The sequence below is a fragment of the Giraffa tippelskirchi genome, chromosome 9 (assembly GCF_054371585.1).
Source record: "Giraffa tippelskirchi isolate mGirTip1 chromosome 9, T2T-mGirTip1v1.2.pri, whole genome shotgun sequence".
NCBI lineage: Eukaryota > Metazoa > Chordata > Mammalia > Artiodactyla > Giraffidae > Giraffa > Giraffa tippelskirchi.
The window spans coordinates 162087395-162231573 of record NC_137283.1 but is presented as its reverse complement, the minus strand read 5'-3'; the positions used below and the strand labels follow the sequence as shown (position 1 = coordinate 162231573).

The 144179-nt window shown below is 41.8% G+C and overlaps 2 long non-coding RNA genes across 15 annotated transcripts; one reads left to right on the top strand and one right to left on the bottom strand.

Moving 5' to 3' along the window:
- Positions 1-39157: 39157 nt before the first annotated feature.
- Positions 39158-106771, bottom strand: LOC145519767 (uncharacterized). Of its 14 annotated transcripts, XR_014063885.1 has the most exons (11): positions 106649-106771; positions 106341-106424; positions 104649-104765; positions 90101-90147; positions 85547-85658; positions 84798-84873; positions 71806-72114; positions 71024-71249; positions 68452-68703; positions 50399-50614; positions 50016-50300 (listed from the first exon to the last, which is right to left on the bottom strand). It is a non-coding gene; the product is annotated as an uncharacterized LOC145519767 (long non-coding RNA). The 14 variants fall into 14 exon arrangements; XR_014063886.1 differs by lacking the exons at positions 50016-50300; positions 50399-50614; positions 68452-68703; positions 104649-104765 and having other exon boundaries at positions 68736-72114; XR_014063893.1 differs by lacking the exons at positions 50016-50300; positions 50399-50614; positions 68452-68703; ... (1 more) ...; positions 71806-72114; positions 104649-104765 and adding an exon at positions 80568-81006 and having other exon boundaries at positions 85583-85658.
- On the top strand, positions 85382-101138 carry LOC145519770 (uncharacterized). Its single transcript, XR_014063901.1, has 3 exons — positions 85382-86393; positions 92399-93625; positions 98117-101138. It is a non-coding gene; the product is annotated as an uncharacterized LOC145519770 (long non-coding RNA).
- Positions 106772-144179: the final 37408 nt, after the last annotated feature.

Below are 144179 nucleotides of genomic sequence, written 5' to 3'. Positions count from 1 at the left end.
TGCAAAATACACGTTTTCCTCCCAAGAACCTGTAACTCTCATGCCATTGTGACATCAGGCATTAACACAACTCAGTTCAGTTCAGTTCAGTCGCTCACTTATGTCCTGTGTCCAACTCTTTGCAACCCCATGGACTGCAGGATGCCAGGCTTCCCTGTCCATCACCAACTCCCAGAGTTTGCTCAAACTAATGTCCATTGAGTTGGTGATGCCATCCAACCATCTCATTCTCTGTCATCCCCTTCTCCTTCTGCCTTCAATCTTTCCCAGCATCAGGGTCTTTTCTAATAAGTCAGTTCTTCGCATCAGGTGGCCAAAGTATTGGAGTTTCAGCTTCAGCATCAGTCCTTCCAGTGAATATTCAGGACTGATTTCCATTAGGATGGACTGGTTTGATCTCCTTGCAGTCCAAGCAACTCTCAAGAATCTTCTCCAACACCACAGTTCAAAAGCATCAATTCTTCAGCCCTTGGCTTTCTTTATAGTCCAACTCTCACATCAAAACAGTAATCATATATGACTACTGTTACCAGGATCTAATCTTCTGAGTCAGACACAGGTATTGATAAGCCTCCTCCCATGGGGCTCCTCAGGTTGGGAGATCCTTGAATTGAAAAAAACTAAAAATAAAAAATCTAGTCACAGACAAGACAGAATATGCATGGAGAGACAGGCACAGAATGCCTGCAGTCAACACTCCAAGTCAAAGAGGGAAAATGGGAAGCATAGACAGAGTGTGAAATCTAGCCACGAGGGTCCTCAGTGTCTTGTGCTCATGTAGGAAGACCTAGACCTTCTCACTTTGGCCACTGAAAGCAAAGAACTGACTCTTTAGAAAAGACCCTGATGCTGGGAAAGATTGAAAGCAGGAGGAGAAGGGAATAACAGAGGATGAGATGGTTGGATGGCATCACCGAGTCAATGGATATGAGTTTGAGCAAGCTCCGGGAGATGATGAAGGACAGAGAAGGCTGGCGTGCTGCAGTCCATGGCGTCACAAAGAGGCAGGCACGACTGAGTGACAACAACAGCAGCAAAGACCTTCTCAAGGGGAGGAGACCTGCTCAGCATGTGGCTCCTCTCCTTGGACTGTGGGCTCATCCACCTGACTCTTCCTTCCTTTGCTATAAGAAATGGACCATGTTTATGACACATTAGCTTTGCCTGCCCTCAGAACACTGGAGAGAAAAAGAATCCTCTTTCTGTTTTGTACTTTGGGGACAAAATGATACAGCTTCTTAAATTAAGGTGGGGTGTGCTCAGTCATGTCCAACTCTTTGAGATCCCATGAACTGTAGCCCACCAGGATCCTCTGTCCACAGGATTTCCCAGGTAAGAATACTGGAGTGGGTTGCTGTCTCCTACTCTAGGGGATCTTCCCGACCCAGGTATCGAACCCACGCTTCCTGCGTCTCCTGTATTGGCTGGAGAGAACCTGGAAGAACGTGCACTGGCAGGTTCTTCACCATTAGCCACCTCAGAAGCCCAGCTCAGTGGGATGCCAGTGTATTAAACCTTTAATCCAGTCTATTGGGCAGACACCATGCCCACATCTTTCTTTGACACAGGCTTCTCTCTACTTGGGCTATGAGTTGGGGAGTTATGAGAAAACACCATTAAGTTTCCTGGAGATTGTCATGATTGTTATACTGAGTGAATTTTCAGTAAGACAAAGAGAAATGTCATATGATATAATTTATATTCAGAATCTAAAAAAAAAAAAAAACATTATACAAGTGAACTTATTTGCAAAACAGAAACACGGTTAGGAGGATAGGATAGTTAGGGAGTTTTGGATGGACACGTACACACTGCTGAATTTAAAATGGAAAACCAGCCAAGACCCAAAGTACAGCACAGGGAACTCTGCTCAATATTCTGTAACAATCTAAATGGGAAAAGTATTTGAAAAAGAATAGATACATGTATATGTATAACTGAACCACTTTGCTGTACACCTGAAACTATCACAATATTGTTAATCAATTATATTCCAATATAAAAGAAAAAATTAAAAAAGAAAGATGCTTAGAATAAATTTTGTCCAGTGTAGAAGGAATAACAAGCACCTCTTAAAACTCTGAGATCTTAACAAAGCATGGTGTTCCCACACCCCTGACTTGACTTTAACCCCAGGCCTTGTGTTCCTGGCAACATCTGTCTTTGATCTTTGCCCGAGTCACCTTTTACCTTGAGAAATGTTTGCCCAGTGAAGAGGCATGCAGTGAAAAATAGTTTTATTTTCCAACTTAGCAAGTCCAAAGTTGGAATATTTCCCTTGAATTCTGCTTTTAAAAAAGCAAACAGTTTCTTTTCAAATCCATCTCTCCCTCCACACTTTATCATTGAGAGCTAGAAGAAGCCCAATGGTGCTTTCAACATCTTGCCTGGAAATCTCCTATGCTAGATCCACAAGTTTACCAGATTCACATTGTATCTTGTGTCCCCACAAGTATGAGTTTGCCAAATGTTCTTCCACTTCAGGTCACAGGTCACCGCTCTTCCAGGCTTGAATGAGAATTTACTCCATGCATTCGAGTTTGCAGTAGCAATCTTCTCCCCGCTCCTCACCAAAGCCGATACTACCCTGGTTTAGGTTTTTGCTACTGAAAGATCCTACTTCTGATACTGTGTTTGCATGCTAAGTTGCTTCAGTTGTATCCGACTCTTTGCAACCCTATGAACTTTAGCCCACCAGGCTCCTCTGTCCATGGGATTCTCCAGGCAAGAATACTGGAGTGGGTTGCCACGCTCTCCTCCAGGGGATCTTCCCGACCCAGGGATCAAACCTTTGTCTCTTACATCTCTTGCATTGGCAGGCGGGTTCTTTACCACTAGCGCCACCTGGGAAGCCCATACTCTGTTTCAATTTTTCTATTGCTGTTTAACAAAACTCCTTAAAATAACAACAGTTTATCATAAGTTATAATTGTGTGACCAGAGAGTTATTCTGCCTTACTGGTGTCATATGAAGCGCTGGGATGACAGATGTTTCAAGAATGTCCTCACATCGTTGGCAGTGGTACGGATCACTGGCTCAGTCCAGCAAAGGCTGGGGGCTCGGGCTTTTCCATCAGAGTTTCTCCACATGCAGCTTGAACTTCATCATAACATGGCAGCTGGGTCCCAGTGAAAGACATTCCAAGAGTGGAAGGCAGAAGCTCCAGACCTCACAAGGCCCCACCTCAGAATTTCACAGCATCATCCCCACCATGTTCTGTGGACACAAAGAGTCCAGGAGCAGCCTAGACTCAATGGAGGTGAAAAGAGTCTGCCTCTTAATGCAGAAAGGATGAGGTCAGATTGCAAAATCATCGGTGGAATGGGAGATGGGATACAACCATCTCTGCAAGTACTTAGGGGTGTTGGGGTGGGGGGAATGTGTTTCGTGTGTGAAAAGAACATGGATTTGGGGGAGGCTAGAGGAGAGGAAGTGAATCGTGTGCCTCCCCAGGTTTACATGCTGAAGTTCTAACCCCCAGTACCTCAGAATGAAACCTTATTTGGAAATATGAGCCCTGCAGATACAATTAGCTAAGAGGGGCCCCCTGTTCCAATAGTGATATCCTTAAGAAAAAGAGAAACTTGGACACAGATGTGTACACGGGGAAAACAACGTGTTAGGAGAGAAAGGCGGAGATCTGAGTAAAGAGGCAAAATCCAAAGAATGTCAAAGACCGTGAGCAAACCCACAGGATCAAGGGGAGAGGCCTGGGACAGATTGTCTTTCAAAGCTCTGAGAAGGAACCAGTTGTCCAGACCGCTAGAGCCCATGTCTGCTATGTAAGCCAGCCAGCCTGTGGTGCATCGTGAAGGAGCCCTGGGAAACTCTTACCAGTAGCCCTGGGATCTTTGTCTGGCACCAAGCCTGGCAGGTAAAACAAGAATAGAAAAAATCCCTTCCCTTCAGTGATTCAGGTTCATAGAATTACCAGGGTCTTCATAGAAATACAAATATTCAAATAATTTCTAATGCATTTTCATCCACATTTTGGCACAAAATCTCATGTTATGTTATAATCAGGAGCAAAGCATATATGTTTGTGACATATGTGTGTATATGTGTGTGTGTTGTGATTTCCAATCACAAAATTCAGGCATTCTCAGTGACCTACATTGGAAAGACTGTTTTTCCTTGGCACCACTGGTGCTTTTACTTTAAGGCTATATACAGAGTTTTTGTTGTTCAGTTGGTAAGTCATGTCTGACTCTTTGTGACCCCATGAACTGCAGCATGCCAGACCCCTCTGTCACCCAGTATCTCCCGGAGTTTACTCAAACTTATGTCTATCGAGTCAGTGATGCCATCCAACCATCTCATCCTCTGGCATCCCCTTCTCCTCTTGCCTTCAATCTTTCCCAGCATCAGGGCCTTTTCCAGTGAGTCAGCTCTTCGCATCAGGTGGCCAAAGTACTGGAGCTTCAGCTTCAGCATCAGTCCTTCCAGTGAATATTCAGGGTTGTTTCCCTATAGGATGGACTGGTTTGATCTCTTTGTTGTCCAAGGGACTCTCAAGAGTCTTCTCCAACACCACAATTAGAAAGCATCAATTCTTGGGCCCTCAGGCTTCTTTATGGTCCAACTCATAGCCATGCGGAGAAGGCGATGGCACCCCACTCCAGTACTCTTGCCTGGAAAATCCCATGGACGGAGGAGCCTGGTAGGCTGCAGTCCATGGGGTCGCGAAAAGTCTGACACGACTGAGTGACTTCACTTTCACTTTTCACTTTCGTGCATTGGAGAAGGAAATGGCAACCCACTCCAGTGTTCTTGCCTGGAGAATCCCAGGGATGGTGGAGCCTGGTGGGCTGCTGTCTATGGGGTCGCACAGAGTCGGACACGACTGACGCGACTTAGCAGCAGCAGCAGCAGCAGCAGCATATCCGTGCATGACTACTGGAAAAACCACAGCTTTGCCCACACAGACCTGTGCCATATGCAAAGTTTAGGCCAGTGTTAGATTTCAACTAGCTCTTCTATGGAGAGAGCTCCTCCAGAAAGCCAGGATTAGACAAGTAGACGCCATTCACACCCAAATCCTCAGACTCACAGGTCACTATCAATTTTGCAAAGAACAGCAATTTCTTCACTGTTTTATTCTGATTTCCTAGGCAGCTGCTTTGCCAGTTCAAAAAAGTGGTGCTGTGACCTCATGACAGTACAGCACATCAAAAATCCAGTACAGATGCTGGAATATGTATGAGGAGATGACGAAGACTGATCTGTCTGCAGGGGATTCAGATGTGAGCATCTGCTCTAATGGCACGAAAAAGGATTACACTCATCAACTACAGTGATTCATAATGATGGCTGTGTTTGCTCTCAGAATACTAAGGGAATCAACCACTCACTTAATTGCCAAAAAGGATTCTTAAAAAAAAAAAATACAACATCTCTCCCACATTCTCTCAATATATAGATTTTTACATGGATAGATATCCCAAAATGGTCTCACTAGCTCAAGCATAAATGTAGCAAAGAAAAATTAAAATGAGCTAATATCTTTGATTAATGCGAGGTTCCATGCCTGAACTTAGAAGCATAAATATCTCTTTATACGTAATACTGTCTGCAAACAAGATCAAATCAAATTTCAAGGCACTTTGCTAATGAAAAGTATTGATCTTTGTAGCACTTGGACCAAACCATCGCCGATTTTCAATCTCTTTGAGACCTCTTTTAGCAATGAGGGCTTCATCCTTGAATATATAAATCCCCTTCTCTCTCCTCCTCTCAAGCTAATGTTAGACCTCGTGGCTTCTCTCTTCAGATTCTCTTCTGTGTTGATCTAGTTCATCTCTAAAATATCAGCTGTCACTTCCAGGTAGAGGACTCCCAAGCCATTGTCTTAATAAGTTTATACCTTCCTTTTCAATGCCTTGTCCACATAGCCTGTCCTTTAAAACTCATCTGCTTCCTGAGGGCTTCTTGGACTTTCTTTTCTCTAACTCTGTTCAATATGCAGCCTCCACTCCACTCTTTCAAGTGGAACTACCCTTTAAAAATTGAAAGATTGCCCCGGTGGTCCAATGGTTAAGAATCCCCCTTCCAATACAGGGGATGTGGGTTTAATCTGTGGTTGAGGATCTAAGATCCTACGTGCTGCAGGGCAACTAAGCCCGTGTGCCACAAGAAGAGAAGCCCATGGCTTGCAACAGAGAAAGCCCTCACACAGCAACAAAGGCCCAGCACGGCCAACATTAAACAGAAAAATAAAACATTGAGTTGAAGATCCATGTTATCCATCCTTCCTACCTCCTTTCTGGTCCATCGTGACTCACACTCCTTTCTGAACACCAGAATACATCAGCTGTTCATACAGAGACTGGCCTTGCTCTATCCCCAGCAGTAGAATTCAATGACTGAAGGTGATATTTTGAGTGGGTACCTGATGTGGGGCAAGAGAAGTGAGGTAGTTGAAGGAAGTAGGCACAGCCTAGCCACTGTGACCCCTCCGATTAATTCTAGCAATTATCAGGGTGACATTTATCTCTGAAAGATCACTGGTACTGAAGCTTAGAGTCAGCCTCACTATTCACTTAAATATTAATCATCCACCACGTGACATCTCATGTTTTATTGAAGATTTCTATTTAAATCCTAGTGTTTTTAATTAGCTTCAGTATGTTGATATTTGGTCTCCTCAGCTAGAGGATAACTCTGTAAAGAAAAGGTGGTTATCAGTTTTCTAATACCCCTAAGAGGGTTGAGACCTGTTGAACCAGTAAAATAATAAAGATTCACTCAGAAGGGACTCTATTTAAACAGTTGCTACTTTGATTGATTGAATCAACCACGAGAACCTCTTAATTGATTTGCAATTATAACGGAAATGGAAATATTTCCTCAGACTGAGTGAGTAATGGATGCAGGGCGCAAGAGTGAAATGGAGAAGCTGTCACTTGTGGTTTTTCGAAGCCAATAGTTAAATGCGTGTGCTGGAGTCAGGGGCTTCTTTACAGTCATAATAGAAAAACAAATGTGTTTAGAAATAGCCCGGATTCTCCCTTTGAGAAACCCCCATATGGATCTGCTTTTGGCAACAGGTAACAAAGATATTGATTTAAACTCACTTCCAGAGTAGATTGCGATTTCTAAAGAAAGCACCCTTTGAAAATGGTCATCTTTATTTGAAAATAATATATAGAGATGGCTTGCCTGACAAATGGTAATGTTGTTGTGTACTAGAGCAGTTGATGTCAAGACACACTCACACACACACACACACACACACACACACAGTCATTAATCAGCTCAAATGAAAGACACTGTATCCTGTGAAAGACCTTCCTACAGAAACCCTTGCACTAGGTTATTACATCTGCCCTTTCTCTCCCAGAGACCCTAAAGTAAACCTTCACAACCTAGACATGAACATGCATTGCTTCTTTCCCACGTGTTTACTTTTTTCATCCTATAGATATATGTGGTTTGGTCAATTTAACAAAATGAGTTATGTTATACAGTCAACATCAAACAGCCTTTGTTGTTGTTCAGTTGCTAAGTCGTGTCTGACTCTCTGCAACTCCATGGACTGCAGCACACCAGGCTTCCCTGCCTACTATGGATTAATCATTATAGCTATTCCTGGGCTGGATAATAAGAAACAGGGAACCATAAAATAAAAGTGACTAAAACCAAAGACTTTGTAAGAGAAGAGAGAAAGCAGGAGTGGACTGGGAGGTGGCAGCCAGATTAAAGTCCCTGAAATTTCTGAATCTGAAAGCTACCAGAATCCATGCATATTAGATGGAACAGGCTGGTCTGGGGGCGGAAGGGTTGTCTTGGGACCTTACTCGACATTGATCCTGTGTATACAGCTGCCAGTCTTTTTAAGATAAATTCCCATCTTTGTTGCTTGAGAAGATGTATGATTGTTGAGTAATTATGTGATGAACATGTGTCACTTTGCTCCTTTCTTTCCTGCATCTATTTTTTTTTTTTTGCACTTGGTTAGGCTGGAATCCCTCTATAATTACAAGCATGGTTGTAACTGTGACTGGGCTGGGGTGCGCTGCCCTCCTGGTGAGATCCCCTGAGTTCAGAGTCTGGTTGAGGCCCGGTGATGCCTGGGCAGAGGTAAATCTCCCAGACATATGGTCTGTTTGCCACCTGAGGCAGAGGGACTATATCTTCCATTTTAACTCTCATAAAACATGTTTTGGGACCTAGACATTTTTGATGCATAAATCTTGGGCACTGAAAGTTCAATCTTGTTCTCTTGACTCTGGAGTTATTTCAGGCCATATGCCACTGCCAATATTTCCAGAACAGCAAACGGTGTGAGCGAGGGGGCCAGGGAGGAGAGGGTGGCCGTGGACTCACCCTTGCGGAAAAATAGTATGAATATTTTCTACTTTAAATGTTTGTTATTTTTTCATGTCAAGGATTAATTAACAACCAAAAGAACATGCCCAGAGACAGAAACTACATGATCAGTGAATCATGAAGTCGTCCCTGGAAACCACGAATGACGGAGCCCTTTCTGCAGCACCAGTATTACTGTTGTTCTTGTTGAACCTCAGCTGGGAAAACTCCAGAAATACAGAACTCACCACCTCCCTCCCCCAGCTCATTCGCACATAAGACCATGCTCTGTCTTCTAAAAATATTCTTTTGTTTTGAAACAAAATCTTCCCCTCTTCAACTTTCACATCTCCAGAAGATGGGAATACAGTCTTGAAAACACAAAAATTAAATTTGGTGATAAGAAAATAAGAATAAGTGGCCAAAGTAAACAGAACTCAGAAGCTTGCTATTTTAACTGGGAGCATCATTCACAAGGAACATTAATATCTGCTAATGAGAATGTATAAACCTTTTAATGGACTGCTATCAGAAACGAAGCCTGGGGAAGGAAACATCTCATAACAAGCATGCTTTGCAAATGCCCAGGCTCATTTAGCAAACCCACAGTTTCACGAATAAAAGGTCAGATAATTTTGGCTCTCTCCCACATAGAGCTTATTAGTAGTCCCTGCAGAAATGACTTCCCTTCATTTACATATTAAAATAATATTGTTTCAGACCTTGAAGCTCACCAGAAAAATTGATCTTCAGCTCAACTCCTTTAAAAATATCTGTCTTTTCTCTCCTTCTGGCTATCAGGAATTCCTTTATTAAATTAAATTAAATTTTTATTTTATATTAGAGGATAGTTGATTTACAACGTTGTGTTAATTTAAGTCGTACAGCAAAATGATCCAGTTGCACATATACATATATCCATTCCTTTTCAGAGTATTTTCCCATATAGATTATTACAGAATGTTGAGTAGAGTTCCCTGCGCTGTATATTAGGCCCTTGTTGATTATCTGTTTTTACGTATAGTAGTAGTGTGTACATCACTGCTCCCACTTCAAAGGGAAAATAAGTACCTATAAAGGTGCACCCAGGGACCCCACCACTAAAACCTATTCCCACAAAAGCTAGCTGGGAAGGGAACAAAGACAAGAGATCTAGGCTAGCAAATTTCCTTTACTCTATTTGCCCGAGTTGTTCTAGTCCTGCCAAGCTGTGGGTTAAGTATCAATCTCTTTATGACCACACTCATTTTGAGAGCTCTGTGAAAGTATAATCAAAATGAACTCTTGTTGCCTCCTTTTGAAAACATTCCAGGCTTGCTGTCTCAGCCTTCTTAAAAACATCCTCAAGGGCATCATCTATAGGTTTGCAATGAAAAAGGAAACAAAAGTTTGTAAGGAAGTCTGGTTACCACGTGCCGGTTCTCCCAGTGTGGTCCTTGGACCAGCGGATCAGCCTCCAGGGAACTCATGAGAAATGGAGAACCTCAGAACTCCACCCTAGACTTCCTGCCGCAGAAACTGAAGGTGGAGCCTGGCAGTGTGAGCCCGAAGGACCCCACTGAGAGTCCGACGCACACTGAAGCGTGAGAACCACTGCTCGGGCCGCTGGGAAAGAGCAAAAAGGCCTTGCATGTGAAGAGTCTGGACCGACTTTTCGCCCAAAGGCAGGAATATGAAACGCACAGCCACACAGGACTTTCCCAAGGATGGGGCTGACATGAAGAGTTAGAAACCTCACGGCCGGTTGCCAAACTTGAAATTCTCACTCTTAATGTTATGATAAGAAAGCTTGCTGCCGTGGGAATAATAGGATGTAGTTAACTGCCCTCAGTTATAATATTTCATCCAGGCTTGATGGTGCAATTTGAAAATATCATTAAAGAGACAAGTTGTAGGATAGAGGACGACAGAAGTGTGATTATCTTTGGAAATTAAATCCTCAAACATCGTGTGGCTTCTAAATGTGTGTCTCTTATCGATTTGAAACTCTTGGCTAATAGCTGACTTACTTGAATACTGTTCCAGACACACAGGCATGTGTATCTCCACACACACATTTTAAAGGGATTTGAAATCAGATGGCATCAGTGGTAAAGAACCCATTTACCAATGCAGGAGACATAAGAGATGAGGGTTCGATACCTGGGTCAGGAAGATTCCCTGGAGGGGGGCATGGCAACCCACTCCAGTATTCTTGCCTGGAGAATCCATGGGCAGAGGAGCCTGGTGGGTTACAGTCCATGGGGTTGCAAAGAGTCAGACACGACTGAAGCGACTTAGCACGCATCCAAAAATCTTGAATATCCTTGAAAACCATTGTCTGATTTATTAATAATTGTCTTCCAACATGAATATATTTTTTTCCCCTTACTAAATTTGACAGAAACTAGTAGCAGGAGAGGAATAACATATGGGAGAGAAGGAAGAGAACCAGGGAGGAGAGAAAGCTCAGAAGGAAATCGTCTAAAAAATACAACATAAAAAGAAGTGAAAATTCACCCGAATTCCCGTAATTCAGAGAAAAGCGTTGCATCTTGTTGTTCACATCTTCCAGACAGAGGCCTGATGAATAAATTGGTGATGCGTGAGTAACACAGCAAGTGTACAAAACAGGTGTCGTCCCACTCATGCTGTTCTTAAATGTGCTTTGCTTTTCAATACATGTCAGATACTTCTTCAGGTTAATAACCGTATAGCTACATCACCATTTTTAATGTTACATGGTGTTCTTTTTGCTTTTGTATGCCATGATTTGATGTTATAGTGTGTTCCATTTTCTATATATGTCATCTTTTCTTTACTACATTTTTATATTTTTGCTACTGTAAACAAGATTGTTACAACTATGCCCAGATACTTGGGCATACCTATGCACTGTCCTTGGGGGATATCACTGGAAATTCGACTTCTAGGTCAAATGATGTGTCGCTTTTAAGTTTTGACGCACCATGCTAAACGTCTTTCCAGAACAGTGTACCAACAACCACTCTCTCCACAAATGTGTATTCATGCATATTCTTCTAAACCTTCAGATATATTTAGTTCTATCACTGTTTTAAATTTTCAGCAACCAAATGAGCAAAGTCATTTATTTTCTTGGTTTTTATATTAATATTCTAACTCCTTATCTTACTGAAATCTCTTCCTCTTTCTGGTAGCTTGTCGGTTGATTTCTTATTTTCCAGCATCAAAAAATCACGTAATCTACAAACAGAGGAAAAAGAAGCCTACAAATTTCCTCTATTGCCACTTGTTAATGTATATTTTTGTCAAATTTCCTTGTTTACTTTCCTTATTCCTGGTTTTAATGGAAATGCTGTTAGTGCTTTAAAATTGCCTGCTGCCTTTCAGTTAAGCTATACAGTTTTCATTATGTGTTACTATTGATATCTCCTTTCATCACTTTAAAAAGTATCACGTATTTTTCTTTTTTGACATGAATCAGCCATGGGTGTACGTGTGTTCCCCATCCTGAACCCCCCTCCTGCCTCCCTCCCCATCCCATCCCTCTGGGTCATCCCAGTGCACCAGCCCTGAGCACCCTGTCTCATGCATCAAACCTGGACTGACGATTCGTTTCACGTATGATAATTTACATGTTTCAATGCTATTCTCTCAAATCATCCCACCCTCGCTCACTCCCACAGAGTCCAAAAGACTGTTTTATACATCTGTGTCTCTTTTGCTGTCTCACATACAGGGTTATCATTATCATCTTTCTAAATTCCATATATATGTGTTAGTATACTGTATTGGTGTTTTTCTTTCTGGCTTACTTCACTCTGTATAATAAACTCCAGTTTCATCCACTTCATTAGAACTGATTCAAATGTATTCTTTTTAATGGCTGAGTAATATTCCACTGTGTATATGTACCACAGCTTTCTTATCCATTCATCTGCTGATGGACATCTAGCTTGCTTCCATGTCCTGGCTATTATAAACAGTCCTGCAATGAACATTGGGGTATACATGTCTGTTTCAATTCTGGTTTCCTCAGTGTGTATGCCCAGTAGTGGGATTGCTGGGTCATATGGCAGTTCTATTTCGTTTTTTAAGAAATCTCTACACTGTTCTCCATAGTGGCTGTACTAGTTTGCATTCCCACCAACAGTGTAAGAGGGTTCCCTTTTCTCCACACCCTCGCCAGCATTTATTGCTTGTAGACTTTTGGATAGCAGCCATTCTGACCGGCGTGAGATGGTACCTCATTGTGGTTTTGATTTCCATTTCTCTGATAATGAGTGATGCTGAGCATCTTTTCATGTGTTTGTCAGCCATCTGTATGTCTTCTTTGGAGAAATGTCTGTTTAGTTCTTTGGTCCACTTTTTGATTGGGTCATTTATTTTTCTGGAATTGAGCTGCAGGAGTTGCTTGTATATTTTTGAGATTAATTCTTTGTCAGTTGCTTCATTTACTATTATTTTCTCTCATTCTGAAGGCTGTCTTTTCACCTTGCTTATAGTTTTCTTCGTTGTGCACATATTTTTTAAACATGGAGTCAATACAGAATTTTAGTGAATGCTACTTTAGTACTTACTGGAGTGAGCATGACTTTTAAAGTTAATTTTATTAATTAAAATTATAAACATGAAAGAGACATTCTTTCTTAGAATAACTAATATTTGATTTTCAAGTTCTTACCAACTTTTTAGAAAGCAAATATATCTTTGACACATAGTTTTATAATTATTCAAAAGTTTAGAATTATTTATATGTAACCAGTTAGCTCCTTTGGTTTTTCTTAAATTAATTTTTATCAGAGTATAGTTGCTTTACAATGTTGAATTCGTTTCTGCTGTACAGCAAAGTGAATCAGTTATATGTATACATATATCCCATCTTTTTTTAGATGTCTTTCCCATTTAGGTCATCACAGAACATTTTTAAAAATATTAAATTAGGGGTTTTTATCTCAAGTTATATATGAAATTATCTATAGTTTTCTTTTGGATACTTACTTGCTAAAGGTTTGGAATGAGGCATTTTGTAAAATTTAGAAAAATAAAGGAGATATCTTTCTCTCTCTGCAAAAGCTTATATAGAAGATATTTATTATTTGGAGACTTGAAAAAAAAATTCACCTATGAAAGCATCTCAGCTTGGCTCATCTTTCTGACACGTAGGCTCCTTGACAATTTTTTTTAGCTTTCTAGATGCAGCCTGGATTTTCTTTCTTCTAAAGTCAATGAGGATAATACATTTTCTGAAAAACTTTTACATTTTATCCCAATTTTAGCTTAAATTGTTACATTGCCCCTCGCCCAACATTAGCAATTCTCTATAGTACTTAATCATTTATCACTTCTTATTGTTTTCTTCTTTTGTTTCTCCTAAAGAATCAAATTTTGCATGAGTATATCCATTTTACTGTACTTTTACCTTTAACTCACTTTTTTCCTTTTATCATTAAAAGTGATAAATCACTAAAAGTAAAAAATATCACAGAAAGTAACTTACTTTTCTGCTTACATGTCCCTAAGTACAGGTATGAATACACTTTATAATTTTATATTATAACTATTTTGTACATAATCTATTATTGCAGTTGCTTTTTTTTTTTTTTTTTGCACTGTTTACTTTTTGTACTTGTTTTTTGTTTTTCCTGAGACAGAATGTTACTGTGCTCAGGAGTTGAGGACGCTTTGCTTCTTCGTTTGATAATTATTTAGGGATTTTCCTCTCTGCAGTCTGTGCTAGACACCTGGTCCTGGCCCCTCGATAGCCTGGATTCCCTGTTTCTCATTTCCTCCAGGTCACTCCACCTCCCTCCAATGTGTCACTCAAGGACTTGCTGTTGTTATTGTTCAGATGCTAAGTTGTGTCCAACTCTTTGTGACTCCATGAACTGCAGCACTCCAGGCTTCCCTGTCCTTCACTATCTCCCAGCGTTTGCTCAAACTCATGTCCTTAGAGTCGGTGATGCCATCCAACCATCTCATCCTCTGTCGTCCCCTTCTCCTCCAATCTTCAATCTTTCCCAGCATCAGGGTCTCTTCCAATGAGCCAGGTCTTCACATCAGGTGGCCAAAGTATTGGAGCTTCAGCTTCAGCATCAGTCCTTCCAATGAACACCCAGGACTGATCTCCTCTAGGATGGACTGGTTGGACCTCCTTGCAGTCTAAGGGACTCTCAAGAGTCTTCTCCAACACCATAGTTCAAAAGCACCAATTCACTGGTGCTCAGCTTTCTTTATACATCCATACATGACTACTGGAAAAACCATTGCTTTGACCATACAGAACTTTGTTGGCAGTGATGTCTCTGCTTTTTAATGCACTATCTAGGTTTGTCATAGTTTTCCTTCCAAGCAGAGGACCATCCAAATCAAACCAGCTGATCATCTGGCCTGGGCCTGAAATTGAGAGATGAGTCAAGAAGGAGAGTGGGAACTGCTTCAGCCCCTGGCTGTAGAACCTGAGGGTCTGTCCTGACCCCCCAACCCCACCCTCTCCCCAGAGCTCCTCTGGCTTCTGTCCTCTCGGCAGGAGTGATCACCTTCTTCCAGGAGACATTCTATGTGGTCTATCCATTTTCTCACTCCCATTCTTGCCTCACCCCTCTGACTGGGCTATTAAACACAATACTCCACAAAAGCGGCTTGTTTATTTCTGCCTGGCATATCATTACCTATTCACTTTTAATTTTCAAAATATCACTGCGACTCAGTTTATTCATGGGAGGAAATAAGGTTATATCTTTCTTCTGTTTAAATTTTTTAGATATTTCTTATCTTTTCTAATATTTAAATTTGTTGAAAAGTTTACAATCAGACTGGCTTTTTTCTTACATTTTTAAGTAACTTTTGTTTTTTTTTTTCTCATGGTCTCTGGGGTTCTTTCTGTAATCCTCAAGGTCAAAAGCTTCACCAGGGCATGTCTTCATGGTACTGAAGAATTTTGTCACATTACTGGGGAACATGATAATTTCCTTTGTCAAATGTTCATATCCTTTTATTTTGGAAGAGTTTTCTTTTTTTTTCCCAGTATATGTTGGAATAGCTTTGTGTCTTGATCACTGGATTTGATAATTGCTTATTGATCACTGGAAGTATCAGTATTCAAATCTCTATTGTTTATATGCTTCTAATCATCTTGATTTCTTTGTACCTTGTGTGATTTTTATGAGAACTCCCCTCTACCAATCTAATTTTCTGTTGGTTTCACTATTACCATTTCTAATTTATTTTTAGTTCCATAATATTGCTATTTTCTGCACAATCTTGACTCAGTTATACCAGACTTTTCATAAATATTATTCTGCTGGCATCTCATTTCTTTAAGACTCTGTTGTACATAAACTCCAAAACTTTGGCCACCTGATGCAAAGAACTGACACATTGGAAAAGACCCTGATGCTGGGAAAGATTGAACGCGAGAGGAGAAGGGGCTGATAGAGGGTGAGATGGTTGGATGGCATCACCGACTCCATGGACATGAGTTTGAGTAAACTCTGGGAGTTGGTGATGGACAGGGAGGCCTGGCGTGCTGCAGTCCATAGAGTCGCAGAGAGTCGGACACAACTGAGAGACTGAACTGAACTGAACTGTAAATAAATGTTTTTACTGTGTCCTTGGAAAGGTGTTTCTTCAGCTCTCATTGGTAGATCTTATTGACTTATTTCTTTTCCGTGTAGGATGTTTTAGCCTACCCCATACCATTTAGTTTTGCTTTGTGTTGCGTTTACCCCCTTTTGATGGGGGAGTTCTAGTGGGTCCTGCTATCTGCCAAGACATAATGTGAGTATAAGCTTCATGAAGCTCCTTCTACTTTCATGAAACACCATTTGGTTTTCCCTCTGAGCTCTTGCTGGGGGGCCAGACACTGATGCTGTATATTCTCTATCCAGCTGTGTGGTTGCCTAAAGGGGTTGGGAAAGCATTGTGAGCCTGGAGACAGCTGGGGGCAGGGGGAGGCTTGGTTTGGGGTTTTTCTCAGAATTGTCAGAAGCTCTGCCCCATGGGTCAGCTCCCAGGTTGGGGTACGGCTTCTTCCAGAAACTCCCCCACATTTCAAGGGGTTCTCCTGTTACAGGATGGGAAGCTAATGATAGTGAAACGAGTTCGGGTGTTTCTTTCTCCAGGCACCTTTGAAATAAAAGGAAACTGACTGCTGACCTTAACCGTCTTCTCAGGGAAGATAAGTCAGAGGGAAAAGTTCTCTGATTGTGCTTTGGGACTATGTTTAAATTTCCTTTTTTCTCCTAAACGTTATTTGACTGCATTCGATTTTTTTTCTCCCCTCTCGTACCTGCTGCCAACGTATACAAGGGAATTCCTCCACATGAGTGACCCCTTCCCCACCCCAATTTGCCAGGGGTCCATGGGGCTCTCTAGAACATGCTGTGGTCAGTCACCACTTATGTGTCCCGAACAGTTTCCATTGCATCCAAATTGTATGCTCTGAAGTTTTCAGTGTGAGTGAGGAGTCTTGCTCTATTCCTAGTTATTGGTATTACTTTCTGAGGACATTATTTTTGTGGGTTGAGGAGAAGAGCCAGAGGAGTCTGTAAACATGTAATTTAGCTGACATCTTTCCCAGAAGTTCTTGTCTTATTCATTTAAATTAACTCAGTGCAAGCAGATTTGATTCCATAATATATAATTTGAATATATGCATGACCATACTAATGACATATCTCCAGGGGTCCTTTAACATAAATATATGACAGTTTCTCTAAAGTCTTCTCAGAAAGATCTGGAGAAGAATTCATTTGACTGAAAATCTGTAATTTAGCAAGTGAAAATAAAGGTTGCTTTTTTTTTTATCACAGTCACAGACACTACTCTCATGTTTATCAAATAATGTCTAACAATTATAGTCAGATAATTGGATTTATTTTCAGGACTTGGGTAGAAGATTCAACATATGTGCTTGTGAAAATAATTGGAATCTTTCTTAATACAAGATTTAACCTTAGTTATGCACATATATTTATGCTCTTCATCATTGCTAACAACACAGGAGCTTATCACTTCCTACTTGTACAGAAAGACGCAGAACAAAGAGTGGAAAGTTAGCCGATAGCTGCTCACTCACTTGTACTTCAAGTCAGTTACCAACTTGACAGCCGATAGGGTAGCTTACACTTTCTAGAAGCCTTTCTAGTCATTATTTTCATATATACCTGTGCTTCAACGTGTAAAATAAGTACCTAATTGCACGGGGTATCAAAGGGACGCATTTGCCTGTGAATGCACGTGTGCCGAGTTGCTCAGTCGTGTCCGACTCTTTGAGAGCCTAGGAGCTGTAGCTCGCCAGGCTCCTCCGTCCATGGGATTTTCCAGACAAGAATACTGGAGTGGGTTGCCATTACCTCCTCCAGGAGATCTTCCCAACCCAGGGATCGAACCCATGTCTCCTGCACTGGCAAGTGGATTCTTGACCACTGAACTACCTGGGAAGACTGGCTTTTGCAAATTGCTGGGCAAAACACTTTCCCCAAAACTCAGTCAGCCTTCCAAACCTCTTCTCCCAGGTTCCTTCCAAAGCCACCATGTGTGACAAGTTCAATAAAAGGAGCGAATGAAAGCTGCATTCTGTCTCTAACTGCTGAGATTGAAGCTGACAGATTTTAACAGGGGCGTTAATTTGGCATGCTCTGGGAGGGGAATGTGGGTGGGGCTACTTCTCAGGGACCACGGCAAGCAGGTTAAAGAGCACTACGTGTAGAATCACTCAGGTGAGAACAGCGTTCAGTTCAGTTAATTCAGTCGCTCAGTCGTGTCCGACTCTCTGCAATCCCACAGATTGCAGTACACCAGGCTTCCCTGTCCATCACCAAATCCCACAGCTTGCTCAAACTCATAACCATCGAGTCGGTGATGCCATCCAACCATCTCATCCTCTGTCGTCCCCTTCTCCTCCTGCCTTCAATCTTTCCCAGCATCAGGGTCTTTTCCATGAGTCAGTTCTTCACATCAGGTGACCAAAGTATTGGAGTTTCAGCTTCAGCATCAGTCCTTCCAATGAATATTCAGGGCTGATCTCCTTTAGGATGGACTGGTTGGATCTCCTTGCAGTCCAAGGGACTCTCGGAAGTCTTCTCCAATGCCGCGTCAATTCAAAAGCATCAGTACTTTGGCACTGAGAACACTGTTCAGAGGTGCCCATACTCAGTCACAACAACCAGCCAACGCTCCTCTTGCCCGGCTCTGAAATTCAGGCCATGGACAGACTATCTCTCCAAGCCCCAGTTTCTCAAATGCAGAGGAGGTAATAGTTACCTCATGCTACGACTATAAATTATATGAGCTTTAGAAAAGATGTTTAAAGTCGTGGATTAAATCAAAATGAAAGCTCAGTTAAGTGGTTTTCCTTTTTGCCCTTATATGTATTATATCAAAGCCATAGTAGGAATGTTTACAAGCTGCTACCTTTAAGTGCTTCTGTGCCAGGTCCATGCTAAGCCATGTAAGCAAGACAACAAGTTGAGATCCATGAAACTGTACATAAACATTTTCCCTTCTCTTCTGCGTCCTCCTTTGGGTTTTGGAATCGGCGGGCTCTGCATCCATTGAGAATCTCAATGAATGCGGAGAGACGAAGCTCTCTTGTTTGTGTCTCATTTCGTGAGTGGGCACATCAGGATGAAAACTGAGATTTCAAAAACAAAAAGCAAAACTGTAAACAAACCGCTTCTAAAGAGTTTCCTTGGCAGGATGCAGTTGCCACTTACATTTATAGGATGCTTTGCAGTTTTAAAATATTGTCATGTGGACATATTGTTGTCCTACATGTTGATGTGTGTGTTTGCACATCCCTACTGGGGCTGGACAGAGTGGCGTTATGGACACAGTGGTGTTATCATTCCACAGCATGCATGAGGGAACAGAAGCCAAGACCTCTCGGCCAAGTAAATGGGAAGTTTGAGAAAATGCAGCCACTCCCTGACTGTAAGTTCACTCCTTGTTTCATCGAACTTCATGATCGCTCCTGGTTTGAACCACATCTGTGGAAGCTTCCCAAAGAGCTTCTCGATACAAAGAGGAGAAAATGTAATCTCTGCCCTCTCTCTTTTGATCTCGTCTAATGCTCTTCCTTAAATACCAAGGTATTAGCAGATAAACCGTGTGGAAATGGGTAAGTAGATGAATTGCTTTTTGTACTGCGTTACACGATGGATTGGAGCGGATTAAAATTTCATCATTCATCTTCTCCTGCTTCCAAACCTCACTGTTATTTTTACCATTTTGTTTAAGCCAAGGGGATATGCTTACATGACTTATGCTCTTCAGCTATGAAATCCATTTGCTTTATCCACTATATTTCAGAATGATTGATGTAGTGCAAACACATAATAAAAACTAGTAATTACACAGAAAAAAAAAAAATCCCTTGGCAAGTTAAGGCTAACTTAACAGTGGAATGCAGGACACATGTTTTAACTGTCTTGCTCATACATTTTTTTTATTTGACTAACATGTTAGAATCCATAGGGCTTTTTCAGGACCGCAGTGTGATTTGATTGGCTGGTTGAGTTGCACGTTCAGCCTTGAACGAGGCCATCTGTGCTCATGCTGGGGGCCATATTGATTCCTTCTTTCCCCAGGCTTGTCACTGAATAAGTGAGGCATTCATGGAGGAGCATCCTCAGGAGTCCTTTAGGCAGAATGGTTTCTTCAGTGTATCAGAGAAGATATGTGGACAGTTACCTGTGGTACCTTGGGAATAAAGAAAGTGTGAAGGAATCAATGCATATCACACTGCTGGAAATAAATGCATATCTTAGATCTTTAAAAGTTGTTTTCAGACTTGCAAGTGGAGGAAGAATAGATATTCCCTATCTTTCAGGGTTTCCTTTTAAAATTCCCAGTAGATTAATGAGTCAGCCAAACAAAAAGTATTTTTTCCTAAGACAGAATGAAAGGGAGCATAGCAAGTGTTCACCTGTTGGCATTTTGACTTGCTATTGATGAGAAAATAATTTTACCTAAGCTTGCCATTTTTGAACAATGTTGCAAAAAAAAAAGGAAGTCAACCAAATGTAGACTTGAAGAAATATACTGAGAACAATCTTAAGCGCTTCCGGCATCTGAATGCGGAACTCCAGCTCTGCATCACACGAGTCATACTGCAGCAGGGAGCACATGGAAAGAAGTGAAGATCCATGTCACCGTCATCATCACCCGATTTCCTTTCAATTTTTCCTATTCTGTTTGACCTCTTGATTCAGACCTGAAGGTTTCCCGGCTCCCAGACTCAGTCAGTGAACACTTCCCAGGTCGGAGGAAACTCCTAAGCAAACTCTCTTTGGACAAACAACTCTTCAGTCTCTGCCTGTACTTGTCTTTTATGTCCGTTCTGTATGTACAGAGGCCGGAGTTAGAGCCCTAGTCTTCCTTTCTTTAGGGAACTGCTTGGATTTCCAAGAAATTTGAAAACCCCTATGTGGATGGGCATCCTAAGTCTACCCTGTTCTGCCACCAAGGGCTAGAGGGGGGAAGCAGGGGAATTCAGGAGTGACAGTGTGCGTGGGGAAGGTAAAGGGTCCCTCTTGCTTTTATATTGTTACATGTTCAGTCCACATTAGTTTTAATTCAGGCATTCCTTTTCTTAGGAAAATTACTCCCAATTTCTAAAATTCCTGAGACCCACTCCCACAGTAAAAAAAAAAAAAAAAAAAAACGAAAAAACACCTTTATTTCTTCCTAAGGGCAATTTCCTTTCAAGTATTTTATAGTTTGGTAGATTTGACACTCAATGTGCAATTTGTCTCTTTCATAAATGTTAATTTCAAGTCTTTGCAAAAGATGTATATTTTGGGGAAACACGGATACATTTTAGAAGCAGCTGACAACAGAAGGAAATCACCTGTGTCTGTAAATACAGCTTCTGTTGCTGTCATAGGTTCAGTAACAAAGAGGAGGGAAATAATTTCGCTCTGTTCCTGCCAGATTCCCAAGGCTTAAGTGTTTCTTCGGGAATGTTCTAATGAGTCACAATTGCTACCCTTGTGCCCAAACGTGGGGTCTCCATGCATCTAGAAATGAGGGCACCTACAGCAGTCCCCCTGAAGGAAGAGGCTCTACTCGAGTTCTTTATGGAAAAGAGTTCTACTTTCCCTTCTCACACTAAAAGTGGAAGAGGTGGAATGGATTGAAGAGAGGAAAGTGCTTAATTGGTAGAAACCAAAGATCCATCTCCTCTGCTATAGTTAAAATACGAGGAGGAATGGAGTTATATGCTTACAGAAGCATTAGCCTCTGGCCTTGAATTTGCAAAGGCACTAAAAAGAGAAGTTACTATTTTACTGCCATTGATCCAGTGCACTGCCAAGATTCAGAGCTGCGGCCAGATTTATTACAGGGGGTATACCCCTTAGTAGCTAAACTGAGGGTTCTCCCTTGCACGAATTTATCATTTATGACCCGTCACCAGTATAATTTGTTCATCTTTTAATGCTTCACCCAGAAATATAACTTCTCATTAAAAAAATTTATTAATGGTCAGATAGCTGAAACAGAATAAATATGAAGTATGTGAAAAATTTTGGTGAATTGTCACAAATGCAATAACCTACACATAATATACCTTTCCAAACCAGCTACATCTGCTATTAGGCAGCTCTACTGGGTCTGCTTGTGAGGGTTACTCCTTTTTCCTTAATAATCCAGTCCTTTTAATTCACCAGTAGAGTGGTATACAGAATGAGGTAAGAGGACTCCTGAAAACCAGTAAGTAATGCGTTGGTCCCCTGTCAAGGCCTATGTAACTGGCAAAAATACATAAATGGGAGACTTCCCTGGTGATCCAGTGGTTTAGAATCCACCTTGCAATGCGGTGAATGTGGGTTCCACCCATAGCTGGGGAACTGGGATCCCACATGCTGTGTAGTGGTGAAGCCCACACACCCCAACTAGAGAGTCTGCAGGCCGCAGTGAAAGATCCCGCATGGAAGATCCCAAGTGCTGCAACTAAGACCCAAGGCAGCCAAATGAATAAGGTTTAAATAAATAAATGGAATCAAAACAAGTGCTCAATTCTAAATATCATGCAGCTATTAAAATGAATGCAACCAAATCTCTATCAGTTAACCTGAGGAATTTTTTAAAGATATTATTTTTTAGTGAGAAAATTAAGAGGCTGAGAAGGTCATGTAATACACCCCGATTTGGCTAGGCAGCAACTGTCACCCTAGATGCACATTTGCACATTTGCACAAGAGAATGTGAGCGAGAAGCAAGAGGAGCTAAGACAAAGGGCTCACGTGGGGGCCCTGAAGGGGCCACGTGGGCAGGGAACTGAGCCAAGAAGGGAGCAGCAAAAGGAAAAGCAAGATGCAGGAGTCAGGAAGCATCCATGATGCAATACTCTTTCTGTAAAATCAGATGAACGCATGTACCCATGGACAGAGGCATGAGAACATATTTGCCAAAACAGTAATGGTATCTACTTTAAGGTGGCAAAAACTCAAAGGATGCTCCTTCTTTTTATGCCTTTCTATATTTTTTAAATGAGTATGCATTATGTATTAAAAATATTTATTTCACAGTGATAAAAATAATCAATATACTAAATATTCTTCTTAGCAAAATTCTGCTGAGTGGACATCTTTATAAATGCATTGTACTATCAAATATGTAAGAATTTTTAGAAATCATTCTATAGCCAAAAATATCCACATTTTAATACGAATATGTGGAAGTCTTCAAACTATTATAGAATAGGGGCTTTCCCAAGAAATGTATCCAACATATATGCTTAATGTCAGATTATTTTGGTTATTAAGAGAATGTCAAACTACTTACAACAAACCAAAATACGTAACATATTTGTGCCTGCACATGGTTTTCTGTAAAGGAGCTATAAATGCATAAATGCGCAGATATGAATTCATATCTGCCTTTATACATGTATGCACGCACGCACACACACACAGGCAGGCAGGCATGCCCAGAATCATGCTTGCAAATTTACGTGCACATGTGTGCATGCACAGACATATTTGCACATATGCACACATACAGACTATATGCATGCACACATATAGGGAAACTTACATGCATACACATCTGCAGGCATATGTGTGGTCCAGAAAAAAAACTGGCCCAGAAACCAGGACAACAGAACCCTAAATTCCCTATTCAGAGATGTGTTTCTGAATATTCACAGGCCTCAGTTTCCTTATGTGTAAATTGCAAGTAGGAAAATGGTCAGTGATTTTCAGACCCAGCATTTTCATACAAGTACTTAAGGAGTTTTACAAATGTGACAGTCTTACAAAGTGATTGTTTTCAAAAACAGAAAAAATAAAAGCAATATATACCAAGAAAGTGCTATATGTTATAATTTAACACCCTAAAGACCACTAATACACCAACTCGTAATGGCCAATAAACTCAGTTTTTATAAGGATCGGTTTACAGTTTTCCCAGATATTTATCTGTGAATATATTTGAAGTTCTTGTCATCGTGTAATTGCTAGAAAGCCTATAGCCCCCAACTCATCCTTTCATTCTATCTTTGTCTTTCAGTCTTCAAACAAATAGAGGGAAATACAGTACCTCTCCCATGGGTGCCAGGTACACCTGGACTGTGGGCTCCAGTCCACACTCAACAAGACACAGCAACGAATTGCGTAAAACAAGCATATACAATGCATGTATCATGTTCAAAATTTTAGAACTTAGAATAAATGTGCATGCTTCAAATATGAGTTTTAATAAACTAAATAGCATGTGTGTATGTGTGTTAGTCACTCAGTCATGTCTGACTCTGTGACCCTGTGGACTGTAGCCCACCAGGCTCCTCTGTCCATGGGATTCTCCAGGCAAGAATACTGGAGTGGGTTGCCATGCCCTTTTCCAGGGAATCTTTCCAACCCAGGGATCAAACCTCGGTCTCCCACATTGCAGGCAGATTTTCTACCATCTGAGCCACCAGGGAAGCCCAAACTAAATAGCATACATTCCATTTATTAAATTATTACACACTTTGAAATTCAGTTCAAGTGTTAGTATGAAACCAAAACATAAGTTGCAGAACCAATGAAATAAATGTGAATGATTTAAACTTCCAATGAATATTGAAACACAGGCATCTGTGATTTTAAAAACAAGATCGCTACATGCCTCAAAATGTTGTAAAATACCTTGTAGGCTGTTTTCTACCCAAACAGACTTTTTGGCCAATCCAACACCAGTTATGCTTTAACTGGTTAAAGAATTTGGCCTTTGACTCTCTCAAATTTGAACACTTTTTTTTTTCTTTCCGATTAAGGAATGCAAACAGTTTTTAGATACTGTATTTCATCACTCTGAGATACACTTTTCTCTCTGAAATTTGAAGACTTTTGTGCCCTGGGTAGGTCTCACAATGGATGCCATTGATCCATAGCAGGCCCCCTGAGCTGGGCTATACTGGTTTCCACTGCCTGGACATGTCTGGTTCTACTGGTGAGGCTTCATTGGTGCTCACCACTGTCCCCAGCTTTTCTTGCTTCTTTGGACATGTGGAACAGTTAAACTTAACCACTTCTTTGAAATCAGGGGTCACTATGAGATGTCCTTGGTCCAGCGGGATGTGAAAAGAAGGATCACTTGCCAGTTTCAGGTAGAAGCAGATTTTTTCTTACTTTCTTGGCACATATTCACTTGTTCAGTAGCCAGTATCACCTATGCAGAGGAGATCCACAGTGAGTTTGAATAAAATTTATCAAATATACTTGTTGAATATGAAATGGCATTTGCTAAATCTGAAACTCCAGGGAAATAGTTTTGAAGATGAAAGACTTCATAGGATAACCAAATTCTAGAATTCACTCTCTACAAAGCTTCTGGGCTAACCCATTAGGCACATAGTTTCAGAACTAGATAAATTCACTGCCGTATTAAAATTAATAGTGAGACAACTATGACTATCTTGAAAGGAGAGGAAAGCAAAGAAAAAGGGGATGATGAAAAAGAAGCCTCCATTTCTCACAGTGAACTTAAATACTGAAGTCACAGTGTACTGACACTCCCTGGAGTTTTAGGTTTAGCAAATGCCATTTCACATTCAACAAGTATATTTGTTAAATTCCTTCCGTGTGTCAGGCACTGGATTGGGTTATAGGTGGTAAGAAAGATAAGACAGTGGGTTTTCTTACAGAGCAGAGAGCTTATAAGGAAAGATGGAAATTCAAGGGTAAGAATCCCATGTGGTCCCACCTGCTGGGAAGGGAGTTCCTTGAGGGGAGTTCTAGAGGAAGAGACAGTTAGGTTGAAACCTGGAGGAAAATGTCTGGATATTAAAGGGGAATGGAGAAATTATTTTCATCAGCAGGAACTAGACATATGAAAGCTCAGGAAAAGAACAAGGCACATTTAGCCACCAGACTGCTAGAGCCCAGAGAGTAGGAAGACACAGGGGATTCTAAGTGGCTCAGCTGCGCAGAGAGAGATCTGGTTTAGATGCAAATGACTCAGGTGCATTTACCTTATACTTTTAAAAACTACCTTGAGTTTCAGATTTCAAAAGGAAAAGTTTGTGAACCACATCTTAAAAGGAGAAAAATGTATCACTCTAGGGAATTTCTCAAAGACTAGTGGAAAAAGTAAGTTTTCAAATTTCCTGTAATCTACAAAGAATGAAAGGATAGTGCCTCCAAAGCTGAAGATGGCAGGATTTTTTAGCAATTCACAATCAAAGCTATGCCAGGTTGAAGCAGCATCGTTCTGCCCACCTTATTGCCAATTATCCTAAATTTCAGAAACACTTGGGTGCAATAATTCTAGGAAACTTTTTTTAAAAATAAGAGAAAAACTGTGTAATAGAGCTCAGATTCTAAAACTGTGTAAGACACCTAGCAACTGTCCAATGGTCTGAAATGTACCCTGGATAGTTGTGTTAATGACTGCAAATGCATACATCTTGCATATTAATATGTGAGTATTCCAGAATCTAGACTGCATCACTTAAAAAATAAGTGCTAGGACTTCTGTGTCATTGTCAGAATTTCCTGAAAATCATAAGCTACTAGAAAGTGTGAACCAACTGCTTAATTCTTTGTATACATTTTGACATGATATTAAACACTTAATGATTACTTTTTGAGAGTAGACGATGAGATTAAGTGCCAAAATCATAACAATTCTGAGCCACAGCTCCTCACAATGAGCTGTGTTCAGCAAATAATAACAAGTATAAAGGATTAGCAGATCTGCAGGAAGTTGGCTCACAACCTAATTAGCAACTAACATTGACGATTTTCAAACTTTAGCCAGACGTATATTTGCACATGGGCTTTGCTGGTAGGTCAGCTAGTAAAGAATCCGTCTGCAATGCAGGAGACTGCAGTTTGATTCCTGGGTTGGGAAGATCCCCTGGAGAAGGGATAGACTACCCACCCCAGTATTCTTGGGCTTCTCTGGTGGCTCAGACAGTGAAAGAATCTGCCTGCAATGCTGGAGACCTAGGTTTGATCCCTGGGTTGGGAAGATCCCCTGCAGGAGGGCATGGCAACCCATTCCAGTATTCTTGCCTGGAGAACCCTCATGGACAGAGGAGCCTGGCGGGCTACAGACCATGGGGTCACAGAGAGTCGGACAGGATTGAGCAACTAAGCACAACACAGCATATAGTTGCACGTATTCCACAGAGAAAACAAACATCAGCTCCAAAACATTCACCATCAACCCTACATGCTTTATTTAATTTTTCATATATTTATATTCTAAAACAGACTGTATTTGTCATTTAATGCAAGCAGATAGATTAACTGGGCTCAAAACCAGAAGTCCATCCGAACACTTGAAAAATTCCTTTGGAATGGAATTTGGGGATTTCAGTTCAAAATGGCACTTATTTGTCTCTCTTGTTCATGTCTTCCTGATAGAACATTCACAGATTTCTTTTAAAGGGAAATATTTGAATGCTTCAAATAGATAAAGAAACTGAAAGTGAACGTGGCTCAGTCGTGTCCGACTCTTTGGGACCCTCTGGACCATATGGAAGTCTCCAGGCCAGAGTACCGGACTGGGTGGCCTTTCCCTTCTCCAGGGGATCTTCCCAACCCAGGGGTTGAATCCAGGACTCCCACATTGTGGGCAAATTCTTTACCAGCTGAGTCACAAGGGAAACTCAAGAATATTGGTGTGGGTAGCCTATCCTTTCTCCAGGGGACTTTCCCAACCCAGGAATCAAACCAGGGTCTCCTGCATTGCAGGTGGATTCTTTTCCAATTGAGCTATTGTAAGGGTGTCAATAATGGACCAGAAATTTGGGGTTCTTTCAGGACTTTGTGAAGAAACTCCAACCCCTTGTATACCTTCCCTTCCGGTATAAATAGAATAGTTGACCTCAACAGCTTTCAACACAACATTCAAAAACTACTCTGCAAAGAAAGTGATCTCTGTTAGGGAGGGTGTGCCTCTGAGACCTGGAGAAATAAAAGCAGAATTTGAGGCAAATCAATTCTCCAGTTCTGAAGTAGAGTCTCCTTGCACAGGTGAATTTGGAAATCCTTGGATGGAATTCCATCCAGAAGAGTGGAATTTGGAAGATGAAACTTGAGTTTTGCAGCCACTGTAAAGACAGCAGAGAGAACAGCAGGCATCACACTGAGAATTTAAAATAAGATTAATAATATACCCAAAGGCATTGGGGAAGACGAGTGTACTATAAAGCAGAAATAAGAGACCCCATGGGAAAATACTTGGCATGAGAAAGTATAATAATTTAGAGAGAGAACACAGGGATGGGGAAATAGTAGATGCGCAGAACCAGGAACTAGACAGAGGGCTGGAAATTCCGAAGGAGAACTGCCCCCGAGCAGTGGGACAGTACAGAATAGACCCCACAGGGGGAGCGAAGCCATACAGGGGATGAAACAGACTTGCTGAATCAAGATAAGAGGGGCTTGAGAAGGACAGGCAATAGAGGAAAGAAGCAGATCAAGAATCAAAATTAAAATTTCATATTTCAAGACTTCTCAATTTCCAAACAAGATAAATAAAAGCTCACATTTGGATATCACAGTAAAATTTGAGAGCTACAATGATTTAAAAAATCTAAGTCTGTCCAGAGGAGAAGTGATAAATAGATAGATATCGATGTACATGAGTTTGAGCAAGCTCCCGGAGTTGGTGATGGACAGGAAAACCTGGCAGGCCGCGGTCCATGGCGTCGCAGAGTCGGAAGCAACTGAGCGACTGAACCGAACTGAGCTGAGATACATATAGATAGATACATACATATAGACAGATTCATATATACGTATATTTATACATACACATACTTACAAAAGAACAGAAGCCTGTTTGATACCAAACTGCCATTGGCCACACCAGGCGCAGAAAGACAATCAAGCAGTATTTTTTTTTAATGACAGGAGAAAAAAGACGGAAATTATTTTTGAGTAACCATGAAAATGGGTTCAGTTTCTGGGTTGGGAAGATCCCCTGGAGGAAGGCATGGCAACCCACTCCAATATTCTTGCCTGGAGAATCCCAAGGACACAGGAGTCTGGCAGGCTACAGTCCATGGGGTCACAAAGAGTCGGACACGACCGAGTGACTTAGCACACGCAACCACGAGAACACGTCCTCTCTGTCAAGGTCTAACTCTCTCCTGCGCCCCCACATCCAATCCCATGTCGAATCTCTCGATTCCACCTCCAGAAATATCTCAAATGTAATCTCCCTATTCTATTTCCAGTGCTCAGACCCTATTTTATACCCAGGTAAGGAATCCTCTGACCGATGGATTGCAAAGGCCTCTAACTGATTTTCTTGCATCCAGCCTCACCTGGTCCACACTGAGCACAGGTCACCTTGTCTTGTCATATCTGGTTTTGCTCTGATTTCCCAAATGAACAAAATTAAACCTAATTTTTTTGATTTACTAAATGAGTCTTTTAGCAGAGCTAGTGTCAATAACCTCATGGAAATGCTTTTGAATGGCAACACGTTCAAGAGAGACACAGGAATCGTCTTCTCGTAGAGGCATCCATCTCCATTAGGTCCTCTGCAAAGATAAGAGCATTTCTGTAATAAACAAGGCCCAATGCAGTGGAAACAGGAAGATCTGCTGGGTGGCCACTCATCTGCATGCACGGGACATGAGAGCATGGCAAAGGAGATGTTGTAAATCACCCGGGAGCCCATGACGGGGCCTCTCGGAAGGCCTGGCTCAGAATTATTAATTAAAGCTTCCTCAAGGCTGGTTTGTTTGCACATCAGTTGAGCTAAGCCACACTGGTATCCCTGTAAATAATAAGACAGCCCGATTAGGCCCAGTCATTAATTAAGTGTCTTTGCTGTGAATAAACAGTGAAATCTTTCAGTCTGAGAGGGCCTATGGTGCAGTGATAAATATGCAGCTGTTGACAGTCGTGGAACACAGTTTGACATCTTTATTCATTAACCAGAGCTCCCTCCCCAGGGATGGGCAGCTCATGTCACAGGGAAGATGACACTTCTGCTGCTCTTGGTCCCTAAACTGACACCATAGGCAAGTTTACAAACAACCTAAGTTGGGAATAAACAAAGAGGAAAACGGTCCAGGCCCTTCACTGCGACCCACAACTATCATATTTAATTGTCAGAGGCACTGGCATGTTTGAAGTACACAAATTTGGATAAAAGCAATCCAGTGCTTTACTTTTAGGAAAATGTCCAAGTCTGTTATTAAAAAAAAAAAAAAAAATCATTTGGTGTCCAATTGCAGACTCTTTTAAAACTGTTAATTGTTTTCTAACTTTTTTTTTTTACAGTTGAAGCAAATACCCCTAAACTGATGATACAGTATAAACAATCATCACTTTTATAACATTTGAAAAACAGTCCTCTCTACAGCAAACACTCATAAATTTCTTTGTACTCATCTGCCTTTGGAAGTGCTTTGCAAACTCTAAAATACATACCACTCAGAAGGGATTGACTTGTATTCATTATAATTTCTCCATGAAGCCATAGTTGCTAATAAAGGTTAGAGTGCAGTGTTAGTGAACCTAGCCAGCGTTCGAGAACCAAGGAATTCTCAAGTTCTCCCAATGATCACCTCCATCACCTCTATCCCAAGGCTGCCAAGGAAGTTGTAAACTAGAGCCAGCATGATGGCCGAGAAGCACCAGCTTGTTAGGAATCATTCAAGGTCAGAAGAACTCTGAAACAAGTAAACAAATGAAAGCAGACAAAGAAATGCCTGCCAAGGTCAGTGGACCCAGGACATATGTGGGATGTTGGGGAATGATCAATCGACCTCTCATCTCCTCTCTCAAGGACTCACTCTGAAACCTGACCGTCACCCCACACTGCAGCCTCAACCTGCAGAACTTGGGTGGGCGCCTACCCCAGCTTCAGTCAGACCCCGCTTCACTGCTGACCACGTTATCCCAACGATGATAAAAACAACAGCGATACTAGCTCTTACTTATTTGAGTGTTTAATATTGTCCGGTTATGTGTTCAGCACTTGTAATCCTTAGAGGGGCCAAAGGGTAAAAAAAGGTGAGATTGGTAGTTTGTCCTTTTTATTAGTGAATTAACTCAAGGTTACAAATGCTTCTTAATTTCAAGAGCAGAATTTGAGTCGAGGCCTGTCTGACTTCAGAGTCTGCCTTACCTACCATATCGACCTACAGGCAGGGGCTGGGCAAGTTGAATACCTTTAATTTTATCTATGGATAATAGAGGTGAATTATGATGCCTGCTTTACATGAATTTTGTCCTTGACTCCCCTCACAAAAAAGGCAATTCAATTGTGTATGGAAGCTTTATGCATACTTCATTTGTGTCAATAAGTATAATGATTCAATATTTTACTGTCATTTTAGTGGAATTTAGCTTAGAAAGTTCTATTTTATGTGTTGTATCGCATTCTACTGCAATGACAGTTGCCCCTTAAACCCAAGCTGCTGGTATGCGTCCTCCAAACTCCAGTACATGGAGGAGGTGGGGAATGGTCAGGAAAGGTTTGGTTCCCCCACTTGGCTAACCAGCTAAAATCTCCCTTGCTAAATACTTAAGGACAGCTGCACTGTATTTTTGCCCTAAGACATCCTCATTGGTAGGATCAAGGAAGCAAGAATTAAATTTCCATGACTATCCAAGACATCAGAGAATATTCCATCTGCAAATTCTTCTTGGAGTACTCCCTTCTCACCGACTTCAACTGCACTTCACCCTGTTGTATTTTGCCCTTCTTGTGGTTAGGTAACAGCTGCTCAGCAGTCTTCTATAATTACAAGAATCTGAAGAAATATTTTTCACTGTCTCAACCCTTAAGGAGGGCGACGTTCCTTTTCCTTAAAGCTGATCATCTCCACTATAGAGATGCCTGAAGTCTCCATCTGAAGATGCAACCTGAGATTTCAATCACTGTATGATGTTAGCAGAAAAAAATGTATCATCAGGCTTTTTTTTTTCTTAATTTGGATTACTCCCAGGTGTGTATGTCCATTTTTTTCTAGGCACATGTCTGCGCACTGTCCGTGTCCCACATCTAGAAGGGAAGTTTTAACCGGTAGAATCCACACACTTTCAGAGAACAGAGACTGACCCCAAGATGTTCTCATCTGTTTGCACTAATAGGTTTCCTTGCCATGTCCCTCTAACAGCTGGTAGTCCCAGACCCAAAAGGTATGTACCCAACCTGAACACTGAGAGTTCCAGATTTTATTCTTTATGCAGCATCCTGGCACGTAACCAGCAGTCTGTCTGTTAGAGATGACAGTATTTAATCTACAGAGTTTTCCATCTACAGGATGGATATTGGAAGGAACTGGATATCACAGCAAAGTCAGACAGTTTATGAACTCTTCTTCTTGAGAGACACAATGCTTTCTTCCCAAGAACATATAGAGCTCAGAGTAAGAGGTAGGTCTCCTTTACCATTTAGTTTGGGCTCACATTTCACATCTCAGAACACAGGAAGAAAGGGGTTCCAATGTTATTTGACCCAGTCCTCACTCCAATTCTCCTGACATTTATCTCTCTTGTGTATGAAAAGCTTCTTTTGAAGTCAGAACTCCAGGCATGAAGGAAGAAGGAATTCGCCAAGAGAATTGAATTTAGAAAGATTAAAATGTAGAGTTTTAATATAGCTGTAGCTGACACATGTCAAGTAGATAAAAGGAAGATTTTGGTTTCTAAGAACACTGCCAGAACTATGAAGCACTACTTTTAAAATACATATGATTTGGATTGAAATTTGTAGGAAAAAAATCAATATAATCAACCACTCTAGTAGGTAGATGCATTGAAAAAATGTACGTGGTCTACAGTGTTCATTTTTTAAATGGGTAAAGAAAACAAGCTTTCACTGAAAATATTTCTGATGTATTTTCTAACAAGGGATATTTCTAAGTGTACTCAGCCTAGAGAATCTGCCCTCTCCAATTTTATCCGGAGCCATTGCCATGCAAACCATCTTATTAACTCTAAATGAAAGTTGACAAGTTATGTCCACTTACCAACACACTTACCATCAGGTATCAGAGCCTAAGAAGTTTGAATAAATAAAAGTTTGGAAATGATCAATCTCTCTACAAAAAAAGAACAATTTTATTAAAAATCCACTCATGTTAAAATAAAAAGAAGTTCTGAGAGATTCATTTCAACATTTATCCCTTCTCACACTCAGCTCTCTAAATTACAGAATGCATTTTAAGGGTGTTGCCCTCAAGTATATGTATGTCAGTGCAGCTATATGTAAGAGACAAGTTTGATCTCTGGGTCAGGAAGATCCCCTGGAGGAAAGCATGGCAATCCACTCCATACTCTTGCTTGGAGAATCCTATGGACAGAGAAACCTGGCAGACTATAGTCCATAGGGTTGCACAGAGTTGGACACGACTGAAGCGACTTAGCACACACACACCATCAAGTAGAAATCCCTTTATGAATGTGCTAGAAAGCCATTGCCAACAACTCTAGTCCGCTTGTGTTTTCACAATCTAAGGTAATCCTGAGATGTTTTCAGGCCAAGTTTGCCCTGAGTTTTCTGATCAGATGTGATTATAAGGAAAGTTCAGATTCTAGAAAGAAAATGTTTAGAATGTCAAGTAGCATGTTAATTATTATTATTATTAACCATGAAATAATCACCAGAAGAATGAGGCTCCAGCTCAATAAATATTTTTGCTACTTCATCAACTTGCTGATTTATAAATTATGATTGCCAGATTAAAATCTTAAAGTTGATATTTTCCTTTAGAAAAAAAAACAATAAAACAGAGATGTAAGTCACTCTCCCATGCTCATTATAAATGTACACAAAAGACATCAGGGGAGAAATGATCTTAGGGAGAAGCGATGGATTCTACTTTGTCTGGAGGAGGCATTCAAGAAGACATTGGCAGCTTGAAGTCTATTGGTCTCTTTTTTTCTGGAAGCTCAGAAAAGCATTTCAGGTTAGGTATGTGGGCTCCTGATTACTGGGCACTGATGGTGACTGAAACCATAAGAGCTGATGGGGTCACCCAGCCAACAGGTATAAACAGGAAAGACACGAGGACCTGAGTACCCTGCCAAGATGGTCAGAGGGGAGAAACCCAAAGAGAGGAGCCAAAGGCAACAGCTGTGCCATGGCATCAAGGAAAAGGAGCTCAATGGTCGATCTTCACTGTTTATCTTGTTTGACTTCCCAGAAACTTTAAACATGATGGAATTTTCTTTCCATCATGTTTAAAGTTTCTGGGAAGTCAAACAAGCTGAAAATCGACCATTGAAATTAAAAAATAAAAGAAAAAAGGTCATTTGTGGCAAATAATTTTGTGAGAGCAAAGCAAAGTCTCTGGCTTAGATAGAGATTAGGAAGGAAGTGGAAGCAGGGAGCGCAACAGCTCTTTTGACACTTTTGACTGTGGAGAGAGAGAGAACAGATGCTTGAGAGGATGTGATGACCAAGGGAGGTTCAATGCTGTTTGTTATGACGATCAAGGAATATAAGACATCGAGATACTTTGAAAAGCAGCAAGAGATGGGGTTCAGAGGTAAAATGTCTGGCCATGCACTTTGCAAAATGGGAGCGTAGTTATTACACCTACTCTATAAGAAAGCAAACAAACAACAAGACTCTGATGCTCCAGAGAGAGTAGAACATGGATTCAATTCCTAGTCCTTGGGCACGCTTCTTTATTTAGGGTACAGATGATTATACCTACTGTAAAGAGATGGGATGAGATCTGAATGGGGCAAGCGTGAAGTGCCAGTAGCACAGTGCCTGGCACCCAGGGAGCACTCTAGGTGTTGCCATGGTGCTGGTGGGGCAGTGCTTGAGAAACTCATGTCCATCGAGTCGGTGATGTCATCCAACCATCCCATCCTCTTCGCCCCTTCTCCTCCTGCCCTCACTCTTTCCCAGCATCAGGGTCTTTTCCAATAAGCTGGCTCTTCACATCAGATGCCAAAGTATTGGAACTTCAGCTTGAGCATCAGTGCTTCCAATGAGCATTTCAGGACCAATTTCCTTTAGGGTGGACTGGTTTGATCTCCTTGCAGTCCAAGGGACTCTCAAAAGTCTTCTCCAGCACCATAGTTCAAAAGCATCAATTCTTCAGTGTTCAGTCTTCTTTAAGGTCTAACTCTCACATCCATACATGACTACTGAAAAGACCATAGCTTTTATTGTACAGACCTTTGTTGTCAAACTGATGTCTCTGCTTTTTAATAAACAGGATAATAAAGAGATATTAAGAGCATCTATATATCCACAGATTTGATAACTTATATGAAATTGACGAACATCTTCAAAGATACCACAGTGCCCCTGTTTCAGTGATACCACACTGTTTCTCTTTCTCTCTGGCTTTTCTCTAATCTGTGTGCTGGATCCTCTTCTTTAAGCTTCATTTACAAATGTAAATTTTTCTAAAGTTTGGCTTAGTACCAACCACTTAGGGAGGTATATTTGCAGATTTTTTCAGTGAGTGAGTGTCCTTGAGTTTCCATCCTCAGCCCTTCCCTTTCCTCTGTAATATCAGGCCTCACTTATCTCACTATCAGAATTATAACCGTCAATTCTATGGAGAGAACGTGTCTTCATATATCTATGTCTTCCACAACCAAAGTCTCAGGTTTAGATTTCCATCTGCCTGAAGGCTAATTCTATCAGAGTGGCCCACCGCTATCTCAGCTTAAGAGTCTGTAAGTCTCAGCTTAAGAGTCCGTAAGCTAAACTCATCTTTGTTCCCTTCAGCTCCTTCAGACACTCTCAGGATGCCTGAATTCTATTCATCAGGCTGTTGTTCACCAACATGAAAGTCTAAAATTTCAGATAATATCGCTCTTCCTTTTAAAACTCCCCTTAATTTGGAAGTCCTGGACACTGTTTCTTTCTAATGATCCTCAAATCTACCGCATTTTGTTTCTTTTGCTTCTGGTTCAGGATTTCATCTTTCATTGGACAAATTCAGCAGTATAATTTTTCATCTTTCATTGGACAAATTCAGCAGTATCCTAAAATGTCTTCCTGATTTTTGGTTCTCCTTGCACAGATTTATCCAGGAACCAAGTCCCAGAGTTAGAGAGAAGTGACATTTTCAGAAACTGAAGTTCATTTGGTATGGTTGGATTATATCATTCAGCCTCCTTTTTCCCTAGATCATGCTCATACCCTAGCACCTGATTTTTGCATCTTCATTTTTGTTAACTTGGAATAAGCCTCAGAATTTACTTTTGAATGAACAGTTTTCTATGTCACTCTTATGTAATGGAAGTTAATAATAGGCAACTTTCTCTCCAATGAAATGATTTGGGTAGGAAGAATATGTCACAATTCTAGTGAATATCCACTGTCGTTAAAAATTGTACATCTCACTGACTCAAATGGACCAATGCTTTTGTCTCTAGTGATCCAACAGGCAATTGATTTATGTTTATTTTGAGCTCTTTGTTTTTTCTTTGCATATGATGGCACCTAATAGAGATTTTTATGTTTGCCCAATGAATTTCATTGATCACCTCTTCCTCCATCACAACCCTGAAGGGTCAGGTCATTTTTATTTCCTTAGAAGTCATAAGGATAAGCTAAAATATTATCTTTTTCAAGTGAATCCCAGATATTAATAACATCTGCACCCTTGGCTTCCATTGAGCATTATCAGCCAGGGCTCTGTGGGAGGCATGAGAAAGTAGTAAAGGTGTTACTCATCCCTCCGGATCCTCACAGAGCGGCGGGGCTGCCCGTGGTCTGGCTGCACCCTCTTACTGAAGAGGGCATCCTCTTGATGGCCCACGTCCCCCCAACATCTCCATCCCCCCACGTCCCAGTAACCACTTCCTCTCTTCACTTTTCTGTCCTAAAGTAATCGTGGCTCTGCCCACTGGTACTGGTCCTGCTGAACTACACTACTCCTTGTGATCTTGTTAACACAAAACTTTCTTTATACCTTTGAAAATAATCCCTTTATTAAGTATCCCTCAAATACAGAATCTTGTCTGTATGCTTTCTTTGGTCTTCCCAGGTGACTCAGTGGTAAAGAATCCACCTGCCCAGAAGGAGACACGCGTTCGATCCCTGGGTCGGGAAGATCCCCTGGAGAAGAAAATGGCAACCCACTCCAGTACTCTTGCCTGGAGAAGCCCATGGACAGAGGAGCCTGGCAGCTACAGTCCAGTGGGCTACAGTCTTGACACAAAAGAGTCAGACATGACTGAGCGACTGAGCACAGCCCATGCTTCCTTTGGGGACCCCGATGGATTCAATGAAAAGTGGCTAAATGTAGTCAATAGGAGAGAAAAAACAAATGTATTTAGTATTATTAAAAGATGCTCAACTACACATCAAGTAAAAAGAAGTACAAATTAAAATCACAATGTTTTTTTTTTATCCATCAAAATGAAAAAAATCAAAAAGTAGGATAATACATTCCTCTGATTAAGGTATTGGGAAATCAGAACTCTCATACATCATTGACAGGGATATAAATTGGTACAACCTCTTTGGAGTGAAATTTAACAGTATGTAATAAAATTAAAAAGTGCTCACATCCTCTGGGCCAGCCATTCCACTTTTAGAAATTAATTTTCTAGGTGTACTTATACAAGTGAACAAAGGTACAAGATCCCCTGAAGAAGGGAATGGCAACCCACTGTAGTATTCTTGCCTGGAGAATCCCATGGACAGAGGAGCCTGGCAGGCTACAGTGTATAAGGTCTCAAAGAGTTGGACACAACTGAAGTGACTTAGCACGTAGAGCTATTCATCACAACATCACTTGGAAACTCAAAGATGAAAAACAACCTCAGTTTCCATCAGGGTGGGGCTAGTGTAGAGCTTTGATACCAGAGCCCGGATAAGCTGGAATGAATTTTCCCAATCCCTTCCTTGCAGAGCTTCTGGATCAGGGCTCACCAAGAGAGACATGCGAGGCAAGCAGAGCAGAAGAGCAGCTCTGGGTTCTCAGGTTTGTAGCGGGTGCCCTGCATGCCATGCACGCGTGCTGCTCACTCACAGGAGTCACAGCAACCCCAGCACAGCCCCTGCAGGTCCGCCGCTTTACCCTCTCAGGTTCAACGCACCCTGGCCAGGTGCAAGCTTGGCTCTGAGGTAAGGGGCACCAGCTTAGCTCCAGTTCCCCTGAATGGTCAGCGACAGAGGCGGTAAGAGAAAGACATGGCTTCATTTTATCTACACCGCTTCCAGATTGTTCTTTGGTGCACTCTTGAAACTTGGTGTTGCCAACCCCCTAAGTCCAGATCCAGTACCACTGGTGGAGTCCGCAGACTTCACAGGCTGCCTAACTGACCTCCAGGTCTAATTCTTCTAGATGACTTACAGTGGCCCTGCTCCTCTCTTCAAGCCCTACCTGATGCAATTTGCTAAGTAAACCATGAGAATGGTACAGACATCAGAAATGATGAGGTGGTTCTATATTTGAACATAAAGCAACGTCCAAGACATTATTAAGTAAGCAAAGTGATGCTCAGAAAAATGTATATTGTGTGCTACACTTAGGTTTAAAACACGGGAGGGGACTTCCCTGGCAGTCCAGTGGTTAAGACTCTGCACTTCAAATGCAAGAGGTACAGTTTACATTTCTGTGTGTTCACGCTAAGTCGCTTCAGTCGTGTCCGACTCTTTGAGACACTATGTACTGTAGCCCGCCAAGCTCCTCTGCCCATGGGATTCTCCAGGCAAGAATACTGGAGTGGGTTTCCATCCCCTTTTCCAGAGAATCTTCCTGACCCAGGGATCGAACTAGCATCTGCTTGTATTTTCTGCATTGCAGGTGAATTCTTTACCCACTAAGCCACCTGGGAAGTCCTTAGATCTCTGGTCAGGGGACTGAGATCCCACATGCTGTGCAGTAGGGCCAAACATACATTTTTAAGAAAAGGGAAAATGTACGCATACTCAACAGTAATACATACATACGCCTGCCAATCATGGATTATCGCTGGAAAGACACATTAAAATAATATAAAAACTTTCTTTTGGGGGAAAGAACCGACCGTGACAGGTAGGGTGAGATTTTTACCGTGTATCTTTTGTACTGTTTGATTTTTTTCCCCATGAACTTGTGTTAATTTTTTAAATAATAAAAATAACATTGAAAAATTGAAACAGCTCACTGACGTTTCACGGCATGACTCTCCCGAGCCTAAGAGGCGGTCAGTAAACACTGACTTCCTTGCACTGCTTGGAGCATGTCTCTCACCTCACCATCGATGGATTCACCCCGGGTGTGTGTCTTTCCTTGGCGAGACGAGCGGTTGCTCTGAGCTGTGTTGCAGATGTAATGAACAAAGCAGATCAGGACACGAGCAGGTGTGCATTTATGTTAGTCAATCTGGGAAGCAATCGCCCAGTTAAAGATACGGACTTTGCTGTACATAAGTTTAATTGCTGAAGTAGAAAGGAAAGAGATATGCAATGCCTTATTGTTGAAGAAGGGAAGGGAGAGAGGACCTCCTTAAGTGTAACAAGGCTGCAGGCTGGGGAGAATAGTCCCTCTAGCTGTCAGCTTTCTGTATTTTACTACAGTTTCCCTGAAAAGAGGAAGTTTGACACGCTATGTGAAAATTTGAAATGCCATAACAGAATAAAAATCTCAAATGCTGAATTTTGCCTTATAGCTAAAATATTTAAGAAATATCAGTATGTAGTGTGTGTGTGTGTATGTTTGTGTGTGTGTGTGTGTGTGTGTACGTAGGAATACATCTTTTAAAATAAAAATAAAAAGAGTTTCCCCAGAAGCCACAGTGAGGAGGATATGCAATCTGGTTTAATATATACAGGCAAAAAAAAAAAAATATTTATGGCAGGTTATAAATTTTGTGAAATATTCACACACAAATATAAAATACTCTGGTAAAAATATAACTTATAAACTCATTCCTTTGAACAAGGCATATTTTTGGCTAACTGGTTGTAGGAATAAAAGTCATATTACAGGCTGCAGGCAGAGAAAACTAAACTGTCCTCCTACACTCTTGAGGCTTCGAAAACTCGCTCGCTCTTTTCAGATCCCTCTCTCTGAATTATTCCTATGAGATTTCAGCAACACAACCCTAGGTCTCCAGAGCATTTCTCACCCCCCGCCCCCCTCCACTGAGATGCTCCCACCCCTACAAAGAGAGTGAGATTTCATTTGAAGGGAAATAATAGAGTAAATGGACTCTGAAGATGCATTGGAAAGAAGGAAAGACAGATAGAGAGGAAGACTTCAGCTTCAGAAGCAGGTTAACAATTAGCAAAATTACCGGCAATCACAAAAGGCCACTGCATTTGTTTCCTATCTGCTTTCAAGGCTTCTGCTCCAGCCTGTCTTGACCCATGGCTGTAAAGTGAATAGCAGAAAATTGATATTTCAGAAATGAAGCAAAAATCCTTTCAAAGGCCTATAATACCGTAATTGTTCTCTATACTAATACTGTCATTGTAAGAGCCAAGTGCGCAGCGGTCTTTGATTCCAGAACATCTAAATAGAACAGTGTGTTGTCTTTAGGAAGGGATGCCAGGTGGCTTAGAGGTAAAGAATCCACCTGCAATGCAGGAGACGCAGGTTTGATCCCTGAATCTGGGTCTGGAAGATCCCCTGGAAAAGGAAGTGACAACCCACTCCAGTATTCTTGCCTGGGAAATCCCATGGACAGGGAAGCCTAGCAGGTTACAGTCCATGGGGTCACAAAGAGTCGAACAGGACTTAGCAACTAAACAATAATGTATACTCCAAGCTCACATCCAAAGACATCAAAATAACTATTAATTCAGAGCAAACAAAGCTCATCAGTACATAACTGTAATCCCTTTTAGATTAATGTGTGTTTTCTATGTTGATTAGTCCTGCCAAACAGGACATCAAGCTTTCTAGGGGAGCTCTCCTTTTGAAATATCAGTTGATCAGAGAGTGTTTGAGAAAAGAAACAAAAGCATTTGCCTGGCCGGGATGCCTACTTATCTTTCATCACTCACGAACATCACAATCATTATAATTGCCAGACATTTACAGACCACCTTTCCTCCCCAATCAGCTCATAAATGGTTTTGCAAATGGATTAGAAACAGCAGAGATATGGATCACTTCACACAGCACCAAAGTACAGTCACCTCAAGGGGAAGCTGGGGAACAACTGTATAAATCAGGATAACATTGGTGAAGGTTTAGGACCAACCATGAAGAATGGCTTATTTGCTTGAAGCCATGGGGAATATTAGGTAAACAGAGGACGTTCCATTCCCTTGGCTGCAAGGTCACCGTGGCCTCGTTGCTTGTCGTCTGAGGTTAATGAATCTTGCTTCCAGTTGGCAGTGCTGCCGTAGGACTAACGCATGGCGTTTATCTTCTGGAAGGAAACTGATCAAGTCAGGGCAGGGGTTTCCTGGCTTCTCCGAGTCTTGCCAGCTGTGAGGCACAGACCCAGGAGAGGGATCCTGGGCTCAGGTGACACGACTAAAGGACCCTCGGACGCTCGCAGATTCAGCAGAGCCCAGGCACCTGCTTTCCAGTGTCTTCTGCAAAGACAGTGCGGGTGCTTCCCTACAGGGTCCAAAACATGGCCCACCTTGTTCTTGGGCAAAACCCTGTCGGGCTTGTCAGCCCCGGGCGCCTCCCTGGGGAGTTATCAGTGTAACTTGGAGAGTATCTGCTGTTTATATTAAAATCGCCTCTAAGTCCTAGAATCTGTCATACAGAGGCGTGCTTGCATACATGCTAAGTTGCTTCAGTCGTATCTAACTCTGTGCAACCCATAGACAGCAGCCCACCAGGCTCCTCTGTCCACAGGATCCTCTAGGCAAGAAACTGGAGTGGGTTGCCATTTCCTTCTCCAATGCAGAGGTAAGTAAGTCAGAAAAAGGAACACAAATACCGTATGTTAATGCCTACATGTGAAATCTAGAAGAATGGTACAGATGAACTTATTTGCAGGGCAGGAATAGAGATAGAGACGTAGAGAACTGCCATGTGGACATGGGGGGAGGGGAAGGAGAGGGTGGGACAAGTTGGGAGAGTGAGAGTGACATATATACGCTGCCACGTGTGAAACACACAACTAGTGGGATGCTGGCGTACAGCACAGGGAGCTCAGCTGGGCGCTCTGTGCTGACCGTGAGGGGTGGGACGGGGGATGTGGGAGGGAGGTCCAAGACGGAAGGGGTACACGTATATTTATGGCTGATTCACTTCACTGTACAGTCGAAGCTAACACAACATTGCAAAGCAACTATACCGCAATTAAAAATAGAAATAAGAAATGTAATTGCCGCTAGAGACAGTGTCAGGAGACGTTCTCCTGAGTCTCCCCATCTCCTGCGAGTCCTACCAATACCCCTAAAGCAGCGTTTGGGAAGAACTAAGAATCTCCTGTCAGTCTTGCTTTGCAGAGACAGAGACTCAATCTACTTTACCTTGTCTGTGTCTATTAGAAGTGAATTTCCTCAGGGCAGTTATGAGAAATGCCAATGTTTAATGAGACTTGTCCTTGATACTTACTACACACAGGTGGAGACCTTCCTCGGAGGGATTCGGTGAATTGCGCTAGAAGGCTTCACAGTTTCTCCCAGCATATTTATAATGACCGTAAGGAGCAATAGCACATACACACAGAGCAAACGTATATTTTAGAAAATATTCTGGAAGCTCAAAAGGTAGCTGCATTGGTAGCCAGCAACTAGAGGAAGTCAGCTCAGTGCTCGTCAGATGCACAGACTCATGTTAGCAAGCGAGCCATTCTCTCTGAGCCATTCCATCTGGGATAAGGACGAAGGTTCTGCCTTTCTGTTGTTGTTCAGTTGCTCAGTCGTGTCTGACTCTTTGTGACCCCATGGACTGCAGCACGCCAGGCTCCTCTGCCCTTCACCATCTCTCGAAGTTTGCTAAAACTCATGTCCACTGAGTCGGTGATGCCATCCAACCATCTCATCCTCTGTCATCCCCTTCTCCTACCACCTTCAATCTTTCTCAGCATCAGGGTCTTTTCCAATGAGTTGGCTCTTCGCATCAGGTGCACAAAGTATTGGAGCTTCAGCTTCAGCATCGGTCCTTCCAGTGACTATTCAGTGAATGGACTGGCTTCTGATGAAACCTGGTTCTCACCTCGAAGTCCCTGCCCTGAAGGTGTGGACTGGGTGTCTGTTCTGAGGGCTAGGACAACAGCCCCCGAGAAGCAGGTAAATGAAGAGCTGCTGTGGCTCTTTCTGGAATTTGAAGACATGCTCCCTCCTAGGTGTGACATGACTAAGAACTGGAAGTGACAAAATTGTGCATAACTTGCATTTCTGATAAAGCCGATGTTATCTTTCGAGACTGCGATGCCTTCCTCTTCATAAAAACCCCCTTATGTTCAAGCGTGATAATTGAGAGCTCTTAAACAGGGTTTCTCTGGTGGTTCAGTAGTAAAGACCCTGTGGTCACAGTGAAAGGGGCTTGGGTTCCACCCCTAGCTGGGGAACGATATCCTGCCTGATGCAATCAGGATTCTTCGTGCCGCAGCTCAGACCTGGCAAAGCCAAATAAACTAAAAAAAAAAAAAAAAAAAGAATGGTTATATCAGAGGCCAGCTCTTGCACATGAAACCCAGAGATAATGGCCTGAGGTTCTTCTCATCTGAACTGTAGTTTCAGGGCACAGCTTGTTAGCATCTTCCTCCTGGGCTCTTCAGTTTCATCGCAAAAGCCGTTTGTTGACGTGCCCACCAAGAACAGCCAGAAAATGTCTTGTTTACTGCCTCATAAGTTCCTCTCACTACCTTCATCCCAGAACTCAAAGAGAGAACTAAACAGCCCTGTAGTTTATGTGTGAGAATGAAATTAGCCTCAACTATTTTCTTAACGGGAAGGAAAGAGGAAAGTTACAACCCTCCCCTGCTGTAGCAAGCCACAGTGTGGGGTGATAAACAGACTTTCTTCCACAATGTACTTCGCTGAAGTTCAAAGTTGTTTTGTTATCATCCAAGATTCCCCCAGAGGAATTCTGTAGTTTTGCAGCAAATACCATTTGCATTTGCTCATTGAATCACTCTCAAGTTTCCTGCAGGAGAGCTTCAAAAGACCCTTGTGTGGTACAGGAGCTAATGACTGCTCTCCCTGGGAGTCTGCTCAGAAGACATCTTCCCTGCAATGACTTGCAAAAGCTCACAGCCTACCACTTGGAAAAGTCTCAGATGTGATAATTAGAGCAATAGGCATTTTCATATGATGAGGAGGCATACCTCAGTGACGGGTGTTCCAAATTCTTGTATTTCAGCATACAAAATACAGAGCCGTCACGGAAGAACACCTACCTGCATAACATAAGGCCGACCTGGAATTTCAGAAGGACATCAAACAGCTTTCTGAAGTACTCGTACCAACTTTGGAACTCGTGTCTTTCAGGCCAAAAGCTCATGATTTTGTAGAGCAGCACAATACTGCAGAAAGAGCATTTTCTCTACAGCAGAGACCAGAGTTGAAAACTACTCTTTGCTCTCTAGTTTTCCAGCAGTGTGTTCCCACAGAAGTTATCTAACTTTGCTCCATCTCTGTAACGTCATCTCTAAAATGCGGGTAATAGTACTATAATATCTATTTCACCGAAAGGATTGAATGAAATACAAAACAAAAGTTTCTTGGGACTTCCTTGGCCATCCAGTGGTTAAGACTCTACCCTTCCACTGCACGGTCCATGGGTCTGATCCCTGGTTGAGGAACTAAGAGCCATGCGCGTGCCTCGTGGTGTGGCAAAAAATACATTAAAAATAAATAAATAAGTTTCTTAAACAGTGTATGTAGTCTCAGAGGAAGTTCCCTTTGCTTTCCAATCCTGGACCTCTTCATAATTATTTTAAATTCTTAAAAGAACAAAATAAGGTGAGACAGAAATGAAACAACGCAATCATATTAATCTAAAGGCCTATGGATGCATGTGAAGAAAAAATAATTTGCCTTTACCTAGTGATATAAATGATGGAGAATTTAAGAGAAACATCAGGTGTAACTCTCTTGGAGCATGTGATGTTTGTTTGTCTTGTTTTGATCTTTTTAGAGCTGGAAATTATTGTAAGGTGATCTAGCACACACGTGTCCTTCAAAAAATCAAAAACTTAAATTCTGCAAAATTTACTCTGAGCAGTCAAGTTAATAGTGACTGAACATGGGATGGAGTCCAGTTTTTCTGATTCACAAACTTCTCCTGGTCCTTCTCCTCTCCTTCTATTAAAACTCCCCCAGGACATGACTTTGAGAATGCCTGATCCTAGGAGATCCCTGAAACCCTGAGCAAATTGTTATCCTTACTTTACTACTAACTTTCAGTGTGACTTTTGCAAAAACTTTTTTAATGTCTCTGAATCGATGTTCTCATCAACTTCCTCTTTAGCTTATCCAGTCCCCTAAATGAATCAAAAAGGAAAAGAAAAAAAAAAAAAGCCTTTGATCAAATTAAGTAAAGTCACCAGGACAGGAATTGCTAATCAATCACAGCACAATCATGTTGAGATCAGACCTGACATCAGAATCTTTTTCAACACAGAACTCAACAGACACTATCAATGAGCAGTTATGCAAAATGAAACCTATTGTCATTGTAGGTTGAGTGAGCTGAAAGTCTCCATGATTATCGCTGATACTGGAGAATTAACTACTGCTTGTTTTCCATTCCGCATTACCTGTTTATAACTGGAATTTCCTTACAGGGCTAGCCCTTCACTGATGGGTATGACTGGATTAATACAGTAAGGAAACCTAACCCACGTCCTCCCAAATCTGTGTTTTCACAAGTGATTCCTGTGTGTCCACATAGGAAAACCCTTTTGAGTTGATAATAGTCCCAAAACTTAAGTAATCCTCTTTTGGGTAAATGTATGATTTCCATCAAGATTTTTGAATATTGATAGTGGCTTAAATTCCTCCAGTATGTTTTCATGATTTCTCACTCAAGTTTGGAATATGCATCCTTAGAAGGTATTCCAGAAATTGCCATATGAAAAGTGTTCAGCAAAGAAGAGCTGTCTCTGAGTTTGGTGACAAAAATGAGTGTATGGCTACACTGCTGACCGATATGTGAAACAGAGTCAAATCATATTGAGGAGGGTCCCATAAAACTGCTGTGTCCCTAGAGATCTGAAAATCCAGGAAAATAGCTTATCTTGATAGCTGATAAGCAATTTACCAGATAGATGCTACAGAGGAGATGCACCAAAAAGATGCAGAAAATGACTTCTGATCCCCAGGTTCCAGCTTAGAATCCCCGTGTCCTAGGTGACCATACCACCCACTGCAGTGGCTGCATCTCTCATATCCTAGGGATTGTCTCCTCTTCCTCAAAGAGTTGGCTCCTGACTCTTGGTTCCCTGGGCACTTGATTCTTGGTGACTTTGAAACTCACCTGGAAGATCCTTCCAACCTCTTAGATCTGTGATCCATTCTCAGATCACCTTCATTAGTACACTCTAGTCAACTCAGTTCTGTTGCCAACCCCCAGGCTTTGTCCTGACAGCAACAGCCATCTTTCTACATTCTAAATATCAAGCATCCTACTCCCCAGACACCCTCACTTTTTAAAATCAATCTCTACACTAGAGGGAACCCTAGCCGATGTGTTCATTTTTTACAACCAAGACCCACAAGCCATCATTTTTAGGTTTCTTCTTCCTCTCACTCTTCTGCATTTTTTCTTGCTTATTCAGCTTTCATTCCATAGGTAGTTATGATTGTTGTTCAGTCGCGTAGTTGTGCCCGACTTTTGCGACCCCATAAACTGCAACAAGCCAGGCTTCCCTGTCCTTCACTATCTTCTGAGTTTGCTCAAACTCATGTCCGTTGCATCAGAGATGCCATCCAAACATCTCATCTTCTGTTGCAATTATTATAGTTCACCCTAAATCCCCTTCTCCTCTAGGTTAAGCCAAACAATGACTGAACCCAAGCTGTGCCCTCCTGCACCTACACATCGGCCACTGAACGCAGCTGGAGAAAAATATACCTCTACGCTGACTAATATTTGAAATCTATAATCACTAACCTCAGGTGTGCCCTTAATAAAGGCTGCTATACCATTATATTCCTTATGCATTTCCTCCTCCACTCTTCCAGATTATTGCTTCATATCTTATTGTCTCTCCTCAAACCTCACTGGCTCTCACACCCTCCTTCTAATCAATAGTCTTAATTCTTGCTTAAGTGGAAAAATTGACCAGAAGGAGACTCCCACCGGCTCCACCGTCACACGGACCCATCTCTCTTCCCGGGTGTCGCGCTGTGCTGGTTGACGTGTCCAGACTCGAGCTAACCTGCCTATTTCTATCCTGCCCCCAATTGATAGGGAAGTCTTACTCCAAGTATTTAATTACTCTGTACCTAACTTTGCATTTGTAAAATGGAGAGAACAGTATCTTCTATTTGGGGGTTAGATAGTGAGCATTAAAGAGGTTAATATGTGTAAAACACATAAACAGCACCTGGCACAGAGCACACACCATTGGTATTTGCTGTGACTTTCTTTCCTGCATGCCCCGCATGTCCTCTGTCTCCATCCCTGTTCTTGTGAATGAGCAATCACCTTACTGTGAGCACGGGGTAAGCCCTCCCACTAAGCACAGGCTTTCATCCTCTCACCTACATGAGGACAGTGCTCCTGCAATTCACTGCTTCCCACTGAATTTTCCCCCAAATATGTAAAATGCTGGTATTTTCCTACATCCAAATCCCTTGCAGGGGATAGCAATGTCTGCCTGCCCGGGGGTCCTGTGTTCACCAGGGCTCCCTTTCAGTTTACTTTCGACAGAGTGCCAAAGGGTCATGATTCATTATAGTTTCTTTATTCACAGTCACATTTTTCTTTTTTTTAATTTACTTTTTTATATTGGAGTATATTTGACTTGCAATGTTGTGTTAGTTTCAGGTGTACAGAAGAATAATTTAGTTATGCATGTATATACTTCTATCCTTTTTTAGATTCTTTTCCCATATAGATTATTATGGAGTATTGAGTACAGTTCCATGTGCTGCACAGTAGGTCTTTGTTGATTATTTTGTTTAGATACGGTCTGTACGTTAATCCCAAACTCCTAATTTACCCCTTCCCCCATCTTTCCCCTTTGATCACCATAGTTTTATTTTCTAAGTTGGTGAGTCTGTTTCTGTTTTGTAAATAAATTCACCTGTGTTATTTTTTTTTAAAGATTCCGCATATAGGTGACATCATATGTCTTTCTGACTTACTTCACTTAGTATGATCATCTCTCGATCCATCCGTGTTGCTGAAAATGGCATTATTTCATTCTTATTCGTGATTGAGTAATATTCCATTGAATATATGTACCACACCTTTATCCATGTATCAGTTAATGGGCATTTAGGTTGCTTCCGTGGCCTGGCTGTTGTAAATTGTGCTGCGGAGACCATTGGGGTGCAGGTATCTTGGCGGGTCCCACTTCTTAAAGCCCTCTTGTAGTTTCCTGTATCACTTGGACCATGTGACAGTGGCCTGTGATACTCCACAATTGTGCTTCTACGCATCTGACTTTGCTTCCCAGACCCTCCTCCTCACCCCATTTCTCTGGTGCTGTTCCCAGAACATGTAGGCACGTTTCCAACTAGGTGCTTTTCAAGGCTGCCCTCCCTGCCTGGAGTGTCCTTCCCCTGGTGCCCCACGTCCAGCTCGCTCTCCTCTTCACCCCTTCAGGTATTTGTCAGATATTTTCTTCTCTTGGAGGCCTGGCTTGGATCTAAATGTCACCATTCACCACCTCAATATTCTCTGCCTCCTCTCCCTTCTGTTTTTTCCTTTACCCACTAACGTGTCCAGAGGCACAACATATTTTTCCTACTTGACTTACTGTGCATCTCCAGCAAAGTGGGCACTCCATGTGAGCTGGGGCTTTGATTTGTTTATTGCTGTCTCTGTAGCCAGATGAGAAGGAGAAAGAAAGGCCTGGTCTTACCACCCAGTCCCTTGGCAGTAACCTCTAATCCCTTCCAAATTTTTGAGTGAGAGAAATGTCTTAGTCATTCAGAGGGACCCTTTGGTCCACTACTTTATTTTATGCTAATAAGTAGCTCTTGCTGGCCCCTCAGAGAGAGCAACCAAGTGGTAGGTCTGCTTGCATGCTCAGTCGTGTCTGAGTCTTTGGGACCCCATGGACTGTAGCCCACAAGGCTCCTCTGTCCATGGAAATCTCCAGGCAAGGATACTGGAGTGGGTTGCCATTTCCTCCCCCAGGGGATGAAGAAATGCGTGGAAGAATAAAAAGATGAGCTATAACCAAGGTTCAAATTTGGAAACATTCAAAATATAAATATTAGGCTCATCTCACATTCAACACAGTTTTCTTCCTGATTTCATTTGCTTCTTACCCCCGCCCCCATCCCCATGGGCTATCAGGACCTGTGAGGCAAAGGACTAATCTTCACCTTTGATATGTAAAATTAAAAACTACATCCTTTGTATTCAAAATTGTCATGTGGTTATTGGCAACTTATGGACCAAACAGTTTCAAGTATAAAATTATTAATGTGTGCTGAGTGTGAAATAGAATAGGCCCAAGTATTTTAGTAATGTCTTATTTCATAATGGATATACATAATGAAACAAATGTACAGGTAACCTAAGACACTACCAACACCAACATGAAAATATCAGTTTTAACTTTTAACTTTCTTTTTAAACCCAAATTATTCTAATCCCTTCTAATTACAAATTATAGCTATCATTTTAAAAAATACTATCTTTCATTTTTCTCTATTAAACCATTATATTCTTAGAGAAAATAAATCTTAACCTCATACAGTGAGGAACATAAGAGGGTGACAATTTTAAAAAAAGCTCATAATAAACCCTCTGTTCAAGTGTGAAGGGCTTGTAAGAATCGCATGAGACCTTCCAGTGAGAAGATGGCCTTTGCACTTTTAAACAGAGAAGGCAATGGCAACCCACTCCAGTGTTCTTGCCTGGAGAATCCCAGGGTCGGGGGAGCCTGGTGGACTGCCATCTATGGGGCTGCACAGAGTTGGACACAACTGATGCGACTTAGCAGCAGCAGCAGCACTTTTAAAAAGGTTACAAAATGTTTATCTGCTGATGAAGAAAATGGAGTGAACTTCCTTTTAGATTAATGGCAAATAAAGTCTTCCTACTTCCACACCGATTTGCCTTCTGCTTGACAATCCAGCAAGGAAACAAGGGGAGGGGAGTGACCGACCACCCAGCTGGAGATTCAGTGCAAGTCGAGTAGGGATTTATAAGAATTTCTGGCAGAAACTTGAAACACCATTTATACCCCAAGTGATACAAGCACAAGCTCCATTGAAACTGTGGTGTCAGTAATCAACAGTGAAATATTAAATTATGGCTTGGGGCTGAACGGAGTCTCTTTATCAATTTTATTACTTTGGGAAATGTACAGGCACATTAATATTTTTCAAGTCCTTTCCCAAAACTGCCCAGCAATGAGAAATACATAAAATAAAAAATAACTTTGACACAGGGTATCTTGGGGTGACAGAATCTGCAGGATCGGGACTTTTTGAACTTGCCGTTCGGCATGGGTCATTCATCCACATTAGAAATATGAGCTGGGATAATGAGATATTCCCACCATGAGATGTGAGCTGAGTAAATCGCATTCAAGATGTAATTTGAATTTAATGCCTGGTTCATAAAAGAAACAAAGCATCATAAAAAGCTTAATGGTACACAGTGAATCAAGAAAATGCAAAAAAAAGGGCCAGAAAACTGTTAAAACCCACCAAGAGCCTTCCTCTGTTCACTGCAGCGTGGTGTCAGCAGCGCTGCGTTCATCACGCCACCTCCAGGCATCCCTCCAGCGTGGACTTTCTCTGAACTTTCTGGGCCGCTTTGAGTTGCTCTTTCTTGTCAGTTTTAAAGTCATTTTACCAAGTATACTTGCTTCAGAGTTGACGCTTCCATCTTTATTGGGGATCTGTCCACTCCGGGCACAAGGCCTGGGATTTCAAAAGAAGGGAGTTTATTACTCAAGACAGAGATTCCTGAGGAGCATTCTTGCGCCACCATTTGGACAGAAAAAAAGACAAAATCCCTAACTCCCCCGTTTGCTGAGGTGAACCACGAGGCTGGTTGGATCTGTTAATCATGGTGCAGGAATCTCACTCTTGAACGAAGCTACAGGTACATCTTATTCTTTGTTGTAAACAAATTATATATATATAGCAAATTATATCTATATCTATCTATATATCTATTTATCTATATGGAGAAGGAAATGGCAACCCACTCCAGTGTTCTTGCCTGGAGAATCCCAGGGACAGAGGAGCCTGGTGGGCTGCCGTCTATGGGGTCGCACAGAGCCATACACGACTGAAGCGACTTAACAGCAGCAGCAGCATCTATCTATCTATCTATATATGGCTCCTCTGGTGGCTCAAATGGTAAAGAATTTGCCTGCAATGAGAGAGACATGGGTTCCATCACTGGGTTGGGAAGATCTCTGGAGAAAGAAATGACTATCTACTCCGGTATTCTTGCCTGGAGAATTCCATGGACAGGGGAACCTGGAGGACTATGGTTCATGGGGTTGCAAAGAGTCGGACATGACAGAGTAACTAACATTTTCACTTTCATGTTCGCATATATATGAGCCCACAGTGTATGGGCTTTTAAAATTGTGCCTGCCTTCATGGACTACCCCTTGCAGAGGTAAGCCATGCAAACACTAGGAACAAATGAGGTACAGGAATTTTCAGTGAGTACAATATTGTAAGAAGTGGGGCAAGCTCTGGAATCTTAAGATTTGAATCTCAAGATTCAGTCTACCACATACTATATGGACAGGTGTAGGGTATATAAATTTTAGGGCTTCAGTTTTCTTGCCTGTGAATGGCAATTAGAGTATCTGCCTCTTAGGCATGCTATGGGGCTTCCCAGGTAGCTCAGTGGTAAAGAATCCATCTGCCAATGCAGGAGATGCAGGTTTGCTCCCTGAGTCAGGAAGATCCCCTGGAGGGGGAAACGGCAACCCACAGTATTCTTGCCTGGAGAATTCCATGGACAGAGGAGCCTGGTGGGCTACAGTCCATGGGGTCCCAAAGAGTCAGACACAACTGAGCGACTGAGCATATACACACACGTGGGAATGTGATAGAGATGAAAGGACATGATTATGTAAAGGACTAGTGCTATGCCTAAAATATAATTCTCAATAAATGGTGAACAACTGTTAGCATTAAAATACACACAGGACAAGTTCACATATTTTCAGTCGTAACTTGGAAGTCAATTGGGTGTGTATATATCAGCTCATCTTTTAGAATTCAGAGATCACAAGAAATTTTAATAGCTATTCCAAGCTTTGCAAGTAAGAAGTGTTCACCAATAGAAAACCTGAAGTTCAGGGAAGTAACTTTTCCAATATTACAAAAGGAAGTCTTTTTTTTTTTTTTTTAAAGGTTTTACTGACACAAGGAGGTTGTAGGTTGAAGTTAGAAAAACTGTAACTTCTCTCTCAACTGAGCAGACCCCCTGGGGTTGCCCCTTCCTGCACAGGGTCAGTGAGCCTCCTCTTTTGATAACAAGGCATCCTTCTGATTTGCTGAGATCCAAAACCTGTCAGGCTCTTTCCTGAAACAAAGTGCAGTAGTGAAGCCAGATTGTGAAGGGGAAGAAAAATCACCAGGAGCCAACCTAACTGGATGGTCTATACATGCACAAGCCCTAAACTCTTAGCTGAGAAAATGGGGCTCCTTCTCTCAGATGAATGAATGCGCCTGCTTCATCGCAGTCTGTTTTCCTATAAATTCGAGAAGCAGCGGACGGTGTCTCGGGGGTTGGCCGTGCGGGGCCTCTGTGCGCCCCTGTTCTTCCCCTCGCTTCCTCTCTGGCTGGGCGCCCCCGCCCCCGGACGCGCGGAGGGGAGTCCTGGCTGCCTCCCACTTCTCCTCCCCCTGACGCTTCAGTGTTTCTGCTGAAATCCCTCTATTTAAAGGTAAGATAATCAGCTTTTGTTCCATTGGCTTGGATCAAAGACAAATCTCTGAGCTACAAAACAAAGCCTCGCTACGCTGGGGGCGGCCAGCTTGCTGGCAAAGCAAAGGACTGGGGTTTATTCCTTTTCTAGGACTGGAAATTCTCATGCCCTGGAAACCCCAGTAGGAGAACCCAAAGTGTTTCCCAAAGACAAACATCCCCATTATGCATTGGACTGGGCCCTGGCAGGCGCCTCCAGCCGCGGCGGGCACTTTGGCACCGGCCCCTCCGAGGGGAGCGGACGGTCCCCTGGTCCCGTCCATCCTTGGGGTGGGATTGGACGCCACACAGCACCACCAAGCACTCCTTCAGCCCCGGCGCTCCGTCAAAGCCTCCTTTCTCCATTTAGAGCTTTCCTCATTGTATTATCAGACTCCTCTAAGAAAGGGCCTGCCTGCGCGGTTCACCGCCCTGCAGAGTGCCAAGCTGCTCTCTGCCCGTCTGGCACAGAATGGGAAATGCAAGCCCGTCACCCCTCGGAGGTGCCTTGGCTGAAAGCTGCCCAAGGAGGTACAGGTACAGGTAGGGAGACAAACAAAAGTAGATTTAACTTTACACAAAGCCGCCGCAAAGGCGCGCATAAAATCTCCATGCGTGCCCGCGTGCTAAGTCGCTTGAGTCGTGTCCAACTCTTTGTGACCCTATGAACCATATCCCGCCGGGCTTCTCTGTCCATTGGATTCTCCTGGTAAGAACACTGGAGTGGGTTGCCATGCCCTCCTCCAGAGGATCTTCCGGACCCAAGGATCAAACCTGTGTCTCCTGTCTCCTGCACTGGCAGGTGTGTTCTTTACCACTAGCGCCACCTGGGAAGCCCTAAAATGGCCATATTTTACATATTCCCAAAAATACAAATTGAGGAAACTGACGAAATGATGGCGGCCTTGAGCTCTGAACCAGACCATCTCTGCTTTGTCAGTTCCCTCCTTAAATAAGAACTGAGTTACATCCCTCCCTTTTGACTTAAGTGAACTGAACGTGGTAGTTGCTCAGTCGTGTCTGACTCTTTGCGACCCCATGGACTGTAGCCCACCATGCTCCTCTGTCCATGGAATTCTCCAGGCAAGGATACCGGAGTGGGCTGCCATTCCCTTCTCCAGGGGATCTTCCTGACCGAGGGATGGAACCCTGGTCCCCTGCACTGCAGGCAGATTCTTTACAGCTGAGCCACTGGGGAAGCCCCCCTTTGGAGTTAAAAAGAGCACAAAAGGCCCACCCCCAACCCAGTGAGCTTTGGGAGACACCTGGCAGCCACGCCCACCCACCAGGTAACCCCTGCCTCCCCTGGAAAGATGGCTTGGACACCTACAAGGCCAGCTTTTGAGAATTCCTTTCTTCTACGTCAAAGGGTAAGAGGAAGGAAGGTCTACAAAATTTCTTAAGGAGCATCTGAGTATTTTCATGTCTAAGCAGTATTCCGCAAATCCACTCACTGCTGACTAGCCCTTGAGGTGAGATTTTCTAAAATCATTTCTGGCCCCAGATCCTCCTTCGCAGGCAAGCCCGGGTACCGCTGATTACCAAGCAGGCTGAAGGTCCTCATTAAGACCCTCTCCAGTCACCGGGTTCTCTGAGGCGCCCTGATTCCGCAGGCTCGCCGCTGCCAGTGCAGGCTCTGATTTTCTCAAAACAAGCACCCCATTCTGTGTTGTGACTCATTTGAAAATAAGATTTAAAGGCTTCCTCTTCCGTTCAGCCCTGTGCTCTCATTCAGCTCCTGGCATCTGTTCTTTACTTCAGTCTGGGACACAAAGATTGTCCTTTGCTCTTTGAGAATCCTTTCACATTTTCCCAAGTCAGTTGAAAACATCCAGCAAGTATACCACAGACAGACAGACAGAGACAGCCAGAGAGAGCTCACTGAAAAGGTACAGATTTCTATAAAAAAATAGTGACCATATTTCTAATAGCTTAACCTTCCTGCTTTACCAAATGCTCATTATATTTGCCAACTGATCATAAATGTCATATCTAATTAAACCTAAGCAACAGCCCACAGGCTGTAGAGTAAGAATCTTATGGCTTTAGGGGTTTTTTTCATAAACATAAATCAAATTATTAAAATATCACTTTAAAATCATCTAAGTTGACTCTAGATTGTATACACTCTTAATGAGTACCATGTTCTAAACGTCATAATTTCTACACTTTCTCAGAAATTTCTGGGTGGTTTTTAGTCAAAAAAGGCAAATACAACCAGCACCTTCACCAGTGTCATTAAGTTAAGATGAACATTCTGGAGGAGATTTTTAGCAGTCTGTAAAAAAACTTTTATGGCCCCTTAGAATGCCTCCAGTGATATATGGTTGGAAATCAACTCAGATCTTTCGATTTTACTGCCTTCTTTTCCCCTCATGGCGAACACAGGACCTGGCTGTTCTGTTTTTCACTTTCCTGCTGTCATCCAGGTGGGAACACATTTGCTAAACTTTAATCAGAGCACAGGCTCTTTTGGTCATTGCTACCCATCAGATGAATAAGAGCATCTCGTTGTCTGAGACGGTGAGAAGCGGACGCAGCCTGAGGACAAGTTATACTCACCCTCTGGGCCGTACCAGTCATCATACCAAAATAAATGTGCAGACAAACAGATACATCCCTCTGCCAATTCTTTTCTGTCAGTTATGACCTTGTCACAGATTCTCGGGAGGTAAAAATAGCAACATTCCTCAAAACTGAGTTATTTCCACTTTCTCAGAATATTCAAAGTACCACCAACAGACCCCAAATCCAATTCCATTTCTTCTCCATTACCGAAAATTCCTCTCTCTTCATAAACTTGTATCTGTGCAATGAATGGATGGACAGAAAGAAGCACTTTTAATTTGGAAAATTCAGAATAGATCAATTGACCAAGAGAACAGACCCACGTACATGTCTGATTTAAAACAAAAGCACTTCTGTAGGGCAGTGAGGTGGGAAAAGTTCTCTCTAGCAAGCAGTACTGGGACTCTGGGCTACCTGCCTGGGAGATGAAATGGATTTGAACACCATCCACAAAACCCAATTTCTGATAGATTTCACATTTCATTGGGAGAGATTAAAAAATAAAGCTTCTAGGGAAAAAATAGAGGGAGGTTTTGGTGATACTGAACTAGGAAAAAAAATTTTAAACAGTACATAAGTCATAACAATAGAAGAAAAATTGATAAGTGGCTTCATGTTAAAATTAAGAAGCTCTATTCTTCAAAAGACACCATTATGAGAGTGAAAAGGCAAGGCACATTCACAGTACAAATGTCTAACAAAGGATTTACATCTAAAACGCATAATGAGCTCCTGCAAGTCGATTGAAAAAGCAAAAATACAGGCAGCCCAAGGGAAAAAAAATGAGTAAAAAAATTGAACAAATTCTTGATAAAAGAGGACCTCCAAATGGCCAATAAGCAACTGAAAAGGTAGGCAATTTTATCGGTGTTGACCAAAAAGTGATCAATAGTCAATCAAAGAAAGAAATGGAAATTTTTATACCAGCCAAACTGAAGATTGTAACCTAAGAGACAGTCTCTCAGAGATCTCTGAGGACTGTTGCCAAGAGGTAAGGTGAAGACCAGTGTATATGTGATTTTGGTGAAGAGAGGAAGTGCAATCACGCATGCATCTCAGTAAAAGGTTGCTGCTAGTCACAGGAACAGACATTTTAGTAAATGGTTTTGGTGCTTTGTAGGTATGGGAAGATGTAAGAATCCAGGTTCATAAAATTCTTCTTCTGAGACTATCTAACTGTTATCTGAGGTCTGGTTCTGCCAGTTCCCCCAGAGCACAGAGGGCCTCATCCTGACCTTTGTCCTGGCTTCCTTTCAGGGTGCAGTGAAGGTTGGCAACCACAGTGGCCAAAGACTTGATTCTTCTAGAACTGGATGGTGGGCAGCATTCTTTATTTTGCAATCTATTCCCTTTTGATTTTGACCTCAACCAAGGTTTGGGAGGCCTTTCAGGACTCATTTGCCCCAAGGCACTAGGAATGCTCCTCTCCAGGTCAGGTGAGGGTTTTGTTGAGAGGCCCTGATGAGAGCAGCCCAAAGCCTGTGGACCACCTACCTTTCTCATCCGCGATGGTCCAGGAAATATGGTCCAGCAGCCTCTTGCTGCTTCTTCCCATATCTAGAGTTACACTATTACAATCACTGATCTTATAAGGCTGTATATTTGATCAATCATTTCAAGTCACCCCGTCATCATTCATTTTATCTGAGGCTCAGTCACATATTAGGTAATGCAAGAACCAATAATCTTGTGAAAGAGGCAGAAAACAAGCAATACAGCTGGTAACACTAATAAGGCACTAAGTAAGTAAGTATGTAAGCTAAGAACTTCCATTAGGTGGGGCCCCGTGTCTACCCAGGTTGTCCGGCCCATGGGCTCTGCACCAGTCACTATCTTTAAAGGAAGTGATGTATTGGCATTTGACATTAAAGTCCACTAAAAATGTCTGTAGGTACAAGGCTATTGCTGGGTGATCGTGACCCCATATAGGATTGAGAAAGGAGTGTTATCTTCTATGGAATCATATAGTTGATGCCAGAAAGATAAAAATTGATCCTTATGTTTGAGCAGGTATTTCTGCAATGGGGAGGTCTGGTTAATGCATAATGCACGTTAGAGGGGAAGGAGGAGGCTTCAGTGGGCAAAGAAAAATTTTGTTGTTACATTTTCCTTGTCTTGCCTTAATATGTGAATTTTCTTTCATCATCAGTCATCATGGAAATGCAAATTAAGGCCAAAATGCTATAGGCTGCATAACCAACAGAATGGCTAAAATAAATAGATGTAAGTACCCATGTTGGCAAAGACATGGAGTAACCGGAACTCTCATATACTGCTCCTGTGAGGGTCAAGTGACACAATTGCGTTGGAAAAACCTAGCAGTTTTCAGTAAACTAAGTTTACAGCTACACTCTAACCCAGCAACCGCACCACTCCTAGGTCTAGAAAATGTGATTATTAGAAATGTGAATAATCACATCCAACAGAAATCCCTGCATACACACCCACCAAAAGTCATGAATTAGAATTTTCACAACAATATTTCTCATGATAGATCAAAACTGGCAGCTATCCAGATAGGCATCAGTCAGAGACTAGGTAGAGAAATCGTGCTACATACACTTATTGGAACATTATGCAGGACTAGAAATAAACAAGATTCAACTACATGCAACTCGATGAATAAAACATAACATTACAGAAAGAAGCCAGACACAAAGACTACACACAGCGTAACCATCTGAATAAAGCAATAAGTCAAGCCCTTTACTCTTTGCTGATAGGCATAAGAAGGGTGGAGGGCCAGCAGAGACGGGAAGGGAAGACAGGGAAGTTTCTGGAATGAAGTTCATGGTTTTCTTTTCTGGATGGTAGTTACCCAGGTGTGTTTAATTTCCAGACATCCATTGATGTGTATACTTTTCTTTATATTCATGTGTGATGGTTTTTAAAAGTAGAATGTACCCATTTACAGTAAGTGCTCAGTCGTGTCTGACTCTTCGCAACCCCATGGACTGCAGCCCACCAGGCTCCCCTGTCCATGGGATTGCCCAGGCAAGAATACTGGAGTGAATTACCATTTCCTCCTCCAGGGGATCTTCTCAACCCAGGGATCAAAACCACATCTCCTGCGTCTCCCACATTGCAGGCAGATTCTTTACTACTGAGCCACCAGGGAAGCCACATTTACAGTAGAGTATTAAAAGAAACGAGTCAGTCACAACATCAGTGATGAACCTCATATTTCCAGAGCTTATAAAATAGTTATAACCACATTTCATTACACTTTTAAATTTCACAACAGATGGAAGTGAAGGGAAGGCCTTTCCAGGGGAATTTGTTATGACCCAGCTGGAGAGATTTTCTTCTTAAGACGGGGGCAGGAGATCATCCTCCCCCAGCCTCATCTTCTCCAGGCACACATCTTTCTGCCCCAGCCTCCGTATGATGCTGAAGACACTGTGTCCACCCCTGGGACAGACCTAAGTTCCAGAGCACTAACCACTCTTGGGGGCCATCCTCTAGATGACCGACCCAGCTCCCTTGTCCCTCACGTGAGCTGAGGGGTGGCTGCCCACAAGACTGCCTCCCCTCCTCACCTCACCTCCCCACGCCCCTAGCAGGTAGCCATCACCTCCCCAAGCTACTTCCTGTACACCAGTCCTTGTCTGAGGATCTGCTTTTGGCAGGGACTCAAATGAGTACAATGTGACTGAAAACTAAGACTTCATCTGTTTACACTCAAGGACTAACCAGATGTAAAAACAGTAGGAAGCGATGTCCAAGATGAAGAGGAAAATGGGTACGATGAGAAACTAAAATGTGAATTATAGTCCAAATAAATAGCAGCTGGGAGCAAAACAGACTTTGGAGAACCCAGCTGAGGTTATGAGAGGATTTGTAAAACTCTCACAGTTGAGGAAGAAAGAGAAGCGAGATTCCACTTAAGGATAAGAGGTGTTCCCGAGGAATTCAGGGCAATTTGGAAAAAGCAATAATCACATAAATTACTAAAGAAAATGCTTCAGAGATGCAAAAAGGCGGGAGGAATGAAGATAAGTTTTGATCTTTATCTGGATTGAGAAGAAAGCTGTGTGTCTTCCTTTTCTGGAACATTTTCTAGTTTATAAGTATGAGGAAAAAACGTGTTACCAACACCCAGGAAAAAACAAACAAGCTTCTCTCCAAATGAAAAGGAAAAGACATTTTTACAAGATGAAATGCAAGAAGAGATCTTCAGCCTTGCCAGACAGAGGTTTCTCAGAAAAAGGTCATGATGTAGGAATGTTTTTAGTTCTGCTGTTACCCAAGTGAAAAGGAAACAGAAAGCTTTCCCCCAGAAATGCATGGGGTCAGAAATATTCAACAAATACTCCTTTCCAAGATAATCTACTGAAGATAAATGCCCGGAACCAGGCAAAAAAAAATTTTTTTTAATTAAAAACAGAGATGCCATTGAACAAAGTGGGGGCTGACTTTCTTGTTGAAGGTTCACTGTTTAATGAACAAGCTTTCATAAATGGCCATAGTGGAACTCCCCTCAATAAACCAGAAGACACTGCAGGAAAGTGGAAGGATTCCTATGGTCCTGTCATCCAGATAGACGTTGAGTGTAAATTCTTTCTGGGGAAAAGAGACCTCTGGTTGCCTCCCAAAGCCACCCCCATGAGGACAGAGAAAGGGCATCAGCGTGGCACACTTGTCTGCCAGGTCCAGGAAATGGTTTCCTCTTGCTACTTCTTCCCGCAGCTAGAGTTACACTATTATAATCATTGACCTTATAGGACTATATATTTGATCCATCATTTCAACTTGCCTAATCATCATTGATTTTACTGGAGGATCAGTCACACATTTGGTAACGCAAAAACCATTAAATTGTAAAGTGTGCAGAATTCAAGTAATACAGCTAGTATCATTAATACGAACAAAAGTAAGTAGTTAAGCTAAGAAGTTCCAATAGGTGGGGCCTAGCCTCTCCCCGAGTTGTCTGACCCCTCTGCTCTGCACCAATCTCCGTCTTTAAAGGAACCAATGCATTGGCACTGGACATAAAGCTCATCAAAGACGTCTGCAGGTTCAAGGCTAGTGGTGGGTGACCCCTTACAGGGTTGAGAAAGAAATGTTACCATCTAAGGAGTTATATGGCTGACACAGAAGGAGAAAAATTGATCTCTATGGCTGAGCCAGTATGTCTGGCATTGAGGAGGTCTGGTTAATGCAAAATGCAGACACGCAGTGCAAACTAGAGAGGAGGGTGGAGGCCCAAACAGGCAGAGAAAAATTGTATGCCTTGTCTTGCCTTAACATATGAGTTTTTATTTCATCAGCTTTCAAGTGATAATTAAAGCAAGGAAGATCAAAATGTTACTATTTCCCATAGGATCTGTGAGGATACCACCTTGGTGATATTTTGTAAAACTTAAAAGGAGCAGGATGAAATCTCATTTTTTAGAAGCAATTTCCAAGCAGCAAATCATCTACATCAAAATACATTACTAAAAAACTAATTATGAAAAATAAAGTGATAAAATACACATCAGAAAAAGATGTTCCCATTTAAATATAGTCGCACGAATCAGTTCCAAGCAAGCAAATCTTAAATATTTGAGAGGCTTCCACAAGTCCACTATCCATGCTAGAATTGTCACCAATTAAGCATATTGTAATTTGGTACAACTTTTGCTGTGAAATATGTAATAAATCATATCAAATACACATAAACTGTTGTTCAATTATATCATGACATTTAATGTTACATTTTATATACTATAGCTTCATTTTTCCTCAATACATTAAGTTTTGAGTTCATACCATATGTCCTTGAAACAAGTTACTTTTAAATGTTTCTTTTTTAATGTTTTATGATCCTTTAGAAATATGATTCAACATTGAACATGATAAATTCAATGAAGTTATTCATTTATGATTTTTAAGAGATATTATGTTAAAAAAATCAGTTAAACTAGGTTTGAGTTTTTATTCATATTGTCTTAAAATTATTCTTAGAACGTGGGTGCAAAATAGAAATGTTTCATTTTCACTTTCATAAGTGCTCGCTCTCTGAAGAACTTACCAGCTAAGAATAGCCTGTGTAAAATCCCTGAATTTAAGGGTGCCATGGGTAGTACTGTACCACTTAAGAGCACAGAGTTAAGAGATTTCCAAATGAAAGCTGCTTTGTGAAATTCTTATCAATTGGGGTTATTAGTGTAAAGATAACTAGCTCTTTTGAGCACTATATTGACATTTCACCTTTGGAGATGAAGAAAAATTCACTTACCTTATTTTGTTCTCAGTTTTACTTATGTTTAATGCTACTACATTGATAGATATCTTTACAGAATATTGTGTTAAGAGGAGCAACAAAATGTGTTAGAAATTTTGAAGAGACTGAGAGATAAAAATGATAAAATTTGGAGATCACTGAAATAGGGTCTAAAGGTAATCTGGAAATGCTTCCAAGAGAAAATAAATTCTAGTTCCCCCTCACCCCCAACACACACACACACACACACTTAGTTAACTCATTTCTGCAATGGGAAAGAATCAAGACTTGGTTGAAAGACTTTACATGAAATGCAAGTGTAATGAGAGAAGAGGCAATGTTTTCTCCCAGGCTCTCAGCACAGGATCTCAAGGTCAGCTGGCTCTTCCCCTTCACTTCACCACCTAATCACCACTAGACAGTCCTTGGAAAACACTAAAGGAACCACTGTGCCTTCAGGGCACCCCTGCTTTCCCTTCCGTGGTTTCTTGTTTTATTGCTTTGATCCGGAGTAGACTAATGCAAATAACTCTCTTAGAGGGTTAAAACAAAGTGGGCCAGGAACTGTGCAAAATACCTCAGGCATCACCTCGTTCATCCTCACACGTCACTGTGAGGCAGTGTCACTGCTGTTGGCAGTGATATTCCCGCCCGTCTCCCGTCAAACCAAGTTTTGCTTACTCTGCTTGTATCTGTGGATTTACATGTGGTGCCTTAGAAAACATTGGGGTAATTATTTTTTCATTCTAGTGTCATCTGCCTACACTTCTTCTAAGTCACCACCAGATGACAAAGTTTGATCCTTGACGGCACAGACCAGTGCCCGCTATTCTCAGATTTTCACTTGAGTCTGTGAATCTAAAGAAAATTAATTCTGTATCTTTTAAATTGGATTCTTATGACTAATCCTCAATCATTACTGAGACTTAAAATTCAGAGGCATTTTTCAAAGTATCTTTAAATACCAATCTCAAATAAGACCAGTTGGTGTTCAAATACTTTAATACACTTTCTGCTCTTCTGTCAAAGAATAGTTTTGACTTAAAATAAAATAGCTTTTCTTATCTGAAGCCTTCTGTGAAGCTTGAACATAGTATGTCAGTGTGTGCTTCTACCTGGAATGAAGACTTTTACAGTTTGCCTTCAAATCATCCACCTATCAAAATCATAGCTTTACTTGTCATGGAATTCTTCAGATAAAAGGTATCCAATCAAGCTGCTTCTGTCTGTTACAATTATTGATGCAAGCTAGATCTCCTACTTCTGATCTTTATCTAAACAGCTCACTTTCTGGCTGTGTTATTTACCGTCTTCACACTCCATAATACTATTTACCTTGTCCAGCTTGGGGAAGAATTAAATAAATAACCATGTAAAACTCTTAACCTGCTTGTACCAAGCCCTTAATAACCTCACTGCTCTCAATAGTGTTATTAAAGTCATCACTACTGTGTATATAATACAATCCCATGCCAAGAGATAAAAGATTCTCTTTATTAATTTCATGATGACACAAAATGAAATGAAATTTGGGCAAAGATAAGATTTGCAATTTCACTCTAACACCAAAATAGTGAAGTACCGATTTTTACATTGCTTCTAAACTTCTACAAAATCTTTCCTTTCCCCTGTTTTTTGAGATAGGAAAATAAAAATGATAAAACTTAAATAGTCTAATGAACCCTCATTTTAACATTTAATGGATAGTCAATGAATGGAAAATAATTGTTTCAATTTTAAGAAACTTGAAAGTGTTCCTTTGGCCTTCAAATCGCACTCTAGCTCTGCCTGCACTGTGTTGCAATGACTCCCATTTTGTCTTCTTTTCGTGTGTCCTCTGTCACCCCCAGATTTCCCTTTCTCCGCTTTAGCACACAGAAGAAACAAAATATAGCATAGATAATGTCAAATTCTTTCCAAGTCCAATTTGAAATTTTCTAAAAGTTATTTTTTTTAAATCATTGTAATTATTAACCAAAATATTTTTGTAGCATTCATCAGTCTGAAAAGATGTAAAAAGACGGAGCTTAGGGGTTAAGTTTTAACCCTGTGCACCCATTGTAACTTCATCACAAGCCAGGTTCTGGCCGTATCAAGCTGAATACTCTTCTGGTAGAACAAAGTCTAGTTGCAAATGTCATGCTGAAAGGCTGTGCCTTTGTCTCTTTTGCTTAAGTCTGAATAATTTCATTCAACTTGGGTTGATTTTATGCTTGTCTATCCTCCTTAACAAATTAAAAGTTAAGATTCTGCTTCCGTTAAAGACATGGTTTTTATAATCATGAGATGTAAGAGTGAAGATGAAGTGAATCATGAGATGAAGAGTTTGAGTCTTCATGCGGCTTATGAGACCTACTGTAGCATCAAGCAAACTCCTTTAAGCCAATATGCTAAGACAAAAATCTTTGAATATAGAAGTGATTTTTGTTTTGCTTTGTTTTTGTTTAAGGTAAAGGATGCTAAAAATCCCCATCAAGAAGGACAAGAGGACATAGTGGTTAGGAATACAGAATGCAGCGCCGAGATGCCCAGATAACTAACTAGTGGGTGCGTCTGTCCTTGCTTTAGTTTCCTTCTCTATGAAGTGGCGAACAGTATTCTTCCCTTCCTCACGGGTTTGCAGAAGAGCTAAATGAGTTGCTATGTTAAAGGTACTTAGAAGAGCTCTTGATACATAGTAAGTACCATAGTAAGTGCTAGCCATTATCATCACTTAAAAGAACATATACTGTGCCACAAACCAATGTTGACATAAAAAGGATCATACCTTTGAGTGTCTCAAGGTGAGTGGTGATGATGGTTTAATCACTAGGTCATGTCTGACTCTTTGTGACCCCATGGACTGTAGCCCGCCAGGCTCTTCTGTCCATGGGATTCTCCAGGCAAGAATACTGGAGTGGGTTGCCATTTTCTCCCCCGGGAGATCTTTCTGACCCAGGGATAGAACCCTCAGCTCCTGCATTGCAGGCAGATACTTTACCACTGAGTCACCAGGGAAGCCCTATCACAGTGAGGCGGCAAGTATAAAAGCACCCCAATCGGGAGGCAATAGGAACCAGGTTCAGAGAGTTGCAGCTGTGCTTTGGCCCCTTCTTGTGTGTTTCAGGACACAGACTCCAGTACTCCACAGACGTTCCAGCAGAGGCAAGTTGGTTTTCTGAAGAGAATATTGAGCCTCCCTCAGGTACCTATAGGAGAAGGGGGGATTGACTTCCATCTGAACAGCATGCTTTTTTAAGAGAAAGCTGGAATCTGTAGACCTGCTTGTGGAATTGGCAATAATATTGGATCTTCAGACACATGGTTATGTCAGAGTCATTCATTTCTTAATTCCTCCTTAGTTTTCACAATCATATTTTTAATCTTCACTGTAGAGCTTTTGCATACCTTTCATTAGATATAATCATAATTTGATTTTCTGAATGGCATTTTAGATAGGATCATTTAAAAACTTTCAGTGTTACTGGCACATATACAAAAATGAATGTTGTATAGTGACATCCTATCCAGCAAATTTACTGAGTTCATTTTTAAATTTAAATTTCTTAATTTTTAATTGGTTGGTGAATGCTTTATAATGTTGTGTTTCTGCCATATATCAACATGTGAATTCATTTTTTTTAAATTCTAATAATTTAGAATTATATCATTGTTCCATTTTTATGAGTTTCTCTTTTCTTACCTATTCCAATGTCTACAATCTCCAGTGCAATTTTATTAATAAACACAACTAGGCCTGAAGATTTCTTTCTGGGAGGTTTTAAAGCACAAGCTCAACTTAATTAGTAGAAAAGGAATTACTGAAATTAAATTTTTATTTGTTTCCTTTTTAGCCTTGGTAATTTGTATTTCCCAGGAATTTATTCATTTAAAGTTGACTGACATCAGTTCAGTCGCTCAGTTGTGCCTGACTCTTTGCAACCTCATGAACTGCAGCACGCCAGGCTTCCCTGTCCATCACCAACTCCCAGAGCTTGCTCAAACTTATGGCCTTTGAATCGGTGATGCCATCTGACATAAACTTTTTTACTGACATAAACTTTGTTTATTGCATCCTCTTAGCATTTTTTAAAATCTGAAGTATTTATAGTGTTATACCATGTTTTATTCCTAACACTGATAAGTTATAAATTTATTAGTTTTTTTAAAAGTAAAGGCTAGTACATTGTTTTGATCTTTTGTTTTATTTATTTTCTCTATTGTGGTAATATTTCCATTTTGTTAATTATTGTTCTTAAATTATTATTTTCTTCCCTCTATCTTATTTAGGCTTAATTTGCTGTTCTTTTCCTAATTTTTGAAGATGGATACTTATAAATATTCAGATTTCCTTTTGACACATGTTTTATGGATATAAAAATTTATTTTAAGTACCACTTATCTGCATCCTACTAATTATTACATGTCTTATTTTCTTTAGCATTCCTCTCAAAATACTTTCAAATTTTCATTATTTTGTCTGTCACTTATTTAGCAATTTGTTGTCTAATTTCAGGATTTTGAATTTTCTTGTTTTATCCTATTGCCTTATAGCTTAATTCCAATGTGGTTGGAGAACATATTCTGAATGAATTCAATACTCTAAAGTATTAGACCATGCTTTATCACCCAATAATAGGTCAGTTTTGATAAATGTCCTTTCTCAGAAATTTTTGTCATTTGAAAACAGCATCACATATATGTTCATCTGTAGTTCGTTTACTATTTTGAGCAGAACTTCTGCATCTATACTGATCCTTTGTCAGGCATATAACCTGCTTTGAAAATAATATGATTTCTATTACGATTGTGGCTGTGTCTCTCTTGACTCTTAGTTCTATCAATTTTTTGCCCTGAATATTTTGAAGCTATGTTTGAGAAGCATAGAAATTTTAAATGCATAAGTTTCCTTAATGGACTGATCCCACTGCAATCTGCAGTCATGGTTCTTGCCTCAGATTTTCCTCTCTGATGGGTCTTGATGGCTAATCTTTATCTTCTGGAAAGCACAAAACTATTCCAGGTTTTAGAGACGTTGTCCTACAATTTGTAGCCCTGACTAGGTGTGGCTTTGTTCCAGGGGAGCACAGGTCAAGTGTCAGGCTCTCTGATCCTTTAGTCATCAGTTCAGTTCAGTCTCTCAGTCGTATCTGACTCTTTGCGACCCATGGACTGCAGCACGCCGGGCCTCCCTGCCCATCACCAACTCCTGGAGCTTGCTCAAACTCATGGCCACGCAGTCGGTGATGCCATCCAACCGTCTCATCCTCTGCCCTCCCCTTCTCCTGCCTTCAGTCTTTCCCTTTAGTCATAGTGGCATCCTGAAACCTTGCATTTTGATGAATTAGTTTTCTTTCAAACATCATAAAATCGTCAGTCTCTGCTGATTTCTTTGTTTCCTGTTTACCACCTTCTGCCGCAGCAGTTTGGGTTCCCAGAAACATCCCTGACCCTACAGTTGGCAAATGCCTCAAGGAAACCTCTGCTGTAAAATGCTGGCTTACTTCCTGGTAGTAACCTCTTAGGCCCTGATTGATGCAGAAACTCTAAAATACCCTCGGGGGAGGATTTTATGTTTTAATTGATTTTTTTACTTGTCAGTGAAAATTGTGGTCTACTACAAGTCTCCCATCTGAGTCAGAAGCGAAAGTCTTAAGACCCAAACTTTTTTGAAAATCTGGAACTTTTGTGATGAAAAAAATGTGTTAGTTGTTCAGTCGTGTCTGACTCTTTGAGACCCTTTGGACTGTAGCCCACAGGGCTCCTCTGTCCAGGAAATTCTATAGTCTAGAATACTGCATTGAGTAGCCACGCCCTTCTCCAAGGGAATCTTCCCAACCTGGTAATCGAACCTGGGTCTCCCGCATGGCAGGCAGGCAGATTCTTTACCATCTGAGCGAGGAAAACCCCTTTGGGCTACAAAAAGAGAACAGTATCATTTCTACATGAGGATATCAGCAATCACACATTCATTATAGTAAAATAAAAAATTGTTGTGTGTTTAGCCACTCTGTTATCTTTTTTAAAGTTTCTGTTCAATGCTAAAATACTACTAAAGACGTAAAAGTACGGGTACTATTATAGGACTTGTCTCTTGTAGTTAATCTTTTCTCCACATAAATAGTATATGTAGTTTTGCATTTATTAGACCCATTGAATTTTAAAATTTTAACTCATTTTACAAAGCATATTGCTTTCAGGAAATGAACACACATAATACTGAACAAAACTCTCCAAAGGTTATTAAATGAGCATAAAACTTCAAAGGAAATTCACAAGAATCAATGAATGTTAAATGAGAGAACCGAATTGGACCTAGGCTATGCGTTATTTACAACAGAGCTAATTTGAAAAATGTGTATTTGAAATAGCATAGCAACTAGTCAAAACTAAAGACTGAATGGGTTTAACAATGAAGAAGGATGTTTATACACGGAGTTCAGCTTTTTCTCCAAGATGCTACCCAGACTCGAAGAAATTGCATTCAAGAGGATGTCTCTTGATCAGAACACCAATAGAGATGGTTATTTGCAAACCCAATCCACAGCAGTAGATGACTCATTTCCAATGTGCTGTAATTAGAAACACTACTTGTGTCGTGCACATTCCATTAGTCACCGGAACTTTCTTTTGTCCCAGTTCAGGCAATCTCTTGTGACCAGAGGCCTGCACACCAGTGCAGGAGACTTTTAATTAAAACTACAGATTGCAGTAATTGTGAAATGAAATATTAGTGGAATGAAACCCCATGAATTCCCTGAGCATGCCCACTTCAACAACTGTAAACACAGTGATTTCACAGTCTCATTCACCCTGGCCACGCTGCCAATCACGTGCATGCCTGCCCACTCACATCAGTCATGTTTGACTCTTTGGGACCTTATGGGCTGTAGCCCACCAGGTTCCTTTGTCATGGGATTCTCCAGGCAAGAATACTGGAGTGGGTTGCCATTCCCTTCTCCAGGGGATCCTCCCAATCCAGGGATCGAACCTGTGTCTCCTGTGTTGGCAGGCAGTTCTTTACCACTAGCATCATCTGCGAAGCCACAGATGGAAATCATTTACCTGGGATGGAGTGATGGCGGGAGAGTGTCCAGCCTCAGGAACTCCAGCAACATCACAAAATACCTGCATTCATGGTACAGTGACAACCAGTTATCTGCACAGGAGACGTGCACCAGGATGAAGAGAAAGCTTGCAGTCCATGGGGAGGAAGGCAGGCAGAAGAAGAGAAAGGGCTTAAGTTCCTGAGAAAGTCTTAAGGATCAGTCCCCAGCTGAAATGTGAGGCACAAACGGAATTTTGAATTTTTATTAGCTGCATAAAGAAAGCAAAAAATAGTAAAATTAACGTCAGTAATGTATTTTATTTAACCCAATAAGTCAAAATGTTTTTATCTCAACATGTAATCAATAAACCTTACTGATGTATTTTATGTAATTTCTTTATACTAAATTTTTACAATCTGGGGTCATTTACACTGACAGCACATCTCATTTTGGATGAGCCACTTTTCAGGGGCTCAATGGCCACATTTGGTTACCATCCCCCATCTGTGTGTATGTGTGTGTGTGTGTGTGTGTGTGTGTGTGTGCTCATTCACTCAGTTGTGTCCGACTCTTTGTGACCCCGTGGACTGTACCCCACCAGGCTCCTCTGTCCATGGGTTTCTCCAGGCAAGAATACTGGAGTAGGTTTCCATTTCCTTTTCTAGGGGATCTTTCTGACTCAGGGAACTAGCCTGCATTTCCTGTGTCTGCTGCTGCAGAAGGTGGATTCTTTACCCCTGAACTACCAGGGGAGCCCCAATCTCTCCCATGCTGAAAAGCATATATCTAAAGCCACATAATTTCTTTTAAAAAAATATAGATGTCAATAGATTGAAGCCTTTGGAAAAATAGCTAAGGACTATATCCAAGAAACACAACTAAGAAATTATAAATTATCCAACATTTTTTATAATTTCAACAAGCATGTTAATTTCCTGATTGCTAATACCTTTAACACATGAATCACTGTAAATATTTAAGTATGCAAAATAACACTATATATTGTTGATAACTAAACATATACTTAATTAAAGCTTGGAAATATGTGCATGAAGAATATACAGAAATTTCAAAATAGAGTTAGTTCTAGGAAGAGAGGGAAATATGTATTATGTGAGAAGCAAAAGCTGTAAAACTTTTAAAAGATCTTTTATCAAAAGAAACTATGTTGTATTTCACATTGCTTAATGTCATGAGTCTTTCATTAGAGTCCAGACAGCAGAGTTTATTTTTTCCATATGGAAATGTTTCTCTTATTAAGGCATAAAGTAAAACACCAGAAAATTCACATTTATCCATTGCCTTACTGGTGGCTCAGATGGTAAAGAATCCGTCCGCAACATGGGAGACCCAGGTTCGATCCCTGGGTCAGAAAGATCCCCTGGAAAAGGGATAGGTAACCCACTCCAGTATTCTTGCCTGGATAATCCTATGACAAAGGAGCCTGGCGGCTACAGTACATGGTGTCATAAAGAGTCAGACACGACAGAGTGACTAACACTTTCACTTTCTTAAAATCTGAAAATCAGAAGTTTCAAAAGAAAGACTTCACACATTCCATTAGGTGGCTATATGGATTCTCAGCAGAAACTGGAGAGTTCAGATACACTGAATGGAAGAGAAGCGCAAAGGTGCCGAAGACTTGCCCTAGCGACTGCAGATACGGCATCGCGACACCGCCCTTCACAGAGAACGCGTAGCACTGGGCCGCCTTGTCGCTTATCAGTACAACCCTGGGATCATTTTCTTCCTCAGGCCCCAAACACACTCTTGACAGCCCTGGAAGATTCTCATAGTCTGAACTAACGTAATTTGTCGTATTTCCAAGTGTGTTGATGCTCCCCTCGTGTGCAATTCATTCTCTGGGCAAAGTGTACTCTAAAAAGGCAGAGCGGTTTCTCAACACTAGCGTCTATTACCGGTTTGTTGTTAAGTGACCAAAAAGCTACAGATGATAAAGGATTAAGAGAGGATCACAGCGTTCCTCAAGGGGTGAGAAACCAGCTTTTAATATCCACCGCCTTTGCTCTTACTCACAGAAACAGGATTGCATATATGTAAGTTGCCTTTGCAAATCGTTCTCTTGGTAAGCATCTTTTTGTTTGTCTTTGTTTTGGGGCCAGCATACAGCTTGCGGGATCTTAGTTCCTGGACTAGGGTTCTAACCCAGGTCCCTGGCAGTGAAAGCATGAAGCCCTAACCACTGGACACCAGGGAATTCCTGCTAAGCCTCTTTTCAATATTATCAGGAATACCCGAGTAGGTACTAGCCATGTTTCCTTTATAAAAATCAGTGCTGAATGCTCAGACCCTCTTTTCTCTCACTCCATCTTAGACAGGGGGCATCTTCAACACTTCGGTACTGAAAAACTGTATAAAAGTAGTTTTCAAACTCAAGAGGTAGATGGGAAGAAGGTGTTGTCATTAACTTTAAGAACTAAAACCCTTAGGAATGTGGGCATTTGTTTACTTATATTCAGAGACACTGAAAAGTCATTCTGCTAAATGATTCAATAATAGTGATCAAAGTTTTCATAAATCAAGTAAATAATTTCCTGCATTTTAGGTCTTTTGGCATCGTAACCCACCTTTCCCAGTAACAATTTATCAGCTAAAGTATCCCTGTGTTCTCTCTCCTTATTATGACTGTCCATCAGGGGAGACAGGCTGAGTATCAGTATAGAAACAGTAATGGCAGAAAAGACAAAAGGCACAACATTCAGATGGAGGGTGGAAGACATGTGCTGGTAAATTGCAGGATATCGACATGATTGCCTCCTCTCATCTTTTACCTGAAGAATTTATAATTTTTTTCTGTGGAACAAAGTGGAACAAACAATTAGATCACTTTGTGCAATTTCTGCTCAAGAAAAGGAAAGCTCTCCTATTTTCTTCTCTATCATCCAAGTCCCCTTCAGGTGGCATGAATAAAAATATCTACAGTAATCATACACACTTGCATAACTCAACAAAGCTATGAGCCATGCCAGGCAGGCTGGACGGGATCTAGTGAAGAGCTCTGACAAAACGTGGTCCACTGGATGTGGGAATGATGAACCACTCCAGTAATCTTGCTGCAAGAACTCCATGGAGAGTATGAAAAGGCAAAAAGGTCGTATTTCAGGAGATAGTGGAAGACGGAGGAGCCTGGCGGGCTGCTGTCCATGGGTTCACGAAGAGCAGAACATGACTTAGTGACTGAACAACAACAACAAAACCACACATGCAGGGGGGTTTGAGTCTCTCAAAAGAAGCCCCTACTTGCCCAAAGAAATACTAAATCTAAACTCATCCCAGAGATGAAGAGAGAAAGAAAAAGAAGAAAGGAAGAAATAAAGAAAACTGCACATCACCTAAAAGCAACACTTACCTTGGGACATCTTGGAAACTTAAGAAGTATAAACAAAACTAAACATGCCTGGAGTAGACCAAGCGAGGCCAGATGGAGCTCAAAATGGTAGGAGGAGCTGCTAGGCACATCGAAGGAAGAACGTTTGAAATTAGTATTGGAAATGTTTAACTGTCAATGAGATAGAGTTCATGGGGAGCAGTTTTCCAGGAATAAATCAATCAGGATATGCTTCCCTTTGTGGATCTGAGGCATCAGTTCAGTTCAGTTCAGCTGCTCAGTCGTGTCCTGCTCTTTGCGACCCCATGGACTGCAGCACGCCAGGCCTCCCTGAGGGACAATCATAATAAGGAGTGATAGCACAAGGATACTTTAGTTCATAAATTGTTACTAGGAAAGATTGGTTATGATGCCGAAAGACCTAAAATGCGGGAAATTATTTACTTGATTTATGAAAACTATTATTGAGTCATTAAGTTATTTCAAAACCAGACAGCATCAGTATTTCCAAAACCAGACAGCAACGGGGATAGATAAGGACTCATCTTTTTCCCCCTTTTGGCTTGCCCCCATGAATCTGCAGGTAGAATCGATAAAATGACCTTTGAGTATTTTATAAGCAATAGCTAAACGGCTGCACTCTCCCTTGTTGATTTTCATATCAGAGTTTCTTCCTCTTTGTTTTCTCAGCACTTCCCATGAGAATGGCAGATGCAAGAATGACCTCCCATGGAGTGTTATCCATTTTATATTCAGCTAAATGAATAGGAGGCAGTGTTTGTCTCATTTCTTTTATTGCATTCAAAATGCACTTTTCAATTAAGGAGATGGAATGTGGAGGAAGGTTTCTTTTCAATTGGAGGTCAGTTAATGTTCCTATTTCAGAAGATTGTACAGTGTTTTAGAAGAGAGCAAAGCCAGTATGATCAGTAATAAGATAGAAAACAATTAACTGGTGCGCTAACAAACCAATAGTCACAGTAAGCTGCTTTTGTAGAAAGCTCATGGAAATAATTGATTTAAGGAAATGCAACTGTCAGCAATTAAAACTGTGTGATTCTTTTGTCTGGACTTCCAGCTGAGGAACAATTTACATCAACAAACTAATTATTATTTTTTCTTGAGTTTTTAACAAATTTATCTATTAATTTATGGGTGTGCTAAAAACCACCAAATGGAAACTTGTGTGAAGCAAAAATATTGATCTCTGTTTTGAAGGCAGCAAGTGCACTCTGGGGAGTGAGAATGAAAACAGTGCAAAGGCAACTGTCAGGAGCCTCCCAGGGTCAAAGCTAAGAGTGCAGTTCAGGGCCATTCTGGCTGTGAGAGATTTTCCACTTAGGTGCTATTAGGATTCCTGCATGTCTCAACATTGTAGGATTGTAGAGAAATCCATCCCACTCCCTTAAGATTAGACCTCTTGAAAGAAGACAGAAGAGTTGTGTTTGGTATGTGTCACTCATGACACAAAATGACTAAAGCATTATTTATGTCTGAAGAATGATGTGTGTGTGTGTGTTAAAGATTTCTGGACAATTATTTAGATATGCAATGAGTAAAACAAAATAATTGGATATAATCTCTGTCTCCCTACCCACATTTCAGAAAGGCAACGATGGACAAGCTGTCCATTGTTCACCCTCTGTCATGTCCAGTTCTCTGCAACCCCATGGACTGCAGCACGCCAGACTTCCTTCTCCTTCACTGTCTCTAGGAGTTTGCTCAAATTCATGTCCATTGAGTTGGTGATGCCATCCAACTGTCTTGTCCTCCGTCCCTGCCTTCTCCTCCTCCCCCTTCAATCTTTCCTACATCAAGGTCTTTTTCAGTGAGTTGGCTCTTCACATCAAGTGGCCAAAGTATTGGAGCTTCAGCTTCAGCATCAGTCCTTCCAATGAATATTCAGGACTGATTTCCTTTAGGATTGACTGGTTTGATATCCTTGCAGTCCAAAGGACTTCAAGAGTTTTGAAGTCAATTGTCTTCTCCAGAGCCACAATTTGAAAGCATCAATTCTTCAGTGCTCAGCCTTCTTTATGGTTCAACTCTCACATCCAGACATGACTACTTGAAAAATCGTAGCTTTGACTATATGGACCTTTGTCAACAAACTGATGTCACTGCTTTTTAATAGGCAGTCTAGGTTTGTCATAGCTTTTCTTGCAAAGAGAAAGTGTCTTTTAATTTCATGGCTGCAGTCACTGTCCATAGTGATTTTGGAGCCCAAGAAGATAAAATCTGCCACGGTTTTTGCTTTTTCCCTCATCTATTTGCCATGAAGTGATTGGACCAGATGCCATGATCTTAATATTTTGAATGCTGAATTTTAAAACAGCTTTTTCACTCTCCTCTTTCACCCTCATCAAGAGGCTCTTTAGTTCCCCTTCGCTTTCTACCATTAGGGTAGTATCATCTGCATATCTGAGATTGTTGATATTTCTCCCAAGAGAAAAGAGACAGTCTACATGGGAGGATCTTGGGAGCAATCTGGTCCTAGGGGTATGTAAGGGAACTTTGGTGACAGCACCATTTGCATGATATATACATACATTTACCCAGATTATCTGTTTGTTTGGGGTGGCTTGGGGGTGAAGAGGTTCTTTACCAATGTTTCATGTCAACCACTCACAGAAATCTAAAATTGACTATTTTAGAATTGACAGTGATCTTCATAATCTAATCTCAATTTCTGGATAGCCAAGGTCCCAAGAATCAAGCCATCTAGAAGCAGACTGGGTCTTAACTCCAGGCGTTGTGCCCTACCTTAGGGTCCTCCTCACATAGCCCTGCTGGGCTTTACCTCCACCCTCTGTCTCGTATCTGTACTCTCTCTAGGTGTTTTAGACCAAAGTTGCAGCCTTGTAGTAACTGGGCCCTGTCCTAATGCCCATGAGCATATTGGGTCCATGCCAAATGGTCTCGACAGGACCCAGATCAGGGACCTATGGCATGGACCAGATAGCTTATGGACCACATCTCTGCTAGCCAGGTGACAAAGAGAGTGAGTGTGAATGGAAGGTGTGGTCACCTTTGTATGAGTCATAATTTTATTTTGCAGGAAACAGTCAGTATTTCTCTAGGAGGGGTTACATAATTGGTAGACTCAGTACAAAGTGGAAATGAGGAATCCATAGTTCAAAAGGCTGGAAAAAAATCTGTGAAAATTCCTAAAACATAAACTTTTGTCCTTTCCTCAGTGACCTCTCTGGAATAGCTGTGATGTTCGTTTTGCTTGTTTTTAATGACATTAAAAGTAAAATTACTAACACAGACTTTACCATTTATCTTTACATCACACAGTGTCTGTTTTAATTGCAAGTAAAAACTTGTTTAATAGGAATTATCAAAATTCACATTCTATGCATTTCATAGTATGTACCTACATACGGAATATAGTTTGTTCTTACCAGAACAGAGGAAATGCTTCATGAAATGAACTCAACTGTATTTAATCTACGTTTTACTATAAGCACTTTCTACCACACTCTGCATTCAGTGAGGGCAGAGAAAGGGAAGAATTATGGATTCCCTTTTCTTTTTCTCTTATGTCATTATTTGCAGTTTTAGTGGTTGGTTAACACAGGAAACCAATGCTAGTAGGAAGGAATATGTCAGATTTCTTTGGCTGTTCTTTTTCATAGAATGCCATTGTCTTCTTTTTTTTAATTCATCAGATTGTATACTTTATTTATGATTCATTTTTTAAACTTTTCCAGCCACAGTGTGTGGCATGTGGGCTTAGTTCCCTGACAAGGGATTGAACCCACACTCCCTGTGCTGGAAGCGAGGAGTCATAACCGCTGGACCCTCCAGGGAAGTCCTCACCACTGCCTTCCTTTTGTTTTCAAAAACAAGTTCTGGCTCAAAAGAAAAGCATGGTTCCTAGGAGCCATCAGCGCTTCTTACACATTCACGGACTTCAAGGCTGACCTGGTACTTATTCGGGTTCTCTCTGAACCCCCACCGGTAGTGAGGCCACAGTAATTCTTACACCAAGATACAAATGCTATATGCGAACGGAGGACTGGGTCAGGAAGGACACACACATATTGCATGCATTTCCTCTGTTCATACACAAAACACAAGTTCAAAGACAAAACTGTTAGGACTTTCAGACGGCAGCAGTGACACCCTGCTGAACATTTGTGGGGGGAGGGGCAGGGGGGCTGGGCTGCTGCGCGTGTCACACACCCTCGAGGCCAGGTCTGACCTTGCTGCGCCCTGCGGGCAGGCTGTGTCTAAAGCTCCAAACAGAACTTAGAAATCGTGTGTCTTCAGTGGTGATTCAGAGCCGGTCTCTACAAACCAAGTTAAGTGGCTGGATCTCGGGGAAACAGCACGTGAAGGCCCGGTGTGCGGTCATCCTGCCCAGCCGTTTCATGAATAGGCGCTAATATGTCCTCTCGTATCAAAGTGTTAAAATATAATTAGTCTCAGAGTCACCTCTTTTGGGAAGAGACCCTAAAGATCAAATCCCACTTGCTTTGGCAGATTAGGGAGCCCAAGGTAATCAAAAGCTTCGCCCAAGGTCTCAGATTCGTTAGTGATGGATGAGAGAAGCCTCCTTCAATGACCTGGTCCACACCTCACTTTCTACTTTAGGGAATCCCTGTATTGGATCAGTGAAGGGTTACAAATGGTCTCAAGGAGGTGATAAATGTCTGACAACAAAATGATCTTTGGCCTTTGGTTCTGTGAAAATTAAAGTTGAACAGTAAACTATGTAAACCATCCTGGAGAAGGAAATGACAGCCTGCTCCAGTATTCTTGCCTGGGAAATCCCAGTGACAGAGGAGCCTGGGGGGCTACTGTCCATGGGGTAGCAAAGAGTCAGACATGACTTGGAAAGTTAAACAACAACAAATGTAAACCATCCAATTTAGAAATAAAGTAATTCTCTTAAAATTAGCTTGTGTGGTCATCTTAAAGGAAACTACGAAAATCTGTTCCTTTAGTGTTTTAGTTTCTTTATATTCTTTTAATATTGCATCTTCCTATGATAATGTTTTATATTTGCATTATTTTAGATTTTAAAAGGAAGTGCAGAAGGCAGACACAGTGAAATTTTTCTAGGAGAAAGTTTGTCAATAACTCTAGAAAGGAAGGAGTTTTTGGTTTGTTTGTTGCTAATATAATCCTTTGTGTTGGGTCAGGAGATTTATCCTAGTAATTAAGAATCATAAGCTGGTTGAACTGAACAAATACTCAACTAAAAAAAAAAGCCCGTATGTATCTAAATATTTACTGTCAGTGTGAAATCCATAGGGTACTGATTAAAATCTAAACATGAGCAAGAAGAAAGTTCAGAATCTCAGTGCTCAAGATTGCAAAAAATAATAAACTTATGCAAAAGAATGTTAGAAAAAACATCCTTTTCTGTTCTTGTACAATAAATCAAGTATTCTAAAACAAAGCAGCTGTTAACTTGAATGGGAATAGCCCAGCAGAGTGAAATGGAGATCAGACTTAAGACTGAAGCTGTGTAGAATAAATCAAAAAGTTGATCCTGTAACACACTGTTAGGACACAAGGAAGTTTTGAAATAAGAAATTTGAGTGACTTTATTTTTTTCAGATAGAGATATGGATTTTCCAGCTGTCTACTCCCACTCAAATCTAGTGCAAAACATTTCCCTTCCACCTTTTCAAGAGGGCCAAGAAATCTTCCTGTCAAGGGAACATATGTTTCCTGAGATGCTGGGGCCCTGAGAACAGTGGGGAGAGGTGGGATGCTCTTGTTCTCAGACGACAGAGAGAAATGTCTTCTGATGACCCATGTGGTCTGTGTGAGCAGTGGCTCATAGAACACTCATCCGTGCATGCCTGCTAAGTCACTTCAGTTGTGTTCAGCTCTTTGTGACCCCATGGACTGTAGCCTACCTTACTCCTCTGTCCATGGGGATTCCCCAAGCAAGAATACGGGAGTGGGTTGCTGTGCCATCCTCCAGAGGATCTTCCAGACTCAGGGATCAAACCCTTCTCTTACATCTCCTTCATTGGCATGTGGGCTCTTTACTAGTGATGCCACCTGCAAAGTCCAATGGAGGACTCATACTTAGAGCAAATGGAAGACAAGTCAAAACAGTTCCTCCGTGTGTGTGGTGCTATGTGTCTACTTGAATGGCAAGTCACAGGCTACAGGTGTTGGCTTCGTTCCATTGGCATTTTTTTTGTCACAAGAGTTCTTTGCATGCTAGACAGCATATTAAAAAGCAGAGACATTACTTTGCCAACAAAGGTTCATCTAGTCAAAGCTATGGTTTTTCCAGTGGTCATGTATGGATGTAAGAGTTGGACTATAAAGAAAGCTGAGCGCAAAGAATTGATGCTTTTGGACTGTGCTGTTGGAGAAGACTCTTGAGAGTCCCTTGGACTGCAAGGAGACCAAACCAGTCCATCCTAAAGAAGATCAGTCCTGAATATTCATTGAAAGGACTGGTGCTGAAGCTGAAACTCCAATACTTTGGCCACCTGATGTGAAGAACTGACTCACTGGAAAAGACCTTGATGCTGGGAAAGATTGAAGGCAGGAGGAGAAGGGGCAACAGAGGATGAGATGGTTGGATGACATCACTGACTTGATGGACATGAGTTTGAGCAAGCTCCGGGAGCTGGTGATGGACAGGGAGGCCGGATGTGCTGCAGTCCATAGAGTTGCAAAGAGTCAGACACGACTGAGCAACTGAACTGAACTGATATCCACCTGTGCCCTGGGGAAGGTGCTGCACCATATTCCTCAAGATGGTATCCTAACCCAATTACCTTCCCAAGTCAAAGAAGAGAATGCAGGAGAATGCATGTACCAAGAGGTGAAATAAAATCAGGCAAGTGAGTGCAGAGTTTCCCTGTTGTGGTAAGAACTCATGCAGGGACCAGCCCTGAAATACGAGTGTGTGGTTTCTGTGGCCCCACAGGAAAGTTAAATGCTCTTCTGTGTAACATTGTGATTGCATACTGTAAAGATGAGTGGTAAAATTCATGTTAATGCTTTCAAATATTTTTTTCACTTGGAATGTCATCAGATAGCATATAAAAAAGCATCAGACATTTTGAGACTACAGAGTGAAGGAAAAAGCATTGCATTTTAGGACCTGACCTGGTACATTTTCCTGAGTCTTAAATGGGAGTCTCCACTGGTAGCTCAGATGGTAAAGCATCTGCCTACAATGCAGGAGACCTGGGTTCGATCCCTGTGTGGGGAAGATACCCTGGAGAAGGAAATGGCAACCCACTCCAGCATTCTTGCCTGGATAACCCCATGGACTGAGGATCCTGGTAGGCTACAGTCCATGAGGCCCGCAAAGAGTCGGACATGACTGAGCAACTTCACTTTCACTTTCCACAAATGATATGAGTGGCCCTGGTTGGAATCACTGATGAGATGCTGAGGCAGAAGAGGAGTTAGCCTGTGGTAGGTGATTTAAAGAATGCACTGAAGAATTGATACAGCTGCTGGGAATGATACAACAGCTATAGAGCAAAGTAGCATAAAATAGTACCACGGGGACTGGAACCCCGAGCTGATCAGGGAAGGACCGGACTGCAGCTATACTCAGTGCCCTGTCCTGTTGGAGAGGGGAGATGGGGGGATGGAAGAGAGGGTAGAAAAAGACGTGGGATCACCAAGAAGGCTGCAATCACGTGACTCAGTGTTACAACTTCAGCGTAGCCTGCAGAGGGGTAGGTGTGCATGGTGAAGGGGGCCATGTCCTACAAGGAAATAGAGGAGGCAAGGGTGTGGATTCGTCCTTAGCCTGCAAACGAGGGCAAGAAGGGGTGTTTTCCTGTGACCTCAGTCCTTCTGACGTCCATGGGGTAGAACCAGAGTGTTGAATGCAGACAGCTGCTGAAGGAAGGAGACTGATCGCCTATCGGGAACTCTCTAAAGGGTGACCTCCTCCACAGATGCAAACAAGTCCCTAGACCTGACTCACCCTAAGTCTTGCTCTAGAAGTCAGAGGTCCTTACAGAAATATGTCCTGCGCCTTTCTAATTCCACACAATCCACTTAAGCTACTTGTCCCCAAAATTTCTTTGCCAACTCAAATTCTACATTTCTTTGGCATAGTTCACAGTTCACAGCTTCCACAAACCCTTTCCATGGTTATGTCTTCTCATTCTTTATTCTTTCAACCTTTCCACAGACGTCTCTATCTCCTTTATTTGAAATTCTCTCCACACATAAATGTATAGAATGGATTCTGAGGACAGAATTATATCATCTTTGAAGTGAAAATGCCCTTTAGTCTGCAGTCAAACTGTGGCCTGGTATGTAAATCAATTTGCAAAATCCCAGTTACCTTCATCCAGCCGCTCATTCACTCACTAATTCATTTGTTCAGATTCTGCTTGAATATTCTGGTAAGCCATTTATTCATTTTCAAATAAACTTCACTGAATGATCACTGTGACCCAATGTGTGAGAATATAAAAGACAAGACAAAACTACTATCCTCAAGAAACTTGTAGCCTAGTGATAGAAACACACAAGTCAACAATTTCAGTGCAATAGGCTGAGACACACGTTATAAAGTTTGCATTATTCCCAATGTTGATATCAAGTGTTGACAACAGAGAGAAGCACTTATCAGGGACTCCATTTTGATGTAAACTCATCTGAATGTTGGTGTCTCTCTATGGCGAACACCCAACATAATAATGTATCAATCCATCAAACCAACTTCCTGCTACCTTTATGAAAAAAAAAAGTAACACGAAGATAATATAAAATCCAACCATACAATGTGAGAAAGATATTATCATATAATAATATATTGGGCAACATAGTTCAAGATTATTTTTAATTTCTCAAGAGGGGATTAAAGATAAAATTTAGCACTTGAGCACTTCCCGGTAATTAAATTTCTTCAAGGAGGTCATGGTCTCATTACTACTGTACGAGGCAGCCCATTCAGTCATGGCAGCCTTAATTGTGAGAACATCCTTCTCCCCTAGAATAAATTGAAGTCAGTTCTCTATGATTTTCCCCACTGATACCAGTCCTGCCCTCTGGAACTCTCAGAATGATTCTAATCCATCTTCCATGCGGCACTCCTTAAGTATCTCAGGGCAGTGGTCATCTTCTCGCTTGTTCTTCTCGAAGTCTCGTTACCACAATCGGTCCTGTACATCAACACGTTTAGTTCATTGATCAAACAGAAACTTGGCCCTGAATATCCTTAACCCAACGATGTCCTATGAAACGCTGCGCTTCACTCTACATCTGTTAAAGCAAATGAACAGTATCACTCTTAGGTTAGGCAACCTCATATCTCCATCAAGGTCAGGACAGGTAAGACTCTAATGCTCTTCTACTCATCCTGCTCTTTGACCTCTGGGTTCCAAAGCCACGAGAATAAATGTCTGTTGTTTGTGAACTATGCAATCTATAGTGTTTTGTTATAGGAGCTTAAAGGGCTGAACTAAGAACGCAGATTTGAAGCTCCATCTTTGACATCAAAAGCACAAACTAAACAGGACAGTCAGTCTGCTCATTAATTTGAATTTTTTAAACATTTTCCTTGTTATTTAGTCTGACTGCTTCAACTCATGTCAGCTTTGCTTCAGTCATAACCTATTCTGGCCATTTTCAACTAATCATAGTAGGAGGGCAGGTCTGCACACACAAAAATTTGGGAATTTGACAAAAAAAACACAAACCTTAAAGAATCAATTGAAAATGCATGACCCTCCACTTGGATGAGGGCTTTGGGATGATGGTTCCTTCAGCTCAAATGAAATAAACATATCCATGATCAGTGAGCAACTGGCAGTTTCCAGAAAAAGAAGTGGGATTTCTGAGAAAAGTTATTCTACTGGGATGTATACACAAATGATGTTGACAAATGGACTTGGGGCTTTTTCTACACTTGAGATTTTCTCATGATGGGAGAAATGAGACAGAGTTGCCTGAGGTGAGAAAGAACTGAGCAGAGGGCCAATTCTCAACAGAGAAATGGAGAACCAAGAGAAAAGGAGAAAGGGTTTAAAAACGAGACTGAACAGGAGGGAAAGAAAGAGCCCCATGGTCTGTGCGTGGAGCAGGCCTTTCAGGTTCTGAGCCCAGACTATCCGAGCAGATGTGGTTAAAGAGGCCCCTGGGGATCACTTCCCCACGTGTGTCTTCCTTTGATATAATAAATTGTGAGTAAGGAGAGCAAGAGACCTTAACCAAGAATTTTTGGAGGTAGAAAACCAAGAATATCTAACCATTTAGTTTGTTTTCTGGCCTAGGGGGAAAAAAAATAACATTCTCACAAGTAAAAATGTAGGCAAATATCTCTCCAGACACCAATGCAAACAAGAAAATAACAGAAGAGCCCCAAGCTTAAGAACCAGACTTCATGGAAAAACTAAAGAATGTATAAATCAAATGTGATATTTTTTCACCCATATCGCCTTAATTTTAAGAGACTCTGTAGCATAACAGCTTTGCTTTGCAAGAACCAAAGACATGAAATAGGTTATTAATGGGTGCCTGGGGACTTTACATGAGTTTAAATCCTCCTTTCAACTTCCAACCCAACACAAAATAGCTTGTTACTGACTCTTCTTTTTCTAGATTATATCCATCCCTACTGTGTTAGGGCTTTCCTGGTATCTCAGACAGCAAAGAATCTACCTGCAGTGCAGGAGACCCAGGTTTGATCCCTGGGTTGGGAAGATCCCCTGGAGAAGAGAATGGCAATCCACTCCAGTATTCTTTCCTGGAGAATTCCATGGACAGAGGAACCTGGCAGGCCCCAGTCCATGGGATCACAAAGAGTTGGATACGACTGAGTGACTAATACTACAATGTTATTTTTTCAACAAACTGTTTAACAATTCATCTCTTACTGACACACAAACCACTGTAAGGAAATTCATCAGTAATAAGTGCTTTAAATCATCAGTTAAGAAGATATTGCAACTATTCGAAAACATGGACCCCAGTGTTCACTATTTACAGTGCTATTGTGAACAACAGTGCTACTAAAATAACAAGACATGGAAGCAACCTGTGTCCATCAACAGAGGAACAGATAAATAAGATGTGGCAAGATATACAATGGAATATTATTCAACCATAAAAAAGATCGAAACAATGCCATTTGAAGCAACATAAGTGGACATATAGATTATTATACTAAGTGAAATAAATCAAAGACAAATGTCATGACATCACCTATAGGTTTATATATGCAGAATCTAAAAAGGTGATAACAATGAACTTATTTACAAAATGAAACAGACTTAAAGACTGTAAACAAACTTGTGGCACCAAAGGGGAAGGGATAAGTTAAGAGTTTAGGGTTAACATATACACACTACTATACATAAAATAGATAATCATCAAGTACCTACTATATAGCAAAGGGAATCCTATTCAATAGTCTGTAATAACATATATGGAAAAAGAAGCTGAAAAATAATGGATATATGTATATGTATACCTGAATCACTTTGCTGTACACCTGGAACTAATACAACATTGTAAATCAACTGTACTACAACATTAAATAAACACCACTGTGTCATATTGTATTTCTTATACCTGTAAGGAGTTAACCTCAGTGTAACCAATACTACAGGTATGTAAAAATCCATGTATATCCCAAGGTATAATCTATTAGGTTGGCCAAAAAGTTTTTGTTTTTCAGGAACATTTTAGATTATATCTTGAATAAATACAGCAAATATGGCCCTATATACCTAAACATTCACTTGGTGATCTCTACAAAGATTCTTGGTTATGTTTGTTGTATCCTGGCTCAACTTTTTCCTGGGTAACTGGAAGAACCACTTAACTGTGATCTCCTTTATTCCTATCTTGACCCCATAGTGAACTTCCTGGAGCAAAAACCCAATCAGGGCATATCTTTTCTTAAAGTTTTTCATTGTTGTTGTAGTTGCTAAGTCATGTCGGACTCTTTGTGACCCTGTGAACTGCAGCATTCCAGGCTTCCCTGTACTTCACCATCTCCCGGAGTTTGCTCAAATTTGTGTCCATTGAGTCAGTGATGCCATCCAACCATCTCATCCTCTGTTGCCCCCTTTTCCTCCTGCCCTCAATCCTTCCCAGCATCCAGGTCTTTTCCAATGAGTCGGCTCTACGGATCAGGTGGCCAAAATATTGGGGCTTCAGCTTCAGGATCAATTCATCCAATGAATATTCAGGGTTGGTTTCCTTTAGGACTGACTGATTTGTCAATCTCCTGGGTGTCCAAGGGACTCTCAAGAATCTTATCTAGCACCACAATTCAAAAGTATCAATTCTTTGGCACTCAGCCTTCTTTATGGTCCAACTCTCACTTCTATACATGACTACTAGAAAAACCATAGCTTTGACTCTATGGACCTTTACTGGCAAAGTGATGTCTCTGCTTTTTAATATGCTGCCTAGGTTTGTCATAACTTTTCTTCCAAGAAGTAACTGTCTTTTAATTTCATGGCTGCAGTCTGTCATTGACAGAGACTAAAATCCATACTTGTGTGATCAGGAATCTGTGAAGATCATTAGCTGAGAAGTGACCCCAATAGCCTACACCAGTTATGTACGGACATCTTCATCCGACCCTTCAACCTCACTGTCGACAGCTTTCCTCTGGCTGCCTCTTCTTGTTGGGTCTTTGAAAAGCCAAGCTGCGAATCCCATCAGGACTGTAGCCAGAATGCTCTATCCCAGGCCTCACCAGAATCCAATCCAAATGCCACCTCCTCCAGGAAGTCTTCCCTGATCATCCTACCCAAAGCAGTTCCCTGCTCCCAGCCAGCGTCACTGGTGTAGGAGCGGCCCAGTGAGGGCGCCCGGCGCTCAGAAGGCCCTGCACTCAGTTTGTGCTCTGTCTGATCATCTTCAAATCTGTCACAACTTTGAACAAAGGCTCTACATTGCTTTTTTTTTTTTTTTTAATATTGACTCTGCAAGCTTTGCTGCCAGTTTTTCCCTCGCTCCAGACTGCATCGTCCTGTTCGGTTTTCTCCGTGGCACTTCCATTATTCAAAGTGATCCCTTTTGTTAATCTGTTTACTGACCTTTCCCCTCCGGACAATGTGAGCTCCAGCAGGGCAGGAACCTCGCCAGCCTGGCTCACCACCGCGTCTCCGGACCCTGGAACAGGGCCAGGCAGAGGGTGAGTCTCAGAAGCACATGGTGAATTAATGACCAAGGCAGAGCACTAAAAATACAGCCGGGAGTGCAAAGCACACGGAGAGGGGTTGATGTTAGCTGGGCTTTCTGCCATGGCTTTAGACTCATTTCCCCAACACCAGTCAACCTACCGAGGTGAGATACTGATTAATAAAAGATGCTCGTGTCATCCACGAGTAAATTCATCCCGACAGGTCAAGAACCGAGATGAAACTTAACCGCTGAGTCCTAGCACGTCCTGCCAGGAGGCGCTTCCCAGGGCTACACGCTCGCTCCTCTCTTCGTCTCGGAATCTGGGGGTGTTCGGGATGCTTCCGCCTGCCATCTGTGTTCCTCTGGGAAGTGACCTCAGCCCTGCTCCAGCGGTGGCCCTGGCTGGCCTGGTTACCGCTGGGTTCACAGGGGGAACATTGAGACAAAGGAGCCTCCACTGAGGATTCCAAGAATGTTCTTCCCAGAGGTTCTGGAAGGGCCTCTGCAATAACTCCCTCCTCTGCTAAAGATGGCCTGCCCCAAGTGGGCCTCAGGACTACTCAATCTTTGCTCACCACCCGCCCACGAATAAAACCCTCCATGGAAGGAAGGCAAGCCCAGAGCTGTGAGCTGCTAGAGCTGGGTCTTAGACTGAGCAAACCTGAATCCTGCCAGCTGTATGTGGCCAGTGACCTGCCTGTTGAAGCCAGTTTGGTCCGGTTCTCTGATACTTGGAGGCAACATCATCCTTACTGATTTGTCATGATCACTTTCTGCAGAAAGAGAGCATCAGTGAGATAGATCTTCATTTGCATTTGCCATCTATCTTCTCCTGTGTTCCACAATAGGCAGTATTTTAAAATAAACTTGACTTTGCCTAATATTTCACTAAACTCATGGTAGAAAACAGAGTCGTTGCTGCTGTTTAGTCCCTAAGTTGTGTCTATTTGTGACCCCATGGACTGCAGCCCACCAGGCTCCTCTGTCATGGGATCTCCCAGGCAAGAATACTGGAATGGGTTGCCATTTCCTTCTCTTGGGAATCTTTCCAACCCGAGGATTGAACCCGCATCTCCTGCTTCGCAGGCAAGATTCTTTACCATAAGCCGCAAGGGAAACATTGAAAACAGAGACTTGAGCCTTTCATCGTAGTTTGCAGTTATGACCATTAAGATAGAACTTACATCAGAGTCTTTGTCAAGACGGCGGGGCTGACTGACGGTAGTAAGAAAGCGATCTGTGTTAAGGATCACAGTCCTGGGTCCATCTCATCCTCACCTGGGACCAAGATAAAGGCCCTGTGCTCTCTGAGTCTCCCTGCCTCCTGCTGTGTGATAGAGTCCCCTGACAAGGATCGTTGTAATGACACTGACCTCAGAAGGTCATCGTGAGGATGTGGTACACTGACGCACCAGGGGCACGGCCAGGGCCCCACAAGGAATGAGAGGTCCATACGGATTCATGTTGACTATCGCTGTCACTTTTGCATTAGCCAAAGAGGAACAAAGGTACACGGCTGGTCCCTGCTCAGGAGAAATACTAATTTCCTTGGGGGGATGGACTGAAGTTGTTTGCAAAAAGATAACAAGGTGCTAATTAGCATGAATTACAAGTGCCGGGTGGATTGAGGAAGAGGAAGTGTCCACCAGGGCTAACGCAGAAGGACCTTCTGGTGAAGATGGGCGGCGGTGGGCGGGCAGAGGACTGGACCCAAGACAGAGGGCCTAACATCTCCCAGGGAAGCAGAACGGGAGGGAGAGAGGAGGGGAGAGTCCAGCTAGTGACTGGAGGGGGCGGGCTCAGTTCTAACTTAGCAAAAGAGACTAAGAAATCCCCAGGAGAGGCAGGAAAGGGTGTTTCATGAAGGGCTCAGCCTCCCAGCTACATCCAGAGGGCAACTGTCAACATTCTCCGAAACAAAGCAATAATAAAAAACACACAAAAAGTTTTAAAGACAGTTCGGCTTAATTTTAAGACAAATAAGTAAATAAGGATGAGGGGGTAGAATCCTGGAGAGACCATTAAAGAGATGTTTTTTCCAAGTCCAGGTCTGAGAGGATGTATGTGGCGTGACTGGGGGGGTTAATACAAGGATGATGGTGGTGATAAAAGTACCTCCACCGTCTCTCTCTCTCTCTCTACCCAACTCATCTTCAAACTAAATAGATAACATTTTTCCTTCTAGGGGTTAGTGGGGAAGGCGAAAACAGAGAAAATGTTAATACTACAGTTCTTAAAAAAGCAAGGAGGAAAAGGAAATAGTCTGTCCACAGCTCTTCCAACCACAAGAGGGTGCTGCTGGCTCCAGGAGCAGAGCAGAGGCCGAGCCCAGGAGCCAGCAGGGGGGCTGCCCCGAGCCGGGTCTGAAAGCGGCCGCCTGGGCCGTTCAGAGTGGGGACCGCCCCTGGCCTTTACCCGTGGCCTGTGGCATCCATGTCGTCCTGAGACCACGGAAGGCATGGGACGCTTATCACCCAAGTCCTCTCAGACTCATGCTTGGCACGTCAGGACCCGGCCTTGTTTTAAAGGGACCAGTCACTGCGCAGGCAGAGCAGGGAGGTCCTGGCCGCCGCCCCCCCCCCCCCCCACCGCGCCCAAACCGGCCATACGATGGTCTCTGCCTGTGAGCTCCACTCAGAGAAGGGTTTAGTCCCCCACGGCTCCCAGTGACACCGTCCAGCCAAACTCCATTTCCCGAGCCAGCAGACCAACTAAGAGAACGCCCGGGCACCCGAGATTAAAAATAGGATGTTGCCACCGGGTGCCTGGCTGGCTGGCAGATGACACAGGACCTTGGGGGAACCTGGAGCCCTGCCAGGCGGCTGTCCTCGCGCTTGGCCACCCCCCGGGAAGGGGAGGGGGGGTGGAGATTTACAAGGAGTCCTGCCAGGAAAGGGCCGGGAGCAGGGGAAGGGTGGAGAAATGGTTTTCCTGTGAGTCAAGGGACAACAGCTGTCACCACGGAGGCAGAGGAGGTTGGAAAACTGGGTCCCAACCCTTCAATGGAGCCGTGGCAGCTGAGTCAAAACAAGCAGTCAGAAACTTGAGGCCCTTAAAAATACAGTAATTCATGCTACATCAAAGCAGTGATTAGCACAGCTTCCTGGCTGTCTCCCTCTGTTTATTTATGGCACATTACACATTTTAATGCTATTTTCATAAGGTGCTTCAGCTGCCGCGGTGCCATATTTGGGAGGCAAATGCCTGAGAAGTGCTACAATTATCAGCACCCCACGCCCAGCCACACAGGAGCCTGGTGTCAACCCCAGTGACAACAGCCTCCCCAAAGGAGGCGTGGAAGAGAAAGTGTCCCCAAGGCTCCTGGCGCCCCGTGAAGCTGGCAGGACAACTGGAGGGAAGGGGGCTCAGAGGAGAGGGGAGGGAAGGAGAGTGCAACTGCCAAGTTCATCTGGATGAGTCCCGTGGGGTGGGAGGTCAGCCCTCAAGCCTTTGTGCAGAGCCTGCTTTTATTACGACACAGAACCTGGCCCTTTGTGGGTGGGGTTGTTCACTGAACTCTGGAGTCCAACTCCCCCGCCCTCCCCAAACTAGCTCTATTTTAGACGCATTTGAGTTTGTATCAACGTCAAGAATGGGAGGAGGAAGGAAAAGAGAAAAGTCGCAGGAAACGTTCTCATTCTTCCCAGGAACTTACTTTCTTTTACCAAAGGTGAATCAGTTAGGAAATAGAACCTCTCCATCTCATATCAAATAGACAAGATGCACTCTTCCTGCAGATAAATTTAGTAGCAGTGTCTCCAAGTCTGACTGCGCTTTACGATTAGTCCCCTTGAAAAATGCAAGTGAGTGTATTTGTGCCATGGGAAAAATATGTCATCTCGGCATCCAGAAATAAAGCAGGTGGGGGAAAATAATAGGGGGTCAGGAGAGCAAAGGGAAAAGACATGGCTTGCACTGGCCCTGCAACGAGCACGTGCCCTGAACCATCAGGACCCAACCACGTGGGAGCCCACGATTCGAGAGGCTGTTCTCAGATGGATAGATGTTCAACACCATATCATCACAGCACCAAATTCAGGGTCACAGTTTCTATTGAATGCATCGATTCCCTTGTCAATGCATTTAATGTTTATGAAATGTCAGATATCAGCAAGCTTCCAAAATCATCAGTGTCTGTTTTTTTCCACCCAACCGTTCGCAGCTGGCTTCCTCGCTTTTATGTCTGAGACCACTGTCCGGTGGTCCTTGTGTGGGTTAGGACATCTTTAGGACCCTTGGATGCATCTGAGGACTGGTCTCCCACAACAGTTTCCGAGACCACCGCCAACATTCTCGGATGCACACCTGTCCTCTAGGAACTGGGCTTGAGCCCGAAATGCGGCTCACACAGGCCACTTAAGGGCTGTCCCAAGATAACTCAGGTCGGAATTTATCCAGCCCCCTACAAATAAAGCACATCCCATGACTCCATTGCGGAGGCATCCGCTGTTCCAGAGCCTCTTATTTCTAGCAGTTGCATCAGCCGTAAACACGCACCGCAAGCTGGTGCTTGGTGAGTAAGATCTCAGCAGATAGCAATGTCTTTCTCTATAGTTCTAAAACTAAATCAGCTTGACTTTGGCACACTCTTGAAGCATTCCCTCCCCAAGACAAAAGCTCAGGGAAGTGTACATTTGCTGTGCTCTCCTAATCCTCATAACAGCAGCTAATGTTTATGGAGTGTCAGGACAGACTGTTCCCAGCAGGGCCCCCGTCTTAGCTCAGTTAATCCTCAGAGATGCTCTCAGGTGGGTACATCTCACAGGCAGGCCCCGAAGGACAGTGGTCCAGTAACTTGCTGAGCCCAGGCGGCACAAGGGCGGACATTGCCCACCCTGTGTGCCCCCCAGGCCCTTTAACCCAGCGGAGGGCCCAGAGGTCATGTCTTCGTGAGTGAGGGCACATCCCTGCTTCTTTGATAAGAGCAACTGCATTCAAGAGAAAAAGTAAAAATAAGTCATTTCTAATTCTCAGTAAAAGTAAGGCAGGTCCGGAGTTATGGTATTTCTTGTTCAGTCTGGGGATTATTATTGTTGCTTCTGTCATCTTGGCCTATTTCATTGGTAGTGCTGTTTCTTACGGTCGTTGGAGAGCTACAAGGGTGAAAATCTGTTCCCCGACATTGATGTAAGATTCAAACCAAGATGCCAGAGACCAGAGCTGGGGAGGGTACGGGCACCGCTACCAGTCCTGAGTTAAGGCGTCTGTTCCTCACCTTCTGTGTCCAGACACCTCATCAAGCCAAGAAACACCAACGGCAGTCTGGAAAACAAGAGACCCGGGTGAGCTCCCTATCGGGAAGTCTGACTTCCAGACGGAGATATAGAAGGCATTTTCTCCAAGACACTGGAGCTCACGGGCACCCGTGGTGCATCTGGCTGTTGGGATAAAGGATGCCAGTGAGGGGGGGCACCCCCAGGACTCCTGGACTATGAAGTTCTAGAGAAACCAGGATGATTTGAGGTCTGCAACACTCTGCCTGTTATTAAGAAGCAAAATTCTGGATGGGGCTCCACCTGCCACCAGGGGGAGCCAGGGTTCTGGGTGTGCCCACGTTCTTAAGGTCACTGGACCTAGGCGGAATGAACTGCCACACAGCTGTTGTCACACCCTCACACCTTCACGTGCAGCCAAGCCAACTCCGGATCATCTTTATGTGTCCTGGAGAGAACACAAGGATCCAGGCTCCATTTGAATAAGGAGACCCCCTTCCAGCCCCGGCGCAGGGTGGCCAGACGGGCCCCCAGAGAATTGTTAACAGAAGTCACGTGGCTCAGCCCCTCCGGCTCCTGGCCTCAGCTTACTGCATTCTCTAAGGGAGCATTTCCTAAGCCTTAATTATTATTAATGATAATGCATCATACCCACATCTTCAGTCAAAGAAAAGCATAATGTAAACTCAAGACCAGATTGACAGTATTGACCCATCATGGCCCCAAATGAGTCATGCTTCTGCCTGCCCATGTGACAGGAGCCCCCCCCAGGAGAAAGACACAAATTCCCACTGTCCTTGACAGACAGCATCAATTTCCGGAGCCGGCAGATACTTCGATGGCAGATTTAGAACACCAAAGCAAACAAGAGGCCCTGATAGTACCTCTGGGGGATGCGGGGCGGGGGGGTGGGGTGGTGAGGGGGGACAAAACCCCTGCCCTCACCAGTGTTTTCACAACGATATCTCGGTGCTTATGTACCCTGACCACACAGGTCTACTGGGTTTGTATGTATGGACGGATCAGCCCAAGCACACAACAGAAAAACAAGCCAGTTGTCTGCCCTTCCCCGCCCTCTGTAGGAATTTGGCTGGAGATGAAGGTTTGATCTTTTAGTAATAACATTCTCAGTGTCCAGCTGCGTGCAGCCAAGGGAAATAAACACATCAGCTTCTGAACCTGGCTATACCGTGGATTGACATGGCCGCTGACAAAGGATTAACCTCTTGTTGCCTCGGGGCCCTGTCCCACAAAAGATGACCCATATTTTCAACCCAAACAGCTTCTCTGCATTAATACTTAATGGCCATGGAGCATAGGGTAACGATGGGAGTGTTTTGCCAAGGTCACACTCTTTCACAATCGGTGCTATTTTGGTTCTAAGTGTGCTTCCAGCCTGCACAGTTACAAGGAAATTAAATACCCCTTGAAGGGGAAGTAAAAGAATGGTGTGTGCACAGAAGAAATCCAGTGTCACAGACCAGGCCTTCAGGGCGCCTTGGAGAGTCGGAGGAGGCAAATACTCTGAGTATCGTTCGAATGAACTGGCTTCTGCCTTCCAGCTAATGTACCCAGCTCTAGCCCAATAGTGCAATTACTGTTGTAGCTCTGTTTAGGGTCACTTTTGGTCCTGTGGCCTCAGTCTTTATTATTATATCAGAAATAATTTAGGATTGAGTGTCTCCAGCACAGCCCCCAAACTATTGTTTCTGTTTAGTCACTAAGTCGTGTTCGACTCTCTGTGACCCCACAGACTGTAGCCTGCCAGGCTCCTCCGTCCATGGGATTTCCCAGGCAAGAATACTTGAGTGGGTTGCTATTTCCTCCTCCAGGGGATCTTCCCGACCCAGAGATCAAACCTTCATCTCCTGAATTGGCAGGCCTATTCTTTACCTTTGAGCCACCAGGAAAATCCCCCTCAAAATGATATGCTACCCTAGAAAATGACCCAGAGGCAAGTAGAGAGGAACAGTTCACCTGCGGAGTCACGTCTGTCCTTTGCCGTCTTGGGAGAGTTTGACTAAAACTGCCCAAGACAACAGCTCTTACATAGGATTGGAATGAAACAGATTCATTGCCACTGGTCTGAGGGGAAATTATTGTCTGAAGAAAGAAATTTCTAGAATCCCCCTGTAATCTGCATGTTCCAGAAATAGCCCATATTGACTTTGCATCAGCCAGCTCTTTACATCTGTAATAAAACTTACTGAATACATTCCGTAGGGACAGACCAGCTGTTGTAAAAAAAAAAAAAAATATCCCCCCTAATTTCACTGGCTTAACACTGGCCTGTGTATCAGTTCTTCCCAGGTGGTGCTAGTGGCAACGGACCCACCTGTCAACGCAGGAAATGACACAGCTTCAATCCCTGGGCCGGGAAGATCCCCTGGAGCAGGCATGGTAACCCGCTCCAGTCTCCTGGCCTGGAGAATCCCACGGACAGAGGAGCCTGGCGGGCTACAGTCCATGGGGTTGCAGAGTCAGACACGACTGAATGACTTAGCACCCACGCATGTATCAGTTCAGCAGGTGAGTTCTTGGACTGTGAGCAGATGTCAAGTCTCCTTCCCCTGAGATTGAATGCTTCATTAGGGCCTTGCAGTCTTTAGCCTCCAGACCGCAGATGGAGAAAGAGAGAGATGAAGAAGGCTTACTGGCTCCCTAACTGTTGTGGCGTGGAAATGACAACCATCACTTCTACTCACATTCCAATGGTCAGTCAAAACTAGTCACAAGACCCCAAATATATACAAAGGAGGCTGAGAGTTGTAGTCCCCAGCTGGACAGCTGTTTCTTAGTGATAAGTGTTTACTGTGGACAGGAGGGGCTACTTTTTGGTGGCTGGGTAGCAGTCCCTGCCACGTGGCCATCTAGTGCTGGGGTTGACCCCACGCCGGGACAGTTGCAGTAGCATACAAGACAAGGCCATCAATCAGTGTCCTGGGAGCCCTGCCAGAGACCAAGAGCTCCCTACTTGGCAAGGAAATCAGTTTAACTTTTTGGACAGCACTAACTGATGACAGAGCTTCCCTGGTGGCTCAGTGATGAAGAATCCACCTTCCAATTAAGGAGACGCAGGTTCCATCCCTGGGTCCGGTAACTGGAGAAGGAAATGGCACCCCCTTCCAGTATTCTTATCCGGAGAATCCCACGGACAGAGGAGCCTGGCGGGCTACAGTCCACGGGGTCGCAAAAGTGTCAGCCACGACTTAGAAACTAAACAACAGTAACAACCAATGATAAGAAAGCGCTGATACTGAGTTATGATATTTCATCACACAATTTCCATCTGCTGATCTTAGTTTTCCCCTTCTAGAACCTCACAGAATGTCTACCTCTTCTTCCACTTGACCGACCATCAGGAGTGAAGATCCACCCTGTCTCCCTAAAGTGATTCGTTATCTAAGCATGCTCAGCTTGCTGATTTTCACTCCATTTATGACACTGACCATCTTTCTTGGGATATTCACACAACTCTTCTTGGCCACCTTGAAATGTTTAGCTCAGAACTGAAAACAGGGCATCAGGTGAGCAGAAGGAAACAGGGTGGGCTCCATGAGAAGGACTCAATGTGTTTTATTCTGGCAAAACTTTCCTGGGCTGCTGTTTCTCCCCTTTCATCAGCTGGGTGGTGGACCAGGAGAGACAGTGACTCTGGCTCCTGGATATGAGTCTCCGGGGGACAGAAGCCCTGCTGTTCACAGACTTCCATCTCCTGTTCTTACACAATGAGAGAGTTTCGTTGCAAAGGGCTCGTTTCAGATCAATGCTCTTTAAAGCTTAAAAAGAAAAATATGGCTGAACTAAAATGATACTAAAGAAAGCTCAAATAACGCAGCCTTTTATGTGAGCTTTATATCACACGAGCCATGCTTTAGAGCAATCCTGGAGGTGAGCATAAATTAGACACAGAATCTTTTAGTTTTTAAAAAAATTAATAAAGTTTAGATTAAATATTAAAGAGAAAAGAGGTAGTTCTTTCTCCGTGGATGAAGCCTCAGAAAAATGAGGTTTGTTACTCTTCCTCCCTTGAGGCTGGCATGGCAAAAGAGTCTTTACAGAAATATTTGTAAAATTTTTAGAAAGTTTTTAAAATTAATTTTTACAATTAAAAAGTATATTATGGGAGAGACGATTATACTCTGATTGGGCCATTTTTTAAAAAATTGATCCAGAAAAGCAATTTGTCTCAATTATATTTTATTTTGCTCTATTTTGATAGGAAAAAGGAAGGGTGGAATTGCGAGCAACCTTTTAATATTGCTTAGAGACTTAATGGGCAAAGGGCACTAATATTGTAATTACCAGTTTTCTTTTATCAGCTATAGTTCTCTTTGTTGCTCCTGCTATTTAAAGTTACTGTTCACACACTGTGGCTAATTCCCTTTGTTAAATTTCACAGTGAATGCAGCTTCCTGAATATTTGTTATTGCAGTCCTATGGATGCAGGCTTCCCAGATAAAGGAGGAACTGGGTGCATCCATCTGTAGGCAAATTAAAAATGAGTTTAACCCCATGGCTTCCGTGACCTGGTCCCCTTAGGCAGAATGTGCCCTATGCTTTGGACTAACAAGATGTAAAATTGAGCTAACACATGCTTTATTTTTAACAGTATTTGGTAGAACATCAGGATACATCTTTGATATGTCCCTATAGTTACACTAAGGGGATCTGGGGAGGGGATCCAAGAGGCAGGGCTAGAATAGAGGGCTATGGGGTCTGGAGAACAAGAGAAAACAGTACAATATTTTTTGAAAGAAGAAAGTCTGTTTTTGTTATTGAAGGTGTTGCTGTTGTTGTTCAGTCCCTGAGTCGTGTCTGCCTCTCTGCAGTCCCAGGAGCTGCAGCACGCTAGGCTCCTCTCTCTTCCACCATCTCCTGGAGTTTGCTCAAACTCGTGTCCATTGAGTCGGTGATGTCACCCAACTATCTCATCCTCTGCCACTCTCTTCTCCTTTTGCCCTCAATCTTCCCCAGCATCAGGGTCTTTTCCAAGGAGTTGGCACTTTGTATCAGGTGGCCAAAGTAGTGGCAATTCCCCTAACAAATGTAGAGCTTATCTGCAACTGAATTGGAAGGTTTGAATCATGGTTAAATGAACTCCTGGAGGAGAGACTCAGGAAGGGAGGGAAGGGAGGGGAGCGGCCGAGGCAGGTTGGTCAGAGGGCTGCAGACCACGTTGGGAAGTGGGGAGTCTCTTGCTCGTCTCTGACCAGGACCCTTGGCTTTTGTGATCATTATTCTCCACTTCTCTCCTTTCAACAGGAGTGTCACTCACAGGCATCTGTCCTTAGGGGAAGAATGCATATTTGGTTTTCTGTTGTCCATTCCTCCTCTTGTAATTTTCAGTGAGAGAGAGAGAGAGAGAGAATAAGAAAGTAATTGACATTTCTTTCTGTCTTTATCAATCTAATATTGGAAAGAGAGAAAAAGGAAAGGGTCTAGAATAGACTTTGCTTTGTCGCTGAGGATGATACCATTTATTTATTCATTCAGTGAGTATTTGTCGAATGCCCACCATGCTCCAGGCTCTATTCTAGGCCTGGGTGGGAGGAGTGAGCAAGTCAGAGAGGGTCTCAGCTTTCACAGAGCTATATTCTGGTGAAGGGAGATTATAATAAACTTGAAAACAAATAAAAATGATGCAGGGGAAGGAGATGAAGCGGGCAGAGGAAAGACAATAGAAGAGCGCTCAGCTGGTGCTGGTGTCTGGTCGGGGAATGACAGTGATGTCTGATCAGAGCCCAGAGGGATGTGAAGAACCAGTCACATGGAGAGCTGAAGAGTCAGGTTCCAGGCTGAGGGAGACGCAAGTTCAGAGGCCCCGAGAGAGGAAGGACTACCCTCTCTTCTGTTGGAGAAGATCAAAGAAGCCATGGTGGGCCAAGGGTCCCTGGGGAGCCTACAGATGAGGATGCGAGAGTCCACGGAGCAGGCACCTGACTTGGATTTTCATCCAGTGCAGGAGTGAATCACTGAGGGCTTCACTCACCTGTATTTTGTTTGAAGAATATGGATGATCTTAAACATACTCAAAAGTGTAGAACAGAGAATCATGGGTCTCAGACAGGCATCATCAGCTTCGACAGTGAACAACTCACTCTCTTCTTAGTTCCACCCTCCACCCAGTCTTCCCATCTCAACCAGGTTTTACTGAAACTTCCAGATATCCATGCTCTCATAAGTATTTCAGCATGTATCATGCCTGAACTCTGAGGAATAATTCCTAAAGAGTGTCAAATAAGTATTATCAGCTAACGTGTCCCTGTATAAAAGTTTATGTGTGTATAATTTTTGTTTTAGTTTGTTTGAATCAGGATCCAAATAAGGTTCATATATTGAAACTGGTTGGCTTGAATATTTCACTTAAATCTCTTTTAAGTTACAGCTTTACTTTTAGGAAAGGATTTAAAGCCAGGGAATATCATGACGTGTCACTTTTTAAAAGACTTCTCTGGCTCCACATGGAGTCCAGGTAGGAGGAGGGCAAGATGGAAGAAGAGGAAGTGGTCCGAGGAGAGATGATGGTTCTGAGGGTAGCGGTGAGATGAGAAGTATTTGGATGAACATTGGGCTCATCAATTTTCTGTCTCATTTTCTAGTTCAAGCTTACTGGATGTATTTTTTGCATATGGTGGTCTAATCACTAAGTCATGTCTGACTCTTTATGATCCCACAGACTGTAGCTCACCAGGCTCCTTTGCCCATGGGGTTTTCCAGGCAAGAATACTGGAGTGGGCTGCCATTTCCTTCTCCAGGGGATCTTCCCCACCCAGGGATTAAACCTGGATCTCCTGCATTGCAGGCAGATTTTTTACCAACTGAGTCACCAGGGAAACCCCCCCCCCCTTTTTAATATAGCCAACTAAAATTTCAGATTATGAATGCATGTATAAGTGATGAAAAGTGAAAGTGTTAGTCATTCAGTTGTGTCCGACTCTTTGTGACTCCATGGACTATAGCCTGCCAGGCTCTTCTCTCCATGGAATTTCCCAGGCAAGAATACTGAAGTGGGTTGCCATTTCTTTCTCCAAGGGATCTTCCCAACCCAGGGATCGAACCTACATCTCCTGTGTGCATTGCAGGCTGATGCTATACCCACTGAGCCACTGGGGAAGCCCCATACTGCTTAAAAATAAAAAATAATTACTATTGCAAACAATGAGCATTTTGCTATGTGTCAGCCACTGTGCTAAACTTTTAACATGAGTTATCTCATTTAATCCCTTCAACAACTGGTGAGATATGATTCCCATTTACTGCAGGGGACATTTGCCATTAGGGAAGCTTAAATGACTTTCCTGAAGACACTGAGCAGAATTACAGAAGCATGGCTCCCACATGGCCCTTATTCTTGCATCATTCTATCTTCTGGAAAATTAGACCCACTTTTAGGCCTAGTAGTCCTAGCTTTTTGAGTGTGTTTGAAACTTCCTAAATCTCCTATATGCATGTGTGTGGTCTGGTGTGGTTTGTGCGGTGTGTATGGTGTGTGTGTGGGGGGGTGTGTTTGTGTGGTGTGTGTGTGGTGTGTGTGGTTTGTGTGGTGTGTGTGTGATGTGTGTGTGGTATGTGTGTGTGCAATGTGTGGTTTCTGTGTGTGTGTGTGGTGTGTTTGGGGCTTTGTGTTTGTGTGCAGTGTGTATGGTGTGTGGGGGGGGATGTGTTTGTGTGGGGTGTGTGTGTGTGTGTGTGGTGTATGTGTGGTGTGTGTATTGTTTGTGTGGTGTGTGTGTATGTGTGTGGGGGGTTGTGGTGTGTGTGGTTTGTGTGGTGTGTATGATATGATGTGTGTGTGTGGTATGTGTGTAGGGGGTGTGTCTTGTGTGTCTTTGTGTGGTGTGTGTGTGTGCAGTGTGTGGTTTCTGTGGTGTGTGTGTGGTGTGTTTGGGGCTGTGTGTTTGTGTGTGGTGTGTGTGTGGGAGGGTGTGTGGTGTGTGTGGAGAGTTATCGCTTGATTGAGCTCATTTTCTTCTGTTCAGTTTCCAACTCTGCATAATAGCGTTTCCTCCTTCTAGGGGGAAGCAGAAGCTGGGAGAGACCAGAGGAAGCTCCTTCCCGGAGCTTCCTGTTGAGGGAAGCAGGAAGTGCTGCAGAGTCACGAGGAAACCTGCCTGCAGAGATTTCTAGGGTTGAAAGGGCAGGGCCGGAGGCCCAGCATGGAGCCTGGAGCGTGGAGCTTAGAAGTTGATAGGAAATGGATGCCTGAACTTCTGTGTTTCCCTTTCCTACAGTCGTATCAAAAGCGACTCTTGGCACATACTGAATGGCTGAAGTTTAGAGAAAGCCTGTGCATTTGGGCCATCTGCACTAACCCAGAGCAAAATGCCAGCTCACAGGTGATTCAAAGAGCAGTGAAGAAGCGGTCAAGAGTGGGTGAAAAAAGCTCAGTCCTGTTCCAAGACTTCCACAGTGTCATTATTGAAAGGCTTCTTTCTTTTTAAATGAAATCCTTGAGCGCGAAGGACCAGTTAGAATTAGTAAAGCTAAAGTTTGATTGGAAAAAAAGGTAGAATGGAGCAGAATGATACAGATGCAATATGCAAAAAAAGTGGATTTCCTTGGTGGCTCAGTGGTAAAGAATCTGCCTCCCAATGCAGGAGATGTCGATTTGATCCGATCTCGGAGTCAGGAAGATCCCCTGGAGAAAGAAATGGCCACTCACTCCAGTGTTCTTGCCTGGAGAATCCCATGGACAGAGGAGCCTGGCAGGCCACAGTCCATGGGGTCACAAAGAGTCAGACACCACTGAGCAATTAAACAACAACAAAATAAAAAGGAAAGGAAAGTTTATATAGGATATGGAAGCGGAAGAGATCTATACAAGAAGTTAAAAGTCAACCTGCAGGAACTTGTTTTAGTTAGTGAACAACCAGCTTCCATTGTTTTTTAAGCAGCCTGAGGAATTTCCTGCTAATGAACAAAAGATTGGAGAGTAATACCCCCTCTCACGGTGCCCTTGTCCAGAACAGACCTGTGTGTTTTAATATTGACCAGTTTGGCACCCATGACCCCTGATCCTTGGGTTTCATCCCCCATGACAATATCATCAGTGACACCTAAGTTCTTAAATGGATCCTTTCTGGACCTTGACGCGCTGGTTCCTCTGAGACATCTGCACTGTTGGGCATTCCTATGTGCTTAGAATACTCTTCTATCCTTCACCTGGTCTTCCTGAATTCCCTGTTTTCCTCTACTCTTATGGCTATATCTTCACCTACAGGCTTTTCTCTCCCCATCCACTTATTACATGGTTTGGGGGATGAGGGCTAGGACTGCATCTGAGCTGTATCTTTACTCACTTATGGAGATGCATGCACTCTTTTGGCTTTAATTATTATTTATTTGCTTGCTATCTTCCTATGTAGAGCTTCAGCTCTAAGTGTCTGAAAACCTCCTAGAATCCTCTGCCTAGAAATCTCAGCAGCATTTCACACTTGTCAAGCTCAAAACAAAGTTCTTTAGCTCCTCAGATCTGTCATAGTCCATCTCAGTGTGGCCTCATTATCCTCCATTTATCCAAGTGGTGATTCATCCTCAAGCCCCACCTCTTTTCCACATACTATAAATTATCGAGGGTTGTCTTTCTTCTTTCTAAGTATCTCTAAAATCTGTCACCTTTTCCAAGCCTCCTATGAGGGGTACTGTTAAGTGATCTTATTTGATAACTAGATGGACCTGGAACTAAGATCAGATCATGAGAGATCATAAACTCCAGCTCAGTGCCCCCGGGAGTCCTGAGGCCACGGCCAAGTGATTCAGCTCCAGTTCTGGCATGGTTTTGTGCCCTGCGAATGCCACTTTCAGAGCTGACAGAAGTATGTTTCCTAATGTGCTAAAACTCCTCTGCGGTTCTGACTACTGGAAGATTAAAAAATAGCAAATATTTGTGGTCTGCATGCATGTGAATTTAGGCCAATCAGAATAATGTGCGGTTTCCTCTATTTCTATCTTTCTCCCTTCTCCATTTGGTAACCCACTTCTCCATTAACTCCTGCAGATCAAATTTCCATTTTGTGACACCTCAGCTTCCAGGACAATCAATGGGTTATTTTACTACTAATGCTCATTTTCATCTAAAATATGCCAAGAAAATGAACATACATTCGAAATATATAGAAACGTAGGTAGGTAGGTAGATAGGTAGATGGATAGAAAAAGATTTTCCCAGGAAGACAGAATACACGGAACCTGTTTATGACTTGTAGGAATATTATGAAGACCTCAGTTCCTATGACTACATTAAAAGGCAGGAAGATAAACAACCAAGAGAAAAATCACTGAAGCTATTTAAAAAGTAGAACTGGAAAGATATGAAATCTTGAAAGCAGATGGAGAAAGGAAGTAAAAAGGAACATTGATAACAGGCGGCAAAGCCCTAGGATATCCAAGGCAAGGAGAAAATGGACAAAGCATTCAGACAGCAAGAGCTAATATAATATTAACTTTCAGGCACAAACCACTAAATTGTAGGGATTTTACGCTTTAATATGTCCTCCCACAAGAAACACAAAACAAGACATATTCTTGGCAGAGTTTGTAAACTTTAATTTTTTTTTCCATTCTACTCTAAAGGCCTTACCCCTTGCTGTAGAGTTAATGAACATAATGTGTTCACACTGATGTGCATGTTCTCAAAGAGAGGAAGGATTTGTGATCATTTTCATCAGCCTAACCATAACAGAAATACCAGGGAATTAAGAGATCCGTACTGGTGTCATTGCACGGCACAAAATGTGTGACACCTCACATATATTATTGTTTATGCACAACTGAGATTTCAAAATCAAAAATCATTTATGTAATTGCCCAACTTAGAATCAGAAATTCTGAAGAAAGAGTCAGCAAGGAGTTTTGTGATTGTTGAGTCTGACAATGCTTTGGCTGCCACAGCTTGTCCCCGAGGCCCTGACCACATGCCATGGATGCCCATGTGCCATTTTCACATACTCACCACTTCAAGACTCTACACGTGGTAGAATCAAAAGGGTATTACATGGAAATTGATGGGAGGGTCGGAGAATAAAAAGATTTTCTCTCCTTTGGTCTTTATTCATTGCCTTTCTAATTTTACAAGGGAGAAATGAGTCAGTTCATTCTTTTCATCCTGAAGGGATGTCAAAGTTTAACACATCTTTAGATTCAAACAGGGGCAATCTTCTTTCAAATTTTTGAGGGAGTTTGAAAAGCTGCTGTGATGCTAATAGTTCCTCAATTCCGTGGATTTCCAAAGTTGATTTAGTTATTAAAGAAGATGTTTCTTGATCAGTTCACAGTCATCCTGAAAGGACTTGTTCCTACTGTACAGAGCTGTAGTCCTGCACTAGGACGGAGGAAGCTTCAGTGAGAGCCTCCCTACTTTGGAGGGGAGCCTCTGAAGAGACACTTTTCTGGGCACTCCAGTGACCCGCCAGGTACACGGAGACACGAAGCTCAGTAAATACTAAGTTTTCAGGAACACATAATCTGTTTCAATACTTTAGAAGCTAGAGGATGAGGCAATTCACCTCTAGAATTCCAAGATCCTAAAGCGTAAGTCAACTAGTCACGGCTTTCAATTCAACAGTGAATCAGGATCATGTAGTTATGGGATCAGTGTGCTTCTTAAGGCAGTAGGTAGAGGCTGGTAGGGAGGTTCTTCTCCCAGGAAATAAACAACGCAATAGTTACAGGTCAGTTTTTATCCCTCAAAGAATTTCTAATCCTGCTGGGTTTCTCTGGTAGCGAGACCATCACACAGAGCAAGAGGCCCAGCTTCCAGACAGGAATGTGGCCAGTTCCTGTTTGTAGACGAAAAGGAAAAAATTGTCCAAGTTCATCCCCACACCCTTAGTGTGAGTGAAGAGGTAATTATTCATCTTCACACACACACACACACACATACACAGAAATGCACACAATCCCTGCTCTTTCTCTTCCCAGAGACCATGGACCCCAGGGTCACCATGTCACAGGGGATTTGGCAGGAGAACTCTTTGCCAAATGTGAATTTGGAGGAGACCACATTTACAACTTTGTTTCCATCAGTAAATCCTAAGAAGTGAACAAAGTGGGGTTCTGAGGACCTGATAAAGTTGCAGGATAAAATATGAAAACAATATATCCACACATGTTCCAATTCTATTATGAACATTTGACTGTTCCTGTAGACTTCGGAGTGGCTTTCAGGCTTCTGTACATTAGATGGTGACTGGTCTTAGCGTCAGTGTAACCTTGCCAAGCCTCCACCCCCAGGTCTGAAATGTGAAGATAACTATCTCCTCCTTTTAGTGCTTGTCAGGAAGATCAATAAGTTGTAACACACAAAATCAACGTGTGCCCTAAAATGTCTCATGCACACTTTAGGGGTTTTTATTTCCATTAAATTTCAGATATTTTTAAACTACTGTTTCCTAAACAGGTAAATGAAGGTAGGTGTGTACCTTTGCCCCTCCAGTAGCAGCAAGATACCCTAACAAACTCAGTCTCTGGGCTGCCTCGTCTTCATCTTCTGGAAGACCTAGAGAAGTTCTATGAGATCATTTACTTATTTATCTATCTATTATCAACCTAGTCTTATGGATTCTGCTTTCTTCCATGTTTATAATTCAATACCATCCTCCACTAATTTGGTGCTCCAACTGTACAGATTGGTCAGAGAAAGGTCCTACAAAACAGTTTCTGTGTCTTTGCAACGAGTTGTCCATCGCTTTTTGAATCTTTATCTTTTGAGCTAATGATGTATTTCAGCCTCATCTTGTACCTTCCTTGACCTGGCACTGGAATCAGACATTTCTCTGGGAAGCCTGGGTTCCCTTCAAAGGAGAATGGAGCTGGATGCCCAGCTCTCATTCCAAATGTGCGCATTGCTTCCGGGCTGCCAATGCTTCTACACCCTTTCAGGAGACAGAGGTATGGGGGAATATATAAAAACACACACAATACACAAACATATGCTCATATATCTATATAACACACATGTACGCATTTCTGTATCCTTATCTTAGAAACCTTAAGCTTATACCAATGTTTTAAGTTGCCATTTGAATTCACTCCAGTCGAATTCGAATTAATTCATATGTATCTGCAAGTATTATGTGTAGCACATTGCAGATATATTTTGTGTATCATGTGTATATAATACATACATGTCCTCATTAATATATATAATATCTTATTACATCAACATCAAATATTATTGTAAATTATAGTGGCATCATGCGGTACATAATTATATATACACACATTCTGTACGATATTATATGTATCTTCATCCTTTTACAATAAGAACCCTGGTTGCCAACATCTTTTCATTTCCTGATTTGCTCAGTCGTATAACAGATGGGACTTCCCAGGTGGCACTAGTGGTAAAGAACCCACCTGCCAACACAAGAGATGTAAGAGACCCAGGTTCGATCCCTGGGTTGGGACGATCCCCGGGAGGAGGGCATGGCAACCCACGCCAGTATTCTTGCCTGGAGAATCCCATACAGAGAGGAGCCTGGTGGACTACAGCCCACTGAGGGGGTCACAAAGAGTCGGAAATGACTGACGCGACTTAGCAAATGTACACAATACATGTGCTCAGCCATGCAGCAACTAGAAGCAAGCGACTGGATGAAGAGTTGGGGATTTGTTGGCAGTTACTTCCCTGCCCCACCCCCACCCATGCCACTAGACTGAGCCGCGCTCAACATGGCTCATAGGTGATTTGACAGTCTCTTCCTTCCCCCCAAGGTGGCTTTGCTATTCATTTTAAATCATATTATATCCATTTGTTTCAGTTTGCTTTCACTTCTATTTCCCCCACCTACCTTGTTTCAATTTTATTTTTTATTTTTGATACTTGGAATATTAAGTTATTTTCAAATCTCAAAACTATATGCAAAGGTGATCTCAGAGAAGTATACTTTCTGCTGTATTACTAGAGATATAGCCTTAGGGTAAATTTCTGTAAGTGGGATTTCTGGGTTGAAGAATAAATGCATATGTAGCTATGTTTGATTTTGCCAAATCCCCTCCATAGGAATCATTTGCATTCCCACCAGTGGTGAATGTGAGACAGTCTTGACAACAGAGTAAACTGTCAAGCTCTTAAATAATGTCCAAATAGATGAGTGAGAAATGATATCTTAGTGTAGTTTTAATTAACATTTTTCTTATTATGAGTAAATTAAGTATCTTTTGCATTAAATAAATGTTATTTTAATATATTTTGTCAAATTTTCTATTCTTGAATAACTGGCATCCACATTTCTGTAAGATTTTTTTGTCCTTTTCCTCCAATATATCCCTGGGTTGGGAAGATCCGCTGGAAGAGAACATGGCAACTCACTCCAGTGTTCTTGCAGGGAACATTCCGTGGACAGAGGAGCCTGGCAGGCTACAGTCCATGGGATTACAAAGAGTGGGAGAAATCCCTGAGCATGCCAGCTTTTTCTGTACAGCTTCCTGGATGGATGATATTGCCCTAGTGCTGTGAATCAGGACAGCTTCTCCCAGGAAGAAGATAAGATTGTAAGAAACCTGAACATAAACTTTAGTAATGGAAGAAATATAAGACCAACTTACCTGCCTCCTGAGAAATCTGTATGCAGGATTTCTCAATACTTTTGCAAACGCTCCACTACTTTGGCCACCTGATGTGAAGAACCGACTCACTGGAAAAGCCCCTGATGCTGGGAAAGACTGAAGGCAGGAGGAGAATGGGACGACAGAGGATGAGATGGTTGGATGGCATCACCGACTCAATGGACATGAGTGTGAGCAAGCTCCAGAAGTTGGTGATGGACAGGGAAGCCTGGCATGCTGCAGTACATGGGGTTGCAAAGAGCTGGACACGACTGAGCAACTGAACTGAACTGAATGGAGGAAATGGAGCTTAGCAACTATTAGTTTGTATGCACTCAAAATGGGATAATATCTTTATCCCAGGGTACTGATGGAGAATAACCAAGGCAATAAGCTTGAAAGCATCTGAAACAAAGTAAGTTTTCACTATGGCCAGTTACTAGAAAATGTCCTTCCAGGATCTCCCAGAAGATGAATGACCTGACTTTCTTTGCTGACACTTTTTAGGGGTGTGCCTTGAGAATCTAAGAGGCAAGAAGTTAATAATTGCTTCAAGTTTTCACTTAGCTAAGAACCATTCTTCAAATAAAGTGCAGTTATCCCCCTTTATCCACAAGGGATCTGTTCAAAGTCCCTCAGTTGATGCCTGAAACCAAGGATGATTCCAAACCATGTATTATGTTTGCTTCTAGTATTTACAAGCCCATGATAAGGTTTAATTTATAAATTAGCCACATTGAAAGAGTAGCCCAGTGACTAATAATAAAATGGAATGATTATAACAATATTGTAATAAAAGTTATGTAAATATGGTCACTCTCTCTCAAAATATTGCCTTTTCCTTCTTAACTAAACACTTCTCTCACACTATGGCTGTAAGGATGTTTTGCAGTTTGAAATGCTACAGCAAAGCTAAGATGAATTTCTTTTTCCTCGTCCATGATTTCACAGACAGAAGATTCACTCTTAGCGTGTGTGGGTATGTGTGTGTGCTAAGTCGCTTCAGTCAAGCCCAACTCTTTGTGACCCTGTGGACTGTAGCTCGTCAGGTTCCTCCGTCCATGGGTTTCTCCAGGCAAGAATACTGGAGTGGATTTCCATTTCCTTCTCCAGAAAATCTTGCCAACCCAGGGATCGAACCTGGGTCTCTGATGTCTCCTGCATTGGCAGATGAGTTCTTTACCACTAGTGCCACCTAGGAAGCCCCAATCGATGTCAACATTGACATATGATATTTTTCTTTCCTTATTAAGTAAAAACCTTTCACCTTTTCACTAAAAGTAAGGAACTTTCCGGCGTTGGCAGATTCTAATGGCCAGCATCACTCCTCGGTGCTTTGGGACCATAATTAAGTAAAACCAGGGTCACTTGTACACCGGCCCTGTGATACCCAACAGCTGATCTGATAACTGAGCTACTAACTACTACTAACATGACTAACAGTCAGACACACTGGGTGAAGGGATGATTCCCAAGAGGAGAGAGCGGGACAGCAGGAGATTTCCTCCCACCGCTCAGAACGGTGGCGCACAATTTAAAACCCTCTGGTTCTGGAATTTTCCATTTCATGCTTTTGGACAGTAGTTAACAGCAGGCATCTGAAACCTTAGAAAGTGAAAGCACAGATGAGGGGCCACTGCTGCATTGGAATGCCTGAAACATGAACTTGCTAAAACATAAACAGTCATTTACCGGCAAGTAGGGAAGTGAAGTGGAACCCGAGGGCCTCAAGCAAATTCTGAGCACATCGCCCGGACTCAGCTGTTGATGATTCTTCTGAAAAGGAGACAAGAGAGGTGACATTTACAACCTGAAAAATTCCCCGAAGTGATCTTCCTGGCTCAGAGATTTATGGGTCAGTGTGAAATTTTTATCTTCTTTCCTCTAAGTCAGTTTAGAGACTGATCATAAGCAGCAAAGCCATCAAGCTAATAGGGAAGTTACTTGCTTTCTTCCTCCCACTTATTTTTATTCATATTTCCCCCCACAGCACAGCTCACTCCTCAGGACTGGCCTCCAGTGCCCAACAGCAGCCATGACTGTGTCTTCACGAAAGAAGATGGATAAAATATTACCATAACCTCAGAGGCAGGAGCAAAGCCCTTATTAGAATTCAGGCCTACAGCTGGAAGTTCCAGCATGGGGCGGGAGATAAAGTTCCCCATTGTTAGCACACAAGTGCCTCAGACTTCCTGGCAACGGCAGTGAATTATGCAGTCATTTATGCAGCCCTTCAGAAGCAGTCCACTGTTCCCAACAAAAAAAGCATTCAGGAAGAGAGAGATGGCTCCCCGGCCCCAGAGAGCTGGCTTTGGACAGTGAATGGACGCTGGGCCTCCCAAGTCAATGGCCTCTATGGGAAAGGCAGTGATGTCACCGCGAATGCATTTTCAGGGTTCTGCCCTGCTTTTCCCTGCTCTCTCCCCCTCGTAGGCCGATGCCCAGCTTTATTTTTCTCCTCTTTCTCTCTCTTGCTGTCTCCCTCCGGCTTCTTTGAGGCCATTCTAATTTTTTCAAAGTTTAGAGCTCAAACCCCAGCAAAGGCCCACGACAACACGACTGCCATGGCAACACCAGGGCTTCTACACTTCAGTTTTGGCACAAAAAGTAGAAAGCGCTTGAAAGGGAGGGCAAGGGTGAAAGCGAGGAGGAAGCCAGTGTGTCCCCCGTGGGGGTGGTGTGGGCCAGGAAAGGATGGCGCAAGTAGGAGGAAGCTGTGCAGGGGCTTTTGGGAGACAAATTTGTAATCCTTTGCATCCAAAACTTAAAAAAAAAAAAAAAATCTTTGCTTCTGATGGACATGTAGAAATGTAAAGGAAGAATAACAGAGCTTCTGCAAGAAATAAGGTCATGCTTTTGAAAACTTATGCAATAATATGGTGTAGAGGATGCTTTCAAAACTTCATCTACCTTTCTCAAAAAGAAAGACAGGAAAAGAAAAGCCTCACATGATGTGTGACCCAGTGGAGAGGGAGCCGAAGACAGGCTGATGCATTCGAGGATGCCCCAGGCTCTGGAGTCCCTGGGTGTCAAAGAACTGCAGACATAAACTCTAAGGTGCTGTCCTGTCAAGTCAACTCAGAATAGCCGATGGGGACTAGAAAGAGCCTTTCATTACTCTGCTTTCTTCTCCCAGAGAATAGTTACCTGGAACTCCCACGAGAGAATAAATACATCATTTCTCTGATATGCTCGATGTCCCTTCTGTCAAAAAGCAGGTACTAAGCAATCTGAAGAAAGCAGCTCCTAGAAAACCCAAACTCCTGCTCCCATGAAAACCAGGCCAGGAAACTGGGCTGTTTTGTTGTGAAGGCTCCATCCAGTCACCCGGGGCTCCTCTTCGGCATCTGCCACCTGATCTGTGTGAGCCTGCATCCAATCCCTGGGTCCTCCTTAGTCACTGCTTCCAATTCTCTCTTCCACTACTTTCCAAACATTTAATCAGCTGTGGTTTAGACACTATGTTCTCCATCTGTAGAAGATACAATCTATTGGACCCAGAGCCCCCTGCAAAAAGCTGACAGGCTAGTCAAAGAAGATAGAGCCCTCAAGAGGGGATGGATTATTTGGGGGCATCTGCTAACAGTGGGGCATGACTGCTCAGGCCCGCCCCAAGGCCTGGCCTAGACTCCCTCCCAACCACCTGGGGGTCCAAGTTCTTCCCACCAACCCTCCTCTTTCCTTGTGCTGCTGGAGAGTCTGGGGTCTTCACTACAATCTGAAGGTACCTCTGGGCTGCTCATCCCGTCCCTCCCTCTGTGATCTTCACAGGAATTTCTCCATAACTCCTTGCATACTGTTGTTATTGGCTGAGTTCTTCCAAGTCGTGTGTGGGCATTCGAACCCCAGGACTTCAGCAGAGGTAATAAGTTAAAATGAGTTTGTTAGGGTGGCCCTAATTCAGTATGACTGGTGTCCTTATAAAGATGGGACATTTGGAGACAGACATGCACGGAGGGAAGTTAATATAGAGCCACAGGGGAGAGGGGGCCATCTACAAACCAGAGACGGAGGATGGGAACAGATCCTCAGAGGAGACAGCTCTGTAGAAGCCTTGATCTTGGACCTCTGGCCTCAGAGTGGTGACATGATACGTTGCTGTGGTTGAAGCCAGCAGTCTGTGGTACTTTCTTACGGCAGCCCTAGTAAGCTACTGTGCACGCCTGGTTCTGTTCTGAAATCTGCTTCTTAGAAGACCTGAAGTCACATAGATGGTACCAGGAGTGTCTGAAAAAGAACACACAGGCAGTAAGTGGAAGATGGGAGACTGACCAACCGCCATGCTGATATTGGACTTCCGGCCTCCACACCGGAGGGAATTTCTGTTGTTTCGGATCACCCGGTTTTGCTGCTTTGCTACCCAGGAAACTGATACAGCCTCTGAGACTGCAGAAGAGCCAGCTAGGCGGCGGGGTGGGAGATGAGAGGCGACGGTGGAGGGGCCGTGAGAACGAGGAGCTACCCCAAGGCCAAGGCACTTTGTCACACGAAGCCCCTTCTTCTAAGCGTCCCTTCAGGAAGAGCAGCTCACCGGGGCGGTGAGAGTCGCTCCCCAGACACACACGAAGTGGGTCCCTGCCCTAGAGCGGGGAACCCTCCACACGAGTGTCGATGGAACACCAGACAGAGCTGACAGTTGCCTCCAGTCTTGCACCTTCAGACCCACCCTCGTGACCGTGTCCAGGTCACATGTCCTGGGCCACCCCCCGGACAACAACAGAGCATGGCCAGGCACCAGGATGAGGGCATTTCTGCTCCTCAGGCTTCCTCTCCCCTTGGGCTTGACCTCTGCTCAGGACTCCCAGTGGCCGCTGAGCCTGGCACAGACTGTGCTTGTGTGTGAAGCTCCTCCACCCACTTTGCTTCCTCCCTCCCCTCTGACAGATGTCAGAATGGCATCACTGTCTGAAGCCTCTTCACCTTCTCCTGCCTCTTCCCCTCCCCTTACAGACACCCTCATGTTCATCTCCTGCAGAAGTGATGCTCTCTTGGCATTTGCTTCTCAGAGGACCTGAATTAACCCAGGAAAGAGTTTCTATAACACTGTCACTCATAAAAAGGATCTCATTGTAAGTCAATCATTGTAAATCAATCCTTTAAGCTTCAGAAAAACTGATCTCACCTCTCTTGATTTACTCACTCAAGAATACACAGAAATAGCTAACACTCCGGGGCAGCTGTGCCCACCTTCCGAGTTCTCTTGATTAGTTCTATCAGCCAGGTTCCAAAATATAATTGGGCAGCTTCCAACTGGGGCTGCAATCAAAGATTCCTTGGGGACTGTGGTCACTCACTGCCTTCTAGGGTTCCTTGTTACACTAGGGTAGTGTGTATCAGCTCAAGAAAGTAAAAACAAGACAGAGAGAGATGGCACTCAGTTTGCACTTTTAAAATAATCTAAATTGTCAAGTGGCAGCAAGCACCATACCTCCTGCCATAGGTCAGCTTAACTGATGTAGACAAGTCCACAGCCAACTTTCTAATTTATTGCTTTCTGGTGACATGTTGCTCTGTGCGATAAAACTTATAGGAAAGAGACATTTCTTGACCCTCTGGTCTTCTAAATCTCACAGAGGGAAATTCATGGGTTTGTGGGTGCAGGCTCAGTCACTCAGTGAGGTCTGACTCTTTTCTACCCCAAGGACTATAGCCCACCAGGCTCCTCTGTCCAGGGGTTCTCTCTAGGCAAGAATACTGGAGTGGGTTGCCACTCCCTTCTTCAGGGTATCTTCCCAACCCAGGGATCAAACCTGAGTCTCCCACATTGGGGGCAGATTCTTCACCATCTGAACCACCAGGGAAGCCCGTGCTTAGGAAAGGTATGTGCTATTTCCTTACGCCAACTTTGGAAACCATGAGGTTGAAAGCACCACTTGCAATCCCATGAACTGTTTTGGGGATTGGGGGAGCCAGACCATGAACACTCTCTGGGGACTGGGGGAACCAGAAAACAGCAGTAATGAATGCGGATGACGAGAAGGGCTGATTACCGTAATCACTAACACTGCAGGGAGGAACAAATGCTGACTAAGCACTTTCCCACTAGATACGTGGGCATCATGACTTCCAGGAAACATGTGAGGCTCTCATGTAATTAAAGAATTATCCCCTAGTTAGGGCACATTTCACAGCAGATTTAAGTAGACTACAAAGGTACTGGACAAAGAACTAAAATTAGAATTTCAAAGAGAAAGAGATTTGTGTGTCAAACAGAAGATTTTGATATAGGCCTTGAAAAAAGAGTAGGAATTTGATAATAAAATAAGAAAGAAGAGCAATCCTGAATCCAGATGGAACTCTCACTGACGCTGGCAAGAAAAGAGAAAGCATGCTTTAGGACAGGAACCCTGTTGGCTACCTGGGGGTGCATTGACATGGACATGTCAAACTAGAAAAAGAACTGAAAACAGACAAAAAGTCCCACAAGTTTTAGATTTTATTTAAATAAGGTGTCTTTCTAAAGGAAATGGTGTGGTCATAAGAGAATGTGGCATTTTATGATGGTCTCTTTTTAAAAATGAATACTTATTTGATTGCCTATATTTTTATTTATCTGCTTGTTTGTTTTTAATTTTGTGGCGGTCTGGTCAAAAGATACTAGGCCAGCTTGCCCAACCAGCTACACAGAAGCTGCCGCTTCCAGGCTTGAGCTTCTCTCAACCAACACTCAAGCAAATACCACCAGGATTGGTAAAGGGTTTTGTTCTGTTTTCCTTTTTATATATTTAGAAAAGGACACTATAAATATATTATTCATTTCACTAAGTGTCCTTGTTTTATGTGACCTACATCTACCTTTATTTTCCATTTTTCCCCATCATAATTTTCATCTCTTTAAAATCTTCATTTGTTCTGATTTTATTATTTTTTATTTAATCATTTTCTGTGTATGTACAAATATACAGACATTTTCACACATTTTCTCTTTGAGTCACCATTACATATAAAATACATAAGCTACAAGGACACATAGTACAACACAGACAATATAGCCAATATTTTATAATAACTGTAAATGGAATATAACCTTTAAAATTGTTAATCACTATGTTGTACATCTGAAATTTATATAATATTGTACAACTATACCTCAATAAGAAATTAAATGAATAAATAAAATGAGATTTATATGAAAAGACAAAGGTGAATTTTGCAAAAGAAAAGCGGGAGGAATTAATCTACCCAATTTAAAGACTTACTAAACAGTTACAGCAATCAGCATGAGAGGTAGACACAGAATAAAGAAATCAGACATAAATCCACACCAATAGACTCAACTGATTTTTTTCAAGAGTACAAAAACAAGAGAAGAAGGTTAGTTTTGTCAGTAACTGCTACTGGAACAACTGGACAACCATAGACAAAAAATAATAAGAAACTTCAATGTAAGCCTCACATCTTATACAAAAATGAACACAAAATGAATCATAAACTTATGTGTAAAATGGAAAACTACAAAGCAATCCCAAAAGTGAAAAAATAGGACCCAAAGCTACATAAAAAGTGACTAGCTTTGACATGTAAAGCACATGTTGTCAAAAGAAAACACAGGTAATATACCTGATCAAAATTAAAGCTTTTGTTCTACCAACAATCTTGTTAAGAGTACTAAAAGACATGCTACTAGCTAGTTTAAAAAGGTTTCCAAACCACATATCTGACAGAGGACCCCTCACTGGAATATGCAAAAAAGCTTGCAAATTCCACAGCAAATAAACACTCTAATTACAGCATGGACACAAAACATGAATAAACATTTCACAGAAGAAGGAATTTAAATGACAAGTAAGCACATGAAAAGTTGTTCAGTATCATTAGGCATCAGGGAAATGCAAATTAAAACCAAATATGATATCACTACACACCTCCCAGAATGACTGAAATATAATACCAATAATAATAATAAAATGCAATAAAAACATCGAAGATTCATAGCAGTTTTATTTCTAGCAACCCCAAACTGAAAACAACCCAGATGTCCTTCAATAGGTGAATGGTTAAACAAACAGTGGTCCATCCACACATGGAATCCTACTCAGCGTTAAAGAAGAATTCACTATTCATGCCAGTGATGACTTCAATGAACCTCCAGAGAATTATGCTGAGTAAAAAAGGAAATCCCAACAGATTACATAGCGCATGATCCCATCCATAGAACATTCTTGAAATGATAATGGTATAGAGATGGGGAGCAGATTAGTGATTGCAGGGCTTAGGGACGTGATGGGTGGGGAGGAGGGCGAGGGTGTGTAGCTCTTACGGGGAGCAGGAGAAAGTCTTATGGAGACACAACAGTTCTGTGTCTTGACTAATGGTTACACAGATCTGCTCATGAAAAGAAACTGTGTAGAACTAAATGCACACACACACAATTCATGCATACAGCCTGGGTGTCATACCATACCACAATCATGCAAGATGTTACCACTGGGGGAAGCCGGGTGAAGGGTATGCAACATCACTCTGTGCTTTTTCTTGCAACTTCCTGTGAATCTACAATTATCTCCAAAGTAAAAGTTTTAAAAACATAGTTTCTAATCGGCTATAGCCTGGAACAAAATAAATTGTTTGAAAAAAATAAAATGAAATATGACACAAATGAATATACCTATGAACTAGAAACAGACTCACAGACAGAAAAACAGTTTCCCTGGCCCCTTCCTTCACTATTCGGACGTAGGAAGTCTGGAGTGAGGTCCAGTGATGCATATTTCTAACAAATACTCTAAATGATTCCAGGCACGTCCTGGAAAGGATTGCTCTAGGCTATTCTAGTTCTTCACTTTGAACTTTCTGGCAGGACGGTCAAATTTGACCTGGATGCTGAGTCTGTGAGGTATGACCTAAGAATTCTTCACAAAGTCCTTTTTACCCATAAACAAGTATACCGGCTTCACTGTAATGAAAAGAAATCCTTATGCCCATTCCTTACCTAACAACCCATTCTCAGGAAAAGAGTAAAGTGATCCTTTTATTTAGCTGAAACGTTTTACCTATTAGAACCTTAAAAACAACACTGTTTTACAGACTTCTTGTTATGGTGTTTTATGGTCAAGAGTTTCAATAAACTTTCCTAAATTCTATTCCTGGTTGAAATTACTAGTCACCTCTTGGATACCTGCCGTTCTGGAGTTGAGGAGAACAGTTTATCTTTTGAAACAGCCAATGGGATTTAAGTTTTAGGAACTACTTTTGCACTCCCCTACCAAAATCCATAAAGTAAAGGAACGGTTACACTATTCGAGGCACTCACAGCTGTTATTTCATCATAACTAGAAGCTTGCAGAACAGGCCCATTCTCGGGTAAAGTGCAAGGCTAACAGGGCAGGGATGTGTATCCTCAGAGATTGGAAGGACTTTTCTCCACAGCGAGGTACAGCCTGGGGTCCTGACCCAGCCCAGGGGCTCCAGGTTCTGTGTGCAGGATTATCCACTAGATGGTCATCTCTCCTCTTCCATGATTGGAACCCTTGAAGGCAGGGGCTGGTGGCGTTTCTGGTCTGTATCCTAGTACTTAGCAGGGCAGGTACCATAGGGTAGATGTCCCACATTACTTTTAAATGAGCCTAAGTGAAAGAGAATGAGAAGGAGAGTGTGTGGAAAAGCATTTTCAAGGAGAAACCCAGAGAGAGACTCTGGAAGGCCACGTGATCCCATCCTTAGTCACAGAAGGAGAAGCACTTAGCACGATGACCTCAAGGTCTGCACTAGAGCCGAAATGGCCTTGAGACCTTCCCTGTCAAAGAGAGCCAGATTTCATCCTCAAAAGACTTCTCATCTGTGGTTCTGTTCTGTGTTTTATTGTAGCATTAAAGCAGTCAAAAGATACTAACAGTCAAAGATACATTCTCATGCTTAAATGTTGCTTATTATTTCGTCTCTCACATTTGATTGTAAAGCAAGATTGCTGCTACTGCTAAGTCGCTTCAGTCGTGTCCGGCTCTGTGCGACCCCATAGACAGCAGCCCACCAGGCTCCGCCGTCCCTGGGATTCTCCAGGCAAGAACACTAGAGTGGGTTGCCATTTCCTTCTCCAATGCATGAAAGTGAAAAGTGAAAGTGAAGTCGCTCAGTTGTGTCCGACTCTTAGCGACCCCGTGGACTGTAGCCTACCAGGCTCCTCCATCCATGGGATTTTCCAGGCAAGAGTACTGGAGTGGGGTGCCATTGCAAGATTAGACAAGCCATTAAATACGTGTGGTCTCAAGAACTGATTTGAAATTGTATCAACACAAATTTTAAGAGAAAAATGACAACAGACTTGACAGTGTAGACCCCCACGTGCATGGAACAAAGAGCCTAAATTAGCTGAGAGGCACTCTCCATCTGTGCATTTTAACAGAGCACACCTACATGTACAAAAGGCAGCAAGACAGGGAAAGGAAAGCCTATTAATGAGTAAGAAGTAGCTCAGATAGCAAAGAGTCCACCTGCAATAAAGGAGACCCAGGTTCAATACCTGAGTCAGGAAGATCCCCTGGAGAAGGGAATAGCAACTCACTTCAGTATTCTTGCCTGGAGAATTCCATGGACAGTGGAGCCTGGCAGGCTACAGTCCATGCGGTCTCATAGAGTCAGACACGACCGAGCAACTTTCTTTCTTTTCACATTTCTAGTCATGGGTTCTCAGAATTTCACAGAAGAAAACACTTTCCCTCAATACTGCTTTTAAATTGATAAATTCACCAAACTTCTCAGATCGAAAATTTGTTCTAGGAAAAAGCTTAATTTTAGCACCTGACTCTCTACATTCTTTTACTTGATGAAAGTTTCTAAAGAGATATATTAAGACAATTTCTCATCTGTACACAAATAAAATTTTAGATATATTTCTTTTTAAACTTTTCCTTCCTGTTTCCATGGAGAAGGGAAAGGCTACCCACTCCAGTATTCTATATAGTCCCTGGGGCTGCAAAGAGTCGGACACAACTGAGCGACTTTCACTCTCGCTCACTCTCTCTTGCTTCCAACCGTGGTCTTTTGTTTAACCAACAAAGGGGAAAGAAATAAGACTTTTTCCAAAACCACTAGCCTTTCCACTACAACCACGAGCTTTTCCACTACAATATCACTTTTTAAAATATCACCTCCCCAGTGGTAAGCGCTGAGGAGATGTGCAGTATTGCTTTGATTCTACTTCTTCTGCAAAATTAAGTTAATTCTTTAAAAATTAGGTATCCAGTGGTTCTTAACAGAGCACAGTGATTAAAACAAGCCGTTAGTCTGGTGATTTCTTCCTGCTTCTAGAAAAGAATCAGAGTATTCTAAACAGAGAGTGCTAATCCTCATGGCCCTTATGTAAAAAGCCCCTGCAGCCGGTGAAGGGTTACTGACCCAGAACAAATAAATTCATAAGCTTTAATAATTACATTTGGGTCACTTTATTTTAAAACATGACATCAAGAGCTCTGTCCGCCTTAGTGCCCTGGATGGCTGTGGCCAGATGCTGGGAGCTCCCTGGCACAGCAACCATCTGTGAATGTTCTCAGAAGTTTTTCATCTTAGGAAAGTTTCTTCTGTCTTTTTTTTTTTTGAAACCTGTTGTCATCTTCTTCCCTCTCCAGTGCTTTAGACCAACAAAGCCTCTCAGCATTCCTTTTGCAGATGACTGGGAGATTTCATGCGGATGAACAGCGAGGAAAGGCTCTCGGGCAGGACAGGCATGCCCCGCCTTTCCGTGGGACTCCCCAGGAAGAAGGCGGGTAGACACCCAGGCCCGGGTGCATCCGTGTGCAGGGAAGCGGCTGGAGGCGCAGCCAGAAACCGCAGGACACCGGGTCGGAGATACAGGGCATGACTTCATTGAATTGGGTTTGCATGATTACTGAAGGGCCCGGGTTATGCACACTGGATGAAGTCCCCGGAATGCTGGGGAACAGAGAAAGCCGGAGGTCAGAGAAAGGAGCCCTTGGCAAGGGCATGGGATGGAAGGATGAACAGGAGAGAGGAGGCGAGTCTGCATTGATGGCCAGGGCTCTAGCCTTCTGTTCGTGCAGATAAAACCTGCTTCATACACTGGGTTTTCCTGACTCTCCACTGGCCTGGAAACCAGGCACCCCCAACATGAGAAACTCAGGTCCTCACAGTGTCCTGGGTGTTGGCAAGTACAGCTTCTGTGCTCCAAACCACAAGAGGAGAAATGTTAAAATGGAGGAAGGGAGCAAAATACAGACACACTGGTTAAAAAAAAAATAATCTGTGGATATTAAAACATTTTTACAGCCCTGGTAGTAGCATGTCTTAGGAAAAGGAAGTGAGGAAATGCTATTCCCCCCACCCAGGCCTTTAGATAGAAATGTTTTCTTCATTTCTCATGAGGCTACTATTTACTTAACTGGGGTTTTGTAAATTGAAATTAGAAGGCCTAATAGTGAAGAAATGAATTATATATATATATGTGCGTATATATATATATATATATATATATGCATATATGTATATATAGTAATTTTTATGTATGAAAGGATACAGAAAGTGGATTAAATGATTTTTTGCAGAGAGCATTATTTTTACCCTAAACCCTGAAGTGTACATTGATAAGATGAGTATCACAGAGCTGGTGTACAAGTGACCCTAGTTTTACTTAATTATGGCCCCAAAGCACAGAGGAGTGATGCTGGCCATTAGAATCTGCCAACGCTGGAAAGTCCTTACTTTCCATCACCACAGCAGTTATTCACTTTAGGAAATTAATACTGATTTACCGCTTTTATATAACCTACTCCAATTTTTGAAATTGACCCGATAGTGTCCTTCAAACTGTTCCATCCAGGAGAGGATCCAGCCAGGAGTCAGTTATTGTATTTAGGTGTCTTCAACCTTTTTTCATCCAGATCATTTCTTCAGATAAGTTTTATTACCTTGATTTTTTTTTAAGTTGGTAGAAAAATTGCTTTACGGTTTTGTGTCGGTTTTAAATTGAATTTTTTTGTTACAGTGTCCCTCCTCCACTTTTAAACGAAACATTCTTCACGTTGTTGTGTGATGTTTCTGCAGGACCAGACTCAGGATGTTGGTTCTCAGCTAGAACAGTGCAGAGGAGCTGTTGTGTCCTTCTCAAGGCCTCTTCCCTGGGGGCACAGGGCCTCCATCTGTCCCTCAGTGATGACAGCTGCGGACACTCAACCAGCGTGGTGTCCAGTATCTCCACTGCATCGTTACCTTGTTTGGAAATGAAAAAGAATGTTGCAAGAAGTTACTTGATGCTTCTCATCAAAATGTCCTCCTATATTTGTCATCCATTGGTGATTCTTGCATGATCCAAATTTCATTTTGATATTTGAAAAGATGTTAACTTTCCAAGTCTGCCATAGTCTCCACATTTTCCTATTGGCACATGACATTCTGCTGTAGAGAAGAGCTAGCCCTTCCTCCTATTTAGTTTGTTTACTTACTTGGTTATCTATTTATTACTCACGTGCACTCATGAGTTTGGTGCTCAAGGTCGTATCAGGTCTGAAATAAATGAATAACATCTGTGTGTTTTAGATTTCATAAAATAGATTATATACACACAGATATAAAATATGTGCTCACGTGTGTGTGTGTGTATCAACCCAAGGATGGCAAAGGAACACTAAAGGAATATGGATCATGTTGGCAGCATCACAAAAAAATTACTAAGAGCCCGTTGAGTCTCATGAATGGGATTCTACCAATTTAAAAAAATATATGTCGACATTAAATAAAACACATTTAGATTATTATCAGACTAGACAACTTTCAGGCTGCTCAAAATATACAAAATATATAAAACTGGGGGAAAATGAAATGGTTGCTAGACTGTCTCCCGCAGCGACATTAAAATCCCCATGATTATTATTTCACATTTATTTGGCACCGTAAAAGTAGACAGAGCAGTATGATAAATAAAGCCGTCCTAGCCTATAACCCTGTGCCCCAAGGAACTCAGAGCCATGAAGGAATAGCCTAATTGGGCAGGGCCGCGTGTGCCGTGGGGAGAAATTTTTTCACAGTGTATATTGTTTTCATGACATACTTAGGAGATTGCAGACGAGGTTTGTTCTGTTGTTTTAATCACTATCATGTTCAGCTCTTTTGTGACCCATGGACTGCAGCCCACCAGGCTCCTCTGTTCATGGGATTCTCCAGACAAGACTACTCGAGTGGGTTGCCATTTCCTACTCCAGGGGAGGTCTTCCCAACCCAGGGATTGAATGTTATCCCACTAGATGGTGAACACACAACAACTCTGAGTTTCTTCCCCTTTACTTTTAAAGTCTCCCTATTTTAACATTATTCTCATATATGAGATGCTTCAAGGGGGCACTCAGGGAGATTCACAGAAGGGTCCTTGGCACTCACCAAGCTCAGAGGACAGTTCATTAGATCTGGTTATGCCACAAATTACATTTGCCTCCTAAATATCCTTACTTTAAAAAAAAAAAAAAAGGATTGAAACCTCTGTCTTCATTGTGTCCTCCTCCACCAAGAAGACTGTTTCTCTTACAAACTGGATCAAATTTCTACACCTTATTTCTCTGGCACTTCTGTGGTCCTTAGAATCTTCTCTTTTCTTATCAACTACTAGTATCAGGTGCTTCATTGATGCTTGATAGTCTAGACAGATACAGATATTAATGCTGTTAGAAAAATGTTAGTGCTTAAATTGCATGTCTATTGGATGTTTAAAAGGCATAATCTATATGCAACTATAGAACAAAATCCAAAGAGAAATAATACAAATAAAAGCTGTTTTGATCCCATCCCATGCACAATTCTACCTCTTAAGTGCCATTATTATAGAACAACTTTTCTTGGATTCTCCAGCTTAAGGCTCTAAAAATCATTTTTAAAAGAAGTCAGATGTGTACCAAAAAACCAAAATATAATAAGATGGGCTATAGATAGTTCTTAGTCCTTAAGTCATGAAAATACACATTTCAATGCTAATTTCAGGCCAATATTCAAAATTATATCATACATTATGACTTTTTATTATTAAATGCCTGATATTCTGAAATTATTTCCTCAAAAGGCTTAAAGGTCCCCTGGATGACTTCGATCTTTTTGATAAAACGAAGTACTGGAAGATAGATAATCATAATATTGAGTCACACTGTTTCACTGGTATAGAAGAAGGAATCTGCTGAGCTCTGAATGAAAATGAAACCAGAAATCTGGGAATAAGCAGGAACCAAAGTTGGCTTTGCCTGGGATTTCATCAGAAACCTGGAGGCCTTGAACTTCTGTTTCAGTATGAAGGAAGAGTGAAAACGTAGGCCTGACCAACGTGAGAAGTCTCCAAGGATGCTTCTCATAAACCTGAGATCCTCAAGGAATTGAACCACAGTCCAGAAGGGAGATTGCTTGACTGCAATTTTGGTACTGCCTGGTTGCAGGGAAAACCTCCTGAAGCATTTGTAATTTCACACAATTTATAGCCCCAAGTCACAATATTTGTGTGGAAAGAAGTAAGGAAGGAAGAAAAGAAAGGAAAAATGAATTTAAGGTTATTTCAGGTTGGCAGGACACCAGGCCACTGGCAGAAGTAGGTCCAAATCCTAGCTGAGTGCAACCAGGTAGGAGATATTTGCACACATAAATCCAGGGGAAAGAGCTGACATTTGCCAAAGTATAAAACTCAGACAGAAAGAAAGACACCATGTATGAGAGCCAGCTGAAACTGCAGACAGCCAAAGAGAATCCAAAGTGGGAATTATCAGGATGTAAATTTTGTCTCATATGTTTAAAGAAATAAGAGCTTGAAAATATAAGCAAGCAGCAAGAGTTTATTTAAAAGCGTGAAAATTTTCAAAAGAATAACATCATAACTTTATCTTCCACAAGTGAAATTAAAATTAAATAAATGCATTAGACAGAAAATTGAAAAAAGTTAAAAAAAAAAAAAAAGAAGAAGAATTAGTGAACTGGCAGATAAAGAATGTAGCCACAGAGAAAACAAGATGAGGACTATGGCAGGGAGATTGAGCCACAGGAAAAGAAGTGAAAAGTTTTAATTTCATCTGACTGAAATTCCAGAAGAAGAAAATAAACAAAGGTTAAGAATCACTATTTAAAAGATAATGACAGCAGCAAAAAAAAGTTTCAGAATTGTGATGTATATCCAGGAAACCTATTGAGTTGCAGTCAACATAAATGAAATTCATAGAATTTATCCTTATTTTGGGGAAACTGTAGAGCAGCCAAGGAGGGAAGACAATGAACTGGCCACCAGGCTGATGAATGATTTCTCAATGGTAAGAATAGAAAACATTGTTGTTGTTTAGTCACTAAGTCGTGTCCAATTCTTAGTGACCCCATGGACTATAGCCTACTAGGCTTCTCTATTCATGGGGTATCCCAAGCAAATAGACTGGAGTGGGTTGTCATAAGTCAGAGTAATTGGCCTCTTCAAAGTGCTGATAGAAAATAACTGTCAATCTAAATTCCTATGTCTTTCAAGAAGAAAGGAAAAATAAAAATATATCCAGCTAGTCAAAATCAAACTTGTCACCAGCACACTCACTAAAGGGCATTCTCAAGGATGCGTGTGAAGCAGAAGGAAGGTGACTTCAGTTGGAATGTCTGAGATGTGTTAGTGAAGGGTAACATGATCGGATGTGGGGACTTTCTGACCAGGATTTAAAGCACCTCCACAGAACAGGTGCCTCCCTGAGACTTCTCCTCAGTATTAAATGACTTAAGATCTTGAAGAGGTTAACAGTCTGTGGACACCTAGAATTCCCTATCTGTGCATTAGTAGGAGGAAAAGAACCTAAAGAACCTTCAGGAGGCACCATAAATTATGTTTAAAAGGCATCTAAAAAGTGCTGTTCTAATATCAAACTTGTGATGCTCCTTTCAAACCTGAAACCTGATCCCATCTTTGCTGCAACGCTGTTCCTCCAGTTGTTAATAAACTCTACTCAGCCTCTTTATCTAACATTTTATCAGAAAATCTCATTAACTGTTATCTCCAAAAATATCAAGAGCTGGACTTCTTACTATCATCCTTTCAGGGCCATGTTCATCTCTTGCCTGGAGTGTTGGGGTTGCTTCTGCAGCCAGCCTGCATCCCCATTCCAGCCAAGCCAGCTGTTCCAAATATAGTAGCAAATATATGTGTGATCTTTTTAAAGCTTATGACAGGCCGTGGTCCTTGTCTGTCAGACCTTCTAGCCACGCCCATTATACCCTGTAGAAGCCCAAGTCCCTAAATTACCCCAAACCCTGAATTGTCCAGCTTCTATCTCCTCCCTGACCTCTCCCAAGGCCTTGGCCTTCCTCTTTCCACACTAGCTGCCCTGCTTCTGTGATGTGTCTGAACACCATGTTGGCATGTTCCTAACTAAAAGACTAACCATTGATCCAACCAGTCCATCCTAAAGGAGATCAGTCCTGGGTGTTCATTGGAAGGACTGATGTTGAAGCTGAAACTCCAATACTTTGGCCACCTGGTGCCAAGAGCTGACTCACTGGAAAAGACCCTGATGCTGGGAAAGATTGAAGGCAAGAGAAGGGGACATCAGAGAATGAGATGCTTGGATGGCATCACTGACTCGATGGACATGAGTTTGAGTAAACTCCAGGAGTTGGTGATGGACAGGGAGGCCTGGCGTGCTGCAATTCATGGGATCACAAAGAGTCAGACATGACTGAGTGACTGAACTGAACTGAACTGAACCATTGCCTCTTTCTGGAAATTTCTTTCCCAGTTATTGGCCTGATTCCAGATATCTACCTGATGGATCACCTGACTGAAAACTGCAACACCTCCCCAGAACTTACACACCTTTTTTTGTACTATTTTGCCCATGACACCTGTTACTATTACAACAGTATATAAGTTTAGCTATTTATTATGCTGATTGGCTATTTTCTGTCTTCACTTTTGCTAAATACACTGCATCAGTTCAGTTCAGTTCAGTCACTCAGTCGTGTCCGACTCTTTGCGACCCCATGAATCACAGCACGCCAGGCCTCCCTGTCCATCACCAACTCCCGGAGTTTACCCAAACCCATGACCATCGAGTCGGTTATGCCATCCAACCATCTCATCCTCTGTTGTTCCCTTCTCCTCCTGCCCCCTTCCCAGCATTAGGGTCTTTTCCAATGAGTCAACTCTTCATGAGGTGGCCAAAGTATTGGAGTTTCAGCTTCAACATCAGTCCTTCCAATGAACACCCAGGATTGATCTCCTTTAGGATGGATTGATTGGATCTCCTTGCAGTCTAAGGGACTCTCAAGAGTCTTCTCCAGCACCACAATTCAAAAGCATCAATTCTTCGGCGCTCAGCTTTCTTTACATTCTGACTCTCACATCCATACATGACCACTGGAAAAACCATAGCCTTGACTAGACGGACTTTTGTTGGCAAAGTAATGTCTCTGCTTTTAAATATGCTATCTAGGTTGGTCATAACCTTCCTTCCAAGGAGTAAGCGTCTTTTAATTTCATGGCTGCAGTCACCATCAGCAGTGATTCTGGAGCCCCAAAAAATAAGTCTGACACTGTTTCTGCTGTTTCCCCATCTATTTCCCATGAAGTGATGGGACCAGATGCCATAATCTCAGTTTTCTGAACATTGAGCTTTAAGCCAACTTTTTCACTCTCCTCTTTCACCTTCATCAAGAGGCTCTTTAGTTCTTCTTCACTTTCTGCCATAAGGGTGGTGTCATCTGCATACCTAAGGTTATTGATATTTCTCCTGGCAATCTTGATTCCAGCTTGTGTTTCTTCCAGCCCAGCATTTCTCATGATGAACTCTGCATATAAGTTAAATAAGCAGGGTGACAATATACAGCCTTGAGGTACTCCTTTTCCTATTTGGAACCAGTCTGTTGTTCCATGTCCAGTTCTAACTGTTGCTTCCTGACCTGCATACAGATTTCTCAGAGGGCAAGTAAGGTTGTCTGGTATTCCTATCTCTTTAAGAATTTTTCAGTTTGTTGTGGTCCACACAATCAAAGGCTTTCACATAATCAATAAAGCAGAAGTAGATATTTTTTCTGTAACCCTTTGTCTTTTTCTATGATCCAATAGATGTTGGCAATTTGATCTCTGGTTCCTCTGCCTTATCTAAATCTGGCTTGAACTTCCAGGAGTTCATGGTTCATATACTGTTGAAACCTCACTTGGAGAATTTTGAGCATTACTTTGATAACATGTGAGATGAGTGCAATTGTTCAGTTGTTTGAACATTCTTTGGTATTACCTTTCTTTGGGATTGGAATGAAAACTGACCTTTTCCAGTCCTGTGGCCACTGCTGAGTTTTCCAAATTTGCTGGCACATTGAGTGCAGCACTTTCACAGCATCACCTTTAAGGAATTGAAATAGCTCAACTGGAATTCCATCACCTCCACTAGTTTTATTCATAGTGATGCTTCCTAAGACCATTTTGACTTCACATTCCAGGATGCCTGGCTCCAGGCGAGTGATCACACCATCGTGATTATCTGGGTCATGAAGATATTTTTTGTACAGTTGTTCTGTGTATTCTTGCCACCTCTTCTTAATATCTTCTGCTTCAGTTAGATCCATACCATTTCTGTCCTTTATTGTGCCCATCTTTTCACGAAGTTCCCTTGGTATCTCTAATTTTCTTGAAGAGATCTCTAGTCTTTCCCATTCTATTGTGTTCTTCTTCTTTTTTTTTTTTTTTGCATTGATCTCTGAGGAAGGCTTTCTTATCTCTCCTTGCTATTCTTTGGAACTCTGCATCCAGATGAGTATATCTTTCATTTTCTCCTTTGCCTTTAGCTCCTCTTCTTTTCTCAGCTATTTGTTAGGGCTCTTCAGACAACCATTTTGTCTTTTTTCATTTCTTTTTCTTGGAAATGGTCTTGATCACTGGCTCCTGTACAATGTCACAAACCTCTGTCAATAGTTCTTCAGGCACTCTGTCTATAAGATCTAATCCCTTGAATCTATTTGTCACTTCCACTATATAATTGTAAGGGATTTGATTTAGCTAGTATCTGAATGGTCTAGTGGTTTTCCCTACTTTCTTCAATTTTAAGTCTAAATTTGGTGATAAGAAGCTCATGATGTGAGCCAGAGTCAGCTCCCAGTCTTGTTTTTGCTGACCATAAAAAGCTTCTCCATCTTTGGCTGCAAAGAATATAATCAATCTGATTTTGGTATTGACCATCTGACAATGTCCATGTGTAGAGTCTTCTCTTGTGTTGTTTGAAGAGGGTGTTTGCTATGACCAGCGTGTTGTCTTGGCAAAATTCTGTTAGCCTTTGCCCTGCTTCATTTTGTACTCAATGGCCAAATTTACCTGTTACTCCAGGTATTTCTTGACTTCCTACTTTTGCGTTCCAGTCCCCTATAATGAAAAGGAAATCTTTTGAGGGTGTTAGTTCTATAAAGGTCTTGTAGGTCTTCATAGAACCATTCAACTTCAGCTTCTTCAGCATTACTTGTTGGGACATAGATTTGAATTACTGTAATATTGAATGGCTCTTTGCCTTGGAAATGAATAGAGATCATTCTGTTGTTTTTGAGTTGCATTCATGTACTGCATTTTGGACTCTTTTTATGACTGTGAAGGCACTCCATTTCTTCTAAGTTATTCTTGCCAACAGTAGTAGATATAATGGTCATCTGAGTTAAATTCACCTATTCCAGCCCATTTTAGTTCACTGATTCCTAAAATGTCAATGTTCACTCTTGCCATCTCCTGCTTGACCACTTCCAATTTACCTTGATTCATGGACCTAACATTCCAGGTTCCTATAAAATATTATTCTTTATAGCATCGGACTTTACTTCCATCACCAATCACACTCACAGCTGGTTGTGGTTTTTGCTCTGGCTCTGTCTCTTCCTTCTTTCTGGAGTTATTTCTCTACTGATCTCTGGTAGCATATTGGGCACCTACAGACCTGGGGAGGTCATCATTCAGTGTCATACCTTTTTGCCTTTTCATACTGTTCTTGGGGTTCTGAAGGCAAGAATACTGAAGTAGTTTGCCATTCCCTTCTCTAGTGGACCAAGTTTTGTCAGAATTCTCCACCATGACCCATCTGTCTTGGGTGGCCCTACATGGCATGGCTCATAGTTTCATTAAGTTAGACAAGGCTGTGGTCCATGTGATCAGTTTGATTAGTTCTGTGATTGTGGTTTTCATTCTGTCTGCCCTTTGATGGATAAGGATAAGAGGCTTATGGAAGCTTCCTGATGGGAGAGACTGACTGTGGGGGAAACTGATGTATAATTTCAGTGCAATTCAAGCAAATCTCCCAACAGAGTTTTCACAAACCTCATGAACTATTTCTAAAATTTATAAGGAAGATAAATAACCAAGGATCATCAAGGGACTTTTGAAGCAGAACAAGGTGGAAGTAATTGCTCAACTAGGTATTAAGACATGTTATAGTGTAATATTAATTAGATTACAAATGTTTAATAAAGAAACAGCCATAAAGATGAATTGTTAAATAAGATTAATTAAAACAGATATAAACCCTAAAGCAGATTTAAGCATTCAGAATGCCCAGAAACAAACCCATCACTGTGGCAAAGATTCATCGTGGAGGGCCCAGGGCAGATGAGTGGAGAATGGATGACGTCCACAGCAAACAGTTAATTCATCTTGAAAAACAAGGATGTTTTCCCTGAACGTTTTTAGGAAAAATGTGAGAGAGTCTTAAAATCTTTAGGTAGCAAAATATTTCGTAAGCAAGACCCCTTCAAAAAGCAGAAAATATTGACAGTTTTGACTACATTAGGATGAAAATGCGTTTATTCATTAAAAGATACCATCAAGCAAAATGGCAAGCCACATATTAAGAGAGGATATTTTGAGCACTTAAAATGAATAAAGAACTGGCATTCGTAGAATTAAAAAATATTTTCACTAATCAATAAGAAGAACACAAACAATCCAGTAGAAAAATTAGCCCCCAAAAAGGACATGAATAGGTATTTTCTGAAGTGGAATATGAGTGGCCCACATTCTATGAGAGTCATCCAGAGTATGAATCGGGAAAATAGAAATGAAGTCCACATTTTAAATCTCTTCCTCTCCCAACAAACTGTCAAAAGTTACAGTCTGATAAAATCAAGTTGGAGAAGATACAGAGGAGTGTGAACACACACATGCATGAGTGTAAATCGGTGCACAGTGTGGGGCTGCCTCGAAAAACTGAACACGCTTAGGACTAAATACTCCTCCAGTGAAAACACTGCTCACGTGACCGTTCTTATATAAGAATGTTCTCTGAGTTCGTTCTAAGAAAAGGAGGTAAACAATTGGAATGCCTATCAGTAGCAGAACTGATCTATTTATCCGTGTCTCTTTTGATGTCTCGCATACAGGGTTATCTTTACCGATTGACTAAATACCATATATATGTGTTAGTATACTGTATTGGTGTTTTTCTTTCTGGCTTACTTCACTCTGTATAATATGGGAGAGAGTGAAGGCGGGATGATATGGGAGAATGGCATGGAAGCATGTAAATTATCATATGTGAAACGAATCGCCAGTCCAGGTTCTATGCACGATACAGGGCACTTGGGGCTGGTGCACCGGGATGACCTGGAGGGATGGGATGGGGAGGGAGGTGGAAGGGGGGTTCTGGAAGGGGAAAACATGTACACCCATGGTGGATTCATGTCAATGTATGGCAAAAACAAATACAATATTGTAAAGTTAAAAAATAGCAAATAAACTAATTAAAAAATAAAAATAAAGTAGCAGAACTGATAAATCAGTTGGAAAATATCTCTTTAGTGGAATATTCCAAAGCAGTAAAAAATAAATTAATAAATTAACCAGAACCACATACATCACTGTGGAGAAATCTCCAGAACATAATGTAGAGAAAAATAAGTCACATGGGAATTCATGTAGTAAGATCCCATTTATAGGTAGTTCAAAGCAGGCACATTCAAAAGAATTTATTATTTAGGAATGTATGCATAGACGGCAATAGAACAATAAAGAAAATAAAGGAATGATTACATGAAATTCAAGAAAATGGATACCTCTAGACAGGATGCAAAGTCAGGGAGAGGCATAAAATGATTAGGTAAAGTATTAATAATAATCTTTTTAAAAAACTAGGTCCTTAGCACAGGCTTTTTTTTTTTTTTTAACTTCGTGTAATCTGTTACATCCTCTCTCTGTGTCTCATAACATACAGGTTTTAAAAAGTCAATGTATCAAATGGATAATGCTGTCATGTGCTTTTAGGTTATAAAACCAGCATAGAAGAAGCTTATTTTTTTATCTGACTTGATGCTGTGTCTTTCCTTAGACATCCAAAATAACATACTAATCTCAGCACATGTTCACAAATTAAATACAAATGAAAATGTCCACTCAGAGGCCCACTTTTGGGTTTTAGTATTCTTTTTGGAGCGTTTACTGAAACCAAGTTCTCTGTGACATGAAAATAGATCCTGGATTCTAACAGTAAATTCCCCATCAGTATCAAGCTAGACAACTAGAGATAAACATGCACCTGTGCAGTTTTCCAGGGTACACGTCAGTCTTCTAATTTCAGTTTCAAGAATTTTGTGTTACTGTGTGAATTGGGCCCATGTAAACTAGGCAATGGTTAAAACTGCACTTCTGCAAATTCAAGACATGTTATTCTCAAATGCCAACATGAAAAGGTCAGAAAGATAAAAACATGAACAAAACGTGGGCAAGTATATATAAAATACATAAAATGAAGATACGTTCTAACACTTTTACTTTATGCAAGAATGCTGTTGCTAAAATTTATGTGTGCCCTTTCTAGAAATTAAAAATTAAATTATAGGACACTGTCATTTACAAGTTTACATTTTTTTTTAGCCATTTACCACAATCTTCATCATTAACTGAAAAGATATATAAGTAATTTTAGCACTCAAGAATGGTCTCTGAAATACCACTGGCATTTTATAAGTCAATATAAAATGGCACTGATATTAATTCTATTAAATATTTTACTTGCAAATCAATTTACTCATGTTCGCTTAGAGCAAGTGGCATAATGCAGTTGCAAATTGTATTACAAGTAGATTTTCTCTAAATAATCACTCTCAGTTCCATGCCTCCAACTAAATAATCCTAAGATGTTTGCATTTGATTATTTGGAAAATAATAATTATAACAATTATAGTATTTCCTGGGGGACAAATAGTCTAGCACATTAAATCCAGTGAAATATAAATATGTCACCATTATCTTTTAATATTTGTGAAAGGAATCAGGGAATACGGAAGCTATTATTCAATAAATAAATAAGCACGACTTACTGTTAGCACTGAACAGTAACCATACAGATGTGTCCAAGGCTGTTTAACAAGGTTCCTTGTAATTCCATAGCAAAGAATGAGGAGATTTGTGTTAAACCAGGATCTGACCCGGAATAAAACAATCTTTATTTTCAGCTTCAACATAACACATACTGTTGCTTAATATGCTTGTGGATTTACTAAACTGTTATCTTTGCTCAGATGAAAATAAAAGCAGAAGGAAGCAGTGTGATTTTTAGAACCATGAAAACAAAATAAAATGTCTCTCATCTCAATAATCTATGCTTCAGACACCTCCGCTCCAAGTCTGTGTCAAGTTAAATTGAAAAGAAAGTAGCTTGTGTTAGTTGCTCTGTCATGTCCAACTCTTTGTGACCCCATGGACTGTAACCCACCAGGCTTCTAAGTCCATAGGATTCTCCAGGCAAGAATACTGAAGTGGGTAGCCTTTCCCTTCTCCAGGGGATCTTCCCAACCCAGGGATCAAACCCAGGTCTCTCTCATTGCAGGTGGATTCTTTACTGTCTGCGCCACCAGGGAAGCCCTAAGTAGCTTATGTGGTCCCAAAACAGATAGACTATCCCAAATTTTTGCAATGTAGCCAATCTGGATGATTCAGGGATTATCTCATAAAACCAGGATCACCATCGCACAAGCTCAAAGTCACTCGGTTGATGAACGTAATGGATGAAGTATGTTGCGTAGAAGCTGAAGCCTTGTCATTTCATTTCACACCACAAGTACTTCCCTGTGTTCACTTTTTTTTATTGTCTATAAGTTATCTGTATATGTAAGCTTTATTAACTCTTGGAATGTCCTATAAGAGGCAATATTTTCCATCAATTCGTGTATATTATCCTAAAGGCCAAACCTAAGATGTCAATCTTGTAGAAACTGAGGCATCAGTTAGCAAGAAGAATAGTTTCCAGAATGGTTATTGCTGAAATATTTTTTTTGGCAGGGGAAGGGAAGAGACTGAGACGCCCTTAAATAAGTCATTTGGATGTGAAACTACTCATACACCGAGTAAGGTCAGTCAAGGTTTAGCCTCACATCTCAAGCTCATTTCAGTGCAACTCAAGGAAGAGATGGAACACAACCCCACCCTCACTATGGCCTTTGTCATCTCCACTTCTGTCAGCTGAGAGATTCTAATAATGGCAGAGATTCGTGAGTGCGTGTGACTTCTTAATTTACCTGGCTGTGCTTCATCATCCCTCTTCATAAAGTAAGCACATTGGCACACATTCTATTTTTTATTTCCCACCAAATAGGTCACCATCTGGCTTTTATTAATTGAAATTTCAATTGTTATTTCATTGTCTATACACCCGCAGTTGTAAGAAACAACACAGGGTAATTCCATTTACTCTTTACCTGGTTTCCCCCTATGGTACTGTCTTGCAACTATGGATGGGACAGAGTTGATACAGAACATTTTTATCATCACAAGGATCCCTCATGTTGACGCACTCCCCTTCCTGTCTCCTCTGTCCTTAGCTCCTGGCAACCACAAATGTACTTTCTGAATAGTATTGCATGTTTTGGATACAACAAATTTTGTTTAGACATTGATGCGTTGACAAGCATCTTTATTGTTTCCAGTTTGAGGCTGTTCTGAATAAAGCTATGTAGAGGATTGTAGATGAGCTGTTGTGGGAATACATGCCTTTATTTCCCTGGGAAATAAAATATTCCCTAAATATTCCCTCTCAGCTTTAACCTTGTTTCCTCTAAACTAATGGAACCTCTTCCTTCCTCTTTACTAGCTAGCTCTTCCTGTTCATTCAGGGCTGAAGTTAAATCCCTTCTTCAGGAACCTCGTGTATACAAAGGTTCCTGAGATATGCCACAAAATCGCATAGATCCCTGACCATCAGGATAGGCGTAGGCCCCTCCCTGAGTGCGCAGTGTCTGCTCTCTACCCCGGAAGTGCATTTTAACGTCCTTGATGACCTAGTTATTTGACACTCAGTCTCCAATACTAAGTTGAACAGTAGGGACTCATGTGGCTTACCTTTGTGTGTTAATCTCTACCATTCACAGTTCCTGACACATAAAAGGATCTCAACAAAGTATACTGAATTCAAAGAGAACTGAGCCCCCTGCACATAGTAGCTGGATTAGACATAATAATCACTGAATCCTTACTCTCAGATCCCAAGACATTAGACCTGGAGCTATCCTGCCTCCTGTAGCTCTTAGGAGCTCTTAGGAGCTATTGTTATCCTTTCAATAGCTATTACCTCTCATTTCTCTGTACAATAGCTCTAGCTTGGTTTTAGAAACACTTCTCTTTGGTAGTATGGAGAATGGACTAGAATGTTCCCTTCTCTCCGGGTAGAGTGTTTCCTCAGAAGAAGGAATACAGCCCCCAGGGACTGAGCTGAGAAGCCACAGCTTAGGAGGCCATGAGGGAAGCGGAATTCACGTTGCAGCTCCATCTCAGGAATATCTCAGAGAAGTGGCTGGATTGGGGTCAGCTTGGGTCACATAACAATTCCTGAACTAATTACTGGGATCAAAGCCCCCAGAGAGGTGGGGGCTGGGCAGCTAGGATTGGAACAGATGCGCTTGGACGGGACAGTTCCCATGAAGGAGGGGGAAACACTTCTGTCAGTGGGAAATCAAAGAGGTCAGAGGAAACCTCAGAGGCCCACAGGTAACTACTTACTGCACTGACTTCCCTTGATTGCATCCCCTCCTCAAGTCTTAGCAGCCTAGGACTCCTGTGTTGGCGGGATAAGGAGGACAACTTGAAAACATACAGTACGTGAAGCAGCTTCTTTCATGTGCATGGGGCTCAGGAGGTTGAGGAAAATATATTTTGTTTCCCCTAAAAGATGTACTCTGATACAAGGTTTTCCAAAATGCATAAATATATTAATTCACTGAATAAATTTTATTATGTGCCACAAATAGAAATCTTAAAACTAGCATTTTGACTTGTTGGTCTTATATATCAACTAACACAAATGCTTAGAGTCTTAAGTCATTTCCTAGGTAATCGAGCTCAAACTGCACCTCATGCCGTCATCACATCTAGCTTTTCTGTAGAGTTGACCCCAGCTTCTGGGCAAAGACTTTCAGTGATGAGAAACTCATTACTTTGCAAACAAACAGAAAATAAAAACAGCCTACTATGAGGCAACTATAATTATTAGGGATATACTGCTTATGATAAGTCTATCTTTTCTTTCTCACTCTTACCATCTATCGTTCTCTATTTTACTCTCTGCAGTATCACAGAACAAATTTTCCATCTTCCACATGACAACATTCAGCTATTTGAAGACAGATGCTTTGGGCCCTCATCATCCTGTCTTTTTCAGGTTAAATATCCCCATTTATTTTATTTTTTATTGTTATGTAATCATATAATAAAATTTATGATCGAAAAAGCAGCTTGGTAATCTTGACATCACCATATGAACTTTAAAAATACATGGTTAGCCTTTGTGATTTTCATTATTCGTGAGTCACTTTGAAAGTCATGCCATGCATTGACTTACAGTTTTTAGAGAATGATTTTATTTGAGTGGCAAAAGTATATCCTTTGACCAATAAGTGCCCCCCAGTTCTAGGCTGTCGCATGTATAGAAGGATAAATGTATATGTCACATTGTATTTGGGGATTTGAAGATTAGGATCTTCACACAGCCATCCCTGGAAACTGTTAAATGCCTCTTATACATATAGTAAATGTGCTACAGTTTAATTTTGTTTGAGTGAAAGGTTGGTCATTGTTCATGTCCCTAGTGCTTGTATTGCTTCACACATCACACCAACCCGGGAGAGTAATTACCCTTCCTTAGGCCAACAAAACTTGATAAACTGGAGAAGCCTTCCCGTGGGAGTCTCCCCAACACCCAGTGGCAGTAATAAACCCACCAAGCAGTGCCACCCAGAAGTCACTTCATTACGGAGTGTGTGCTGAGGAAATGACTTTCTGCATTAGCATTGCTTACTTAGGAGGCAATAGTTATTACAGTCAGAGGAAAAACTTGACCTTAAAGTACTGCTGCCTCCCTTGATGTCTAATTGGCATTTAAAAAATAATCATTGCAGACAATATATTGGGATCTTTTCCACTTCTGTATGGATCCTGATGGAAGCATTTTTTCCTAGCCCCTGTGAGCACAAAGCTGCAGCATCTCCTCTTGCTTGGAGTCTGCAGGAAGTCCTCCTTGCGTGTGGGCTCCTACAGCGGTGTTCCTCTGTGCTCTCCCGCCCAGGGCTCCCTGACCTCCCTCTATACTTCTTGTGCTGCAAAAATCTCAACTCATTTTTTTTTTCCCTGAATGCCTTTCCACTCTTTTTTTTTTTTTAACAAAACTGAGAATTATTCCTACATCCTTAAAGACCCTGCATGATCTAGCTCTGTCTTTATCTGTCATGTGACTTGCTCAGTAGAGTCCCATAGAGGTGAAAGGCCATCTCATGGCAGCATTCCAGAGAGCAAATGAGAGCCCCGCGAAAACTTAGCCCTGCCGTGCGACCCTCACCAGGTGGTCTCTCCGCTTCCCAGCTCTGCCTGTCCTTGTGTTCCCCATTCCAGGGGCTGAGTAACTAAGTCCATTCCGTATCAGAGAAGAGGGGTGAAGCCCATCCTCCCAGAGGAGGAGGAGCTAGGCATATTGCTTGCAATTCTTCTGTGAGAAATATTTGTTCCTTTCCATTTTTTTTTTTACATAATCATTTCTTTATAAAGTATGGGCTCAAGGATATGTATTTTATTATTTGGATATTATCTAAGACTTAAATTTTTTTGTTGCTCAGTTTATACGAGCTGCTTTGGCTACTGGAGATTCTTTCAAGTTGTCTTTGCTCAGTTTAGTTGAGTCTCTGTCTTTTTTTTAAGCCTTTTCTCAGACATGTATATTGTAAATATATGCTTCTTGAATATGGCCTTTTTTTACACTCAACACAAGTTCTGAATTTTAATTAATCCCAATTTATACACCCATTTAAGGTCTTTTTTTTTAAAGTCAGAAAACTAGAAATAGAAGGAAACTTCTGTGATCTACACCAAAGGATGTCTACAGAGAAAATCATACAACTTTCAAACTTCGTGGTTAAATATTGGAAACCTTCTGCTAGGTCAGGAACAAGAAAGGGATATCTATCATCACCACTTAACACCGTGAGTGCAAAGAAAAGGTCGCTGACAAGAAGTGTATATTTACAATATACATGTCTGAAAAACACTAAACACTGTACTGTATCCTGGCCAGTAGAAAAAGAAGGAAAAGGCACCATTACAATTGAAAAAGAAAAAAAAAAGCCATTAATTTACAGATGACATGTTTATGCATGCAGAAAGCTTAAAGAATCTACTAAAAAAATAACAAAAATAGCAAGTGTATACAACAATGCTGGTAAATAGAAGGTCAATATGTAAAAATCAACTTTATTTCTATATAGTAATGAAAAACATGTGGAAAATAAAATTTTAAATGCTGCTTACAAGAGAATAAAAAATTAAATAACTAAAATTAAAAAATTTCATGACATCAAAATATAACTAAAGAAAATGAAAGATTACCTAAATAAATTGAAAGGCACACCATGCTGATGGATTGGATACCTCAATATCATTAAAAAACTCAATTATCCTTTAATTCAAAGATTCAATGACATTCCAATAAAAATCCCAGGTTTATTTTGCAGAAATTGTAAAACAACTTAATTTTAAAATCTATACACAAACAAAAAAGATCTATGCCAAGCCAATGTTCATAAAGCATAAATCTGAAGAACATATGACGCTGACATCAATATGGTGTGGGAGTAGGTGAGGATAGGTACCTAGAACACTGTAATAGACTAGAGAGTACAAGAGTCCCAGCACACAATCACCAGATCTATGACAAAAGTTCCATTGCGGTCCATTTGGGAAAGAATGATCTTTTCAATTAATTGTAGCCCATTAATTAGAAGTGGAAAAATGTCTTCATCTCCGCACCTACCACTATAGACCCAACTAATTTGAGAAAAAAATGATAATCTAAGTAAAAAATTAAAAAAAAAACTAAAAACTAAAAGAAAAGCAAACAATATCATCATGATTTGAGGGGGAAATATTTTTTTATTAAACAGCCCTCCAAAACCACTGATCATAAAATTAATTTTTTCTTGAAAAAATGTATTTCTGAATATCTTCTTGAATTTCCTCAAATGTGTATCATGCACTCACTTTTTTGGGCAATTCTTTATCCTTTTGCTTATAAGTCAACCTTTTACTTAAGATTATAAAATGAGATCTAACTAAATATTACTTAATATTTCTTTCTCCTCTAGTACACTATCATTCCAATATATTGAAGAAGATTGTTTCCCCCAAGCATTTAATTTTTAAAATACAAGATTATAAAATGATATTTAAGTAACAGGTTCAGTTATAAAAGCCTTTGTGATTTTGAATGACTAAAAGCCCTTCTGCATAACAGTCACACTTTTCAACTGCTAGCAAATTTGCTAGTTACCAGGCAGAAGACCATTTTTGTTCTGTATTTCTGCTTCATGGGAGATGTTCTCAGTATCAAGAAGGTGGTTCAGCTACTGAAATTCCCAACTGTATCCCAACAATGGAACAAAATATTCGTGACTAAGATAGGTTTAGTATAGAGACCAATTACAGAATACTATGGGCCTGTATTCATCACCATTTAAGAGTTACACTTTACCTTAATGGTTTCTCCCTTTTGATCCTATATATAATTGATTTATTAATAGAACAATTGGAAAAACACTTTCAGTACTTAGTGAGGTGACTATACAAAGAGCAATGCTAAAAATTGTATTATATGCATAATCATATACAAATTATATACAAAATTCTGAGTAATATACATCTATCCTTAGCTTTTTATATCTTTACAAAACTATATATATATATATATAACAAAAAACAGATGTAGAAGGGATGGGAGCCAGAAATTTATTTAACTTTGTTCCTTGGCATTTCAATGTAGGCAATGAAATGGGCACTTTACTCAATGATTCTGATGTGATATGATCTCCAGTGTTACATGGAAACTAACACCCATACATAAAAACACATAAACTACAAAACTCTGAAGACTTAGTATGTTTTCAGTGAGGGAGTTTATGTGTGTTAAAGGAAGCAGACAGCTTAATAGCCTTGAAAAAGATATTGGTGGAGTATTCTTATTTTAGTCCATATAGTCAAAGCTATGGTTTTACCAGTACTCATGTACCAATGTAAGAGTTGGACTATAAAGAAAGCTGAATGATGAAGAACTGACGCTTTTGAACTATGGAGAAGACTCTTGAGTGTCCCTTGGACTGCAAGGAAATCAAACCAGTCCATCCTAAAGGAAATCAGTCCTGAATATTCAATGGAAGGACTGATGCTGAAGCTGAAGCTCCAGTACTTTGGCCAGCTGATGCAAAGAGCTGACTCATTAGAAAAGACCCTGATGCTGGAAAAGATTGAAGGCAGGAGGAGGAGGGAACAACAGAGGATGAGATGGTTGGATGGCATCACAGACTCAATGGACATAAGCTTGAGTAAGCTCCAGGATTTGGTGATGGATAGGGAGGCCTGGCCTACTGCAGTCCATGGGGTGGTAAAGAGTCGGACATTACTGAGCAACTGAACAACAACAAAATTCTTATTTAGAAAAAGATGTGTAAACACTACTCATTGGTTAGTTCTGATTATAAAAGCAATACATGCTTCATGAAGATAATTTAAAAAATACAGAAGAGTGAATAGTCCCCCATCATTCTACCCTCCAGAGATCATCACTACCAGGCATTATATATCTTTCAAGTCTTTTTTCTTTAGGTGTGATTTTAAATTAAAAGATAAAAAATTATTATGAAATTTGGTGTGTAAAAAATAGATACGTTAAGTGTCTGAGGGGAAAAAAAGAGAAAAATTAGAATTAGGGGCAATCTGTAAGATTCCATTCAGGGATAAACCGAATAGCATTATAAACCGTTTTCATTTTCCATAAAACACCTCATTCATCCCATGCAGTTTGAAACTCATTTGCATTTAAAATTGAAAAATGATGAAAACTGAATTATTCAAACTTGCTTTTTTTTAAGAATCACTTCAAGATAATGATATCAAAGCTTTTCAACAGAAAAAAAAAAAAGATCCCTCATGTTGGTGAAATAGCACATGTACTCTTTGGCTTCCAACATCTTTGTGACGCAGTCATCACTCTTCCTCTGCTTTGAAGGGTTCTACCTGTGTGAGGCCCCATCTCCTGCTCTGGGTCTTCAGCCATGAGACCGTTGAACCCTCCAAGAGGCCACTTAAGGTCTTACTTTCTGAGGTATGAATACACCTCCTCACTCCATGGGAGCTCCAGAGTTATTTCACTCTACACTCAGGTCCTGCCCACCACATTTGTAGAAGCCAGTTGGACATAACAGAAGGTTGAGCCCAAGTTCACCATCTCCTATCCCTACTTTGCAAACAGTAACCTGAAAACAAGAAGCCCATAGTCCTTAATTGGCCAACACCTCCATGTGTCCCAAAAGAAAGTAACAGTGTTAGTCGCTCAATCATGTTCAACTCTTTGTGACCCCTGGACTATAACCCTGCAGGCTCTTCTGTCCATGAAATTCTCCAGGCAAGAATACTGGAGTGAGTAGCCATCCCCTTCTCCAAGGGATCTTCCCAATCCAGAGATCAAACCTGGGTCTTCTGAATTGCAGGTGGATTTTTACCGTCTGAGCCACCAGGGAAGCCCAGGAGCTCCCCCAAACCAGTATTCTATACAATGACTGAAGCACAACTCTCCAGGCTCAATTTTTCCAGTTCTCAAAGTCCCAGGCTCCATACATCAATGTAAGAATGCAGTTTTGAATCAGTGAGTCAGAATACCTTTTGTCCTATTTCAGTGATAATTTCACACGTGATAATTTCAAACCGCTGCCTTTTCACTGAAGAAGGTGACAAAACACAACTCTGTTTGTACTGACAGCTGCATCCTCCTCTGAGCTCTTTTGTCTTTTTTTTTTTTTTGCATTTTTACCTTAAATGACAATAGCCCCATCACTGCCCATAATGCAATCAATCAGGTAACCATCAGCAAATGGACTGCAGCAAATGTTCTGTCCAACAGGATCCAACTCTCCACTTTACTCAGTGTTTTAAAAGAGCTTTGTGGGGACGGCACCTGGCAGAAATGCCTAATCAGGGTGTTTAGAGTATCAACCGTTTTAACGCATGTCCACCCCACCGTCATTCCCACTGGCCAACACGTCTGCTCTCTTGGGAGCGCGCCTGGTAGCGTCGTCCATCCACCCACCTTCTTCTGGAGGAGAATTCCCTATTTCGAGTGCCAGACCCATCTGGCACTGTTGGCGCCTTCATGATTTTGAAAGTGCTGGGAAATAGAGCATAAAGACCAGGCGGGCTCCATTCAGATGGAAAGCCCTCGGGCTCACCCCTCAGCTGGCTTCTAATAGCGGATGATCCAAAAAAAGTTTCCTTTACGAAATATTAACCACAATATGCCGATGACACTTTGCATGACACGCGGAACACAGTGGGGATGCCCGCAGATTGCAAACAGGACCCTCGTCAGAACTCCTGAACTCGATCAAGAGATGTGACTGGAATATGAGGGACCTAATGTTGGCTCGAGGCCTGGATCCCTGTCACAGCAACACCAGGAGCGAATAACTCGAATGGGAGATTTTGTCAGACACACTTAATTTCCCCCAGGCTAACGGATGGCTGATGGTGGCACCACGCCAGGCTCCTGGGGCCCTCAGAGACTTTGTAGGCTGTGCAGCATTTGATGACACCAATACTCCGGGCTCTGTGAATGGCAACTACAACTTTCTCAATATATTTTCCTTTCCTCCCTCTGAAAGTTCATGTTTTTAGACGTGCACCATGTGGATGTAAGGAAACATAGTTGCCAACATTGGAGAAACAGGTCCCTCTCCTTAGAGCGCCTGATAATAATAACTAAACACACAAAGATGAAAATGAGAAAAAAAAGAGCTCGTGATAATAGGACACATGCTTATTTTAATTCTAGTCCATTACAAAAGTGATTTTAAGTGATGTGCATTAAGATGTTAATAAATTGTAGCAAGTTTTTAAAAATAAATATGCTGAATATGCCGTTGTTCAGTTGCTCAGTCGTGTCTGACTCTTTGCAACACCATGGACTGCAGCATCCCAGGCTTCTCTGTCCTTCACTGTCTCTCAAATTCACTCAAACTCATGTCCATTGAGTCAATGATGCCATCCAACCATCTCATCCTCTGTTGTCCCCTTCTCCTGTTGCCTTCAGTCTTTTCCAGCATCAGGATCTTTTCCAATGAGCTGGCTCTTTGCACAAGGTGGCCAAAGTATTGGAGCTTCAGCTTCAGCATCAGTCCTTCCAATGAATATTCAGAGTTGATTTAAGACTGACTGGTTTGATCTTCTTGCTGTCCAAAGGACTCTCAAGAGTCTTCTCCAGCAACACAATTCAAAAGATTATTTCTTCCATACTCAGCCTTCTTTATGGCCCAACTCTCACATCTGTACATTACTGGAAAAACCATAGCTTTGAAAAAATGAAGCTGATGAACACATGTGCTAAGCTCCTTTGCCATAATTAGCAGCGGGTAAATGATCTGACTATGAGTGCCTGATCACAGAAAAAAACATAGAAGTGGTCTTTTGAAATAAGCACAGCTTTTTTCTCATACTAGGATAGTAAAGAAATTTACATGTTAGTCTCTCATACAGAAGACTTACTGAATTTATTGAACTATGTCCTCAAAAATGTGTCTATGAGAAATGCAAAAATAGTTTGCCAGTTTTCTTCTAAGACCAATTAATTCATGTCAATGGCATGACACCAAAGCACCACTTGATAAGAACTAGTCAACTATGGGAGAAGGCAATGGCACCCCACTCCAATACTCTTGCCTGGAAAATCCCATGGATGGAGGAGCTTGGTAGGCTGCAGTCCATGGGGTCGCTAAGAGTTGGATACAACTGAGCGACTTCACTTTCACTTTTCACTTTCATGCACTGGAGAAGGAAATGGAAGCCCACTCCAGTATTCTTGCCTGGAGAAACCCAGGGACAGATGAGCCTGGTGGGCTGCCGTCTATGCGGTCGCAGAGTCGGACACAACTGAAGCGACTTAGTAGCAACAGCAGCAGCAGCAGCAGTCAACTATTAGCTAACACAGTGCATTTAGATGTTGATACGCTTGTTTCTTTGGAAGGACTGATGCTGAAGCTGAAACGCCAATATTTTGGCCACCTGATGCGAAGAGCCGACACATTGGAAAAAACCCTGATACTGGGAAAGATTGAAGGCAAAATGGGAAGCCGAGGATGAGATGGTTAGATAGCATCACTGACTCAATGGACATGAATTTGAGCAAACTCTGAGAGACAGTGAAGCCTAGCATGCTGCAGTCCTTGGAGTTCCAAAGAGTTGAACAAAACTTAGTGAATGAACAACAAAGACAATACTTTTTTCACCCAAGGAAAAAAAAAAATTAGACCATCCAGAAGATTAAAGAAGCCACTCAGTTGAAACAAGGCCCATGTAATGTCTGTCTTCACCTAACTAGTGCCTTTTATGACAAAGTCCTCTGAGCAGAGAGACACACAAATGCACAAACAGACACAGAGGGTGACACTATAGGCTTAGGAGAGCATTCTTCAAACAAGAAACCAATTTCACATGTATTGGCTATCCAATACATAGGCTAACTTCTAAGATTCAAGAAACGTACAAAGCAGAATAAGAAAAAATTAAAAAAAATAAAGATCTGTGAATCATTAGAACACTAAAGAACTACTTAAACTCAATTTTTTCAGTTTTTAAGTAAAATTAAAATAATTATCTGTGAATGCTTTTGAGAACAGACCTTTATAAAACTATACTTGGAGTTAAATATTTGTGTCTCACATTATATACAGCGGAGACAAACTACTATAATAGAACCATTCTTAATAAACTTCCATTTAACTGACTTGCCAGAAACCCATGCTCTCAGTTTCACTGTAAAAGCAATCTGGTTGATGTCTCTGACATATTTGAGTGTTCATGGCTCTGCTATCTTCTCTCCACTTGAATTGTTTACTCTAAAGAGTTCATTGTGTATGCTCCCAATCTTGAGTACAATAGCTGAAGTTGTCATTGAAATCACTTGAATAGGTATTACAAAAATCAATACTATATGAGCCCCCAAAAGAAAGATTTCTATGAAAATTGAATTGAATACTCTGTAGTACTCTAGAAAGTACTACAAAGTTAAATTGTTAAAAATAGTTGTTTTCAAATAAAATATGTAAAAAGCAACTATGAAATAACAGGAGAGAAAAAAATTATCCAAGTCTTCTGTGTTCAGATTAAATCACTAATGTCTTGAATTTCCAACTCTTTAAGGAACCTAGATGTGGAAATTATTCACAATACACTGTGATTATAGTTCATGTTAAAAAAAAAAAAAGTGACACGAAATCAATGGCCTCTAGGCCATATATTCATATGAAAATAATCTCTTAGTTTGAGCTGTTCTTCAACGTTCTTTTCATAATTTCCCACTTATGGTCCCTCCACAATCGTTTCATATCTCTACTGCCCCACCTGCATCTTAGCAACAAGTTTCTCAAAAAGTTGAGATCGCTATGTGTTTCTAGGTAATTCTGCCCACAGACAGAGCTGGTTTTCTGTGTGTCCAGAGCAGTTGTGCAGCATCATGTGCTGACAAGGGCCTTATGATTGGTTTGATGCACTGTTGCCTTGTCTGGAAATAACCTTACTTTTGAACTTGATTTTTTCAGGTGAAGTCAGACGATACTGCGAAACTGCAACTGTGGGCCTACGCAGGATCGAGCCTGCAGATAACCCACAGGCTCCTGCTCAGGCCGCTGGCCAAGCACAGCGGTACCTGTCCTGAAGCAGCCTGGGATGCGGTGGACCCTCAAGGAGGTGGCCAGGTCAGGACTTTGGGTCAGCTTGGTGGCTGAAATGGCAGCCACAGTTGTGGGAGACAGAGATGCTGCACTTGGGGACAGCCTGGGATGAGGGGTGGCAGGGGGCCAAGTGCCCATCTCTCTGGAGCTGGTCCCTGTGGCAGCTGCACAACCATCAGCTTTCCAGCTTGAGTTGGACAGGAACTACCAGCACTCAGACAGCCGAATTTGTCAGTAGATTATTACAAAATACAGCTGTGCATGTGGTCATCAGTTCAGTTCAGTTTCTCGGTCGTGTCCGACTCTTTGCAACCCCATGGACTGCAGCACGCCAGGCTTCCCTGTCCATCGCCAACTCCCAGAGCTTGCTCAAATTCATGTCCATTGAGTCGGTGATGCCATCCAACCATCTCATCCTCTGTCATCCCCTTCTCCTCCTGTCTTCAATCTTTCCCAGCATCAGGGTCTTTTCCACTGAGTCAGTTCTTCGCATCAGTGGCCAAAGTATTGGAGTTTCAGCTTCAGCATCAGTCCTTCCAATGAATATTCAGGACTGATTTCCTTTAGGATGGACTGGTTGGATCTCCTTGCAGTCCAAGGGACTCTCAAAACCTTCTCCAACGCCGCAGTTCAAAAGCATCAATTCTTCGGCGCTCAGCTTTCTTTATAGTCCAACTCTCACTTCCATAACATGACTACATGGTCATCACCATAATGCTCATCAGGAGATTATCAGAATTTTTCTAAAGAATTTAGTGTCTCTGGTCTTGAAAGCTAGTGCATTACAAAGCAAGTATCTTAGGAATAGAAATTACATTTTAAGAGCAAATATTATATGGAAAAGAAGCCTGTGAAACCTCACACAAACCACTTATCAATAAGGGAGACAAATCTTTCTTCCTTGCAATTGAAGCTATAGTAATAAAATTCATAAACACAAATTTTGAATTATATACAAATAATGAAGTCACTTTCAGTTTCCTCTACAACTCCCACAAACTTCAGAAAATGTCAGAGTAAACGTTAAAATGGCATTTTATAAATTTACACTTAAATTCAAATTTGCACAAAACTGATTTGTATGAAGAGTTAAATCTTTTTAGAAAACTTGTTTAGTGAGAATCATCAATTCTAAATACACAAAAATTTATGTTTGGGAGTGATTTATCAGAAATATACTCCAATGTTGTCACAACTAAAGTTACATCAGCGAAAGGACCCCTCTCAAATTAAAAAAAAAAATCAAAATTGTTTGTGATCTGGCATTTACCATGAGAAATTAATGTCATTTTCAATTACAGGTATACTTTAACGATATTTCAAGTTTGGCTCCTGAGCATCACAATAAAGTGAATATCTCAATAAAGTGATAATAAACAGTTCATTTTGGTTTCCCAGTGCATATAAAGAGCTTCCCTGGTGGCTCAGATGGTAAAGAATCTGCCTGCAACACAGGATACTCAGGTTTGATCCCTGGGTCAGGGAGATCCCCTGGAGAAGGGAATGGCAACCCACTCCTGTATTCTTGCCTGGAGAATCCCATGGACAGAGGAGCCTGGGGGGATACAGTCCATGGGGTCGCAAAGAGTCATACACACCTGAGAGACTAACACTAACCCTCATGTGCATATAAAAGTTATGTTTACACTATACTATATTCTGTTAAGTGTATAATATTGTTATATCTTTTAAAAGTATATACCTTAATTAAAAATACTTTATTTCTAAAAAATACTAACCATCATCTCAGTCTTCAGGCAGTTGTAATCTCTTTGCTGGTGGAAGGTCCTACCTTGATGTTGGTGGCTCCTGACTGATCAGGGTGGTGGTTGCTGAAGATTGGGATAAACGTGGCAATTTGTTACAATGAAACAGCAATGCTGTGTATGGCATCAATTGATTTGCTTTCGCTTAAACACTTTAAGGCCATTGTAGTGTTATTAATTGACCTATTTTCAATTTTCTTGTGTTTCAGGCACCAGGGAGGCCCAAGAAGATGGAAAGACATGAGGGAATCGCTGATCAGTGGAGGAGTTAGAACATACATATTTACCAATTAAATTCACCATCTTTTATGGCCTCGATTCATGGTGCCCCAAAATAATTCCAAAGCAATACTGAAGATCACTAATCAATCACAGTAACAAACATAATAATGAAAATGTTTGAAATGTTGTCAGAATTAGCAAAATGTGACACGGAGACATGAAGTGAACAAATGCTGTTGGAAAAATGATGCTGATATACATGCCTGACCCAGGGTTGCCACAAACCTTCAATTTGTACAAAACATAGAATCTGTAAAGGGCAATAAAATGAGGTATACATGCATAGCAATTGAAAATGAAGTTTCAGTGATCCAATAAATGACTTTCCAAT